Genomic DNA, 140181 nt, shown 5'->3' with positions numbered 1-140181 from the left:
AAGGTATTTTGGTTAAATAGGAATAATACCGTTATTCTTAAAAGATGTACATTGAAGTAGGTAAGACAAAGTGACATGATGTCTAAAACTTAATGTCAAATGACTCATCAAATACGTATTAAATAGATAAAAGAAAATGACTCAAATTATTAAAAACTATTGAATCTAATTAGTGAGTACACTGACATTTAGTTACAGTATTTTCAAGCTTTTGTACTTTTGAAAATTTTTAAAATAAAAATTTGGTTTAAAAAAATCACACAATTACCCTTTTTATTCCACATGGACGTTGTAGTCAGAAAAATATAGGTTAAAGAAATAAAATATGTATAACTCATAAAGCAATCAACAAAACTGTTACTTGTATCTAGATCTATCAATTTGCACGGGATACAGGGGTTGGAGGAAATTATTAAACATGATGGAGCCACAAACATCTAGACTACAAAACCTCCATAGGACCAATAACTGGCTTTCTTTTGTAAGTAAATTACAAGCAAAAAGAAAAGAGGTGGAGGGAAACCTATGAAAAAAAAACAAAAAACAAAAAACAAAAAAAACTTAAGAAACCTATCACTCATGTATGCATCTCCTTTAGATCCTGATTTGAGCAAACTTCAACAAAGGAAGGAAGAGCAAAAGGAGGAAGAATAGGAGGTTGAGAAGCAGGAGGTGAAGGAGGAGATAAAAGAGAGGAAGAAGAAGAACGGAGGAAGAGAAAGCTGAACAGCAGCAGAAAAATTAGGAGAACATATCTGAGAAATGACTATCTAGTGTTTACCTCAAAATGAATGATGAATTATTTTTAATGTTAGATATGATAATGGTATTATGGCCGTGACTTTGAGAGCACATATCTTTTAAATACACATCCTAAATATTTGCAGGTGAAATGACATGATGCCTGGGATTTCCTTCAAAATTATCCCGGATGGGGGTGGAGAGGTGAAATCAGAGGGGATAAATAAAACAAGATTACAAGCCGTTCATATTTGTTGAAGCTCAGTAAGGAGTGGCATATATATTTTAAATGCTATTCTTTCTACTTTTGTGTATGTTTGAATTTTTTTTTTACAATAAAGGGTTTTTAAAAAGAGCACAAAAACTGCATACATCTGACCAGCAATTTCATTCTAGAAATCTACATTACACAAATACTCAAATTTGTAAATTGTAGATATAAAGGTGTGGGTAGAAGGTTGATAGCGTAAGTATATTTTATTATTTGCAGCGTTGTTTGTAATAGGCAAACATAGGAAACAACCTAACAATAATTAGTTTTAAAAATAATATTATGGGATATAACACAATCCATTAATTAAAATTAACGTGAGTGTTCTATTATATTTGTCGAGTAAAAAACTAGTTACAAAGCTGTAGATATAGTGTAATCTCATTTGTGTGCAGTTGAGTTCCCAATTTAATTCACACTAGAAACTCACATAAGCAGCAAAAATGTTTTAATTCTTCTTATCTTGATTGCCACCTGCTGGTCAGCAGGGGGAAATACAATTTTAAAAGTTTATGAGGTTTCCGACTTGGTTGGATCCAAAGAAATGAATACTCCGTTTAGGTGGTTTTCAGAAATTCCTAGATGAAAGTGCTTAGTTTCTTGGAGATCCTGCATCTCCCTCATGCTTCTGTGGCAAATATGGTGTCCCAGTTTATTAATAGGAGGAAAATGGCATGGGAAAAGAAGGGCCTCTGGTTTATGAATATGGACTGTGTACAAGCTGCAGGTGCAGGCCACCGCTGTTATTTGGGTAAAATAGCCGTTGTTGGTTTGGTCACTGATAACCTTACCGGCATCCTATGGCAAATAAATCTGTAGTATATTCTTTTTACTTGGATAATACTTATTGTGAAAAGCAACTATATTCCTCTTGCCAAATCTACTCTTCTTAGGTTTTGCTGGCTAAAAGCTCCTGGGTTTATGTTATGTGCCTCATATATACCCTGGTCCAGTGTTCTGCTATAAACTTCTCTAGATAGCACCTTCATTCTTCCACAGTGCATTCAATGGCAGCTTCACAGGTTCTCAGCTTAGGGTCTACTGAACACAAAAAATTGAGAGGGGCTTGAGGAGGACAACTATATATATATTATACCCACCCACTCCTCCTTGCTGTTATGCTGAGCTGACCCACATTTATGTGGAGTCCTCTGTACAACTTCTGGTTTCCTACTGGATACCCCAACTGGAAAACTGTGCAACTACCTCCCTGCTTTCAGTGTTCCCTTGCTTGTTGCAGAAAGTGCAATAAGGATGTGGGTGAAGTGCTGTATGTAGGATAGGATTCCAGGGAGTGAGCAAGTGAGAAAAGGAATAAAGCAAGTATTTATCAGTGGGTTATCATTGTGGGAAACCAGTATGTCCTGCTGAGAAGCCCTCTGAAAGACTGTTTGAAATAAAGCTCAGAAGTATCACATAGAAGAGATGAGCAAGATGGGGATTTTATCCACCAATTCAATCCCTCATTGATTGAGGCTGATTCTAGGAATGGTAAGTCCTTAGCAGTCCAAGATGTCCCAACCAGCCAAGCACATTCCCATAGCTAGAAAAAAATCATTAAGGTAAAAAGGTGTAAGTACATACCCAGGGTAAAATGCCATCAGTCATTATGGAAATTGCCCTCTGAAGCTGCAGATAAACTTTAAGTAAGTTTGCAGCTTTGGGTGGGACACCAATGGCATCTGCTGTTATCCTCATACTTTATTAGGGCACATATTCCGCTCTGGACTGAAGCCAAGAAAGAGGAAAGGGGAAAAAAAATTCTCTTTCTCCTACTGCTCAATAATTAAAGCATTTTTATGACTTACTCTGAACTTCAAAACCTCAGAAAACAGGAAGTATTTTGATAACGTATTTAGCAGCAATATATGATCTAATTTAATTTATGATCTAATTTAATTTGTAATCTAATTTTAGAGATCTATATCTTATTAATATGTTATTCTGCTTCTGACTTCATCTTTATTATCACTATCCTCTACCAGTACAAGCAGTGATACTTCTTTCTACTGTGTTATACCTCGTTTCTTCCCAGTTCTACATCCAGTCTTGCTTAGGATTTAAATACTAAATCAAGATTGACTTCAACTATACACTGGAAGAACTCTATAGGTGATTTCTCTAGCCTTAGTTCTTGATTTGTTAAGTGGAAGCTGAATGAATTTATTTTTTAAAAGACAGTCTGTGGAGATGTAAATACATTCCATAGAATTTATCCATTTAAAGTCTTTTGGCTATGAAGAATAATACTGATTTAAACATTCATGAACAAGTTTTTTTGTGGACATAGTTTTCATTTCTCCTGGCTATATACTAAGGCATGGAATTTCTGGGTCAAATGGTAAATCTATGTTTAATCATGTAAGAAACCAAATAAATTTATTAGATACCTATCATTTTACTATATATAATGCCTTTATTTTATGATTATTAAAGTCCTATAAACTGCATCTTGTGTACTTGAAACTGAGTATTACTTTATACTTTGTCTTTAAATTCTTTTTTGAAAAAATTTGAATTACCCGGCTGAACAAACAGCTTATTTTGACTAAGCTGAATATTGTATACTTAGAAATATGGAAAAGTACACAAATAATTTTCAAAACATTATTCTCTATTGTATATAAATATATATATACATATATATATGTCAGTGACTGTATGAACTTAAAAGAAGTTTAGTAAGAATGCACAGTAACACATCAGCAGTGGCTTCTACAGGGTAGGATAGAGGTACCTCCATTATTCATTTTCTGAAATTAGTTGTTGTTTTAATTTTATTATGAGGAATATATAATAGATTCATTTTTAAAGGCTAGGTGATAGAAATATATATTGAAAGTTAGCCAAACTCTTATAAAATTTAAATATTACTCTAGAATGAACTCACATGTTTAGATCACAGTAGGTGAATGCTTTGAAGTGATACCTTAACTGAGTTACAATTTTAAATTTGAAAACTAGAAATATCCCAGTTAAATTTGCACTGCCTTGCTCTAAAACTATTGTTGAAATCATAGACTATTAAGCTATTAAGCTTCTTAATAATTTCTGTGTATGGTCCTCTCCGAAGTATTTTTTAAACTAAAAATTAACATCACAGCCTTTGTGGGGCTACTATGGAATCTCGGAAACATGATTTTCTCTTGACTGTGGAATCTAGAAAGCTAAGAACTGATTCAATGACATAACTTACCAACTCATTTCATCATCATCATTGCTGTCATCTTCATCGTCGTCATCATCATAGCAACCATTCCTTGAACGTTTATTGTGTTACATACACTGGTCTAGAACCTTAAGGCAGATGTTCTAATTCATCTTCTCAAGAAATCTATAAGATAGGTTTAATTATTATTATTTCATGCTCAAAATCACCAAGGCCCAAAGATGTTTAGTATTCTGCTCAAAGTTATGTAATTCATGTCAGAGTAAGAATTTAATCCAAGTTAGTCTTACTCCAACATTCATCTTATTCATTAAAGAGGACTTTTTAAGTTGCAAACAACAGAACACCTCAACCAAGTTGGCTTTTAAAAATGTACAGTAAATATACATTTTATTATATATAATCTAGAAAGATAATAGTATATCTTTTACCTCACCTTACAGCTCTATAAGTTCTTAATTCTCTGCCACAATCTAGTCTGAATATGTTGACCATTTTGTAAAACAGAGAATATCACATTGGTCCACTATATTGGTAACATCATGTTTATTAAATTATTAAAAAAAAAGAGCATATATTTCTTATGCAGACATAGATAAGTTTGTTTTAAATTTTATATGGAAATGCTAGGGAGCTAGAAGAGATAAAACCACTAAACTTTGCTTGAAGTTAAGGCTTAAAAGACATTTGCAGTAATCAAGAATATTGGCGGAAGAATAAAAACATATGTTAAAGAACTATAATCAGTAACCCAGAAACAGATCCACACAAATATGCCTAAACAATTTTTGAAAATGGTGCCAGGCAATTTGATAGAGGAAGGATAGTTTTTTCAATAAACGGTGCTGGAACATTTTGACAGCCATAGGCAAAATTAAAAAAAAAAAAAAACAGCCTTGCCTGAGTAAAAGCATAAAACTTTTAAATAAAAAATAGGAGAAAATTTTCAGGACCTAAGATTAGAAAAATTAGTGTTAAACCGTACAACAAAATCATGATCTGCAAAAGGAAAGGTTGAATAAATTAGGCTTCATCAAAATTAAAAGATTTTGTTTTATGAAAGACCTTGTAAAGAAGATGAAAAGCCAAGCTACATATTGGGAAAAAATATTTGTAAACCAGATATTCTACAAAGTACTTATATATAGAATATAAAAATCTCTCAAAGTTACAGTCAAAAAAGAAAAAAACAATCCCATTAGTGAATGGGCAAAAGACATTTTCCTTAAGTGAGTGTACAGATGGCAAATAAGCACATGAAAAGATGTTCAGCATCATTCATCATTAGACACATGTGCATTACAACCACAATGACACATCACAATACACCCATCAGAATAGCTAAAATAAAAAATAGTAATAACACCAAACACTGGTGAAGATGTAAAAAAACTGGATCATTCTGATTGTTACTGAGAATCTAAAGTGGTATATATATTCAGGAAAACAGTTTTTCAGTTTCTTATAAATCGTATATTTACCGTAAAACTCAGCAATTGAATACTTGAACATCTATGCAAGAAAAAAAAAGCACTTAAACTTTTGCATAAAACTGGTACATGAATGTTCATAGCAGCTTTATTCATATTAGCCCCATAGTGGAAACAACCCAAATATCATTCATGTGTGAATGAGTAGACAAATGTGGTACATCCATACAGTGGAATACAACTCAGCAGTAAAAAAGGAACTACTATTGATACACCAAAAACAGCTTGAATGGACCTCAAGTAAATTGTGTTGAGTAAAATAATCCAGTCTTCAAAAGTTGCATACTGCTTGATTCTATTTATATTATAGTATTGAAATTACAAAATTATAAGGATAGTGAAAAGATTGGGGACTGTCAAGGATTTGGAAATAAGTTGTACCTATAAAAGGAGAACATGAGGAATCCTTATTAGGCAACTGTTTTATATTTTAACTGTAGTGGTGTTCACATGAATATAGATCCCCAGTACATCAAGAATCCATAACTAGAAGTCATGATCAAGAAATCTTGAATGCATATGTGCCTAATAACAGAGTTTCAAAGTTTTTAAAGCAAAAATACGTAGAACTAAAACAAAAATTACAGAATTACAGTTGAAGTTGTTAACATGTGTATCTCAGTAATTTATAGAACAAGTATATAAAAAATTAGTTAAGACATAGAAAACTTGAAAAATACTATCAGCTGATTTGATTTAATTTATATTATTTATATCACTGTAACTAAAATGGGTAGAAACCTAATTTTTTTGAAGAATATGTGAATTGTTTACTAAGATAAACTGTATTCTGGGCCATTAAAAAGTCTTAATAATTTTAAAGTAATTAAATATACAAAATAGTCTGGCTATAATAGAATTGAATAATGTATATTACAAAAAATATCTAGAAAATTCCAGCAAATTTGAAAATTAAACAACACGCTTTTAAATAACCTATGACTCAAAACAAAATTTAAAACATTTTGAACTGAAAGCCAATGAAAGCACAACATATTCAAATTTGTGGGGTATGGTTAGAGAAATGGCTGAAGTAAAATTTATAGCTTTAATTACTTATATTGGAAAAGAAGATACAAATCATTGACTTAAGGTTTCTCCTTGAGGTGTAGAAGAAATTAAATTAATCCCAAGATAAGTGGAATTAAATAATAAAGAGGAGTCAATAAAATATACATGGGCAAACAATTGGGAAAATCATTCAGATTAAAAACTAGTTCTATGAAATGATCAATAAAATTGATACCTTTCCCACCAGAAAGATTAATGGAAAAAATGGAGAGAATGCATTAATTGCTTGTATCAGAAACAAAGAGGGGAATGTCATTAAGGTTTCCAAAAGATGTTGTACTGATTTTTACAAAAGTGTCAACAACATGTAAAAGATATTAAGAAATTATGAAAAATTTGTGATGATACATTTATGAATTTAGATGAAATTATTAAAGCACTTTAAAACACAAATTACAAAACTTGTACAAAGACAAATATAGAAAATTGTAATAGTTTGTAATCTATTAAAAACATTGACTTCGTAATTTAAATTCTCCTCACAAAGAAAATTGGAAGCCCAGATGGTTTCATTTGTGACGTCTATCAATCATAAAGGAAAATATAATAGTCTTATATATACTCACTCAGAAAATATAAGAGGTAATACTTTCCAACTTATTTTATAAGGCCGTACAATATGGTGTTACTCTCATACCAAAACCAAAAGAAAATATTACAAAAACATGAAAGTACAGGCTTATATCCTTCATTAACATAGAAACAAAAATTCTTATCAGCAACATACACATATTATAACACATCATCACTGAAAGAGGTTTATCCCAAAGTGTGAGGTTGATTTTTATATTCAATATTTAATCAATGTAATTGGCCATACTTAAAGAATAAGGGAGAAAATCTACGTGATTATATTAATTAAGATCCAGGAGAAAAAATATCTATGACAAAATTCAACACCCACTCCTGATAAAAATGCTCAGGAAACTAGAAATAAAAGAGAACTTCTACAATATAAAAATATCTAATGAATACTTTAAAAATAATCTTTTGTCAGCAGATCTGCACTATGAGAAAAGTTAAAGTACCACATACTGAAAAAAAATAGCTTATACCAGATGGAAGCTTAGATCTACTCGCAGGGTAAGAGACATCGGTATACAGAAATCAATTTCATTTAAAATAGCAGTAAAACATGAAATACTTAGAGATACACATAATAAAATATGGGCAAGACCTGTAAACTGAAAACTACCAAACATTGCTGGTAAAATTAAGAATAACATACATAAATGAGTAAGATATACTGTGTTTACATATTGGGAGAGTCAAAATTGGTAGAATGTTAATTCTTCCCAAATTGATCAATAGATTTATTATGTAACCAATGAAAAGCCTGTAAGGCTGTTTTAGTTTGTTTTTCTTTGCCTTTAGAAACTAACAAACTCACTCTCAAGTTTATATTTAAGGGCCTAGGAAATCTAAAATAATTACGATGAACTTTGCACTACCTGATTTCAGGACTTAAAATATAACTTCAGTAAGAAACACTGTGTGATGTTGGCATAAAGACAGACATATAAATAAATAGAACAGGATGGGGAGTCCAAAAATAGACCCATACTTAAATGGTGTATCTATTTCTATAAAAGTGTCAAAACAATTCAATAGGGAAATGATACATTATTAAACAAACTGCCACAATAATGGGATATTCACAAGGAAACAAATGAGTCTCAAGCCTTACCTCACACTTTATACAAAAAGTAAGTCGAAATATATGATGCCAAATTTAAGAGCTAAAGCTTAAACTTTCAGAAGTAAAAACACAGGAGAAAATCTTTGCATCTTTGGCTACATAAAAATTTCCTACAGCCATCACACACATAAAAAAACCCAAATCATTAAAGACAATTTTAAATTTAACTTTATCAAACTTAATAATGCTTGCTGTTTCAAAGACATTGTATCAATAAGGGTTTTCCACAGAGGTAGATCCAGTAGGAGAGAGAGACAGACAGAGAGAGAGAGAGAGAGAGAGAGAGAGAGAGAATATATGGGGAATTGGTTCACACAATTACAGAGGCTGAGAAGTCTCAAGATATGTTGGCTACATCATAAACATCGTATTTCATCCATACGTTATCCCTGTATTTCATGAATTATCCCTGTATTTCCCAATGATTGAAGAGGGAAATTTAGCCAGAGAGGTAAAATCGTCTATCCAGGTATTGTTGAAAATTCCAGAAACAGAATTTGGACTCAGGATGAAGTGAAACTTGTTCTTAACTACTATGCTACATTTTTCACCACTGTCCACCTACATGAATTTCTTTACTGGAGAAATTTCTAAAGAAAAATGTCATTGACAAAGTTCTAATATTATCTTCTGCTAGAGCAGGTTGTTTTAAGGTATGTCATATCCTATTCCAGAAAACTTTCTTCATCTCCAGACTCAGAATCTTTGAGTCTGTTATTGCCACTCTATTTGTTAGAAATGTTTCTAAGAATATTCCTTCTAGGCTTCTACTTGGGCAAAACATAAGCCTTTCTTAGAAACTCCCATCCTAAGTTAAGTGGGATCAGGAGGAGAAAATCTACATTATGATTATGTGCTGGCCACTATGTTAAGAACTTCACTGATAGGAATTGGCTGTGTCCCCACCCAAATCTCATTTTGAATTATAACTCCCACAATTCCCACCTGTCGTGGGAGGAATCCAGTGGGAGGTGATTGACTTATGGTGGCAGGTCTTTCCTGTGCTGTTCTCATGATAGTGAATGAGTCTCATGAGATCTGATAGTTTTAAAAACGGGAGTTTCCCTGTACAAGCTCTCTTTTTGTGTGCTGCCATCCATGTAAGACTTGACTTGCTCCTCCTTCACCTCCCACCATTATTATGAGGCTTCCTCAGCCACGTGGATCTGTGAGTTCTCCATTAAACTTCTTTCCTTTGTCAATTGTACAGTCTCAGGTATGTCTTTATCAGCAGTGTGAAAACAGACTAATACACTTTTTTATTTATCAATGCAACTTTATGAAGTAGAGATTGTTATGTTTCTATTATGCATAAAGAAACTGAGACTCAGAGGGAAGAAATAACTTCCCAAGTAGACAATGATGGACCAATGGTTTCTTTTTCAAATGCTGCTCAAAAATGAAATAAGGCCAGGCATGGTGGCTCACACCTGTAATCCCAACACTTTGGGAGGCTGAGGGGGGCAGATCACCTGAGGTCAGGAGATCAAGACCAGCCTGATCAACATGGTGAAACCCTGTCTCTACTAAAAATACAAAAATTAGCCAGGTGTGCTGGTAAGTGCTTGTAATCCCAGCTACTCAGGAGACTGAGGCAGGAGAATCGCTTGAACCAGGAGGTGGAGGTTGCAGTGAGCCGAGATTGTGCCATTGACCTCCAACTTGGGCAACAAGAGTGAAACTCTGTCTCAAGAAAATAAATAAATAAATATAAAATAAAAAATTAAAAAGAGATATACTGCCGGCTGAAAAGTAGCATACCTCGTTGGGGATTTCAGTTAGAAGGTAAATTATTTGTGTAGGCTACCCTGGAAGATTTGTGACAGACGCCTCCTGACAGACTCCGTCAGAAACGATACAGTTTTATTCTCACTAACTGCGCAGGTAAGAGCCAGGACTCTAGAGAAAGCAAGTTGAGTGGAGGCACAGACACCAACAAGGGGCTATCATAAGTGTGGCTTCAGATTCCTGATACCAAAAGAAAAAATCTCCCCCTTGTCAGCAACAAGTCCCTTTGATGAGTCTTTGGTAGATGTTGGATCCTGGTGGATCAGCACTTCATATGTAGAAACAAAAGGTCTGCATCAGGAAGATTGCCATTGTGGCAGGAAGATTGCCATTGTGGCAGGAAGATTCCAAGGTAGGGGAGACTTGGGCTGGAAGCACTGTGCCTTGCTGACAGTTTCTTGTCTTGGCAAAATGCTCTTTCTGGGAAAATAGAGGTGACCTTGCTTCTTATGTAGTCTCTAATACCCTGAAAGGAAAAACACTTATAGGATTATCTGAAAAAAAAATTAAATATGATGACAGGAAAGGGGACAGTTCTAAACAAGTCAGATGATGTCTATCTGTGATCATTTGTTTTTTGTACTGGAGCTCTCAAGTTGACTTACCCTTTCATCCTTCATTATGTGTGTTCCTTTATTCTTTCTCTCACTCTTTACTTCTTCCCTTCCTTCCTTCCTTCTCCCTGTTCTTTTTTTCTTTATCCTGTCTTTTAGTCATCTGATCAGAGCAACCCATTAAAACTTCTCACAGCTGAGAACCGTCTCATTTCTTGTTTAAAAGAGATAAAAGGTGCTTTAACTGTCTTTTCCAGGACCAATTTTGCAGTCAGAACATAAAGTCTGAAGGAATAAAAAAGACATAAAGTAACTCCTTCCTCCTGCAGAAATATGGGCTACAAAACAAATGAGCAGAAATTATCCATCAGCTTTTATATAAGTTTTTAACCAGTCCTTTAAACTATTTTATTTAATACATCTTGTGTTTATCAATACATTCAAATATCACTTAATATTTTCACCCACAAATTTTACTAATTTTTTCAGGTAACTAATACGAGACAAAAGCGTAAAAATACAAGAAAACAGTTTAAAACCGATGAACAAGACTTTGTGGGAAGTGAAGTTAGGCATCCAAAGAAGTTACAGGTTACGTAACAGCATGCTTAACATGAGCCCTTAACAGTTAAGAAATTTACTTAACTGAGGCACAATGGTTTAAAACCAGACATATATTATCTCAGATAGAAGAAGTCTTATAGATAGGCAGTTCCAAGACTTGTTTGTTGTTTCAGTCATACCAGCAAGAACACAAGCTCATTCTTCCTTTCCACTTCGCCTTCCTTAACTGTTTATTTTTATCCTCATTCTCATCATTTCATATTATAAGATGGCTACTCTAGCTCTCGATGCCATGGTGGTATTTAAGGCAAAAGTAAAGAGCATTAGTCAAGTACCTTAGTTGAAAACAAAAAATTCATCCCTGCTAGTTTAAGCTTAAAAATAGTTTACAATCTATTCAGCATCCCATTAAACTATTGGGAGGATGGTAGAAAATAGGGCCTAGTCTCAGCTTTCAGGAGAAAAAAATCCCCAAGTCCCATCACAAAACAGTATGGAAACTACAGCTACTGCCATTGTTTACCCCTAAATTTTAGGAACTTGTTTTAACTGAAACTTGAGCTTACTTTCAAGTTGGTGCACATGTTATTGTGGTTTTTGCCATTACTTGTAAAAGACAAAAACCACAATTAGTTTTGCACCAAACTAATACCACACCTGTTTCAGGAATGTTACCCTAGTCACAGGGTGACCAACTGTTCAGATTTACCTGTGACTAAGGGAGTTCCTAGGGACACAAGACTTCCAGTAGCAAAACTAAGGATTAAGATTAGTAGGTTATCCTATCTTACTACTAGTATTAGTAGGTTACCCTATCTTACTATCTCTAGGAAACTGCCATCATTGCCACAGATGATGCCTAAATCCAGATACCTCAGCCATCAACCACCTATAACAGGGTGGAAACTCCACACAGAGACTGTTTCCTAAACAGTGCTCGCTTCCAAATCATCCTCATGAGGGTGTCTGATGGGGCTTAGATTGTACACCTGATCAGTTACAAGATCCTAACTTCTATGCTAGGCAATCCAAAAGATGATTGATAGTAACAAATACAAATATCTACTTCAAAGGGTCAGGGGGCAGTGACAATCAATTTGCTCCTGTACCTTTTTGTTTTATCAGAAAGCAGATTAGATTTCCCAGAAGCTCTTGCTGGGCAAAACTGGGTTACATGGCCAACTGTAGCTGCAGAGGAGATTAGAAAAATTAATACTGGGATTCCCAACTCCTGGGGGAAATAAGTTGAAAATCACATTGGAGGAGTCAACCAATGATATCTACCACAAGAACATTTATGTGAATTTGTATACCTTTTCCTACAGTGGCACAGAATGTTGTCTGTGGCAGTAGTTTTGTTGTTGTTTTGTTTTTTCTTCAAAATATGGTATGCAGGTCATCACTATCAGAATTGCCTCAGATTTTTAAAAACTCTCTTGCTATTTTAAACTCAGAATACTGGACTCACCCTGAATGAACTAAGGCAAACCCCTAGGAGTGAAGTCCTGAGGGACTCTGCAGTGTTAAAAAGCTTCCTAGGTAATTCTGAAGCATATTAAAGTCTGGGAATTACCAATATGGAGAGAAAGTTTTCAAAATGTAAATGGGAGCCGTGTCTGGATAGCAGGCTTTTAGGTGAATTTAGAATTTTATTCTCCGGTTTGAATTTTTGGAACACACAAGAATAATTTATAAAGCAGTTTTTAAATTTGTAAAGGCAGAATCAGACAAAACACTCATACTTTGATCAAAGTAAAATAAAAGAAAGAATGGATAAATATATGGGTGACATGTATAAGGAACGAGAATAAAACTCTATAGGAGTAATGCCAAATTCCAGAAACTGATGGCATGCAGTGAAAAAGTGATGGCACAAGAGAAACAATTTTTACATAAATAACTGCACTCAGGCTGTGTGAAGACAGGCTATGGATTTTGAATGATATGGCCTAGAAAAGAGAAGATTAAAAAGTGAAAAAGTTATTTAATAATATTTATGAATATTAAACATGCTGCATATTCTTATGACACATTATCTTTTGCCAAATAACTGCTCACTTCTTATTCTACTATTACAGTATACAAATTATCCTGTATTTACAGCATACAACTCCATGTGGGGATAAGGCAGGTGCGTTTCATTTGATTGTGAATATGAAAAAAAAATACATGAAAAACAAACCCTCAGAATATTAGAGGTTTTAGCTGTTTCTCACATTGTCAGTTAGAAACAAAGTTTTATCTAGAAAACTGGTGACTTGTCTCCTTCCTTCCACTGTGATCGCATAACTGCTTTACTCTAAATTCAGTGGCACCCAGATGTAAAAGGGCATTCAACACAGTGATAGATGCAACTTGGAAACCCTGTCTTCTTGGCAATTTGTGTCACCTTCTTTCTCTCCTTTTTCTCCCACTGCCTCCTTTACAGCTCTCAGCCACAGTTCTCATAGCACATCATTACAATAATTTGTTTGTACAGTTGTCTCCTCTACCAGCTGGCTGTTTCTTGATAGTAAAGACCTTTCCTATTTGTCTTTATATTTCCACTATTATCATAGCACCCAACACATTGTGATTGCTTCCTAATAATGGTAAATGAAAAATATAAGTTCACTTATATGTAGTTTGATTCAGATGACTCTGAGTTTAGGTTCTAGTTCAGACACTGAAGAGCAGTGGAAACTTGGAAAATTTGCAGCTTTATCACCTGCGAAATATTGCATTATTATATTATGTAATATAGTAGTATAACATGTTATATCATGTTATACTTTATTATATACCTACTTAATAAGATTGCAATAAGGATGAAATGATATATCATTTAGAAATACTTCAAACAGTACCTAAATCTTGATGAATGATCACAGTTACACAATGCTTTTGGAAATTGGATGACATATTGATACGTTTGTTTGTTTTTGTCTCTCCAACTAAAATAAAAGCTCCATCAAGATGGAAAATTGTCTCTCTTGCTCACCTCTTTGTCTCCAGTACTTGGAATAGAGTGTGGCACACAAAAGATGCTTAATAAATATTTTTTTGTGTAAATGAATTAATTGAGTTTTGGTTGAAATATATTGAAGAACCTGAGAAACACCTAAATTTTGTCCTACTAATAACGATCCCCCTCCTCTGTAGGAATTTCATACATTAGTTTCCAAAAATAAACCAAACAACCCCTTTATTAAAAGTTTTATTATAGGTGTTAAATTTTAGGTGTTCCTATACAGACCTTTGAGGTGGGACATGCAGCTGGATGGAGCTTGTGGGTAAAACTTGATGCCTTCCTCTCAATCTAATTCTTAAAATTGTACCAAGCTTTGTACAATCATATGAAAGAAGAAATGCAAAACAAATGAAACAAGAAGGCCACATCTGCTTAACTTACTCCCTCAGTTGCATTAATGACGAAGGTATAAAAGGCAAAAGCAGTGCTTGATACTTTATCTCAGTAACGTGCTCAAGTGGTACATGTGGCCTAACTGATGTTCTAAATTTTATCTGAGTAATACATTCTCAATTGAGGGAGTAACAAGAAAAGAGGTGGAGCTAAGGAAGCCAGATGCCTCCTGCTAAATGTTATATATAGTGTTTCTATAAATAAAAATGCATTTGTATTTTATCCACATATCCTTTGCAGTTATTAAACACAGTTTGTTACTAAGAAAGAGAGCAACAGTCTATGATGTGTCCTGGGTCTCTATACAAATAAAATATAAAAATAGACTCTTGTGTATTAGAGATAAAAGGACCCTTGAAACTCAGCAATGAGATGAAATAAATCCTCAAAGCTCTTCTAGTCCAGCAGTTGCATGACATTGCATCTTAACTGTAAATGAAACAGCTTTCCTTAGTAAGCGAGCCCAGGGAAGGAGAGAATCTCTGCTAAGTGCACAATAGACCTGGTTTTCAACTCTGAATCGAAAATACCAGTGTGGTATTGTGATGTGGCCCTGGATGCATCAGGTAACCTCTCTGCTCCTCAGTTTTATCACTGGTGAACTGAGAACTTTGGGCTTAAGTTCTAAAATTATGTGGCTCAGCAAAAATCATCATTGTTTCAGCTCCTTCTGTTTAAAGAAATATAAGTGACTTCAACCATCAAACTGTCAGCCCCCAAAAAGTAGATTTAAAATCTGTGCAATTCATGACTCACTTTAAAAAGAAAATGACATTTCTACCAGAGTTTTAAACCAGGTCAGTCTGATGTCAAAGCTATGCCACTAAATTGTCTGTACTGCAAAGGCAATGCAGAAATAAATGCGTTCCTCAATGGGCATATTTATTCTAGAGCACCAATTTGTTCTTAGGAACCAATTTTCCTTTAAACTTCAAAGCTACTTTTAAATGTTTACTCAACAGTGTTGTTTTCCTAGACCATAGAGATGCACGTTAAAATCTGCAAAGTCCTGGTGTGTTTCCATCTCTCCTCACACCAAAGCATTATTCTCTCAAGGCATGCTTCACCTGCTAAGGAACAAGACTTGCCTTAGCCTGATATGTTTTACTACCTTCCCAGAAGCCTTTCTCCATTTCTGAAAGACCACCCTAGGGCTAGAAACAAACTGGATTTTCCAAACCTTCTTTTCTTTTTTCAATTCTGGTTCTAAATAGGATTGTAGGGGTTATAATACAGGAAATTATTTGGGGCAGTGGTGTTAGTCAGTTCCTCCCCCGGGGTTTCAAGTCCCTTTGGTTAGAGAAAACCTCTAATGAGGACAAGGTAACTAGAACCTATTGAATTTTCACACAATTCTGTGGCACAGATTGTATTTCTAGATTTGGCCAATAACCTGGTTCATTCATTCAGTATTATTTCAGTCGTTTAACTGACTAGTGCCATGAGTTGAAAAAATATTAATACTAATTAGCAAATTGTAGGCACTTAGGATGTGCCAGGTATGGTGAACTATGTGTTTTATAAACAGAATTTCATTTAATGCTCACAACAATTGACTGAAATAAGTAAGATTATTATCACCATTTGCATATGAAGAAACTGAGATTTAAGCAGATTTAGGAATTTATCCAAGTAGAAAAAGTGAAGAAGCCACAACTCAATGGCAGGCAATCTGAGTTTATATCAAACTAAACATAATTCTTGTCACCATGAGATGTATATCATCATCAAGGAACCAGATATTACATATTAACTCCCTTGTGTTTGGTTGGTTGTGATTTGATTGCAATAATCAATCGTTACATAATTGTGATAAGGGATGAAAAGAGGTATAACAGGTTATTAGATTTTATTGATGATGTCAGAAAATGCCTCCTTGAGGAAGTGAGACCTAAGCAGAGACACGGATGTTTATAAGGATTTAGTCAGCTAAAAGGTGGGAGTGGTGCTGAGTTTCCCAGGCAGAGGGACCCACCTTATAGAAGGTAAAGGAAAGAAGCAGCAAGCATTTGTTGATGGATTTATGACAACCGGGCCATACAAAACCCTTTACAAGGAATATATCTTTCGACCTTTACAGAAACCCTTCCAGGTAGATACCATTATCCTCATTTCGTTTACTCAGAAAGAGAAACTGGGCATAATTAAAGTAACATAGCCTAAGCCTTATATCCAGTAAGGATGGGCAGGTGCCTGGACCTGGACAGTCCAGCTCTAAAATTATATTCTTAAATATATAAATTCAATTTTTAAGTGGGGAGGAACCTTGTGTATAACTGTCATGGCTTGAATAGTATCCCCCAAAAATTCATGTTCACCCAAAACCTTAAAATGTGACCTTATTTGGAAATAGGACCTTTACAGATGTAATTAGAGCCTTGAGATGAAATCATTCTGGATTTACTGTATGCCCTAAAACTAATCACTCATTATGGCCTTATAAGAAGAGAGGGCACAAAAGCACAGAGAATAAAGCAATGTAAAGTTAGAGGCAAAGACTGGAATGACAAATCTCTAAGCTAAAGAACTGCAAGGACTGCCACCAACCACTGGAAGGTAGGAGAGACATGGAATGATTTTCCCTCACAGAAGGAATCAATCCTACTGATACCTTGAGTTTGGACTTTTATCCTTCTAAATTATGAGAGAATAAATTCATGTTATTTTAAGCCACTGAATTTGTGGTAATTTTTATGGCATCTCCAGGGAACTAATGCAACACCCTTTGCTACAGAACAGCCTTGTAACAAAGTTTAGGAGGTTTCATTTATTCAGTCATTTTTACTGTTTATACTATGTGTCAGATATTTTGGCAAGAGTTATGGACCATATAGATTATGCAAATATAGACCCCATCTTCAAAGATGGCAAGATAGAAAGTGATGGGTGATATTAAAAATTTAAATAAAGAATCATAATTGCCACTCCCATATGTTAAGTATACTTATGTTTCAGACACTGAGAGGTGGCTTACATGCATTATTTAATCTGAAAATGGTATACATAATTCTTTCCACTTAGATAAGTAAAATAAGTCTTAAATAATTTGAATTACCTTCTCCAAAGTTGTGTGTTTCTTCCAATGGCAGCATTAGATTCCAATTTCCAATGGAAGGATAGAGAAGGAAACTTCATTCAAGAAAATGTATCTGATACAGGTTTTGAATGATCAGTAATGATGGACACTGGTAAGTGGAGGCAAAGACAACGTCATTATGGGTGAGAATAATAGTGAGCTTAAAGACAGAGGATCGGCCGGGCGCGGTGGCTCAAGCCTGTAATCCCAGCACTTTGGGAGGCCGAGACGGGCGGATCACGAGGACAGGAGATCGAGACCATCCTGGCTAACACGGTGAAACCCCGTCTCTACTAAAAAACTAGCCGGGCGAGGTGGCTGGCGCCTGTAGTCCCAGCTACACAGGAGGCTGAGGCAGGAGAATGGCGTGAACCCGGGAGGCGGAGCTTGCAGTGAGCTGAGATCCGGCCACTGCACTCCAGCCCGGGCAACAGAGCGAGACTCCGTCTCAAAAAAAAAAAAAAAAAAAAAAAAAAAAAAAAAAAAAGACAGAGGATCAGGGAATGGGGTTTCTGTATATAATAGGGCTCCAGTTTGTTGGAGTGCATAGAACACTAACAGATGAAAGTGAGAAATCAATTTAGAATTGTAGATTCAGACCAGTTGCTGACTAATGAGCAAATGTCAGGAGCTGGGAAATTTTTCCTTACAGAGATTAAAGTCCTGTAAGATATTGCTAAAACAAGTGAACGATCAGGGTTTTCTTCAGGGAGATGAATTCCTCAAGAGTGTGATAATGGACTGGAGACTAGGAGAGATTTTTGATCAGGTATCTATTTAGGGAGACAAATGCCACAAGAGAGGGGGACAAAATCTACTCACTCCTTGGAAAACAACTCTACGATCAAACCTCAATTATTCTTTTATTCAAAAAATACCTGTTGAGCCTTCCCATGCTACCCAAAGAGGGGTCCCTCTGACATTGTCCTGCGTTCCCATAGTAACTTAAATGGACACTGGAGCCCTGTAGATGAAGGATGAGGATATTCTCAAATTCCTTCCAAGAGTTCACTTTGGTGGCACCAATATTGACTTTCAATGTAACTGTACATCTACAAAAGAAAAAGTAATGGTATCTATTATCTGTATATGTATAACTGTAGTGGCTTGAATAGTATCCCCCCCAAAATTCATGTTCATCCAAAACCTTAAAATGTACATCTACAAAAGAAAAAGTAATGGTGTTTATATCATAAATCTTAAAAGGATCTGGAGGAAGCTTCAGTTGGCAACTCATGCCATTGTTGCCATTGAACATCTAGCTGATGTCAGTGTTGTTTCCTCCAGCAATAACGCCCAGCAAGCTGTGCTGATGTCTTCTGCAACCACTGTGCTGCTAGTCACTCTTATTGCTGCTAGCCAGTCCTACTGCTGGGTGCTTCACTCTCAGAAACTTCACCAGCCAGATCCATGCAGCCTCTGGAAATCAAGCCTTCCGGTGGGCCGGGCGCGGTGATTCACGCCTGTAATCCCAACACTTTGGGAGGCCAAGGTGGGCGGATCACGAGGTCAGGAGATCGAGACCATCCTGACTAACACAGTGAAACCCCGTCTCTACTAAAAATACAAAAATTAGCCGGCGGCGGGCACCTGTAGTCCCAGCCACTTGGAAGGCTGAGGCAGGAGAATGGCGTGAACCCGGGAGGCGGAGCTTGCAGTGAGCCGAGATGGCGCCACCGCACTCCAGCCTGGGAGACAGAGCGAGACTCCGTCTCAAAAAAAAAAAAAAAAAAAAAAAAAAAAAAAGTCTTCTGGTGGTTACTGATGTAAGTGCTGACCACCAGACTCCACAGAGTCGCCTTATTTAAACCAGCTGATCATTTCTCTGTGTGACACAGATTGTTCTCTGTAGTAGGTGGATATTGCCATCTCATGCAACAACAAGAGAGTGCTCTTCTTGGGCTGATGTGATCGATTTTGACCCAGGAAGTTCTGTATATGTGCCGCTCCATGTAAGACCAACGTGAGGTCAGGCCTGATCTCTACTTCTACAGAGATCTTGAAAAGATTGAAAAGGGAGAGAGCAGGTTTCTACTGGAAAGACTGTTACCAAGGAAGGGTCATTGTACATTCAGTATGAATGTAGTGCTCTAACTGCTGAGTTTGCTGCTACTCAACTTGAGGTTGGAGACTGATCTAAAGTTGTTCAGTTGTTCCCTGTGCCTATCTAGCAGTCCTCATTTGAAGACTAGGGCACTGAGTCTGAGGCAGGAAAATAGGGTCTGGAGGCAGGGAACATAAGGACGATTCACACTTCAGCTATGACAGGAAATACCCTCTCCATAGGGTGGACACCAAGTAAATGACTTTGTAACTTTACTTCATTCTTTCCATTTACATAGGGCATACACCAAGTAACCATTAGAATCCTCTAGAGGGTGTTTAAACTCTCCCAAATTTTGTAATGGGGCCCTTGAGCTTGGGCCTGCTCCCACACTGTGGAGAGTGCTTTCATTTTCAATAAATACCTTCATTCCTTCCTTGCTTTGTTTGTGCATTTTGTTCAATTGTTTGTTCAAGATGCCAAGAACCTCTCACTGCTCTGGCCACTGAATGAGGAGGAATGACCATTGAGAGGTGTTAAGCTGTACTTCCATATGCTGTTAAGCAGAAAAACATGAATAAGTTCAACAAAAAATAGACATTCATTTCTTTTTTTCTTTTTCTTTTTTTTTTTTTTTTTGAGACGGAGTCTCACTCTGTCACCCAGGCTGGAGTGCAGTGGCCGGATCTCGGCTCACTGCAAGCTCCGCCTCCCGGGTTCACACCATTCTCCTGCCTCAGCCTCCGGAGTAGCTGGGACTACAGGCGCCCGCCACCTCGCCCAGCTAGCTTTTCGTATTTTTTTTTTTTAGTAGAGACGGGGTTTCACCGTGTTAGCCAGGATGGTCTCGATCTCCTGACCTCGTGATCCGCCCGTCTCGGCCTCCCAAAGTGCTGGGATTACAGGCTTGACCCACCGCGCCCGGCCAACATTCATTTAAAAAAAAAATTAAGCAATTTGCAGGGAGTCTTCTACATGCTGGAAATAGAATTCTGCATGAGGTAGGCACAGTTCCTGCCATTTAGAAGTTTTCTCTAGTTGACTTAGGAAGGCAGAACAGAAAACAAAGCAAAGAACCAATAGATATTGTGGTAACCACAATAATAGCCTCCCAAAGACGTTCTCTTCAAGATCCCCAGAACTTGTGAATAAGTTACCTGATGTGCCAAAGGGGACTTTGCAGGTGTGATTGTGTTAAGGATCCTGAAGTATGGCAATTATTCTAGATTATCTGGCTGAGCCCAGTGAAATTATAAGGGATCTTCTTGGTGAAAGAGAGAGGCAGTAGAGACAGAGGAGATGTGATAATGAAAGCAGAGGTCTTGCTTGTTAACTTGGGGGTTGGTTGTATCACCAGTCAAGAAATGCAGGCAGCCTCTAGAAGCTAAAAAGGCAAGGATGTATTCCCTCTAGAGTGTCCAGAGAATAAAGCCCTGCTGACAGCATGACATTAGCCCAGTAAGCCCTATGTCAGACTTTTAATCTACAGACTTGCAGCAAATTTGTGTTTTAGTAAGTTACTTAGTTTATGGCCCTTCCTCACAACAGCAATAGGAAAACAAAACAGATAGTAATTAGAAAAATAAGATACTTTAGATAGTGATAAGTTGTAGAATAAAGAAAAGTTAAAAAAGGATAATATGATAGCAAGCCAGTGAAAAGGCACTAACATAGGGACACACTTGGCCTGTGTTCATGATATATAAGAGCAAGAAAGAAAAGAGTTAAGATGATGAGGGAGAGGTAGCCTTACCTAGAAAGGAAATGCTTCAAAATTCTGCATGTGGTCTTAGTCAGAATAAGGAAATTTAACACTTGTATAAGCTCAAATATGAGAATTTTTTCTGTGTGTTATGTTTTCTTTGCCCCTGATAAAAAGATGTTTGCTTCTATGTTTACACATAGAAGTAAAATAACTATCAATCAAGCGTGAAAAGGAAAAAAAAATCAATTTTCAGATACACAAGTTTTCAGAGTTTACATCTCTTTTTTCAGGGGTAAATATAAACAGACACAGAGTTCCAATTAAATCTGGAAGATTGAGCATATGAGTTTGTGTCCACTTTCTCCTGGGACTCACTAAAATGATAGAAAAGCAGTTTTTGTAAAGCTATAAAAGAGAATGACAGATGAAGCCATAGCATTAAGAAGATGTTAACAGGATTTTAAAAGATGGAAAGCTGACGGATAAGGGGAAGTGACCTAGATAGTGAAGAATGATGAAACCTAAATGCCTTTTGGCAGAAAGCAATTCAAGTCATGCACAAACCATGGAAAAGCCTGGGAGTTGGAATTACCAGGATTGTGAGCCCAGGCTATAAACAGGATGGTTTGCTGCAAGTCTACATGAAGAGGACTTATACCTAGCTCAGCCTATGCAGCAAGACAAACGGACCTCGCCAATCATGGTAGAAATGGAAGCTTATCTCTTCAGAGTGAATCACATAGACCCAGGCCTCAAGAACAGCAGGCATTGCTGAGATGTGGGGTTAGATGCCTTACTGAAATCAGGAAGAAAAATCGAAGGTTGCATACTGACTGGTGAGACTCTATCCTCAACTTCCTTTCTACTCAGCTTCTAGAATGCTGTTTGCCAGATGCCTAATCATCGCTAGGAAAGAGACTGAAGGACTCCTATATAGAGAAGCTTATCAGCTTAAGAAAAAGGCTTGAATTTATTGCTATCTGGGGCCCACAAGTAAAGGACTGTCGAAATAATCCCAGTTAACAAGCCTTATATACCCACAGTGCCTTGCTCTTAAATACAAATGAACAGCTAAGGATCACTAGGTATTTAAGGAAAGACCCTAAAAGAAGCTAAAACAAGCTAATCAAAGATGAGAAAATTAACTGGAAGAAATCAGAAAAAAATTAAAATAGTAACAACTAAAATTAACATTTTCAGGGAGAAAATATAGTGCAGCCTTAAAACAAAAATAAGATGTTATTGAAAAAAGGAAAGATTCAAAACTAAACAGCCCTTGCAAATTAAAAATATAATAGCAGAAACTTTAACGTTAATATGTTGGTAGAAAAAGAAGAAAATGTATGAAAAAATTAAAAATCAAAAGAAATAAACAATTAGAAATAAGATTTTAAAAACTGAAGATCAATCCAGCATGGCTAATATCCAACTGATAAGGTTGTGAGAAAGAATAGAGAAATTAGAGGAAAGGGAATTATTAAGAAGATGATGTAAGAACAGTTTCCATTTTTTTTTCAAGGGATGAGGTCTTGCTCTGCGGCCCAGTCTGGAGTGCAGTGGTGCAATCATAGCTCACTGCAGCCTTGAACTCCTAGGCTCAAGTTAGCCTTCCATCTCAGCCTCCTGAGTAGCTGGAACTACAGGCACCCACCACTACAACCAGCTAATTTTTAAAAAATGTACACATAGGGTCTCACTATGTTGCCCAGGCTGGTCTTAAACTCCTGGCCTTGAGCAACCTGCAGTCCTCCTGCTTGGCTTCCCGAAGTGCTGGGATTACAGAAATGAGACACCATATCTAGTTCACTTCCAGATTTGAAGGATATGAGAGAGTCAGCCTCTGAGTGACAAGCACAAGACTATTAAAAAAGAACTTTTTCTTAAAATGCCATAAATTTTCGTAACACTAGAGATAGAGTATCATAAAGTCTCTAGAGAGACTTAGCATTAAAAGTATACATGAGGCTTCAGGAATCAGAATGGTACTAGTCTACCCATTAGCAATACTAGAAGATAACAGGTAATGGGACAAAACTGCCAAAATAGAAAAACATTATTGCCCTTAGATTCACAGAAGCAAAACAACTATCAATCAAGTGTGAAAAGGAAAAAAAAAATCAATTTTCACAAGTTTTCAGAGTTTACATCCCAGGCCCCTGTTTAAGGAAACTACAGGAGTATATAATCCAGAAAGATATGGGATCCAGAAAGCAAGGAGGTGACATAGAAGAGAGGTAGAGGGGATTTCCCAAGATGATGATGATGGAGGACCCCAAATCAGCAACTGTGTAGCAGGATAGAGGGCATTTAGTTCAAACTGAAGTAGAAGGGCAGAGCGCTCCAAGGAAAGCATCTAGTGAAAAAAAAGTAGAATTGATATATTATCTGACAAGTCTGATTATGTTAAGGGAATTTTATAGCTCTCCGGGATCATTTTGAGATGGATTAATGACAGGAACACAGAAACATAAGATAACATTAACAAATAGAAATGCAATTATAAACCCCTGGGTGGGGAAATGCTATATAAAAAAGGAAATGTACTAGGCGCAGTGGCTCATGCCTGTAATCCCAGCACTTTGGGATGCCAAGGCAGGCGGATCACCTGAGGTCGGGAGATCGAGACCAGTCGTACCAACATGAAGAAACCCCATTTCTACAAAAAAATAAAAAATAAAATAAATAAAAATAACTGGGCGTGGTGGTGTATGCCTATAATCCCAGCTACTCGGGAGGCTGAGGCAGGAGAATCACTTGAGTCTGGGAGGCGGAGGTTGCAATGAGCTGAGATCGGTTCCAGCCTGTTTAACAAGAGAGAAACCCCGTCTCAAAAAACAAACAAACAAACAAACAAACAAACGCCCTATAGTTTCATTGTGAGCAATAAGAAGTGGGCTACTTAAGTTAGAATTTTAACTCTGCTGCTGAGTTGTGTGACCTTGGGACAATTGCTTAACAATTCTAATTATATAAACAGAATTTTAATTTCAATAAAATGAGTTAAAAGATAGAGGGTAGGATGTGAATGTCGGGGGTGGAAAGAGAGATGAAGAGGGAGAGACAGTTGAAAGAGAGAGAATTAAATTTAGTTCCTCATCTTTCATAGGAAGATGTCAACAGACATGTAAAATATTGAAAATCAACAAACAGGCCCGGGCATGGTGGTTCACGCCTGTAATCCCAGCACTTTGGGAGGCGGAAGCGGGCGGATCACGAGGTCAGGAGATCGAGACCATCCTGGCTAACACGGTGAAACCCCGTCTCTTCCAATAATACAAAACAGAAATTGGCCGGGCGTGGTGGCGGGCGCCTGTAGTCCCAACTACTTGGGAGGCTGAGGCAGGAGAATGGCGTGAACCCAGGAGGCAGAGGTTGCAGTGAGCCAAGATCGCGCCACTGCACTCCAGCCTGGGAGACAGAGTGAGACTCCGTCTCAAAAAACAAATGAACAACAGTATAATGATCATAATAGCTAAAACATATAGTGTTAATTCTATGCCAAACACTCCTTTATTCTGTAAGACACACACACACACACACACACACACACACACACACACACACACTTAATTTTCTCCTCCAAAGTGATGTCTCCTAGTTACAAGAGTTGCCAGTAGATGGAATGAGTGAAATAATTGCTTCTTTTTTAAAAACAAAAAAGCAGTATTTCACCTTTACATCTTGGTATATGTATTATTTTGAGAAAATAAAAGCTAATTGAGACATAAAATATGTAATGGATTCAAGAAACTTTTGTGTTGTCTTACTTGCTATGTTAGAATAGTGCTTTAATTTCTGTGATTGCCAAAATTTCTCTTCACATAATGGATGTAATATGAAGTAATGAGCTATTGAAAATAATTCTCCCTTCTTTCTGTTCCCTCTTCTGATATTATAGCCTCTCAGAAAGCACTGTAAGAAACCTGAGCTCCACTCAAATGGCGGGGCTACTGTTTGACACGTTTTGGGCGTTCTGATTTTGTTTTAAGATCCATTTCAACCTTAGAGACTTTCTCTAAAAGAATAATACAAATGGTAAAAATATAAATGTCAATTTGCTTACAGATTTCAATTCAAGAGGAGTCCATCATATCAGATCCATGAGAGCACCATCTGCCCTGAGGAGGATATTTTTAGATGATGGGCATATTCTACCTTGGGCTAAAGTGTAGGATGAGTTAGGGTTGCTGATTGATACCATTCGTCATTGACATTTTTTTCTTTTCTACTCACTAAATAAGTGTGTTAATTTTTTTTTTTCCTAATGTTTGGTGTTATAACAGAGATGAAATAGGGGAATGTGCTAGGGATAAAGGAAATATGCTTATTATAAATTAAATTAACCCACAGAAGCAATTTCCCAATATTATTTGAGTTGTGATTCTCATATTGATTTAAGCAAAAGACCTGTGTTCTAATTCCAGGACTTGTGTACCATCTGTGTGTATATGGGTAATTTTCCCCACCCGTGAATGAGTTGAAAGTGTCATCATTACATGGGAAAGAAGAGTAATTTTAAAATATTTTATCAACTGACACACAGACTATTGCAATGGTCATCTTCTGAACTGGAGTTCCTACCTCCATCTCTCTACCCAATTTATCACATAGTTGCCTGATTAAATTTCTAAGAATGTTACTGTCCTTGAGCAAATTATTTATTTGCTTATACATTTTTAAAAAACTTTTCAATTGACCATAAGAAAAGTTTTACATTCTTAGTTAAAATCTAAAAGTTCTATGAGAGCAAGATCTGTGACTTACTTATCTCTGTTTCTCTGGTACTCAACAAAGACCAGGCACATAGTATTTAACTTAGAAATGTTAAATAAAACTTTAATTTAACTAACCCTAAAATTCAAGGCTTCCTTTGGTCTGGGCCTGTCTTTCTAATATTTTGGTCTAGAATTACATGATTCTTTCTTTTTTCCAGTGTTTTAACTTTGTATTTTAAACTTTGATTCTGTTTATCCATCCTTCTTCCATACGTTTATCCATCTATCAAATATCTATAGGATAACATATCAAGATGTTCGCAGTTGCGAGCAGTAGATACCTTAACTCAAACTGGCTAAAATATTAACTGAAGAATGTCATTGGCTCAAAAATTTGAAAAATCAGTCTAGTTAACAGGACTTAGTGTGGTTTTATCAGACCTCTGACTCTGTTTCTCCATAATGAACGAATGAAGGAATTAACACTCAATATCAAAAGATCTGCAATGAGTGAACAAAAACTCTTCATGCCACACAATAAGATCTTCCCACTATACTTCTCACAACAGTATAAAGGTGTATTTACCATTATTATAAGCCCACAAGTAGGTACAAAAGAGTAAGTGGTGGCACCTTTTTTTAGTATTGTATCAGCAACAATTTCTTCTTTGTACTAGGAAAAAAGGCCACAAATAATGTTAATATCATGGGAAGCATGTTTACCCACTAACTTTCAAATGATTTAAGTCAATGTTGTAGGTCTGCCTTTTAACTCAAATAAATATTTTTCATTTTCACCACTAGCGGGCAGCAGCTAGAAAATATGAATAGTGACTACTATTGTATATTTTTTTCACTTCTTCAAAATTATGATTAACTTATGCTTACAGCAGTGAAATATCCTGGATCGTGTATATTCTGTTCTATTACAAAACTATGTATTCAGATTTTTTGCTTTGGAAAATTTTAGTCTAAATATTATAGAAGTAGAAACCATCTCACCCTCTGCCTCTAGTAGCTTAAGTAACTTAGAAAATAGTGTGAAATTAAACAGAAACTTCCTAGATGCTAATAGCCACGTGGGAAATTTCAATAATATTAGAAGCCTTCCTTCAAAGAAGATGGTATTTCACAGTCTATGACAACAAAATGTATGGCAGCCAAAGGAAGAGAATCAGTAATCTAGGATGGTAAAAGTAACATAGGATCCCTATGGGACTTAGATGGAGAGACATTTCAATTAAGTATGTTTTGTCATGTCATTAAATTTATTTATTTATCTGTAAAACACCATAAGTCCTGGCGGTCTGCCTTGATCTCCTTCATACTAAAGTGTATATTTCTTTTACTGTCTTTACAGATTTGCATTTATTTTCTATTCTTAGATTTTTATCAAACTTTCCTTATACAATTCAGACTTTTACTTTAAGAATTTTAGAGTTGTTTTAGAGTTGAAGATGTCAATGTTTTCAAAGTCCTTCTGTAATTTATCATGTTACTCTATGTGTATAGTGTGGAATTCATAATTAGAAATACTTTTCTGGCATTAGAGGAGCAGCATTTGTTCTCCATTCACTTTAAAGTCTTAATTTTCCCAAAACACAATGGCCTCTAGTGAATTAAGGCTATTTTCTCCCATGAATGCAGAAAGAAAAGGGGTTGAATAAGATGTTTACATTTTTCTCATAGTAAATCATAAATACAGAGTAGATGCACACAAAAAAGGAAGCATTGCATTTATGACTACATACATTGTTTTTGGTAATTAAAACATATGTTTAAGGTAACAATATAGCCTTATTTAATATTTCCTGCTTCCATTTTTTTAATCAGACAGTTCACAGAGAAGTCAAAAGATATTTTATACCAGGCCACTAAATATAGCAGTGTAAAGTATTGGGCTATGTGCACAGGTGTGGTTTTTAAGACAAACTGAATTATTTCTTCTATTTCCAGTTCCAAGGAAATTATATAATGATAGTTTCTTAGAAATTGTCTCCGAGGCTAACACTGCAAAGTAAAATCAAATAAAGCTGAACTAAAAATTGTCTGCTTAAAAACCCTTGGTAAGAAAAAGTCACAGATGAATTCTAGAGCTTATTTGTATAGCTTTGACCTGAAAGAAGTGTGTAATTACTAGACTGAACATTTACTTAGGAATTCAAAGTCAAATAAAGCCATACTGTAAAAAAAGCTTTTCACAGCAGTTTTGTCTTTAGGAATGTCCACTCTGTACATATAATATAAAAAGCTATAAAAATGTATTGAGTCCATTTGTTTACTATATCCCAGAAAAGGGTCTAGCCTACAGTAGGTACAAATACCTGTTGAGTGAATATTTTTTGAAATAATAAACAGAAGTTGTTGCATTAAAAAATAGCCTCAGAATCAGTCACCTTAAGGTTTGTTTTTCTCTTTTTGAGGTGGGGTCTGGCTATATTTCCCCGACTGACCTCAAACTTCTGGGTTCCAGCAGTCCTCCCGCCTCTGCGTTCCCGGTGACTGGGACTACAGATGCATACCACCACCTTGAGGTATGTACTTGAGGTATGTTTTTTAAATCAATTTGCCTTAAAAATACCCCAGAAATAGTTTTTGGATGACCTTAAGTATAATGTCTTTAAGATATATTTGTATTTTTGGTAGTAGGGAGCAAAACATCAAATTTAGGTTACTATTTCAAAATATTTATAAAATTATCACAGTTTATTCTATTGTGTATCATTTTTACCTGTGTGATTGTCATAGCATTACTAAATCTTAATACAGTGAAGTTTCCTTTAGTACAAGCTTTTTGGTTAACTGGGGGATTCTCAGACAATCAACTTATTTCTAAATACATTTAGTACTAAGGCAATTGCAAATGTGTTGTCCACAAAGAAGACTTTATAGTTTCAGACAGATTTAATTTAACAAATATCAAAAGAAAGAAAGAAAGAAAGAAAGAAAGAAAGAAAGAAAGAAAGAAAGAAAGAAAGAAAGAGAAAACAGTAGGTGTAATTGCATAATTAAGGACCACAATTTTCTCTAAAATATTAACATATCCTTCCACCAGAGGGCAATATTTGCAAGACATTTAAATAATTACTCAAAAGTATGTCCTCACACAGGGATATAAACAAATAGAAACCTATTACATTGCTGTTGGTTAATACCTTGTGTACATCTTGAAAAATACTATGAATGCAATTATTTAAACAATTGCATATAATACTCAATGTATACATATAGTGAAACAACAAATAAGGTAACTCTTCTTTAAATATGTAAACAGAACTTTCAGAAAGAAGCACATTTCTACATATTAGTATTTTTTCCATTTATTATTAATCATTTAACTCAAATATAATAAAAAAAAACTTAGGGTGGGAGAAACAACAAAAGAAAAGAAGTTTTATATCAATGGGTAAAGTCATGAAAAGGCATAAAATTTTACAAGCAGAAAGGATAATAGAAACCACACAATACAAGCCTTCATTTGTGCCAGTAAGAAAACTGGCTCATTAATGTTCAACGATTGATACAAAATTGCAGAGATGATAATCAGTAGAACCAGGACCCAAACTCAGGTAAACTGATTTCACATTTCATACTCCGTGATGTTGATGTTCAAAATGTGATCCTTAGGCAAGCAGTTGTGGAAATTTGTTACAATTGCTGGATATTGGGCTCCACTCTAGACCTATTGAATCAGAATTTGTATTTTAACAAGACCTTAAACTATGAGAAACTACTCTAACCTGTGCTGTTTTCTCATCACCAGTTACGCGACTTCAGGTAATTACAAAATCTCACTTTCCTCCTTGATAACATGGGAATACAACTGTTTTAGTTTAAGGAATAATTATAAAGAATAAATAAGTGTATCATGTAAATAAAAGCTACTCATAAATTGTAATATGGTACGCACATTACATTAATTATATTCAGTGAAAACTTCTCCTTTTATTGTTCACAGTTCTTGACAAGAGGGACAATTCTTCCCCTAGAAGAAAAGTGGTCTAATAATGCAATTTAGGGCTTGTTAAAATTGGATGTAAAATATTGGGGATTTTAGTTAAAAAATCTTGACAGAGAGAGGAAGTCTTTTTCTGACATGCTTAAATTAATGTCCTACATATAACTACTAGTGTTTCTTTGCGTTAAGATAAATCTGATGAATTTAGGGCTGCAAAAGCACATGTTCAGCATTGCAATTTGTGTCCACCCATGAAGAAAATCTGTTGGGTTAGCAAATGGTGTCTGAATATATGTTTCTTACATTGGGTGCAGCTATGGGTTTAAAGCCAGCCTAAATGACATTCTTCAGTCTCAGGTGGTCTAGTAACATTTCTTGTAATTCTCCACACACAACATTTTTCATAGTTTATGGAAATACCATTAAATACATCCCCTCTGGCTGGGGTGTTATCCAAATATCACCACTCCAGCCTGCCAAACTCCACTGGACTGCCGTCATCTTTATAGAACTACATTTATTTTAACTATTAAGACAGACAAGAAAACATTGTCTCCTGAAATATATTCTGGACATTTTCACTCCCAGGCTGGGTTACTTAACTTGTGTAATTTCACTCATAATTATTTGAAATTGTATTTATGTGTCTATCTCCCATGTAGCTTGTGAGATATTTCAGGGAGAATTCCCAGATCTAATATTATTCTTGACACTCAATGAATATTTTTAGAATGAATAAATCAATATTACCAGTTATTCTGATTCAGTTGCTCATCCTATTACCAAGATAGTGGAAGAGAGAGGAGGATGACATTCATTTCAATCAAGGTGAATATAACTGTTTTACTCTAAAAACAATGCTTTGGTGTTAGATTTATATTGCTTAGTGTTCCTTCATATTTGTATATTGGAGATGTAGCTATCATGTTTACTGATGGTTTAGGTAGATCTCTAGTCATTTGTGGTGCAACTTAACCTGGAGTGCTTAGGAAAATCATTTATATATCATCACCCCAGCTTCACAAATATTTGTTGTAAATTCTAATTTTTTGTATAACTTCCCAGAATTCCAAAATCATTAATATCTCTAAATAAATATAATTTAATAAACTTAGTTACTAAAAATTTGAAAAATACAGATATTTTGAAAACACCTAGATAAGTCAAGTCCTGAGTAGCTTGAATCTTTTAATCTTTTTCCTTTTTTTTTTTTTTTTGTAAGGAAGTAGTAGTTTAGTGAGGGATTTTTTTTGTCCCTTTATACTTGATCTTGAGAAATGGATATTATTCTGAGGCATCACATGGTTTTAGAGAAAATTCAAATTCACAGTTTTATTGAAGATATGTATTTTAACACAAATTTATCAAAAAAGATAGAAATGTCTTCATTATCCTTTTCCTTATCATATTTCACAATGGAAAATAATTTGACACTATCAAACTTAATAATGGCAAATGGTTTTAGCTACTTTGACATTTTTTTCCAGCTATCCATTCGGTGAATACATAGCCATTGTATCACTTGAACTATTCAGGTAATATTATTATTTGAATCTGAATTTAGATCCATACTTTTGAGATTTTGTCTCAGGATCTTAAGTAAAATTGACTCCCTCTGTTGGCTTATATGACATCCAAGGTTTTGACCTTGAAAATGTGGTTCAAGGCCAATCTGTTTTGTAAGCATTGGCCTGAGTTGTACACAAGAAGTTTGTGATTCATGTGAAAGAGATTAATAATTTATATTAATCTAGCACAGTTTTCTTGCTTTGCTTAATGAGATAAATTCATTGATGCTGTACCTATATACATAAAACCAAAAGTCTTACATGAATGTCTTTCAAAACTTATGCTTTAGGGGAAGGAGATACAAAGAAAAATAAAATATGATTTGAATGTAATATATGTAAATTAGAATAAATCTTTTTGTTAATAAATATTTAAATTATCAATTACAATTTGTTGGCAAGCACAAGGTATAGCCACATATTTCATCAGTATATTGGTTTTCAGTAGTGCATTGTAAATTAGTTAAATAAAGATACTTAAAATTCCAAGGAATTTATATTAAATTAACTCTCTTTTATTTAATCAGCTTCACCGAGTTTATAGCTATTCTTTTTTTTCTCCTCCCACCTCTTTTTATTTATTTCTCCCTTGCTCTAGTCTTCCTTCTCTCCCTTTCTTTCTTTCATCTTTTTCCTGTCAGAGGTTAAAGCAAACACATGAACAATATAACTGTGTATTTTGTGTGCACATATTTTATATTCAAGGGACCCTAGGTGTCTTGGAACACCACAAGCATAAGTTAAATATATTGAAATCTTTCTTGCCTGCAATACTGGCATCAGCATGCTGGACAAAACGTAGCAAACTAGAAGTAACTTGTCAATTTTTAATAAAGTTGTCTTCCCTAGCAGAGCTAAATGCACAATTCTCCCTGCAAACTCTGGAGATGATGACATCTTCCCACATGGTTTCCATAGCATCCGTTCCTGAAGAGCCCCAGTATGGTCCTTGGTCAGGGCGATCCGCCCAGCTCCCCTAGAAAGTTGGCAACCTAGCTAGCCAAAAGAAGCATCCCCTTTTCCTGAAACTTACTCTGTCCGTGGTGCTGAACCATTGTACTGAGACCCGCCCAGACGGGCGCTGTCAGCCGCTGAAAAAAGATATTCCCTGACGCTGCCCAAATCAGAACGGTGTATCTTTTATTTACTCACGTCCTCAAAGAGCAGCAAGCCTTCTCCATCTTAATTTGACTCTACCGCAGAGCAGAGTTACGCTGGCGTGATGGGAGGAGATCATGGGCAGAGAGGAAAAACTAATAGCAGCATTGCTCACCTGAGACCTGAGATGCTCCCATGAGTTTTGAATATGCTCTGTTCCTTACGGCAAAGACACCATTTTAAAAAGTACTATTCTTTTGACTTTGTTGTTACCCAAGGGTTCTGTGACATTCCGGCCCCTCCGTTTAAAAACCAGCAGATTTGAGAGCAGTAAATCTTCAAAACGGGGAATTTACATTGTTTTTCAGCTGACCGACTTCCAGGACAAGGACTCAACCGCATCTACCCAAATACCATGGTACTGCTTGCGCCCTTTGCCACCGGATCCTCCCCTTCCAATGAGACTTTCTGATTGTGTCTACTAACTCTCCTATTAGGAAACCCGTGGGTTGCATGCAGCTATTCTGTTGTATTCTCATTCTCACTCTCCCTCCCTTCTCTCACTCTCACTCTTGCTGGAGGCAAGCCACTACCATTCTGCTGAGAAGGAAAAACCAACAACTACTTTAAGAGATTAAGACAATATGCGCAATCCTCGCCGTTTTTAGCAATCACTATTTAAATCTGGCAAGAACCGACAACAGTCTTTGCAAGGATGGAATCAGTAAAACAAAGGATTTTGGCCCCAGGAAAAGAGGGGCTAAAGAATTTTGCTGGAAAATCCCTCGGCCAGATCTACAGGTAAGACAAAGGAAACCGTTGCTTACCTGGGGCTCAGCATGAAAAAATCTGCAGGGCCGTTTCCGTAAACCCTGGTGGCTCAGAAAGATTGTAATATGATCGGAAAGTCTTTTTGTTGCCCATTGCTTGGAGCAGGGGTGCTCTGGAAACCTGCTTATTAATGCAGGAATGTTGCACTAAATGAACCTGTCTGGTGTGTGTGTGTGTGTGTGTGTGTGTGTGTGTGTGTGTGTGTGTTTGATTTTTGCTTTGGTGACTGCAGAGTTTTATCCTTTATTACACAGGATTTATCTCCTTTACAGTTAAGAAATAACCAGCACCTGCTCAAACAGCGTTTCTTTTGGTGCTCATAGAATGCCCCAAATTAAATTCCTTTCATGCAGACAAATGAATATAAAACACAACCCTCTAAAAAAATTAACCAAGAAATTCCAAAGAGTAATAGTTTATACATTATTAATATATATGTTATATATGTATATATTCTATATATATGTGTGTGTGTATATATATGTTGGGGAGAGAGAAAGAGAGAGGTCTCAGCTTCGAAAGCATAGTAGAGAATCCCCTAGTGGAATATGTCTTCTGCATTGAATGAAGAAGAATCAAAATATATCAATAATTGATAGTTGAAGCAATTCCTTTCTCTAAGACTGAAACAATGTATATGCATTTTTAATTGTTTTCATCTCCTAGAGTCTATTTCTTGCATAGGAAATGTCAATGCCTGGAAGAACAGCCATAAATATAACAAGCAACATTACTTTGAAAGTCCTAGAAATGATTTAATTATTGAATCCTCCGATAGTCACTACACTAATTATGCTGTAATTTGCAAAACTTTAAATCATTTCAAGTATGTGATATGGATACAGCTTTTCTTAATAATTAGAGCAAAATCAAGAAGACAGAGCAGACATAAAAGGAAAAAGAATTACAAAGGAGCGCTAATTTTAATATTTTGGAAATTGAAGTCTCTGTAAATGCATGAGAAATGTAAAGAAAATGATCAAACCACTCCCAAATTTTCCAAATCTCTTCAGGTTTGGCGGGCTTCATGTAGGCACGATTATGCACCTATGCGGCAGTAGATACCGCAAGGGCCCTGCAGTCCCACAGCTACCATGGAAAGGGATGTTCTTTCCCAGTACAACTGCCATCCGGCGCAGAGTTCAACTTTGTAGATTTGAGCACACGAAGCCAATACAGGAAAAGAAAACACACACACACACACACACACACACACACACACACACACACACACACACACTGGCTGAATTTTTTTCTCCCAGTAAAAATAAATTGCAATATTTTCTAACATTATGATCAGACTTTAAGAATAAACATTAACCTAGCCACAAATACCTTTATGACCTATTCTCCAGGTGCTTTTTATAGAATTTGGAAGCCTGACATTTTTTTCTGGTGGCCTCAAACTGCTTGACAGCAATATTCCAAGCTATGCATATTTGAAATTAATTGTAAAAATTTCGCTTGCTTCACCCGTGTGTGTGAAAACAACTGGGTGTGCACATAGCATTTAAAACGGCACAGGTGAAAAACAATTACATGGTAGACTGGAAAAAATTTCTGCAAATTGTAAACGGAGAGGCTCTTTGTTTAAATATCGAAAGTATAAATCGCAAGGGGCTACGTACGGAGATGTTATCTTATGCATTCCTTTCGTTTGTTTGTTGTTAATAGAAATTTCATAAATATGTTGTAGACTAGAACACTGCCACCTTTTAGTAAAACCATTCCTTTTCTCCGCGTTCCCCTTTTCATTTACCCCTTCTCCCAAGGACCAAAGCCAAAAATGAATTGATGGTTGAAATCTCATGAAACACTATGCAAAAACAAATATTGAAGTGAGATCTTCCCCTTTGATGTGGAATATCTTACAAAAGTTGATATGGGAGCACGTTTGTGTATCTGGGAGTCGCATTTTGCGTCTTGGGAAAGGGATCCTTGACATTTTTCGGTGTTTGTAAGAGAGAGAGTAATGACGCAAGATTGTGAATAATTAATTATTCATGTTCTGGCAGTAGGACGCTTAGGTGTCGGCCATATGCTGTAGAGTCCTTTGTCTCCAACTCCAGTAATAAGGAAAAAAAAATAGTAAGAAGTGTAACAGGGGCGTAAGCATTGAACTAGAACCCTGGAGCGGGATGAAGGGGAAGAAGAGTGCATGACACTCTCGGCGAGAGCTCTCAGGCCTTCTTCTCATGCACAAGCACTGGCCTAGAGAGGCCTTAGTCCCGGGGGTGCCCCAGGCTCAGCTCCAGGGGTGGGCTGGGGGACAGAATACCAGCATCGCCAAGCTGGAAAACCTCAGCTTGCTAGAAACGGAAAAGGCAGCGCGGGTGGAAAAGGCTCTCAAGTTGGGCCCGCCTGCAGCGGAGTAGCCCTCTGGTACTGGGTTGCAGGAGGACACCGCGGTTGTCAGGGTTAAGCTCTGCTGGGCGCGGGTAGGAGTGGGAGGTCCCTATTCAGGTGCAGAGGACGCTCTGGTAACCTCTGCCCTCACAAAATGCAGACCTTGCAGACTCTGCAAGAAAGTTAGGCCCAAGCGGCCTGTGTATCTGAATCAGAGCGCCCAGGGGTGGAGCCCGAGACAGGGACTCGCTACCTTAGGCCTAAAGGTGCTAAAGTTGAAGCGATGTCGCCGCCGTGGCCAAGGGCACCTGCAGAATGTGAGAGAGTGTGGGAGGTCTTGCAGCTTGGTGTCACCCCACCACCCTAATCCCCGAGGGTGGGGTGAGGTCGACGGCCCTCCTCCCAACCCCTACGGGTCCTGAAAAATGGGAATGGGTCAGCATCGGGGGTGCCTAAGCCGCCACGTCCTTGACTCGCCCCTGCTCTGCCGCGCAGGGTGCTGGAGAAGAAGCAAGACACCAGGGAGACGATCGAGCTGACGGAGGATGGGAAGCCCCTAGAGGTGCCCGAGAGGAAGGCGCCGCTGTGCGACTGCACATGCTTCGGCCTGCCGCGCCGCTACATTATCGCCATCATGAGCGGCCTGGGCTTCTGCATCTCCTTCGGCATCCGCTGCAACCTGGGCGTGGCCATTGTGGACATGGTCAACAACAGCACCATCCACCGCGGGGGCAAGGTCATCAAGGAGGTGGGCAACGTCTGGCCGCCCTGGCTCCCGCCCTTCGGCCATGCGGCCTCGCAAAACCGTATCTCCTGTGTGAGCTCCGTTTTTCCCCACTGAAAGGAAGGTTTGGGTGCTCCCTAAGCTCCTCGCTAACTCTGTCGTTCTAGAATGGACCCCAGTAGTGTTATCAGTTCCCTTTTCGCTCTGCTGTCTGGGCCTTCCCTTCCTCATCTGCAAAGTAGAAAAGAGCGTCTAGCTCACCAGGTTTTGTGAACTGTGACTTAATACAAGACGTTGGTGACTAGCAATGTCCACTAAGTCTAAATAGAAGTGTGTTTGTTTTACTTGGGTGAATAGTGCAGCATATTAATTATAGTTTTCCCAGGACTTCATTCAGTCCCCGCCAAAACATTCTTAATATTCAAAATGAAACAAACTGGAAAACAAAATCAGCTGTGTTCATATCAGCAGGTTCGGCTGAGGGGTCTTTGGGAAGGTTTACCTCTCCCAGGAGGAGCCACAACGTAAGAGGGTCCCAGGGTGGCAGGGAGTCTAGCCCAGAGGGGAGGGTCACGTCAAGGTCACAGAACCCCTGGGTCCGGACTTCCTTCTTAGAAACCCCAACTGCCGTAAACCAGACTAAGCAGGAGTTGAGAGCAGAAACTGGGGAAGGCTCTTGGAATCCGGGAGACCTTGCAAAATCCGCTGGGTGTCAAAATATCAAAGGAGAAAAAGGGTCCCCAGTTCTCAGGAGGGAAAAGCGCGCTCCCACCTTTCGGACGTAAATATTGAGACCCAGTTTACTTTGAGGTTCCCCTCGGGAAGTCACCCAGGCTGATTAGAACGGAATTAGACCTACACCTTCAGAAATACCCCTGCCCCGCATTTATTAAAACCCCTGAGCAATGACTCCCTCTCCCTTTACTCCTTCCAATTCACCGACTACTCCAAATTCTTCAGGCCCATATCCATCCCCATTTGTGGGGAACCCTTTCTCTTAGCCACCAGGAGCCCTGCATCTTTCATCCTTCGCTCCCCACCTTCCTTCCCTCCCCACTTTCCTTCCCCAGAATTTCCCTATTTAAGTCTCCAGGGTTAGAAGTCACTACACTACTGCCTCCGCATTGACAGGATTCGTTAAGTGGACCCCTGCCAGGCGTCTCCACATCTGGCTAACAAATCTCTTCATGGGGAGTCCGAGTTTCCAAGACGGGCCCTCTAGATTCCTCCATTCAGATGATTCGATCTGCCTGACAGCAATCGGGGAGCAAAGCCGGTGCGCGCGGCCTCACTATTAATCATAATACATTTTGTTAATGAGCAAGGTTTTTTCGTTGCAAGAGGCAATTTTGTTAGGAAACGAAAATGAAGCCACTCTTATCCCCGGAATGCATGAAGCGCCCAAGCGTTGGGGGCTTTTTGGCTTGTGAACCTCTGAAAGTGAGCCTTTGGCACTGACGCTATTCTTTCCCTTCACACTTATTTCTCCTACCCCTCCATAGAAAGCCAAATTCAACTGGGACCCGGAAACCGTGGGGATGATCCACGGTTCCTTCTTTTGGGGCTACATCATCACCCAGATTCCGGGAGGCTACATCGCGTCTCGACTGGCAGCCAACAGGTAACGCACCAGGCGGGGCTGGGGCTCAGGGCGTGGTGTTTGTTCCTTCCGAAGGGGCAGCAGAAGCTGGGAGCAGAGACAACAGCCCAGAGGGGTTTGAGGACCCCCAAGCGAAGTCTTCTAGTCCCTTGACAACACCCTGTCAGGGCTGGAGCTGCTGGTGACTCCTTCCAGAATTAGTCGTCTAAACGAATGCAGGCTCTCTGGGACCGGCGCACGCGGCCTCCTTCCCTCTGCTGTGGCTGAACTTGCTTTTGGCGAAATGATCGACGTGCTTTATAGCCTGACCCGAGCTCAGGGCAGACCGAGAGCAGGCAGAGCAGGGACCGTGTGCCTGAGTGCACAAAGGAGTGGGGAACGGCAGATGCTGCGCTGTCTCCTGCACTCCCCACAGTCGCCCAGGCTCCCCGAGGGTCTGACCTCCTGGCAAGGCGCCTCGAACGGCTGGCCCCGTACCCCGCCCAGTTCGTGCTCTGGGTTTGAAGGATTTGTTTCTAGGAGGGGCAGGAACCAGCGATGCGATTCCACCTGTTAATGAGCTGCTTAGGGGCGGGGGTTGGGGGAGCCCTCAGCTGCTTTCAGTGGCCTCCTGCCTTGCTGCGGTGTCCACAACCAAGGTCCTAGCGCCTGTTCCCAGAAGCGCCACCAGCGGCACCTGCAGAGACGCCCCTAAAGCATAAGTCCTAAGGACTGATGGAGTGGGGGTGTTGACGGGCATAGCCTGGCCACCAGAAGGTGAAGGGTAGGTTCCTTTGCTTCACTCTGTGTATATTGATAAACAAAACTAAATGTTCTTCACGTCTGAATTGAACCCACATAGAACATATGCACCAGCACTTTCTGTTCTTTCTGCTTAGATACCACAAAGAAAGACTTTCAGTCACATTTTAACAGCAGAGGACTAGAAGTTGGCACCTCCCTAATAGTGGTCATATGCAACCTGGCCCTTTGTAACCTGGGAACACCTCATCTCTCAGGCCCCATACTGCGGCTTTTATCAATTACAATCCCTTTCACTAGCGGTGTCTTTTCTTCCCAAGGCTTCTCAGAGTCCTCAGGGCCTGGAGAGGAATTCTTGGAAATTTATTTTAGTCTTAAGGATCCCTAGAGCGAGGATGTTGGGGCAGTGCTTTAAAATGTCAAGAGGAGAGTGCCATACATTAGGAATAATGCCTTTCGGGGGCTGTCTTTACTTGACACTCGGATGGCTGACACGAAGACCAAGTAGTAGACAAATAGTCCCTTCAAAAAAATCAATGTAGTGTATATATATACCACATTCTCTTTATCCATTCATCTGCTGATGGACACTTGATGAAACTCATTAACTACGTAGAGAACCCCTTTTTATGGATGTGATAAATCAAACAAAACATTGATATTAGGCAAAAAAATTAAAGAAATACTCTGTTAAATATTATTGATTATGAACATGTTACATTTTTGGATTTTAGATCCCCAATATATATAGTCTTCACTCCTTTTATTCCCTAGAAAGTATTTCCTAAAATAAAACAAAGTTTTCAGAAAGATACCCTAAACATACATGCATGGAATGTTTTCACTGCAGGAGAAAAAAAAAAGCAACAATTCACCAAAAAACAAAAATGATACAAGAACTCAATATGATGTCAAATGAAAGTATAATGGTGGTGACTTTAAGGGTTTTTTTCAGAGTCAGAACATTCACCTTGCCAAATATTAAAATGCTAACATTTTCCTGCCAGGAAAAAACACCAGGGATGCTCCAGCTTTTCCTCTTTGTAACACTAGGAGGTCAGTAAATGGGTTTTTCTGATTTTTTTTTTTTTTAAAGCAAACTCATTACTATCTGTGTCATGTTTATCAATGAAAACAGTGATGCTGACTCAGGTTCTAATTTATCTGGTAGAGTTTCCTCAAAGGAATTTTATTTTTTTTTTTTTTTTGAGACAGATTCTCACTCTGTAGCCAGACTGAAGTGCAGTGGTAGGATTTGGGCTCACTGCAAACTCCACCTCCTGGGTCCAAGAGATTCTCCCACCTCAGCCTCCCCAATAGCAGGACTACAGGCATGCACCACCACACTCAGCTAATTTTTGTATAGAAAAAAATTTTAATTTCTAGAATTCCTATTTGGACCCAAATTAATCTTACCTTTAAATGGGTATTCAATGGAGAGGCCTTAATATTTTCATATATGATATGTTATGTTCTACAATACTGAGAAAATTAAATTAAAAATGTATTGTAAAATATCATGAACCTATAGAAAATTACAGAGATCAACTATCTTATCTTGCCTGAAGATTCTGACATTTTGCTTCATTTTGAAAATATAATGAAACATTGCAAAATGCAGTTGAAGCCTTGTGTGATAATGATTTTTAAACATGTGTAACATTTTCTTTTCAGTTTAAAACAGTATTGCATATTAGTAAGAAAAAATCATAAAAATGATAAAAATTTAATCATCCTGATACCCCTATTATTAACATGGTGAATGTCCAACTAGTACTACAGATGCTACATAGAATTTTTCCTTGGAAGGCTTTTAATAAATACAAAATCAGAAATTTTTACAAGTTGTTTGAAAGATGTATGTTTCCTATTATGATCTCTTTTTCAAAAACAGTAAAGACAAAGCAGCAAAACCAATCTTCCACTTATAAGCATCATGTACCCGTTCAAATAAGCTTCTCCATATTGATCACTTAATAGTAGAATGAGATTTCCCTTGTGTGTGATATTGGGGACAGATTCCTTTCCCTTTAGGTGTAAAAAAGGCTCACTTTGGAAAGTGTTTGCCATCACTGTTGTGGGTGGAACCGAGAAAGATAAACTGAGGTGTGTGGAGACAGCCACTCAAGAGAGAAGGGCTCCTGGTTACACCTCTTGGCAAATGTCTCAATGAAAAACAAAGAGCAATTATTTGGCTTCTTCAATTTGTTGATTAAGCAAAGACAGCCCCACTCTTGGTCACAATGCAGACTCCTGGTTCTTATACTACTCAGATTCTAAGTACATTTACTTTCCTGATCATTGAGAGGAGGAGTTGGAAGAGTCAGGAGGGGAGTAAACCCAATTTACTCCCAAGAGGAGAGCAAGAGGAGGGACAGCTCTTGCATCACTTTTTCCTTTGTCTTCCCTTAAAAAGCTATTGCACATTATGGGCGGGAGAATTTAGTCACCCCAGGAAAGGCCTTAGGGTGGGAGGTCAAAGGAAGATTCCTTACAAAATCTTTGATGTTTTAAGATGGGAACATATTAATATAGTAATAAAAAGATGTGGGGGGCAAATTATTTTTGTCTTTAAATAATACAGGACATGGACTTATAGTAATCCAGATGTTTACAAGTATGAAATTCCTGAAGACTGGTTTTACCCTGCATTTAAATTGCTGTGAAGAACCTGGACAAGTGTTTAATGGCACAAATAGCATAGATATATAATATATGAAATACATAAAATATATATGAAATATATAAATATAATACATATATAAATATATATATGTATTTTTTTGCAAAAGGCATAACCACAGGTCAGATACAGCAAAGGGAGTTTGATGAACATTATATTTTTAATGTATAGCACTGTATTACAAAAAGTGTTTTTGCCTTTATTTAAGTGGTGATGTTATTCAAACTCTATTTGATATTTTTAATACCCTGCTCCTGTCCTCTTGATTTCTCAACCCTGCTTTAATTTTTTTCATAGCACTTATCACCACCTGTCATATCAATATTTTACTTATTTATCTATTTGTCTAATGGGAGTTTTGTCCATGTTTTCTTTTTCACTCTTGTATTGCTAGCATCTCAGAGAGTACCTGACTCATGATAAATATTCATTAAGTAAATAAAATATCACAACAAGGTGTTTGGGGCTTTAAAAAAAAAGCAGAAAGATTTACGCTTTAAGCCAAACTGTAGGTTCAGGCTCTTGAATGTGTTACTTAGTGACTGAATGATATAAAATGTTATTTAACCCCTTTGCACCTCAGTTTGTATTTCTGTAAAAGAGGGCTAATCAAAGTACCTACCACGTGTGGATCATAACAGCTAAATATATGTAGTTTTTTTTGAAGTGCCTGGAACTAGGTAATTGCTGGCTGTTATTATTTATTATTAATGAAATCTTAAATTTAGAAAAAATGGAAGGAAAATAAATTTCTGTGACTATTCAGCTTATTTTAGTATAAATTTACCTTAAGTGTTAGTAATGCAATTGGTTTATTTCCAATGTGATAAAAATGCCTTTTTTCATGAGTCATATTTCTACCTTTAAAATTATTTCCCCATGTACATTATTCAAATTGAAATTATTATTCACCAAAAATTCCATAAATTTTATTTGAAGGCCTTTAAAGAGCTATTTTTAAAAATATTTTTAGTCAAGTGTATAGAGTGCTAGTAATTCAGTGCATCCAATCTTTGAATTCTAGCCAAGCATAAATACACTTAGAGAAATCCATTTTAGCTTGAGGTTAGACTTCTCTATACAAAGTTAGAGTTTATTTTCCCCTACCGTAATCCTTTATTTTTGTCTTTTCAAGTATTTCTTGAATTTCTAACTTGACTTTTTCTAAAGAAAAAATACTTCTTTATTTGAATAAGACACTTAGGATCACACTTGGTTGTAGCATATAGTGAACCCCACAAAAGGAGGAACCCATATTATCGCTGGACAGAGCTCATCTAATCCAACCCTCTCATTTTACAGAGCAGGAAATGAAATAGAGAATGAGGGAGTAGTGATGTATCTGAGGTCACAAAGGGATTGTGACTAGAACTCACGTGCCTGATAATACTTGATGGCAAGGTACCTTTACAATGAAATTTAACATCTCTGTCTGATACACTTTCAGCAGTAGGCTGAGCCATCTGCTCTCTGAATGAGTGATTACAATCTATCATGCCCCAAATCCAGGGAAGAATTTCATGAATTAGAGAGAGAAGCCTTTAGCAGGCCCAAGGGATCCTTAGATTTTATTTTGGCAGGAGAATCATACTGTATTTTGTGTGTGTGTGTGTACTGGCTCCCAAGCTATTTGGCTACAACATAGCTGATTCTACCCTTTTCTCTGAAAAAGGCAAACTCCACACTTGATAATGACGAAGACAAATAATCTGATATTCTATAGCAGAAAACATGGTATTTATAACTTTTTCTGCCACTCAGACACATTGGCAGTTTGGGCTCTTACCACTAAAATTGCAGAGATTTGAACATGACTGGGTGTAGATTAGACTTTTGTCTGCAGAAATGAAGCGATTTATCTTTGGGATTTTGACTGATGCAACTCAATTTATATGCTGTATCAAATAGAAAGTAATTTATATGTAAAAGTGAGCAAACCCAAAAGCATGGTTTTAAAATTTACTGGTGTGTATTTGTATTTACAAAAATACATTTTAATATACTTTAGGTAAATATTCTGACTAATTATGAAAAATCTCTTGCTAGAATAATTTTCAAAAAGAGAAGAAGACAGACATTTTAAACATAATATCTTCACGTATTAAGCCCAGAAAGGAGCAATTTTACTGGTGATGTTCTGTCTTTTTTCTTCAGAGAGATGAAACAATAAAGATGTGCATTATTTATTGTTGAAATAAGCATTGGAAATGAATTCCTAAGCACCATCATCAAACACACACACACACACACACACACACACACACACACACACACACACACGCTGTTGGTCTATTTATATAACTTTTTCCCTCTCTCCATTGCAACCTTCATTGCAAGGAGGAGTTCCTCAATCCTTCCAGTGAGAAATATTTGTGAATTCCTTATGTGTGAGAAAATAATTCAGACTATGAACATAAATCCTGCTGAAAGGGACCACCATGCTGTTCCGATGGAAATGGTTTATAAACACCCAGTCTTTTAAGGCCAGAGGTGACTTTTTCTATCTCGTGCATCTAGCTGCCAATCAAACATCTAGCCGCCTTCCTATTGTGGGCCCCATAGGTTAGGTATCTGGGGTAAGGCAGGAGAAGCCTGCATTTTTCTGACAAAAGAAAATACCCTTTACCATAAGATGAATAGATGGATTGAGGAGGGAGGGGTCTCCAAGGGCTTGCATGTGCTTTGTCGATATGAGTTTCTCTCTCTCTCTTTTCATTCTCCAATCCCCTTACCCCTTACTAGCTCTGGGTTTTCCCGCTGCAGCAGAGTCTTCTGCTACTGCAGTGCAGAGGCAGCTTCTGGAGGGGAGGGACATGATTTGAGGAAGGAGAGAGTCATGTGGGCAGCTGGTAGAGTGATGCTCCCACTGCCATATGCTACCACTGGGGCTGTCTAATCTCTCTGTCGTGAGTGATGAAGTCATTTTTACAACTTAATGATGTATCAAGGGACTCAGAGGGTTGGCTCATGCCTGTGTATTCCCTTTTTAATATGGGAGTGGGGGCATCAGATGTGACAAAGGGAGGCATCCAAGCCCTGATTTGATTAGATTAAATAGATTAAACAGCCCGAGTCAGTCTACTGCAGACCCTCCAGGAAAGAATTAGTTCCACACCTGAGGTGAGGAACACTAGTTCCCTGTTAAGTGACAATCCACTGCCCAAATGGAAGTGGACTGATTGATTTAGGGAAAATGAACATCATCTGTAGAAGTGACAAGTCACCAGTGCTCCTTTCACCTCTTCTGGGAAAATCATTTTGAGGTGGGCTTGGTACTTGAGGGTGTTTGTGGCTGTGGCTTAGAGAAAATATGACTAGGAATTTCAAAGCTAACTCATTATGGGCCATATTGAATGCTAATCATCAGGCAGTCTGTGATACAGGTTTTCAGCAGCTGCGTTTGCCTTTCCAAACATTTCTATGTCGTGATTACTATTACACCTCTTGATTTTGGCAGTCTCTATAGTGGTATAGAGCTTCCTGCCATTTAAGAACACCAATGTGCATAAAATAATGATATGTGATTATTTCTTACTGTAAAAGAAGAGGAAAGTGTATGTGTGTGTGACAAGTAGAAGAAAAATAGAAATCAGGCTTTAACCTGACAATAATCAGCAAATTTATTTGAGAATGTTATTTGCTGCAGAGGAAATCACAAAAAAAAAACCCAACAAATTTAAGTGATTTTCAAATGGTTTATTATTTTGAAAACATCCTTAATAAGCAAATGGCCCTTATTTTATGTCACAGAGACTGTAATATTGTTCTTTGAAAAATTAAGAACACCCACCAATTTCTATGTATTTTCTTAAGAAATAATAACATTATTATTTTACACGTAGTTTGCACATTTCTTTCCTTTTTTTTCCCCAGCCCAATTACTGATGGCCTATCTCTGACTTATATTCACAGCAGGAGTGGGTTTTCAATCTAGCACCTTAGATGCCAATTATAAGGAGAAAGACCTTAAGTGAAATGAAATACCAGACTGCTTGAGATTCATCTTATTATTTGGAACTTCAATTTCAGCTATATATATGTGTGACTTCTTTATTTCTTCTGAGAAAGCTATGTTTTACTGTGTTTATTGTTTAAAAAAATGTGTAATTTGCCAGAGTGTTTCATTGATAGTTTGTTTTAATATATAATAATGATATAAATATACTGCCTGATATTATATGAAACTTACTTTTACAATTTAAAAAATCAAAATAAACAAGTATTTAATTTTACAAAATGTATTTATTTCCAGAAAATGCTTTTTTTAGAGTGGAAAGAGAGAAGACATAAATTATATTATAAAGTCATCTTCATAATTGCCTTTGTTTTACATTTTGGGAGGCAGGTGAAATTAGAATTGAATCAAATAATAAGTATATATATGTATATATCACATTTGTAATGTACATTATCTTTATCCCTCACATGACTCTATAAGGCAGGCATTCTTTCTTTTATTATTATTTTAGATTCAAGGGATACATGTATAGGCTTGTCATGTGGATAGATTGTGCAATGGTGAGGTTTAGGCTTCTAGGGTACCCATTACCTAAATAGATAACTATACCTGAGAGAGAATTTTTCAACCCTCACCAGCACCCCCAGTACTTTCACACTCTTCTCTTTTGGAGTCCCCAGTGCCTATTATTTCTATGTTTATGACCATGAAAGCAGGCATACTGAAACTTCTTTTACGCATGAGAAAACTGAATACAGAATCGTTTTCCCAAATACCACTATGAGGTATGAGGCAGAGCTGGGTTATAGACCCCAGGATGTCTGATTTCAAATTATATCATTCTTTACTAAACACATTTCTCCTATTAAGTATCTTTACTGTGTGTTTTCTTCAAAAAGTATTGTATTTTACAGTTTCTTTAAAAATCACTCTATTATTTATTGCTGGGCTAGGTCAATAGGAAAGAACTCGCCTGGGGAACAATTTTGAGAATTGATTTACTTGTGTGGTTTTCATTGCTAGACAAGTCTTTTGATCAGAGAATAACTTTAAAATCTTTTAATGATGAACATCATTTTCAGGGCAGTAGTGCTGTGAAACCCAATTTTAAGTGTTAAAGTTAAGAGTAATCCTAGGGATAACAAAACTCACATGAACATTAAATGTTTCTTGTTATATAATCTATTTCCTTCTGTCTGTTAATATACAGAAAATATATTTAATGCTTCTGACTTCTAGCATCAGACCAAACAAAAATGATGACTGTGAAACAAGCATAATATAATATATATAACTATATTAAATATTAATGAATGGTGAGGTTCTTTAAGAGGACAACATATCGCCTCTGAAGCATTACTTCTTAATTTAATTTTGAAAGCAGAGCTTCAGAGGCAGTGGTTTCAGAGGCTGATGACGATCTAGTGATGAACAGGCAGTAAAAGGCAATGTGATGGCTGCTAGTTTCAGGGGATTCCAGTGTTCTTTGCAAGATGTAAGAATGAGGCCAGACTGGGCCATGTACTTGAACTCAGCAACTATCTCAAGTGAGGATTTATCTACAGGAGTACTCTAAATTATAGCCCATAGCTGTCAATCTAGAGTTATTCTATGAAAATAACTCAGCTTCCTAGAATTGATAGTATACCCAGAACAGCAGTCTGTCCCCATTAAAAGCTAGAGAACAAATAAATAGTCAATTGCTTGAAATAAATATTCATAGAAGAAAGTTCTGTTATCACCTACATATACCTCAGGAGAGGAAGTTATAATTACCCTCAGTTGAGAGTCTTTGCACAAAAAGAAATGGATGCTCATTCCTAAGAATGTGCCATATGAAAAGCATTGTGCTAGCACCAAGGGGTTTAAAGGAGTGGAGAACTGGACCCAATTCTCCAAGAGAAAAAATAATGGGAGGGCTTGGGGAACGTATAACCTCACGAGTTAAGTCTTACAAAAGTGATCTACAGTAGTTCAGCAATATCGGAGAGAGGAGACTAGTTGAAAAAGAGGTGTGTTTTTGAGGGTCGGGGCATGGGTAAGTATTGAAGGATAAAGTTGGAAGGATTCTAAGACGGTTATTGATTTAAAGAGGACTGTGAATTTTCTTTTCTGGTCATTTCCCATCAGATACTTTAGATGGACTATTGAGGCACAGACTAAGAGGCTGATGCATTTCAATCAATTCTGTATGAATTCAAAATGGAAGATAAAATTCCCATTACATGTCTTCTGCACTTCATGAAAGCTGCTAGAATTTCAGCCTGATATGGAACACCCATGTGTTCATGGGTACAGAATTAACACTATTTAATCAGTGCAAAATCATTCTGGAGAAAAAGATATGGAATAATCATTCTCTGAAAAGTCTATTAAACATTAGGAAATTTCTGTATAATAATGGTTAACCTTGACAAGCCATTTATTATGGACCAGACAGTGTCCCCTTCCATAACTGATTTATTTAATCTTCATGATACTTTATTTGAAGTATGGAAACATCTCCATTATACAGATCAAGAAATGAGGCTAAGATAATTTAAGTGATGACAACTTGCCCAAAGTTATACTTAGCAAGAAGTTGGAATTCGAATTTTCACAGTGTAACAAACAAACAAAAAAACCCCTCTCATTTTTAACTAATACTATATCATGCTATTTAAATGTCGACAAGAAACAGACTGAGAAATGAGGCTGAAGAATTTAAGTAATGACAACTTGCTCAAAGTCATACTTAGCAAGAAATTGGAGTTCTAATTTGGATTTTCACAGGGTAATAAAAAAAGAAACTCGTCTTCTTAACAAATACTATATCATGCTATTTAAATGTCCCCAAGAAAAATATGGCAGCTGCTCAATTTGGTCAATAAGAATGGTCAAAAGCAGAACAGAGAACTTCATTTTCATTTTTGATCTAACAATCTAATATCAATTTGTGTTTTTTAAAGGACATCTTCCATTTTAGCAGTGTTTCTATTCTACCCTTGCCTCTCCCTTCTATAATAAAGTGTAAGCCCTCTATTTCCACTATGTCTAACTTTGACCAGCTTTGTTTATTCTAGGTCTGGTCTTTACCCCATATTTGCCCCTTTTGTGATGTCCTGGGGGAATACCTGGCATGGTACTGCTAAGCCAGTGATTCCCAAAGCAGGACAAGCAATACTAGAATCACCTGGGATCTGGTTAGAAATGCAAATTCTCAGGCCCCAAACACATCTACTGAGTCAGAAACTCTGACATCTAGCAAACGGCATTTTAACAGGCCCCAGGTTTTTATCATGCATGTGAAAGTCTAGAAACTAATATGCTAAACAACTCTATCTCTATATAATTTTTTTTTGAGACAGAGTTTTGCTCTTGTTGCCTAGGCTGGAGTGCAGTGGCACGATCTCGGCTCACTACAACCTCCGCCTCCTGGGTTCAAGTGATTCTCCTGCCTCAGCCTCCCGAGTAGCTGAGATTACAGGTGCCCACTGCCACGCCCAGCTAATTTTTGTGTTTTTAGTGCAGACAGGGTTTCACCATGTTGGTCACGCTGATCTTGAACTCCTGACCTCAGGCAATTCACCCACCTCGGCCCCCAAAAATGCTGTGATTATAGGCGTTAGCCACCACGCCAAGCAATTTTATATTCTTAAAATTCTTTTACATATTCAGTTCCACTACTTCTTTCATTTCTTTATTGAAACCTACACTTTGTTTAAGAAAGTACAGGCCGGGCGCGGTGGCTCAAGCCTGTAATCCCAGCACTTTGGGAGGCCGAGGCGGGCGGATCACAAGGTCAGGAGATCGAGACCACAGTGAAACCCCATCTCTACTAAAAATACAAAAAATTAGCCGGGCGCGATGGCGGGCGCCTGTAGTCCCAGCTACTCAGGAGGCTGAGGCAGGAGAATGGCGGGAACCCGGGAGGCGGAGCTTGCAGTGAGCCGAGATCGCGCCACTGCACTCCAGCCTGGGCAACAGCATGAGACTCCGTCTCAAAAAAAAAAAAAAAAAAAAAAAAAGTACAAAACTTTCATAAATGAGCCTCTTCATTTTACTACTTACTTCAAAACATAGGAGAGATGGGGTAGAATTCTGCTTTCACTTCCCACTGCTACTACCATCCATCTTTCAATAACATTTTCATCTTTCAAAGTTTATGACAGTACTCATTCTGCTGCTATTATAGTAAGTAGATCTTAGTGATTAGATATCCCAGATCTACAACAGATAAGTAAGGTCAACCACAGTTCTCTACTTACTATCTATATGACCTTGGCAAGTTATTTTAACTCACTCAGACATGATCACACTGTCTGTGAAGTAAGGATAGCAGTAAGAGCTTTCTAATATTGTTGTTCAGTAAAAATAAGAATCTAGAAGTGATATCCACACTAGCAATTCAATAACCATTGACAATTACTGTCTCTACCTGACTGGCTCATAGTTATGAATTTATTTTCATGTGTCAAGCATCAGACTAAGTCCTTTAGGTACATAATTCTATTTAGCCTTATAGCAATCTTAAGAGATACAATACATTAGTATTATTATAGTGCAAGTTCTAACATTCTTTAAATGCTTAGAGTGCGCCAGCCAGTCTTCTGATTGTTTTACTTCTAATAACTCAGAGGTTCTGTTAATATTCCCATTGTTTAGATGAGAAATGAGGCACAGAAAGTTACATGAAGTGCTCAAGGTCACTCAAGTAATAAGTGTCAGATGAACTGTGAACCCAGGCAGTCTGACTCAAGAATCAATGCTCTGAACCATTACCTAGTGATGTCCTTTTTAAAGACAAGGAAGCAGAAATTTAGGGAAGTTAAACAACTTACCAGTTACATAATTTTTAAGCGACAAAGCTGGGGTCCTAAAAAAATTACTGTAGCGTTCTGTCAGCTTTGTCCGCCCTCTCCTACCATCAGTGACTTTGACCCCTTCCTCCTCGGCATGCCCTCATCTTGCCTGAACTTACATGGATTTTAACCACCGCTTGCTTCCTAGCTTTTGCATCCCTCTCCCTTCAATCCCAGTAAGCTTCACATTTACCTCACTTTAGTGACATAATTGTCACCCTCTGTGGTCACCCCAAACTCAGTCATCTCCAAGATGTCACAGACTGATGGATTTCACCCTTCACCTTCTTGGACTACCTAAACTTCCTCAAAGTCTCCTCATCCAGCATCCCACTCTAGATGTTCTTCCTTCTCCTAAGCACCTGAGCCACTATGTTCACCCATTTTCAATACTTCCTTAGTTTCTGGTACATAAGCTAACCTCTTCCATTTGTGAAGCTTTGCTGAGCCATTCCTTGTTTCTGGAAAGTCTTTCTTCTTTTTTATATTAATCTTTCAAAGTTTCCCTACCAAAAGTTTGTGACTTGGTCAACTCAGCTGAGATTAATGTTTGTCTCTGTTGTTTTCTATCTGTACTTATGTTGTGGCCCTTGGCATACATTGTCCCTGGACTACTTGTCTCTCTTTCCCTCTCCTACTACACTGAGGTCCACTATCTTCTTTTTCTAAGTGCCTGCTGACATCATGTGAATGAAAGAGCACAGATTTTCATGTCAGAGAGCCGTGGATTTAAATCTGAGCTCTACTACTTGCTTTTTTACTTGGCCACACTTTGTTTCAATTTCCTTATTCATAAAATGAGAGGAAAGTCTAACAACTCAGAGAGTTGTTGTGAGGATTAAATGAGTCAATATAAATGGAGAAATTACAGTAAGTGACCTGTAAATCTTACCTTCTCCTCCACACAATACTCTCCTCTGAATACAGTCTCACAGAAGTTTGAAGTGTGAGCGCATGAACGAATATTGAATGGGGAGACTGCTTTAATTTTGGCTGTATGGCAAGACAAAGTGTAAAGGCTTTCCATTTAGGGGAAGAATTTTGACAATCAGAATTTTAATTACTTAGATATTAATTAGGATAATCATTATATAAAATTAATAAAAAGATGAGGTTTGTAAAGTTTGATGGATTCAAAACTAGTTACAAGAAAATCAATGGATTTTGAGGTGCAGTAGCCACTGATAATGAAAAAAGGATAGACAAAGAAATTAAGAGGCTGGGCACGGTGGCTCACACCTCTAATCTCAGCACTTTTGGAGGCTGAAGTGGGTGGATTACTTGAGGTCAGGACTTCAAGACCAGCCTTGTCAACATGGCAAAACGCAGTCTCTACTAAAAATACAAAAAATTAGCCAGGTGTTGTGGCATGGGCCTGTAGTCCCAGCTACTTAGGAGGCTGAGGCATAAGAATTCCCTAAACTCAGGAGACAGAAGTTACAGTGAGCAAAGTTAATGCCATTGCACTCCAGCCTGGGTGACAGAGTGAGACTATGTAGAAATTAAGGAACTTAAAATTAAAACCATTTCAATTATGATATGATATTGTGTAATTAGAAATATTATTCAGTGCAAGAATGGAAAGTAAACATTGAAAGTAATCTCTCAGCGTTTTATTTCAGAAATAATAGTGTGATATCAAGTGGCTTTGTGAAGATTATTATTTAAATTTACAGTTAGAATGCTGAAGTATATTACTAACTACCTAATATATGCATAATCAGGTATAAATCCTAGTGGCAAAACTCACTGGGTTTTAAATAAAACAGAACTGTATCTGAAACAGGTTTTCTCTATTTAAAACCAGCTAATAATCTGAACTAGTGATTTAACTTATCTTATGTTTAGTTTTTCCATCTATAACATTGGTATATGAATAATATCCATGTTGCTGGGTCGTTAGGTGCTTGTGGAGTTTATGGCATGTGAAGTGTTAATATGGTATCTAGCAAGTCGAATAAGCACTCATTAAATTTAGCTCTGACTATAGTGTACATTCAATGAATAGTTAATACTTGATTCAGCTTTACTAAGGGGGTGATTTTTCTCACAGGGAACATTTGACAATTACTGGAGACATTTTTGGTTGCCATAACTTAGAGGAAGGGTGTGTGCTACTGGCACCTACTGAATAAATGCCAGAGATGGTGCTAATCATCATGCAGTACACAGGACAGCACTCCACAACAAAGGGTTATCTAGGCCCAAATTTCAATCATAAAGAGGTTAAGAAACTAAGCTAAAAAATGGGTAATATTCATCTCTCACCAGCTTATCACAAGACAATCGTATTTACAAACCCTTCAAAAAGGGAGAGAAAGTGAGGATAGAACGTTACATTCATTGAAAATAAAATTTATGCATCATACCTCTAAAACAATGATAATAACATAACAATAAAATAACACACACATACTAGATAAACCTGGATAAAAGATTTCCCTCAAATCTTAGCATGCAAAATTATCTTTGGCTTAAAACAAAAGGACATCTATTTTGGGCAAACAGCACAGTGGAAGAATGGAGCAGAATATTCACTTCATGAGTGACCATTTATCTCAGAGGAGAGAAGCCACTAAGGGAAGGCGGATACAGGTTACACATATTTTTACACAAAATTATTTGACTAGTATATGATCAGTAGAAAAGAAGTTGTTTTAATTCATTGCCGTTTGTGATGTCATTTCTCACCTTTCTGTAGCAGATTAATAATAATCATAGACGGTCCTTTTCAGAAATCCAGGTCTTTAACAGTAACTCTTAAAAGTGCCCAGAAGAAAGATTAGCGCTTCTATGAGGCAACCAACATTGACTGAATTTAAGGCTCATGTTTGACTTGATAAAATTTGCCTAAAATACATAGATTAGCTCATTGGAGTTAGCATGTCCCAAAACATCTTTACATCTTTGCAAGAAAATAGTTATAAAGTAACCCAGCTAAAGGAATACTTTTCTTACTTGGTATAAACATTATAGAAGTGTTTGTTGTTGTTGTTGTTGTTTTTGTTGTTGTTTTTGAGACAGAGTCTCACACTGTGGCCCTGGATGGAGTGCAATGGTGTGATCTTGGCTCATTGCAACCTCTGATTTCTCTGAGGCGATTCTCCTGCCTCAGCCTCCAGAGTAGCTGAGATTACAGGCGCACACCACCACACCCAGCTAATTATTTGTATTTTGTGTAGTAGAGATGGGATTTCACTATGTTGGCCAGATTGGTCTCGAGATCCTGACCTGGTGATCCGCTTGCCTCGACCTCCCAAAGTGCTGGGTTTAAAAGCATGAGCCACTGCACCTGACCAGAAGTTGTTTTTTTTTTTTTGTTTTTTTTTTTTTTTGTTTTTTTTTTTAATGAAGGAATGGAATTTTTACTTATAGATGGATACAAGCTTTGGCATGATGTTTCTAGCATTTTTTTCTTGAATGATTGTATGTATGCTGCTCTAGATGTGTCTCAAATAGAAGAAAAAAATGAGAAACCTGAGAAAGGTATACTAAGTGTAATTATTTGCATTATTTCGAGAACATGTGCTAAGGGCAATCAAGAGACTTCTTGGGACATTTAAAATATGAGTTCATTTATAAAATTTCTATGTATGTACAGCTTCTAGGAAAGCTACAAATAGTTGCATAATGTGAGGAATAACTTTGTTTATGCATTCATTATTTCCAGTAACTCTTGAATTATTACCAGCTGTGTGTCAGGCACTGTGCTGAGTGTCAAGGACACAATGGATGCGAAAAACAAGCTCTTACCCTTAAGCAGTTTACCTTGTAGACTGAAATAGAGTCCAAAACATATACTGATTTATTAAATATTTACAATTTAAATTAAGTCTATAAAGAAAATAATAGTATATTTCTTGGCTCCTTACGAATAGTAAACGTATTGACTCCTTCTTTTATATTTTGGTGCATCAAATGTAGAATTCCTAGATGGCCCATGTGTGTATTTACAATGGCTAGCCAGTCAAATCCAGAACACATATTAGAGAAAACAATCCACCTTAAAATTATTGACACTTTTTTATTACTTTAAATGTTTAATTTCACTTGAGAAATTTATATATGTGTATGTAAGATGCTGAATCATTTAAACAGTGTTCCCATCTTTTCTATTTCAGGGTTTTTGGAGCTGCCATACTTCTTACCTCTACCCTGAATATGCTAATTCCATCAGCAGCCAGAGTGCATTATGGATGTGTCATCTTTGTTAGAATACTGCAGGGACTTGTTGAGGTATGTAACTTCAGGGTGAAGTCGTTTTAAGATTGGCATGTAGTTGAGAACCACCAGTTTATGTTTGTCTTTATCTGTAAATAAATATATTGTATTAGGTTGTATCTAAATAGAGTTAAAATAAAAAATGAAACGCTGAAAATGTTAGGCAATCAGATATTTTGTCCATAAATGATATGAAGCTATGAATGTCACTACTTACCTCCTTCTCTCTAGAATTGAGTGGGATTAAAGAAATATTTTAATGCCTATTTGACTTAAAAAACAGGGACTTTTGTTAATGTGTCATGATAAGAATTTTAGAGTTTGTCCTTTGCTGGTGATAACCACGAATTAATATCTTGGGAGTTTTATGCTAAGTAAGTTCCTGATGACCTTGAATCATGATATGAGTTTTCACTTAAATATTTCATTGGATACATTTTTGGGTCAGCTAATTCTAATGATCAAAACTTGCTCCATCAGTCTGCAGACTTTGAAAGAATTCTACTTAAAAACTCAAGTTTGGCTTACCAATTTCCCTTTCTTTTTCCATGGAGTATAATGGAAATAGATAAATAATGTAAACTATTAAGGCACATAAAAGCAAAACAAAATAAAACAAAACAAACAAACAAAAAAAAAAACAAACCCTTTCTCATACTATACAGCCCTAAAAGGAAATGAGATCATGTCCTTTGCAGAGACACAGGTGGAGGTGGAAGCCATTAGCGTCAGCAAACTAATGTAGGAACAGAAAACCAAACACTGCATGTTCTCACTTGTAAGTGGGAGCTGAACAATGAGAACACATGGACGCAGGGAAGGGAACGACACAAACTGCAGCCTATCGGGGAAGGGCAGGGTAGGGAGAGCATTAGGGAAAAGAGCTAATGAATGCTGGGCTTAATACCTAGATGATGGGTTGCTAGGTCCAGTAAACCACCATGACACACATTTACCTATGTAACAAACCTGCACATCCTGCACATGTACCCCCGAACTTAAAAAAAATAATAATAAAACCCAAAAACCCCTCTCTCCCTCCAAAAGTATATATATAAAAAAAGGATAGATTCAAAACAATAGGAAAAAACTAACTATTTTAAGGTCTTAAAGGTTAGACACTGCTTTCAGGAAGTGTGAGCTCCAAGGATTTAAACTTCACCTTTCTCTGTATAGATATTTATATTTGGGAGTTACTGAATTTAATGGCCTACAAAATGATCTCCTGAATTTTTTCAAACTGTTCAGAATTGCAGATAAATTGATTAATATACAGTCTTTTCTTTTACCTTAATCAGAAAAAAAAAATTGAGGTGGAAAGAAGTCTGAAGGCCAGGGAGGATTTGAACAAAATACTAAAAAGACTCTTGTTCCTAAATGGTGATGGTAATGTGTATCTTCCTCCATCACAGGGTGTTACCTACCCAGCATGTCATGGGATATGGAGCAAATGGGCCCCACCTCTAGAGAGGAGTAGACTGGCAACCACTTCTTTCTGTGGTGAGTACTGTGTGCAGATGCAGCTGTGGTGGGTAAAAGTTTAGGAACAACTTGAATAAGAATTGACAATTTGGTAAACTCACCTGTAAAACCATCTGGGTTTTGTGTGCACATCTGTGAGTGGTAAGGTTTTTAACCACCATTTCCATTTCTTTAGTTTTATTGTTTTGCTTAAATCTTCTATTTATTCTTGTGTTTGTATTTTTCTAGGAATTGATCCATTTCATCTAGGATTTCAAATATATTCATGAGTGGTTTTTATAATACTCTTATACTGCAGTACATTTTTCTGAGAACCTCAGAGTTTTCTTTTTATTCTACCTAGACACAAAAATGTAAAAATACAAATTTTAAACACGTTTACGGAGATAAAAACATAATTAGACTACGTATTTATTTTTATGAATAAATATTAAATTTACTTTGAATTCTGCTTGGGGTTAAAATCTAACAGTTTCTCAGAATTTTTATTTGATACAGCTATATGTTTGAATTACAGTGAATAAAATGCCTATAGAAAATAACTATTATAATTTAAATTAATTAAATTAATATGATTTTTAAGTGTTCTCCTAAGCACTGCTGCTATAATTTCCCATTCATTAGAACTTTTATTTTTGGGATCATAACTGACCTTACTACTATTTTGGGAAGTAGAATTAATGAACATGTATTAAAGCTTCAATCCCAGCTTTTAAAGTGTAGCGCTCTTTCTGGTAATCTGAAGCTACTTTTTGTTCATTGTTAACTTTTAAAACATTTTAAGACAATCAGTATAATTTAAGGTCTTTTATGCCCGCAGAATGCATGTTTTACTCTTTCTACCAGAGCAGTAAGGCAAGAAAGCAATTCCATTTCCAAATCAGATATAAGAACTACTGTAAATAATCCTAATAATAGGAAATTAAGGCTGCTGTGATTTTACTGTATTTTTAAGCCATAAGATTAGCAGTATTATTGCCTATAGAGGTTGAATTTGCCTGTATTTGGGTCTAAATCCCAGGGCACAAATATTGCCATTTCTACCTATATGTCTAAGACCTTTTTTTTTTTTTAATAACCCACTATGTAAAATTCAAAGGGATGTAAATCAGGTGGTATTCACTAGAAAAGCTAATGAATGCTACCTATTATTGTGAGAATTGTCAGCATGTTTTAAACTGTTTTATGGGATAGCAAAGAAAACAAATTTGTCATGGTGGAAAAACATGATAACTTACCTTGATGATATCTTCTGGCCATGCATTGAGAACTGAAGCAATATGCCCTCAATCATGGATTCTAATAAAGAGACCTCTGGCAGAAAAAAAAATTAAAATGAAGTCAGAAAAAACTACACAAACCTGAAACTGCATGAATTTGCTACAAGAAGATACATGCTTGAGGTGGCAAGAATAGATTTCAGGTGTCTGGTTAGTATTGGCACACTCTGTCCCAAGTTCAGCACACAGACATGCAGGACACATACCAGTCAGCATGGCTCCATTATTATTTTTAAATATCTGTCGTGTCTTGGGTAGGAGGTAGGTGGTATCCACTTGTGTAATCCCGTGTTTCTGTGTACGTATGTATACATTTATATGTTTGTTGGTGGTGGGAATTTGTCTGGGTGTGAGTCCCATATACCTGAGTGTGCAAGTGTCTTTGTGAATAAACCAAGGGATGTGAGATTTCACTCACTTTTCTCCCATTCTTCCTTACACTTTAGGTTCCTATGCCGGCGCTGTGATTGCAATGCCTTTAGCTGGCATTCTTGTGCAGTACACTGGCTGGTCTTCAGTGTTTTATGTCTATGGTATGTTATATTTCTATGCAATAGCGTTAAATGAAATGTGCATAGGCTAAAAGAAAAGTGGTTGCAGACAATGAGATCAATCACTAAATTCATTTCTATGTTTACTTACTTATTTTCTTCTCTTAAGAATCCTTTCCTTGTATTCTGAGAGGATTAGAAAACACTTCATCTCTGTTATTTTTCTTAGATTGCTATTTCTTGTTTTAAAAAGCAACCACATTGCTGACAGGAACTTTGTCATTTAGTAAATCTATGTCCTTTATTATGAAAAAATATTAAATTATCTCTTGATTAAAAGCTGATGAAGAGGAAAGAGTTAGGCAGCACCCACCTCTCTTTGCTATTGCCTTCTTGGTCATTTTCCTGATTCTGCCTCTTCAAGATTGAATGGGGGAAGATAGCTGAAAGGGGATGGTGGTGCTGATGCGACTATTCAATTCCTTGATGAAATATCAGCAGTTAGCTGCTGTAGCAGCATATCTCAGTCCTCATTTCCCCAGAATTAAAGGGAATTAAGCCTCCATGTTGAAATAAAATATGTAATCCTAAATCTAAAACACTCTTGATATTCACCTTGTAACTATTTCAAAATATCCCTACAGTCTTTCTTTTTAAGAGGCATTTTTTAATAATGGTAAAGGAAAAATAAAGGAAAGCTGGATCTCAACTGATATTGTCAGTGATTAATATCATCTTTGGACATTGCCAAGAGAATCTGAAATATTAATGAAGTCATGTGGTAGAACAGTATCTGGCTGATTCTAAATTTGCCCTGATTCATTCCCATTTTGAAATGTTCTCATCAGAACAAATTATTAGGCTTGTAGAATGTTATTAAATGTCACTTATCATAGGGACACTTTTTGTGGTTCAAAAGCCATGGATGGGTTTTGGATCCATGAATGCCCTAAATTGCAAGCCATATATGTACTTGTGAACTTTTTTTTTCCTTAGGGAGATTTTTTTAAATCAGATTTTAATTTATACCATTCATTAGATTTTCAAAGGAGTGCATAATTCAACAAAGTTTAAAAGCACTTGTTTCATAGGATGTATTGCACAAGTTGATATGGCTATCCATTAAATACTTTGTTTTGTGCCTTAATCTATTACTTAATTGAAGATATGTGACCTTAAAGTAAGAATACAAATTTAAACAAGGCACTCATAGACAACCAATATCATTATTTCAAGTTATATCTCATTTGATATTTATCATTGAATGATACAAAATGTAAACAGATAATCTGAAAATGTCATATCATAGTGCTTGCTTATGCTTACTTGCTGTGTGTAACAATAACTTGGTCTGGAGTCACACATTCAGTTGTCATATTTTAAAGATTAAAGAGGTAAGATCAGTATAGTGATGTTAAGTTAAAAAGGATAATACATATAAAGTAATTAGCAGCATATCTGGCACTTTAGGTGAATTCCATTAGTGGTAATGATAATTCTTATAAAATTACAGTATCTCTCATTTTTTGAGTGCTCATTTTGTGCCATCCACTGTGCTTGTTGATTTATACATTACCTCCTTTGACTTTTCTACAATTCCATAAAAATGAATTATTATCTCATTTTGTAGTGGAAGTTTAGAGAGATTCAGTTACTGATTGGATCATATAGCGAATGAGTGACACAGTCAGGATTTGAATCTGGGAGTTATATTCTGTAAACACTATATTATACTGAATTTTTAAGCACTATCTGAACCTAAATCATGTTTACTTCAATGTTGAGTAATTAGAAGGGACACAGCTCATCAGAAGTTATGTATGGTGTTAAGGAACACTTCTTAGAGATCGGATAGGCCAAAGAAAAAGTGTTGTAGGGATCAGGAGCATTTAGATTGTTACCCAAGGGACAAAGAGAACAGTGTGAGGGAAAAAAATGAAATGGTCAACTGCTGAGAAACTAGAATAAATCACTTGAAATTCTTGCTACTATTAATGCTTACAGATTTATATTGCACAAAAAGGACATGTTTTAATGGTAAGAAGAGGATGAAAAAGGATTTACAGTTTAGGGCCTTGGAATTTATAACTTTCACCTGCCCAAAGAAGGATCAATAGGCAATACTATGTGGTGAAAATAATATGGCATACAGTCACAAAAAGTGTTGTTACCACATTAAGTACAGAGGTCCACTTTTTATGTAATGTAGGCACTCATGCTAAAATAATCTAGGTTTTATTTAATAGTCTGTTTGCCAGATCTGGAAGTGCTAACAGGAGAGGGAAATGAGCAATTCTTTTCTCTGAAAATGAAACCACTTTTGTATATTCTAGGCAGGCAATAAAGAAAAGGATTCACCCGCAGAATAATTCTTTGAGGACAGGAATTTTGTTTTGTTCATTATATTTCTCGCACTTAACCAGAGTGCCTAGAATGCTAACTGCTAAGTACTGTCGGATGAATGAATACCTTCCAAACTACACCGTTATAATAATTATTTATGGCTTACTGTATATCAGTGCTATTTCATAGAGACAAGGAGATAAAACCACAGGCCTGACCTTTAAGAAGTTTGAAGCATAATGGCAAAAGAGAAGAAAAGATGGCTAACGTCAGTTGGAGAAACATAAGCTTGAATTCTTCTTTCTAATAGAATGTGTTTGTCATGAGATGATTGCAGTTTTATTCCAGCACATCACTGTTAAATGGAAGTATTTGTGATAGATTTGACTTTCTCCTTCTGAACTGTTGCTTGCAGGAAGCTTTGGAATGGTCTGGTACATGTTTTGGCTTTTGGTGTCTTATGAAAGTCCTGCAAAGCATCCTACTATTACAGATGAAGAACGTAGGTACATAGAAGAAAGCATTGGAGAGAGTGCAAATCTTTTAGGTGCAATGGAAGTAAGAACTTTATTATGGTGTATATTCCTATCTTATCCCCATCTCGCCCCCATTGACCAACCAAACTATCTCACAAGTTCTTCTTCAGCAAAACTAATTTGGTATCAGTCATAACTTATTTTTTTTTGGTCCATCCATATTCTCTGACTTAGGAATAATAGCTGTTTCCTCCATCTGTCATTTTTTTTTTCCTTTATCCTTTCTTAAGCATTTAAAAATGTACACTGGGTTATAACTGTAACGGCAAACCTAAACAATATTTTTAAACAGTTCAATATGGTCTATAATTTAAACAAATACAATAAATAGTTGTCCATTTTAAATTTTAAAAATCCAAATCAGTCATGAAAAGGCAATTTTTGGTTTATTGAATACAGTAGTGCCCCTGGATCCTCAACAGATCTATTCCAAGACCCCCTGGGTTGCTTAAAACTGTGACTAGTACCGAACCCTACATAAAACGTTTTTCCTATACATACATATCTACGATAAAATTTAATGTGTAAATTGGGTAAGTGATTAACCACAGTGACTAATATTAAAATAGAAGAATTATAACAATGTACTGTAAGGAAACTTAAGTTAACTGTGCCCCCCGCTTCCCATAAAATCTTATTGTACTGTGCAAGTAGTAACTGAAACTTCAAAAAGTGAAACCACAGTTAAGGGAGGACTGCTATGTTCTAAATGTAGGTTTAATACATGCGTATTTATGTCATCTGTGGTTTAGGAGATACTGAAGCATTAGAACACCAATAATAGACAGCTGATATAAAATAATTATAACAATTCAATTATTTTTTTGATAAAATATCATTATCTTTCAGGATTATTATTATGAATATCAAGCATGATAAAGGCAATGTTGTGAAGCCCTTTTTTCCTGATGATTTGATTCCTTCTGATTTACTTAAAAAGAGAAAACATAGTTCTATTTCAATAATGCAAATGTTGTATTCTATGTAACATTGATATATTGTACATAGTAATTAATACAAAAGCCCCCCGATATTATATTTTAAAAAGAAGGCTGGGCATGGTGGCTCACACCTGCAATCCCAGCACTTTGGGAGGCCGAGGTGGGTGGATTGCCTGAGGTCAGGAGTTCGAGACCAGTCTGGCCCACATGATGAAACCCCGTCTCTACTAAAACTACAAAAATATTACCCAGGCCTGGTGGCGTGAGCCTGTAATCCCAGCCACTCGGAAGGCTAAGGCAGGGGAATTGCTTGAACCAGGGAGGTGGAGGTTGCAGTGAGCTGAAATCACACCACTGCACTCCAGCCTGGGGGACAGAGCGAGACTCAGTCTAAAAAAAAAAAAAAAAAAAAAAAACCAAAAAAAACCCCACAAAAATACACTGTTGAGTAAAAGTAGTGTATTTAGACATGTTGAAGCATTTGGTGATCTGATCAATGATAGTTTCCTTATGCTAAGAGCTGGAAGATGTCATACACTAATTGAAGAGTCAATGCCCTTTACATATTATGCATTTGTTCTTTTAAAACTAACACCTCTCCCTCCCTATTCTAGGTGTGGTTGATTCTAGCACAGATTCTCTACTTCATTTGTTAGAGAATGCCTGTCTTTGATGTCTCATCTTAGGTTAAAAAAAAAAAAAAGTCTATCACCCATTATTGCTGAGCCAAATTGGCCTTTAATGAATAAGAAAAATCCCATATCATATATAATTCAGAAGTTGAACTTCAATGGTTTAAACAAATCTTTACTGTGTAGTTGTTCCATGAGTTAGCCTGGCATTAGAACTTTCCCCTTTGTGTTTCCTTCTGTAAATAGACTAATAATTTCTTATGGTGGCTACTCAGAAACAAGAGGTGATATGGGAGTGGGTGGAAGATTGGTAGTATGCACTGGTGCCCACTAGTTGCAGTTATTTTGAGCAGAAGGTAATGGAGATTGGTTTCTGGCAAGTTTTGAGTTTAGCCTCGATTTCTAGCCCCAAAATAATGTGATCAGCCTATATCTATATCCTATTAATTCATTATGTTCTTTTATTTACCAGTTCTTGAGAGGTCATATGTCTAGATTAGAAATAAATTTAAAAAATAATCAGAAATTCTGTCTAGGTAAAAACTAATTCCTACAAATGACCCCAGAAAGAACAGCAGGAGAATGAAAAAACAGCACAGATAATCTTCAGCTCCCCGCTTCCTATACCTCACTGCTTTTCTAAACACAATATTTTACTTCTTACTGATGTTTCATATGTTCCTGTAGCTTGAAAGTAAATTTTAAAATGAGATTTTGTGGGAATATAACTTGTATTCTAGTTTGAACTTTTATCTTGTGAACAAATTTAATATACAGCAAAGGAGAAAGAATACTGACAGGAATATCATATACTCACCACATAGGTGCAACAATTACCATCTTGCTTATTTATTTCACTTTTGTTTTGATGAACCATTTCAAAGTAAATAAAACGTCAAACTACTTTATCCATAAAAACTTCATGTGTATCTCTAGAAAAATAATATTCTCCTTCACAATGTCAGTACTACTATCACACCTAACATAATTAAAAACAATTCTGTATCATCATTTAACACCTACATCATATTCAAATTTCTAATGCTGTCTACATTCTAATATCTAACCTGTATTCAAATTTATTTTTAGCTATTTGTTTTGAATCTGAATCTGATTAAGAATCACACATTGCAACTGATGGCAATGTCTTTTAAATCTATTTTTCTCTAAAAATAGATTTAAATATAGCATATGTACAGAAAAAAATCGCAAATAGTAAACAATCAGCTTGCTTAATTTGTATAAACCAAACATAAACAGCCAGTTCAATAAATAGAACATCATCAGAATACCATAATCTTCCCTTTAATCCCCCAACAATTTTTTAAGGTATAAGATGAGATATTTTTCTCTTGCTTTTGATGAAGTGCTTTATGATGTAAAGAATAAAGTTCTTAGGAAAGATGATCCTGGTATGAATGAAAGGATCTTTGCCCAGCAGGGAAAAGTTCTTTTACTTCTAATAATATTCTGGAGTCATTTCTTATGCTAACATAATACCATAATGCAGACATTTCTGTCTTCTGACATTTTTATTATCTGTGAAATGAATGTACTCATCTGGAATTATTTTCTTAGAACATATTGATTTCTTTTTAAAAACTGTACTTTTTGAACCTATTTATGATGCTGCCACTAAAATTTTTTATCCAAAGCCACAGTATTCATTACATATTATTAGGACAGATTTTTGTTTTTGTTTGTTTTTTTTGTTTTGTCTTTCATATATCTATGATCACCACATCATAACTTCCTACTGTGTTGCATTTAAAGTGATCTTTAAATGGCTTAATTACAGCCACAACCAATACTAGCAATTATGATGTTTTACATTCAGGAATAATTGTTAAATCCATGTGAAAGATATTTGCCTCCTCTTTCAGTCATTTAGTTAGGTCAAGGATCCCAAGTTAGCTTTTAACAAAGTTATTTTAGGCCACTGTTTCCACACCAAACAGTATTTTGGTGTTCAAAATAAAGTACTTGAGAAATAATCGGGAAATATGAGAGATATTTTAATGTCTAAAAATATTACTCTTGGGGGAGAATACGTACTTGCTTACATTTTGGCATACACAGAAACTTTAAGTATAATTAGGTTTAATTTTTTAAAGGGGTCATATGCAAAGCTGATCATATTTAGGTTGTTAATTTTGAATGCTTTGAATATTTTAAGTAACTAGTTAAGTGCCAAAGGTACGCTGGGGATAGACAAATGCTTTCACCCAGCTGTTCTGAGTTTTATAGAACCTTGAACTCTAGTGTCACAGAATTTATAGTTAAAGCTACTAGCTATCAAGAGAATTTATGGATTGATTGATAGTAGAATAATTGACTTAGATTGTTTGGTAGTAGAATAATTGACCTCAGGTAGGGTCTAGTCTAGAATACTGTACTCTTAAGTTTTTGTATCTTTCTCTTCATGAATACATTGGATTTTCAATGTTTTAAATGAAATGTTTTGGCTATCACAAGCTCACTGATGTGGCAATAAGTTTTTGCTGAGATACGATCTATCACCATTAAAAAAAAATTTAAAAAGGAAAAAAAAAAACTTTAGAAACTAGGACCTATGCTTTTGGAATCAATTTTCTATAATTATGTAATCCTGTGTATTCCTAAAGCTGGAATAATCTAATAAGTTGCAGTGATTGAGATCATATTTTTTTTCTTCCAATGATTACTTATGTAGCTAAGATTAACTGGGTGGTTATAATTAATGCTTCACTACATCTTTCTACCTCTTACTTATGACCTGTCATATTCATCCTGAAAATGCAAAGCACCTATTATTCCCATTTAAGTTTGAAAATATTTAAAATGGTCATAATGTCTCTCTTTTTGGAATTTCAGAAATTCAAGACTCCATGGAGGAAGTTTTTTACATCCATGCCAGTCTATGCAATAATTGTTGCAAACTTCTGCAGAAGCTGGACTTTTTATTTATTGCTTATTAGTCAGCCAGCATATTTTGAGGAAGTCTTTGGATTTGAAATTAGCAAGGTATGTAAAATGTATTCTTATATAAATTGTGGATTACCTATGTATTTAAGTGAATTTTAAATTCATTTACAAAAATTTTTGTCTTCTAATTTTCAGAGATTATTCATTTATTCATTAAACAACTGCTAGGAAATAGAAGCAAAGTAAAATGTTTCAGTGTCTACTGTATTCTATTGTCTGCTAGAATTGCTCTCTGGTACTGAGAATACAGGCAAAACAAACCTAGTTTTTGCCTTCATGGAACTTACAGGCCAGTTGGGGCGAGCAGCAGTGTAATCTTTTCCCTGTAAATAAGCATAACTCCCTTTAAGTCTCAGGTCACAGACAATGTAACAAACAAAAAAAGTTTTCCATTCAAATATAATTGTACTTACTAATTTCCAATCTAATTATTCTTCAATGCTCTAGAACTCTCATCCAGCGAAAAGATAGGATTGTAAAAGAAAATCTGAAAACATTTTTATACTTTGTCCATCCAATTTATTAATTTAACAAGTATTTGTTGAACACAATGTGCAGAACTTTATGTGAGATGCAGAAATAAAAACATGGTTTCTGTCCTCAAAATGCTCACAGCTTGGTGGTATAAACATGAAAATAAGTTACCAATTAGAATACAGCATGCAAACTTCCACAGACATTTGTTCATAGCTATGGGAATATAATCATCTTGAGATTTTCTATAAGGGTAAAATGAATATAAAAATACTACTCTATATTTATATAGGAACTCGAAATTTAGAAACTACTCTCATATTCATGAACAACTTTTGCTGTTTGATCTGTTGAACAACAGTTATCATTTCTATTGAAATGATGGGGAAACAGAAACTAGGGAAAGTAATTAAATTGCTTAAAGCCACGCTAGTAATGCATGACAAAATCAAATTTAGACAAAGATTCTTTGATTTTTGTTTAATTATCTTCACTATGCCATTCAAATTCAGGTAAATCATATATCCATTCAAGTATTTAGTGAGTATCTGCTCAATGCCATCTCTGTGTCAAGCCCTTTGCTGAGTCCTGAATACATTGTCTGTGCTGGCAATGGTCTTGCTATCTCTCTTCATGTCATTACATAAGTCCAGCTGGGCTCGCTATTCATATTCTGTCTCTACTTGAAAGACTGAGACCTGGGACTGAAGAAAACCTCAGTTTAGGAGTAGCTATTCTAAGAGCTCTTTTGTAATTCCTGTTTCTAAGGAAACTGTTTCCTCCATCCCGGAGAAGAATGGCTGCTTTAGACAGAGCTCTTCTCTCTAGAGCTGATCAAACATTCCAGGGTAGCCTTTGGGAGCTCTGAGAGGTGTTAAACTTCTCAACAAAGGCTGCTGGAGGTGTGAGTCCATTTTCATAATCTAGGACAAATATGACACTGAGAGGCTATGAATAAAGTCAGGTCTTGGGGGGAAGAGTGACGAAGCCAACTGATGTTAATGAAACTATGTGGTCATTTTGGCCCTCTAGCTCCAATTAATTGAGGATGCTTGAGTAAAAGCAATGGTATTTTGTAAAAACTAATTATAAATCAACCAGCAGATGGGTTGGTTTATTTCATTCATTAGTTATATTTTTAACGAAAATTGTGGATAAATTCACACAGACACATTGGTCTTCATATACTAATTAGATTGGTTTAAAAAATTCTGACTTAGCTGAAAAAAATTGTATAGGACATGCTGGAGAACACAGAGAATTAGATTCGGGTCTAAGCTGACATGGCTTCAAATTCAAGATCTACAACAAAGTATTGGTATATAATCTTGGGCATAGTTTTGAGTAATTATCGGCTTCAATTTTCTTATCTCTAAATAATGGTATTAACTTAATACCATTAAATAATAAGGATATTATTTAAAAGCTGCATCCAAATTTAGGTAAAGTAAGTAAAATATTTACATGGAAGATCATTCTCTTCAACTTTAGTTAAATTGGGTATCCTACAGAAAGAAACATGAGTGCAATGGCTTAATCTTCATTCTAATTATACTGACTTAGTTAAGACAGCACCATATATATAAATAAAATTATAACATAGATTTTATATCAGTTAACTATATAAGTTAATTATATTATTTAACTGATATATATATATAATTATATACTGGCATAAGCTAATACAATATATATCAGGTATATATATTTTTATTTTTATTTTCTAAAACACACACACATATATATATATAATTTAATATATTATATCAGCCTATGCTTATATGTAACATTTTCAGGCCCTTGAAAATGGCGTATCAGCAGGTCAGTGATAGGATTAACCAGCACTTTGAAAGGTCAGATTATAAGGGGCAAGCCAAATGAGAACAGACGTCCACTCCTTTTGAGCTTCCTATTTAAGGAGGAGAAGAATAGTGGTGGCTGGCTGTGCTTTGCTGCTATTTCTGAACAGAATATGGATCAGATAGGAAGACATACGATCTAGACTATGACCCAGAAAAGCTAAAAGAAGGCTGGGACAAAAATCTAATTACTGGAGTTTCTATGAAGAATAAATCAGTTATAAGCTCAAAAACATTTATCCTATCCTTTCAAAACCTTAAAATAATAAGCAAACTTTTATGTGATTGACATAAATGATATTTAGGAAGGTTTTGATCATTTTGATCATGTGACAAGTGATTCCTCATAAGTCACCAAAAGCCAAAAGACCACTGAATAACTCACAAACTTTTGAAATCTCTTTGGCCCTTTTGAGGTGAAATACAGAGTATATCCACATATTGTTTAAGAAATTAGGAGAGTCAATACCCTTAAATGTTAAATCAATACGCTAAAATAGTCTAAAACTTGTCTGATTAACCCTGTAGATTGTTAGCACCTTGCATTTTCCATAGTGCTTTGCATACCCTTTGCTGAAAGTGTGAAAAAATAACCATAACTTTGTTCCTTTCTTATCCAAAGTAGTCAAAATGATTGTTCGAATATATAGTAAATAACAGAGGATTTTCAATTGAAAAACTTTTCAGACTTATTAAACACTGGGTAAAAATGCGAGTCATTTACGTGGACTTAGGCAATGTGGTTACTTCCAAACTTTTAGCCTGCCTTTATAAATGCCAAAAACATACCATGTAATTCTACACAAATCCTAACATAGTGTCTTTCAGAATGTTTTTGTTGTTGTTCAAAGGTTTCTTTCTACACATTGACTGCTTGAAATATATTTACTCCATATTAAGAGTAAAAAGCCCTGTAGTTTTCTCAAGATGCTAGTCTCAAAAGCAATAATGTTTTTTTTTTTTTTTTTTCTAATGTCAGTTTACCTGACGTCTTTATTTAGGTACCTGTTGAGTCCCTGCTACATACCAAGTTTCGTACTAGACTAAGCACATTAATATATATCGTCTGATTTCATTTGATTTTTCCTTCTCATGGCATTGGTGCCAAGTATAAAGGCTAAGAGCCCAGTCTTTGGCCTCAGGTAGAACTGATTCGAAACTTGACTCTCAAAATCACTTAAGTCTTCTGACTCTCAATTTTTTTTTACTTAGTAAGAAGACTATTAATATCATCCATCTGGGATGGAAGAGATCATTATGTAGCCTGAACAGTTAACCTATTGTGGAATCATTTACTATCTCAATTAATCATTACAACTCAAATCCATGATTGTGATATCATACTATATACCAGTGTAAAATAAAATAGAATCTTTGTGTCAAACCTTCGATAATCGAATTGGAAAGACATACTTAAACACACATTATGAATGCCATCTGCCAAAAATTGTTTTTCAAAGTTTACCTAGTAAAAAAACTTCCTTATATGTTCATATTCAAAGTTTATTAAGTCCACATATGTGGTAATACATAATTTAAATGCATTTTATTTATACTTACTGTCCCCATAATGCTTAGAACACAGTGCTTTGTGTGTAAGTAATGGTTAAAAATATGTGTTTAACTGATCCTGGTGGGTAAAGTTTGAAATTAGGCTATTTAGCATGAAATTAATTGAGAAACTACATGCCACAATACTTGTGATCAAGTATTGATATTTGATGCAGAAAATACTTAAAATTGAAGAAATTATCTGCATTATCTGGGATCTTACTCTACAGAAATTATGTCTGTGCTTTTTACTCATAAGATATCTATAAAGTACAAATATGCATTTTTCCCCATATGAATTAAACATAAATTTAAAATACAGCCTCTTCAAGATGTGACAAATGTATTTTTCCTCTCTGTCTCTCTCTCGCCACTTTTGCTCTCTTTCACTAAGGATGTATTTGTGCAAACACATTTAACAATATCAGAAGAGTTGAATCATACTCAAAATTTACTGATGCATTACATAGCAAAAAATATATATATATTACTTCTCACAGAAGGTCGAAAGGGATCCAAGTAAATTTGCTTAGCTTTTCTCATGTATTCTGTGGAAAGCATTACTTATTCTAGGAATGAGCAAGTGATCATTTGGAAAGAGTATTTTTCCTTCCTTTTTCCATAAAAATGTAATGACAGATTCAGAAACTAAGGCCATTAAATTACCCATATTATTTACGGTTATGTCTATTTCTCCCCCTTCTTGTTTTTCATCAGGTTGGCATGCTATCTGCTGTGCCACACTTAGTAATGACAATTATTGTGCCTATTGGGGGGCAAATTGCAGATTTTCTAAGAAGCAAGCAGATTCTTTCAACTACGACAGTGAGAAAGATCATGAATTGTGGTGGTAAGTACATAAGTGGCACTAAGGACATGTTTTTAGTTCAATCAGTTTAACCTACATGAGAAAATAACTTTTTCTACACAGATCAAATTACTTAGATGCAGTTGCATTTGTGCCTTCATTGTTCACTTAAAATAACTTCCTCATACTACGTCAAACTTTTCATAACTCCTAGTTTTAAGTAACTGCTTTATAATGCCATTTGTGGCCGGGCATGGTGGCTCATGCCTATAATCCCAGCACTTTGGGAGGCCGAGGTGGGTGGATAATGAGGTCAGGGTTTGAGACCAACCTGGCCAACATAGTGAAACTCCATCTCGACTAAAGACACAAAAAATCAGCTTGACGTGGGGGTGGGTGCCTGTAATCCAGCTACTTGGGAGGCTGAGGCAGGAGAATTGCTTGAACCTTGGAGGCAGAGGTTGCAGTGAGCCGAGATCGCACCATTGCACTCCAGCCTGGGCAACAAGAGTGAAACTCCGTCTCAAAATAAATAAATAAATAGATAAATAAATAAATAAATAAATAAAGCCATTTGTATTTATTGTAACTAACTTACCTCTTCCCATCATTGAAACTTTAGGTTGTTTTGGATGTTTTTCTTTGTTTGTTTCTGTGTTTTTGAGATGGAGTTTCACTCTTATTGCCCAGGCTGGAGTGTGATGGCATGATCTCAGCTCACCACAATCCCCGCCTCCCGGGTTCAAGAGATTCTCCTGCCTCAGTCTCCAGAGTAGCTGGGATTACAGGCACGGGTGACCATGCTCGGCTAATTTTGTACTTTTAGTAGAGACTGGGTTTCTCCATGTTGGTCAGCTGGCCTCGAACTCCTGACCTAAGGTGATCCTCCCGCCTTGGCCTCTCAAAGTTCTGGGATTACAGGCATGAGCCACCACATCTGGCCTGGATGTTTTTATTAAAACACAAGGAAAGCTTCATGAATCTCTAGGATAATAATTATAAATAAAATAAATATAAATAAAATTATAAAATAAAATTATTATTATTATTGTTATTAGTTTGGAAGATAGACTCTCTGAAGTGGAATTTCTAGGTTAATAAATTGGAACATTTTTAGCAGTTTTGGCTCACTGGTAAAATTTCAAAAATTTCTGAAGAATTTCTATGTGTTTGCTTCTGAAGGTTTTGGCATGGAAGCCACACTACTCCTGGTTGTTGGCTATTCTCATACTAGAGGGGTAGCAATCTCATTCTTGGTACTTGCAGTGGGATTCAGTGGATTTGCTATATCTGGTAAGATATATATTTTTTCTTTGTACTTGGGACATTCTGATTTTGACTGCTGATAAAAAGGCACATACATATATCTTTTTATAGATATCTTCATATATATCTTTTATAGGTTGAAAAATAGTCAAATATTTCCACTAGAAAATGAAAAAAATAAAATATTTAGAAAACATTTAGATTTGTTAATACTCGATGTCCTCCTGGACTGCCTTTTTTGTTTTTGTTAAGAAAACATTACCTCCTCTCTGGAGTGAACATCACATATTAAGTGTTGGATAAGAATTCATACCTCATTCTATTCTCATTATATCCCCGAGAGAAATTATCACAACGTAATTAAGCACGTGCTCTGAACCCAGTATATTTTAAGGAGTTGTGATGTGTGGTTTTACAGGTACTTACTTTTAAGAAGTTTAGGATCCCCTGAGTCAAAACTTATGTGTGTATTTCAGGTTTCAATGTTAACCACTTGGATATTGCTCCAAGATATGCCAGTATCTTAATGGGCATTTCGAATGGTGTTGGCACATTGTCAGGAATGGTTTGTCCTATCATTGTTGGTGCAATGACAAAGAATAAGGTAAGGTGGCCAAAACAGATGTTTATTCATAGAAGACAGTTTCTCAAAATGATAATCTTTTTGGAAAAGAGTTAAAATATTATCCTTAGTATTCTCTTTCTTGTCCAGTCACCACATCTCTGAGTGGGAAAGATAAATGAGACTCAGAATAAAAAATCTTTTTAAGAATTCCAAGAAAGTCAATTTCCCTAACCAATAAGCAATATGTTTCTCAACCCTTTTTAATAATTCTGATACCCCTGATGTGATAAAAACTCCCTTTTTCTCTGGCTTATTAAAATACTCAAGCAGATGTCTTCTGAGCTTTATTTGTAAACCTCAATTCAGATTCCTCCGCAGTTGTCCAAGGGAGAATATTATCATCAGCTATTTGTACTTGTATGTGTAGGCAGAGCTTCAAAATTCTGGTTTACTAGAAGTAAAGAAACAAAAGAAATGGAATAAAAAGATAAGTAAATCAACGGAAATGAAAAGAGATTATGAATATTTTAAAAATCAGCAGGCCATAGATATATTTGGAATTTTTTTTCTAAACTTCTAGATTTAAAACATCAAATAATAAAAGTAATAGCATTACAGAAGTGTTATATAGAGTGTTTGCTTCACATAATCAGTACATGGATTTCCCCAAATATAGTGTTTCATGAAAATTCAGTGGTGGTGTATTCAGAGAAGACGTTAGGCATTTAAATCATGGGGAGTCTGTTCTCACAGTGCTGCTTTTTGTCACTGCAGTCACGTGAAGAGTGGCAGTATGTCTTCCTGATCGCTGCCCTAGTCCACTATGGTGGAGTTATATTTTATGCAATATTTGCCTCAGGAGAGAAACAACCCTGGGCAGACCCTGAGGAAACAAGTGAAGAAAAATGTGGATTTATTCATGAAGATGAACTTGATGAAGAAACAGGGGACATTACTCAAAATTATATAAATTATGGTACCACCAAGTCTTATGGTGCCACAACACAGGCCAATGGAGGTTGGCCCAGTGGTTGGGAAAAGAAAGAGGAATTTGTACAAGGAGAAGTACAAGACTCATATAGCTATAAGGACCGAGTTGATTATTCATAACAAAACTAATTACTGGATTTATTTTTAGTGTTTGTGATTAAATTCATGTGATTACACAAAAAATTTAAAAACACGTGACATAAACATGTAAACATATCAACCAGGCAAGTCTTGCTGTTAAAATGAAAACAAAACAAACCCATGAGGTTACCATCAAGTGCAATCTGTAAAATTGTGAAGTTCCATCATTTCCATTCAAGTCATCCATTCTTGCATTTGTGACTTAAAAGTTTGACTGGTCAAAATTGTAGAAACAAGTAGTTACCCTTTGGATTCATATGAGCTAAAACTCATCACTATTTAATAAAGCACAACATCTCATCCTACAAAAGTTAGGAAGCCAAAGCTACTTGATCATGCAAAACGCACTTATATATTTGTTACACTGTATTGCAGGATAGCATACAGAAGTTGGCTGCATCAGGTAGAGGCGACATTTATTAAGTGAAAATCAGGGAGTTGGGATATGTCTCAAAGAAGTACATTGTGAACTATCAGCTACAAAGTTGTACTGAATAACTATTTGAATTGCATAATGTAAGATATTTTGTTAGTCCTCAAAAGGAGTATCTTGCAGTCTTTTCTATGAAATGCTTGGCCACAAACACTTATTTCTGTGAAAGAGAATATGTAAATTGAGGGGTGTGCTTCATGTTCTTCCATCCATTTACCTAACAGTATGAAACACTTCACATTTCAATAAAATCAAACTTTTCATGTAGCATATCACATAAGTTTTTTGCAAAAAATATAAAAAGAAATAAACTTCAATGTATTTTTATTACAACTTTGTACTGGTTGTAACTTGCATTAGAAAAAAAAGAGATATATACACCACAAAGAATCTAATAAGAAATTTACTATGGAAATATAGCCCTTAAAATGCAATATTAAGAACAAAGAAATAGAAAATGGTTTAGATATCCTTCTTCCTTCATGATTAAATACTATATGAAACTTGTGCCACAGAGCTATATATAATATGAAAAGATTAACTTCATAGAGATATTGTAAGTAGGCAATTTTATTATTTAAGGTCCTACTAAGAAATATTTGTCTTAAATATATAGGACAATAAATTATATTAAAATGGTCTCTCTCTATATATATCTGTATATCTTATACATGTCCATACACAGAAACATAATAAACAATGTTCACACAAAACCAAAAATAGCATACACCTAATGTTGGGTTAGGGAATTGCAATTTCTACTTTCATAGAGTCATAGAATTTTAGGTGGGGAAGAGGCATTTTGCTTGTCATTTCTTAATATAACTCAACAAGAATTGCAACATTTGTGTACCAAGCAATAAGTGCAATGCATACAATTTCCTGTCTGTATATTACCTTCATTTTGCTTGTAGTAGCCGTTTGGGTGGTTGGAATGATTTTTTTTAAAGCTAACATCAGACCTCTTTATAATGTTCTAAAATTATGATAATGCATTTCCCAATTCAACTCAAAATATTATTGGTGTATTTTGTCTATTCTGGATATCTGATCTGTTCATTGTATTGTGCTAGTGACTGGAGGCCCTGCTACTGCAAATATAAAACATGAAGTTTGTTTAAAAAATGCAAATCATTCTTTACCTTAAGAAAAAAAATACTCTTTGCTTTGTGCCTCAAAGTGATGTAATGTGATCACAGCTTTTGTTGTGTTGAATGAAAATATGTGGACTGTCATTTTGTTGCAGCAAAAAAGTGTTAATAAAATGCTCTATTTATCCTTTCTTAAAAAGCCGTGCATTAATCATACATTAATTTGGATTTATTTTGTTTAGTTTTTAGCTTTAATATGAATTTAGCTGGTGGAGGCTCCAATGAAGCCAAATATAGGCTTCAAGAACAACAACAACCTTTTGAACCATTGGGCGTTTAATGAAAGAACATGGCACTCTTTAGATTGTGTGAGATGTGACTCCATAGAGTTTTAAATCAAGAAATAGGTCTCTGAGTCAAACTCCAGATTTCAATGAGTTTTCTCACAACTGCTGCTAAGTTCAAAGAAAAATTTAGGAAAAAACTAAAAACAAATCACATCAGTATTACCACCTAATTTTAATTGCACACATACCCTGTGCTAGGTAACTGTCCTAGTCATTTTCTGGTATAGGATCTCATGTAACTACACAGTGATCATCCAAAGTAGGTACTCTTTTTATTCCCAGCTTGTAAATGAAGAAACAGAAATTTAGAAGCTAAAATGTTATAATGGCATTATATTATAATATTTCAGCCAAACTAATTAGCAGTAAGCAAGCTTTATCAAGGCAGCCAAAAGAATGTCTTTGTGAGTGGAATGGAAATAATTTAGCTCAGATTCCCTAACTCATAGGAATATAGAAGATGATAGGGGTAAATATGTGTAGAATCTATATATAGAATCTATAAAATCTAAGACTCATAGAACTTTACTGCTCAGAGGACTTAGGAGATGATTTAGTTGATACCTGTTGTTGAATGAAGGAGAACACTGAAGGCCAATAAAAGGAACAGACTTGATCAAGGGGACTCAGAGATTGTTAATGGAATTGGAAAGAAATTTTGATGACTAGCTGTGCATTTATTTTTATTTTCTCTGTAAATAAGATTTCTATTTGAGTTAATTAAATGACCATTTATTGCTTCTACCACTACTCCCATGTCCACCACTCATATCTTCCAATCTTCTGCATAAAGAAACAATGGCCAGAGACCCAGCCTAATTCTTAAGCAGGTTCACAGGCCAGGCCATTCTCTGTAGAACTTGATAGCAGGAATAAAAATGACTTGAATTTAACACTATATAATTTCCCCAGTTCTAAAACAAAAAGTTTACATTTCTCATAAGAAAATTGTTCTTACCTGGGAGAAATGGAACATGCCTGTAGTCCCAGTGACTCCTGAGGCTGAGCTAGAAGGATCACTGTAGCCCAGGAATTGGAGGCTGTGGCACACTATGATTGTGTCTATGAATGGTCACTGCACCCCAGCCTGAGCAACAGAGTGACACCCATCTCTAAAAAAATTGTTCTGATGATGTCTCCAAATATTACCACTAGCCACATTCATTTTCTCATCTCTCAACCCCAAAAATTCATTGTCCCCTTCTCCTCTTCCTCTCTGCCTTTTTTTTTTCATTTTCCTCCTCATTATCATATGTATCTTTTTTTGCAGTTTGCAAAATGTTTTCCTATGAATTGCCACATTTTGTCTTCACATCTGCCTTTTAAAATTAAAAGACCAAGTATCATTATTGGTATTTCTATTTTCCAGGTAAGGTGGACAGGTCTAAGAGAGTGTAGTAAACTTCCTAAAGATTCCCCAGGCAAAGATAGAACTAGAATACAGACTATCTGGCCACAGCAAGAGAGCATTTTCTTTTTACTTTTAAGTCATTTTATTACCTTTCTGATTATAAATGTAGTGTTTGGAGAATAGGGGAGTTTCATTAGGTGTAGGACAGCATTAAAAACAATGAAAATAAAGTAATCAATAATTATTCTACCCAGGGATAAGCACTGTTAACATTTCGAAAGTCTTTTCTGTGAAAAACACACATAAAACTTACATTCTATTAATTAAATAATATTGCATATTATTTAGTTTCCAAGTTCAAAATTATGCTTGATTTACTACTGCTACCTAATGTTCATTTAACAGTAGAACATGTGTATTTTCCTATTTGAATAATAAAGTTCTATAATCTAATATTCAATTATTTAATAAGAACTATATTTCATCTATCTATCCCATACCTTATTTATGAAACATTTTAGTTATTTCCAATATTTGGCTGCTATAATGATTGGTGTTATGAACATCTTTGTGTTACCATCTTCGCATGCTTTTCCCTTTATAATGTGTGGACCCTTTTGGGAAATGCAAAGCGACATATACACATCTTCAACTTCTATAACCATGATAGATAATCAAGTTACCATTTGTGGGTTATTATTCCTGTATTTTTCTAGAGGAAATACTACTGGCAAATTGTCTTTTCTGGGGTTCACTTACTAATTAATTTGTTCAACTCAATAAATGTATATTAATCACTCATACTATGGGAGATACTGAGGATTCACTGGTGAGAAGATGACCCAGTCCCTCAGGCATTTATTTACATGGTCCCCAGTTGCCCAGCAAGATGTGACACAAATGTGACTGAGAGAAGCTTCTGGACACAGGACCCTAAGTAACAACCCTGAAAAAGGAATTTTCTTAATCTTCCAAACTCCTGAAGATGAAATGTCTTCAAGTTGCTCCCCATGTCAAATTGATTGATTGATTGATCGTAGTTTCAGGTGAGGAATCTTCTCTCAACCTCAGAAAGCCTCATGCTGCAGGGAGTCTAGGTCATGGAAGATACCAGCATCTAGTGTCTCCAGTACCTGAATCTCTGTAAAGAGATGGTTTAATCTTTTAAGTGTGGTTTCCAGTTCTTCAACTTTCTTTTTGTTGTGTTCCTTTTCTGGGCTTCTCATGAGCTGTAAATTTTCTCTTTCCATTTCTTCCTTCATCTACTCTTAGTTTTAACCACAAATAGAGACTACTAAGATTTAATTCTTTTGGTAGTGACATAATTAGCAGGAATTTTAATTTTTTTCTTTCTGTCTTCATTCAAGAACTCAGACCTGAATTTTCATTCAGCTATGTCAAAAACACCTTATTTGTAAAGGTTTGTCTAACACTGTTTAGTCACTTAAAGTGTTCAAGCTTCGCCAAGGTTTTCCCTAAATGCAGCTAGGCATCTAAAAATTGCATTAGCTGGATATATCATCCTGACCACTGCCCATATTCCACATCATTTATTGAATGAAACCCTTAGCTTTCAACGAGAGCAAGCAAAATGAAGAAATCTCTCCAGTCTTGTTAAACCACATTTGAGGACGTGTTTTATTACTTTGCCCAATGTGCATTAGATAAAGATCCTTGCCTTTCTAATAGTTTGAGGAATGCTTTTTGTGATGCATTCATGTGCTGTCAACAATTACACATGAAAGACATTAAGCCTGTCATGCTTCCTTCTTTGTTTCCTCTAGGGAGCTCCAAGATACAGTTTTTGACTCAGTTGTTATTTGTTATATTGTATATATACACATATGTATGTGTGTGTGTATATATATATGTATGTGTGTGTGTGTGTATATATATATACTCTCTTAATCTTTACAAAAACCTTTTGTGATAGGTACTATTGTAAACTTCATTTTATAAATAAAGGAACTTAGGCACAGAGAAGGTAAGGTACTTATCGAAGGTCACAGAGTTAAAATGTAAAATTTGAATGTGAACCCAAGCCATTTGGCTTCATATCCTAAACTCTATCACTACAGTCCATGCCTCTGAATAGTTGTGTGACTTTTAGAAGTTCCTTAATTTATCTGAGCCTTGCTTTTTCTTCCATAATATGGTACTTTAATACCAAATTAGTAGTTAGTTTGTGACTAAATCAAATAGTATGAAATGCTTAACACAGCACCCTGTATATCAATACAGTGTAATAAATGCTTAATGTATGTAAACACGTAAGTGTTTAACAAACGTCATTTCTCTGCACCCTTTCCTTATGATGCTAAGTAAATATAAGGTATTAACTCTTCAAGTGTGATGGTAATGTCAGATCCATCACAATGGACCATTTTGGAAACTATCTTGAGGTATTTTTATTTTTAACACTACTAAGTTACTCAGATTGGTTACCTAAATTACTTTTCTATTTATATTTTATAAATTTTATATGACATAAAACAAGTACAGAACAACAGGCACTATGAAACACTACACTGATTTTTTTTTCTTTTCCTGAAGCCAGAAAGCATGAAAGAAAGTTCAAATTTGGCCTTTTTCCAATTTGAAAGAATATCTGAAGCAAAGAATAAAATATCAATATTTCTTTATTCTGAGAATCCACATGTCTATTTTTATTATATTTTATGCTACTTTTCTGTGTTTCAAAATACAAAACCCAGCAAACCAGATATAGTCTTATTGCTCTCCAGTCTTTTTTTTAATCTCTGTGCTGCCAATTAAGATGTTGCCATAATCTTCAAGAACACTTGACAGTTTTCTGAAGCCATAAATTTTACAGCATTGGCAGAATGTTTTCATTTTATTAAAAAAAAAAGGTAAAAAAGGAATTATACACATTTATGAACAGGTTTATGAATCCAAATGAAGTTCTTTTGCACAAAGCCAACAAAAGTGTGCATAAGAATAAATGTCACAGATAAAAGCCATCTTTCCCACAGATCTCATCAGAGTCTATTGGACTGCTTCTTGAGGATTTTAAAAAAAGGGGGGCAATGTGGTGGGGGCACGTGTCTACCTCCACAAATGGAAGGTAGAAATTAGTATGTCACCGTTAGGCTAAAGGCACATTAATGGTCTCAATTCCAGTTGCAATGGGGATAGCAGAAGAAACAGAACTCTTTAGTTTTGAGCCCTGAACCTGCCACTTCCCTTAGGTAAATACAAGGCATGTCATGCCAGATCTCTGAGCCTCAGCTTCCCCATCTGGAAAATAAGGAATTGGTCTGCTTCAATGGTTCATGAAATCTCAGCTCCAAAATTTTCTGGCTTTAATCTCTCTGACAAATTACTAAATTCCTCAGGTCAACTTGAAGAAATATAATAAATTGTTCTCAGAATTCAATCAAATATGAGACAGAATGTTTACTTTCTGCCTATATTTCTACTGACTTTATTAGCCACTCATTTTGATAACTAATAAGATAGAAGTTATGGGAGAGAGAGACTTCTTTCAACCTGATGGGCTTCTTTGTGTGATACTCCCTACTCCCTGACTTATCTAGGGATATCTTGTATATTTTTACAGAATTTTGAATTTTAGAATTTCAGTAAACTCTTTACAACCTAAATCCTTTCCAGTGAGTTGGAATACATGTATTAAAAATCATGAGTCTAAGTTCTAATGACTGGTTGCACTCAACTTTTACTAGTTTAATGGAATATATTATAGCCCACTAGCATGCTGGAAAGAATGAAAATAATATGAAAATCCTTGACTTTTAGACAGGAGTGCAATGGCATGGTCTTGGCTGACTGCAACCTCTACCTCCCTGATTCAAATGATTCTCTCGCCTCAGCCTACTGAGCAGTTGGGACTACTGGCGCATGCCACCACGCAAGGCTAATTTTTGTATTTTTAGTAGAGACTGGGGTTTCACCATGTTGACCAGGCTGGACTCGAACTCCTGACCTTGTGATCCACCCACCTCGGCCTCCCAAAGTGCTGGGATTACAGGCGTGAGATACTGTGCCTGGCCTACTTTATAAATGGAAAGGCTGAAGTCAGAAAGGTGAAGTGACTGTTCAAATCACCCAGCTAGTTAGTGACAGAAGGGTAACTCAAACCTACATTGTGGGATTCACAACAGTGCTTCTGATATAACTGAAAATCACGTTTTTATTCTGTAAGTCCATCGATTTGCCAAACAACAAATATTCATTGAGAATGTATTATGTGACAGGTACCAGGAATATAGTGGAGGGAAAAGACTAAGTGGACCCTGCCCCTATAGAACTCTTAATGCAGTGTGAATTATAGCTAATAAAGAGATAACCAGAAAAATCTATTATGATTCTGGTAGATGCTATAAAAGAAAATTTAGGTGTTTTAAGAAGGTTAAACACATGACCCAGTCTATAAGTTGAGAAAAATTTGCTCAGGGATGTGACATATACCATGAGACCTCAGAGATAAATATGAGTTAGCCTGGCATAGCATGACAGGAAGAGAGTTTCAGAAACAAGAAATGGCATGTGGAAAACACCGTAAGGTGAAAAGAGTTTAGTATGTATTTGGTATTTTAGCATTAGCACTATTCAAATGTTAGTGAGTATGCATATAGAGCAAGTGATGTTTATTTAATAGATAGAAATGCTAAACAACTGAACGTAAATGTACAATACTAAAACATTATTTCAAGAGCTACACTCTGCCTATTCGTTACTTCATTCAACATCTATTGAGCTATGTGCTGGCTTGTTACTGCACTGTGGGGATACAAAAATGAATGAAACATTTATATAACATCTCTTAATTGGGCAGCAAATTCTGCATATCAACAGATAAATCATTTCTTACATGACTATACCACTTAACACAGTGTTTATCATAATTTGCAACTAGGTTTTTTGTTTCTTTTTGGAATTTAACGTATTTCTTCTACTAACCCATAAAACTCATACGGCAGATCTTTTGTTCTAAATGCTGCATACAGGGCCTAACATAGATTAGGAGCTCAACAAAAGCTTTATGGATGAAAGAAAACATTGTTATATTTGATTTGGCCAGAAAATTATAGCGGTAGGAAGAATGATATGATCCTCCTCATTAAATTAATTTTTCTGAAAGAAGAAAAGTCTGAAAAGGGGAAAAGAGAAGACATTGAACTGGAATTTGAAAGTGAAATAGGTGTTTGTCTATCTTATAGGTGGAGGAAAAGCATAGAGGTAGAGACCACATCACTAACAAATTGTGGAGGCTTGTCAACCATACTGTTTGGAGATAAGTGAGAAGATAGTGTGATTGGAAGATCAGGTATGCTTAGGAGCAGAAATGAGGCTGGATAGGACTATTGAGATGGTTGTGCAATGCTTTAGATACCAGACTAACTTGTTCAAATTTTATCTTATAATTGAAGGGATGTTAGGCAGGGACTAAGATGATCAGATCTGTCTAGAACGTCACATGGAAATGGAGAGAGACTGGAGGTGGCTTCTGTATTACAGTGCCAAGGAAGACATGGAGGGGGAAGATGGTGTAGCCCGGGAATTGTGGCATGTTTCCAGATGTCAAGACAAAACTTGACATATTTTTCCTTCCTTATGCACCCACTTACAACTCAAACCCCAGAGCAGAATGTAGATAATCAAAATAGACGGACAAGACATAATTCATGCTTTCTGCATCTTGCATAATGATTCAAAGGCACAGTGATCCTCTTGTCCCTGACTTCTATAACTCTGGACAAAAAGAACTACACACAACATTTACTATGAGAACACTTATCTCTTTCTCTTTCTACTTTTCTGAAGTCCAGTCTCAAACATTAAGGTTATACACAAGGAGAAGAGAAAGTGTATCAATATTATTTTTGTTTTCTGTCTCATACTTGGAGACATATTTATGCTAGCAGTATCTCCAGTTTAGTCTCTTTCCAAAAACAAAAAACAAAACAGAACAAATAAACAAACAAACAAATCAATGCTCTCAATCCTGGGAACAAAAGACTCATCTTAACAGTAGATTTTACTTAAGCTTCTGACCATATCCCCATCAGTTTTTGTGCTTTTTTTTTTTTTTTTTTTTGAGACGGAGTCTGGCTCTGTCGCCCAGGCCGGAGTGCAGTGGCCGGATCTCAGCTCACTGCAAGCTCCGCCTCCCGGGTTTACGCCATTCGCCTGCCTCAGCCTCCCGAGTAGCTGGGACTACAGGCGCCCGCCATCTCGCCCGGCTAGATTTTTGTATTTTTTGAGTAGAGACGGGGTTTCACCGTGTTAGCCAGGATTGTCTCGATCTCCTGACCTTGTGATCCGCCCGTTTCGGCCTCCCAAAGTGCTGGGATTACAGGCAGTTTTTGTGCTTTTAAAAAGATTTTCTTTCTTTCTTTTCTCCTGACAGCATAGTTCTTTATAATGTGCCTAAAAACACATATAAAAACCTGATGTGTCATTGGAAGGCTTTCCAAGTCAAAATCTCATTCTTCATCTGTAATAATGAACATTACTGTTGCCTTTCTTAAGGATTTATTATAAAAACCATAGAAAGGATGGGGTAATACAAACTACCCTCTCACTAGGGGTTCCAAATGCAATATGAGAAGCATTGGACTTGACTTCACATCACAACCTCAGACACTTATGAATAAACTACCTAATATTGCCAAGATCCAGTACACTTATCTGCAAAACAGGCATAACAATGCATAACTCACTGAATTGTGGTAAAAATTCAACAAGATTATTTGATTTTCAAGCTTTGTAAATCTTTTTAAGGTACCAAACAAATGCAGAATTTTCAAATTTTTCCATCTGGTTGAAGGTGGTAGGTCTCCCAGACGCTTCTAGTAAGAGAGAAATATTTAATTGTATGTAAACATATTAAGCTAACTGCAACTATGAATATTTTATCATATATGGCAGATTTTTAGAATACTTTCAAACATTTTTCTTTATTTGATCCTTGTTCCAATGATTTGACATATAATGGAGAAGAGTCATTATTCCCCCTTTTCCAGATGAAAAATAAAGATTCAGGGATTTTCTATGATTTGTCCAATTTGGGACAGGAACACAAGACTAGTGCTAATTCAGATACAACACAGTACTCACTCTTGGGATAGATCCAAGTGAAATGAATCCGAGGAGCAGTGGTAATCAGAAAGAGCTGCTTTCCGGAAAAAGTAGGTGTCTTAGGAACACCCTTTGTGGAGGGCAGGAACAGTCACATGACTGTATGGAAACCCTGTGTAGGGTGGTGAGAAAGGTAGCACTAAGAAGGAAGGGAATGGGTCTAGAGGGTTTGTCTATCATGCTTGTTTCTCTTCACTGACAGCAAGTTATTATTATTTATTATTATTTTATTATTAATATTTTATGTATTATATATTATTTATTATTACTATTTATTATTGCCTTATTATTTTGCTCCCCAGCAAACTTACTGAAGGTAAGAACCACCTCTTAAGTCTCTCATATCTTCCCATGGTTCCCAAAATTGTAACTCCTATCTAATTAATACACAATTGTGCAAAAGAGAATAGTGTCTAATCCAAAATCTGCAAGCTCACAACACCTCTATGTTAGTTCCCTAGGGATGTTTTAACAAAATAGCACAGACTAAATGTCCTAGAACAACAGAAATTTACTGTCTTAAAGCTCTGGAGGCCAGAAGTCTGGATTCAAGATGCCAACAGGGTTGTGCTCCTGCTGAAGGCGCTACGGAAGGATCTGCTCCAGGCCTTTCTCCTAGCTTCTGTTAGTCCCTTGGCTTATGGCAGCATGACTCTAATCTTGACATGGTGTTCTGCGTGTGTGTATGTCTGTCTCTTCACATGAACTTCTTTTTATAAAGATACCAATCATATTGAATTAGTTACTACTCTACTTCATTATGACCACATCTTAACTAATTAAGTCAGCAATGACCCTATTACCAGATAAGGTAACATTCTGAGGCAGTAGGAGTAAGGACTTCAATATATGAGGTTTTAGGGACATAATTCAATGCATAGCAACCTCCTCCTGTCCTTAGGAGAATCTATCATGGTCTTAGTTTTTAAGATCTTGTTCAATTAGTGACCACAAACAGTTACTCTTTATAATCTCTCCATTTCTCTCTCCTCTACTTTGGGTAATACGATTCTTGACCAATACTGTTATGCTTGCCTTAGTATGGGCATTGGTTTTCTAGCATTGTCTCCAAGATGTGCAGGAATGTGAACATCTGATTTTACCATTAATACCATCTGAAATGCAGAATGTGAAATGTTAGTCAGCAATGGAAAAGCGAACATGAATTTTTGATGGTGAGGAAGATATCATATTGACGCTACACTGCCACTCTTCTGACAAGAAGTCTGTCTGACAAGACACGTTGTCGGTTCCCTAAGGATCAGATGGCAGAGGTCCTATGTCAAAGGGCAATAAATAAAATGAGCACTGGAGACAAGGGCATAAAACAAGTGTACTTGGCTGTGTGACTGGCATCTCAAATGACTCAAGAGTCTGATTTCTTCCACTTGGCAGTTTGTATCATAGTCTACACTTAACATCACTCAGAAAATTCAGGGGAACTATTCAGTGCAATAGCAACGTCAGTCACGCAGAAGGCAGAGCTATTACTTGGGGTAATGTATTTATTTGAGAACCAACAGCTGTATATACCTCAATGTGAGATCTGCAGAGCATATGAAACTGAAAAGTTGCCTGAAAAGCAAAACCAGAATCCCTGTGAGTCATTCTGCTTCTAGGTTCTAATGTGGTTACTTAACAGTCAAACCTGAAGTCTACTCCTGTCTCAATGTCCAGTTTTCCTTGTGGGGAGCTTCCCGTGTGCTCTCATGTCTGTCTGAGTCACTGCCTGGGCCTTTGCTGCTTTAGGTGCTTGAGAACTGATCCCCAGCCACAGACCACTTTTTGTACAACAACTAAGAGTTTCAACAAGGACTCTTTTTGCTACTCTCATGCTGTGCTAAGGGATCATTGGCCCTTACCTGCTACATAGGACCCACAATTGGCCAATGAATTACAAAGAGGCAGATGATCTTTGAAAAGGACACCCCTTCTTCTGGTTGAGGCTGTCTCATTGCTTGGCATGTGGAATTCTGGCTGAGTTTACACTCTCAACAGATCTCTTCTCCTAGTCCCTTTGTGCAGGGTACACCTTACACCAAGATATGGGTGCTTCTATAATCTCCTATTTATCAGTCAAATTTTCCCTTTAGTTACTCACTGTACAGTTTAAGCTTTAAACATAGGTTATTCCCCAAAAGAATATGGGATTGTAGAAAAAGATCTAAATACAGTGATTTTTAACAGTCATTATGAGGGTTACAAACTCAAAGGCATACAGAGACCAAATATATTATGCGATAAAAGAAGAATGGCTAGTGGGGATATGGTAGCATTGAAAACACACATCCGGCAGAACAGGGGTATTAGCACCTCAGTCCAAGCAGATTACGGCCATGTGGGAATGATACCACTTATTTTCAGGAGGGGCTAAAAATCTAGATGTTTGTATGACATTTCACATTTATTTAAATGCCTCCAGGCCAATTTGGCCCTCAGATTTGGACTCAGAAATCTCGGGCTGGTGCATGATTTGGGCCTTCCTCAGGCGTCTCTTATAGCATACTCCAGGCTGATTTCCTGGCAAGGCTCAGCTAATGTCATGCCTTCTTCTTGGTCTATGTCCCTGAGGTAGAGATCACCTTTTTCTTCTTTACCTGCAGCTATATTAAAAACATCTACCTACCTCAGAGACCAGGATCAAGGGATTGAAGTCCAGGGAGAGACGGCCTTTCCCTCTTCATCCATATTAAAGCCTGCATTCCTTCCATTCAATAGACATTGACTGTGTGACCACACATAAATAGGCACTGTTCCAAACATACATACGTATGTCATGACATACGTATGTATGTCACATGTATGTACGTCAAGACATGCAAAGTTTATTACATGTCTTGGAGGCAGATTTTTAAAAGTAAATAAATAAGAAAAAGTCCCAAAATTGTGTATATTTGAGCAAAAGTAAGAGAAGATAATGGGATAGAGAAGATAGTGGTGGGTTGAGGTTAGATTGGGTTGTCAAGAAAGCCTCTCTAAGGAGGTGGCTAGTTAATATATATAAAATTTTATTTTATTTTGAGATGGAGTTTTGCTCTTGTTGCCCAGGCTGGAGTGCAATGGCGTGATCTGGGCTCACCCTAACCTCCGCCTCCCAGGTTCAAGCAATTCTCCTGACTCAGCTTCCCGAGTAGCTGGGATTACAGGCATGCGCCACCACGCCCGACTCATTTTGTATGTTTAGTAGAGACAGGATTTATCCATGTTGCTCAGGCTGGTCTTGAACTCCCAACCTCAGGTGATCTGCCCTCCTTGGTCTCCCAAAGTGCTGGGATTACAGGCGTGAGCCACCATGCCCGGCTGGAAGGGTAATATTGAATGTCAACTTGACTGGATTGACGGATATTGTTCCTGGGTGTGTCTCTGAGGGTGTTGCCAAAGGAGATTAACATTTGAGTCAGTGGGCTGGGAGAGGTATACCCACCCTTAACCTGGGTAGGCACCATCCCCTCAGCTGCCAGCATGGCTAGAAAAAGCAGGCAGAAGAACCTGGAAGGAGCAGACTTGCTGAGTTTTACAGTCTTCATCTTCCTCCTGTGCTGGATGCTTCCTACCCTTGAATGTTGGACTCCAAGTTCTTCAGCTTTTGGATTCCTGGACTTACACCAGTGATGTGCCAGAGGCTCTGAGGCCTTCAGCCACAGACTGAAGGCTGCACTGTTGGCTTTCTTACTTTTGAGGTTTTGGAATTCAGACTGGCTTCCTTGCTTCTCAGCTTGCAAATGGCCTGTGGTGGGACTTCAGTTTGTGACTGTGTGAGTCAATACTTCTAATGAACTCCCCTTCATATATACATATATCCTATTACTTCTATCCCTCTAGAGAACCCTGACTAACACAGGAGTAGTCTTGGGTAGAGTTTCTGAGAAGCGGAGCCCAAGATGGGGATTCCTGTAAGTGATTGTTGAAGGTATGTTATCAGGAGAAGGGAAACCAGGAAGAAAAGAAAACACGGGAAGAAAGAAAAGCAGGGATGTGGTCCCAGCTGTGGCTCCCTTCAGGCTGGTCCCACCAAGAGCTCTAGAACATGAATTGCACCACATATTGGTCACCTGTGGCAAGAGGACTGGCTTTTGTATGTCCACATCAGTCATTGGCTGCATTCCATCCTTGGTGGGGGGATTACTACTTCTTAAATAAGGGGGGTGAGGGCAACTCTTTGGAAAATGTGGCAGCTGTGAGTTGTTAATAATATACCCACAGCAGGAGATGACAGCACCACAGAGCAAAGGGGTATGGATGGGAACCATATCCACTATAGGGGGTGATCTTTGATCTGAGACATGAAAGTGAGAAAGGGTCAGCCATGCAAATATCTGAAGGAAAAGTGCTTCAAAAAGAAGGAAAAGCAAGTGTTCCTATCCATTGGGAATGATCTTGGCTAATGCTCATGGGGCTTAATGGGAATGTGGAACATGAGATAAAATTTAGCTGGAGGAGCAGATAACGAAAAAAGACTTGTATGGATTTTCTTGTAAGTGTTATGGAAAAGCAGTATAAGCAGCCTGTGATAATACATGAAATTTTAGACACAATTTTGAAGTTCCCTTGTGGAGGATATATTATAGGGGAAGTAAGAATAGAGGCAGGAGACCAGTTGGGTTACTGCAACATTCAGTTGACAGACAATAGAGACTGGACTAGGGAAGTAACCATAGAAAAGATGAGAAGCTATCAGAGTTGCAAAATGTTTTGAACAAAAAGCAGACAGGAATTCCTGATGAATTTAATTATGAGGTAAGGGGAAAAATAAATCAGGGATAATCTTCAGAATTTTTGGCATTTGTTAGCTGCCAGTGTTATTAGCTAACTTGGGTTAATAAACAAAGGAAAAAGAAAACTTAATGTGGGGAAATGAATACCTTTTGGACATGCTACATATTAGATGCTTATTAGAATTCTAGTGTAGATGTTATGTGAAAAGTTGGACAAATAAGTTTAATGCTCAAGAGGGAGATCAGGGCTCTACAGTCATAAATTTGAGAGTCATTTACCAATTGATAGTATTTAAAGTCATCAAAAAGGTGATATCAACCAAGTGATATCATACCAAGATGATATCATACCAAGAAAAAATATAGAGAAGAGAAGAAGACCTAGGTTCAAGCTCTGAAACATCCGGTATGTACAGCTTCAACGGATGAGAGCCAGTCATGAGCACTAAGAGAGAGAGATGTGTGATTTCACCAAAGATGAAATAGACCTTCTATTTCACTAAGTGTCTTCTAATTCATTCCTTCTTCCTGGTGTGGTAGCTGTGGAATTTGGATGGGATCGATCCTATCTTATCTCCAAAAAAGGTCCTGATTAGTGTGAATCTGTCAGGATAATATTATCCCCTTTGACTCAGGAGTTGGTTTTGATAGACTTGGCTTAATTCAAATAATGCATATCATTATCTTGACTATACAAATCTATTCTAGGCTGTTTTAATAAATATAAAACTCAGGGTTTTATTTTTCCACAATTAAAGCAAAGCTATCTTTTCTCCAGTTGTAGGTGAGAAAGCAGTTTGCCTTAGATTTGGCTGTATTCTATCTTGAAATTATAAAGAACACACTCATGGGTGAAACTGACTCTTGGAAGAAGGGCAGTACTCAAAGGACTGTATATAAATGGAACTAGAGGCCAGACCAAACTCTTTCTGAAGGCATTCAGTTTTACTCCTGATCTTTTCATACTTGTATTGTGTCAATGACCTTTTAAGCCAGATTTTCTAGAGTTCAGTAACTTGCAATCCAGGGCCCTCCCATGGATGCAAAATTTAGAAGAAAAGAGTATCTCAGGAAGAAAAGGGTGACCATAGTGTCAAATGCTGCTGAGATTTCTTTAAAGGAGGAAATAAATTAATGCTTGAATTTTATAAGATGGATATTATCGATGACGTTGATAAATGGCATTTCTCCTGTGAAAAAGTAGTTCAAAGGAAGCATATATAATTTTACAAGATACTTGGTATTTTGAAGGCACATCACTCTAAATCCATACTTGGAAATTAGACCTTCTCTGAAGGAAACACAGTATGCAGATATGCAGCTCTGCCCAACATCAATAAACACTCAGACTAGTACATCAAGCAGTTTAGCACCTGAATTCTGCAACTTCTGACACACTTACATTTCTGAGAGTCATCTCCATGAAACACTTGTACAAGTAAATGCCTGATTTGTGTGATTTTCCAAGGAATAAGAACAATCTACCACAAAGGTATATTTAATTTTCATAATAATTTGTCAATATTTTAACAATGCCATTAAGATTTAAGTGCTCTAAGAGGTAGTACCGGTAAGATTTTAGGTGTAAGCTACCATGTATTCATCCAGAAATCTGTGTAAAAAGAAAATTTTTCTCAAGCCCATGATACAGAAATGCATCTAAGCTCTGAGATTATAGCAGGGAGAATCTCTGCTATATTTGGCTATATTTGGAAAAGCAAATCAAAAAAGATTTGCTTTTCCAAATCTTTCTCTGGGGAATCACTGCCTTTTCCCTGGGTATTTGTTCTGCCTTTTTGCCAAGTCTATACCCAATCTCTACTCAGGTTGAGCTAAAACACCCTGTTAAACTTTTTTTTTTTTTTTTTTGGTATCTTGAGATATGGAATTTAATGCTAACAAAAATGGGCTATGTTAACTTGAAACTTTAGGATAAGCTCCTGTTTTCATTGATGAAGCTTTCCTAGTAATGTGAAAAAGGATACCATTACACCATGACAAACACTCAATATTCTTGGAATTAATTATTGAACCAGCTTTCAAACTTTATCTTTTCTACAATGGACTTATTTTCATACTCTGATCGTTATTTTATTCCTCTTCTGCTGTACTTTTCTACTTTACTGATTTATTCATTAAGAATATTTTTCTTATTTTAAACACTTTCTGTTGCTTCCTGGATATCACTTTTTTTTTTTCCTCCTGGACTGACATTTCAATGAACTGAAAAACCTGAATCACTCCCCATGTTTTCAGGCTTATTATTAGTTAGAATTATTTGGTGAAAGAGAAAGAAGTCTAACCCAAATTAGAATGCAATAGTTTATATAAAACTGAAAAAAAAAAGAATCAATTGGTGTACAGATTTCAGGAAAATATTTATCTAATCTCTCAAATGTTGAAATTAGGTATGCATTGACTTTGCTTTCTTCTAAGTTTTAGCCACTCTCAAGGAGACTCTACTTCCCTTGAAAAAACAACTTTGGAAAGGAAATTTGATATTGTAACCAACTGGACATGGGTTTGATTCCTATCCCTGGAATTAAGCAGGGAGTCAGTTCCAACTGAAGTTCATAACCTGAGAGCAGTGGAGGAGATGAATTCCCCTCCCTCTCCAAAATTGGAAGCTATTAACAGACAAGTAATAGTGAATGATTGGCAGCTTCCAAATGCCCGTTTTGCCTCCTACTATTCCACATACATTTAAACTTTTGGGAAATAATTAGGTTTATTAAGACTCAGGTTTAGAGTGGAAAACTCCTCACTAAGGTCATGGTGAGATGCTGAAGCAATACGAGAGAACAGAAACAAGAAATGGGTAGAAAAAAAAATGGAAATTTAATAAGATCCTTCTAAAAACAGAAATGGATGCTGGGGTATACAGTCAGGAATCAGAGCCAGGGATGTGAATATTACAGTAGGCAAAAATCATCTATATAATCACATTTTCAAAGATATGTATTGACATGAGAACATGTAGAGATAAACTAGATGCTCACCAGAACTGTCACATTTCAACTTCCTGAGCACACAGCTAAATTGCATTTCCCAGCCTCTTGCATTTAGGTTTTCTCATATGACTGAATGTTGGTCAATAGTGTGAAAGCAGAGGTCATAGGTATCATTTTCAAGCATGACTTCTGAAATCTCCTATGAGATCCTTCATGCCTCCATACTAAACCTTGTCTTACCTGTTAGCCAGATCCAGAGAATTCAGTATATGACTTTGTAGCACCAGAAGATGGCGTAGCCACTAGGTGGAAGGTTCCAGGGTCTCCGAATGACTGAGTGCAAAAAATATCCCTATTAAACTATTCTCAACTATGGTTTCAGTGAGAAATACATATTAGTTATGTTAAGCATTGCAGTTGGAGTTGTTTGTTATAGCAGTTGGGATTCCTTTATTATACATAATATAGAGTTGTGTTATTTTTCAAATGTGAAAAGTATGTATTGTAACATTTATTTTAAAAAATAAAAGAAGAAAACACAAATCAAAACAGTAGGAATGGTTAACTCCAGGTGCTGGGCTTACTAGCAATTTAAAATGATTTTGTCTGGGATTTAAAGCAATTTTTAAAGTAAAATAAACTGATATTATATGCTGCAAACAAAATTTTAAGAAAAGTTCAATGGGAATGGTGTTGAGAGCTTGTTTAAATTTTATATTCTGTGTTGGTTTGATTTTTGGAGTGTGATCTGGAGCACAGAGCATAAGCTGAGTGATTAAGTTTTAAAGAGATTGAACAGAAAAATACTTCCCAAAGAATCTCCATTTGAACATTCAGGGAACTTTTATATCTGCAAGCTGAGCTCCCAGTAGATCTAGAACAACAAAGAAATATTATTCCCAAGATATAAAAGAGATTTCAGTAGGTGCATTGGAATGAAGAAAATCTTGTTTAAATATGGTTAATGGCAACTCTAAAACCCAAACTTTGGGCACTTTCAAATCAAGAGCCTGATTCGTAGTAAAGAACCCTGGCACATGGAGTGACTAGTCCAGTGAAAAAATGGTGTGGACAAGAATACAATACAGTACTTAGGATGCAGGCTTGCTTGTAAGAATAAGGCTTCCAAACATATTGGCTTGCTTGACTTAAACAGGATCAAAGTTTGCCTTATTCATCTCCCAGAAGGGAGTCCAAGGCTGGTAGAATTATTTAACAGTACTGAAGACAGAAGCTTGCTCATTTGGTTGCTCTCCCATCTTGAGCATGTTGCCCTCATCTGCATATTTGCAGGTGACTCTCCTCCACTTCCATATTCCAGTCTATGAGAAGAGGCATAATCTAGAAATTTAACACATTGCTCTGCTGAGATTGCATTGGCCCAAACCTAAACAAACTGTACATATCTTCAAGGGAGGCTGAATAATCTTTACCTGGTGACCATAAATACTATGAAAAGTTCTCTCATTTAAAAAAGGGAAGAAAGAGTGAGTATTGGGTGTTATCGAGCATTGCGCAACACACAGAGAAGAATCCTGGGCAATTAGAACAGAGGAAAAATTAGAAAGAATTAGATGGGCTCAGAATTAACAGTAGTGGTGAAGAAAAAAAAATGAAATTCAATCTCCACTGTTTATTACTAGTAGTTTATTGTATATAATTGTGTTAAAATTGCCCTCTTTGTTAAAAGGAAAAGGTTCACAGGGTGCATTAATAACTTTTAAACTCCTGAGTGAGTGAAAGAAATCTTCAGGTTATTTCTGTACTTTGATAAAGAGGATCAACTGAACTACGTTGACTCTCATCATGAGTTCTAGGCCTGCTACTTAATTAAGCAAACAGAGTTTTTGGCAGGTGCAGGAGCTGACATGGTTGTGGTCAAAATCTCTGAGCTAGAAGATTCTGAGAAACAAATAAATAAAAGAAAAGGTAGCTAGGAAAGGTAAAATAAGGAAAAGAATCTGACGCCAAGACTGCAGCTTCCCAGCCTCAGTGGTCTTTATTTAAACCCTTCTCACCCTGAAAAGATACAACTCCCTCCATATAAGACCTTATCAGCTGTATGGGAGATAGGACTTGTGAGGAGGATCCAGACTGTTCTTAGGCTCTTTTCCCCCACTCTAAGAATGGCTTCTTTGGTAGGACTAAGCTTTGGATCTGCTTTTCTCACTCCTACAAATATGGGTATTTATAGGAATTAGATGACTTTCTTGTTCACATTCATCAACCTTGACAGTCCCCCACTGATCCAAGTATCTTCCTGCTGGGCCTGCTATTTCCCTCTGCTACAAATCTTCACTCCACTCCCATGCCATTTCTCCCCTTTTCCACTTATAATTTATCTTAGTGTGACTTTTGGATAAGCTTAAGAACCACAGTAATATGTGCTCTTTAAATACAAAAGAAGAGAGTATACTTAAAAGAAAGGTTTGATTACGACAGACATTTTAAAATTCAGCCATTTCCATTTTTCAAACCTACTTGATGTGAATTGTACTGCCAGTAAAATTGTGAACAAGAAAACTTTCACAATTTGTTCTTTGGCTTACAAGGTGTTTTGGCTTTTCTTTACAAAGACAACTGGAATGAAAAAGAGACACCCAGGCCCGTTGGAACATAGAATATTCTTTAGCTAAACAGGTCCACTGAATTCTCATTAGGATGAACTAGTAATTGATATTCCAATTTATGTATTAAACAAACATGCATTGTACACCTTCTAATGACCACAAGACAACCGAGAACTTAAGTGTACAATCTTTCATGTTAAATAAGAGTACCCACATCATAGAGATTGTGAGGATTAAATGTGACAGTATGCTTAAAGAATTTAGGGCAGGGCCTGTTGTTTAGTAGGTACTCAATAAATAAAGGTTATTCATGTAAAACAGTGCTATGTTTTGGAGATTCACTGATAATTGACAAGATTCTAGGCTTTGAAAGTCTTTGATGGACCAGCAAAAAAGGGATTCAAAGATATTAGAGGAGAGTATTGAAATAAATTAAGTTGGAATTTCTAACTTTATCAATTAATAAAATCTGAATGAAAATGAAATGTCTGAAGACAGGTTTTGATAAAAAATAGAGAAAAACTGTTAGGTACGTGATGGGGAGTTGTTAAGTCTGAGCTGAGAAGACCTTGTCAAAATAACAACGTTGCTGAGGGCCAAACCTGAACCTGGATATGACAACTATTTACTTCACTTTCTTGTCATTTCCTTCCTGTTATTTGTTAGGTTTTGGATCTGCAGACATTCTCAGCAATAATACAATTCAGCAATACATCTATTCTTTGAATTTATGGAAAAAGTAATTAATAAAAAATAGAAATTCTATAAATCAGAATTATATTCTGCACATGGTGATAGAGTAAGATAAAATAAATATTTAAGCACTTGAGCATTTTTAATGTTCAGAAGAATGTTTCTAATTGACACAATGATGTCCACTTCGTATTCTAGGGTTTAATATCTTAAGATGTGAGGGCTAATCACAGAGTAGTTTACTATTTGACTTTGGTATAAACAAAAGCTATTTATAGACAGTTGAATAACCAATTTAGAAATTTAAGCTTATCTCACAAAATGTGGAAAGTCAGAGTGCTTATATAAGAAAATATATGTGTATATATTTGAAATGCACATTTATATGTGTGTGTAGAGAGCCAGATTCTCATCAGGAAACCTCACAATCAAACAGAGTAAAGGAAAACATTTTGATACTGGGTCTGTTTACCAGGTGTGGGCTTGGTTAAAGGAAACCACCAAGAGATAGTGAAGCACTTTGTAGTTGGTAACTGCAGAAATCCAGGGAGTTATTGCCACCCTTAGACACAAAGAAGCAAGGTAAAGGAGCACTTCAGCTAACTGGAGATGATAGCTGTAACTATAGCTGTAGCTAAAGGAGAAGACTCAGCAAAAAGGGCTTGACTGTAGCTATGGCTTTGGTAGAGGGAACAGTTAATCCATTACGACCCTGTAGAGAGAAATTGAGGAGTATAATACCTTGCTTCTTCCCCAGCTATTCTCTATCCACGGTTCTATCTTCCTTTGGCCAAACCCAACTGGACGACAAAGGGCAGAAGACAACAATGATGCAATTCAAGGAAGTAATATCTTCTTGTTCACTCGTACCTTTAGAAAATAATCAGTTTATTCAATCTATTTTTCCCTGTTGGATTATATTTTTGAGACATTAATATTGCCAGTTCCCTTTTCTCTTTGTTAGCATTTACTTATGTCATTGTTCCATTCTTTGTTTCCAAACTTTGTCTTTTTGTTTTATTGCCTTTCTTAGATATATTCCTGATATTTTTAAGGACAAGATTTGAGATTTTGAGTTTAATTGGGAGATTATAACTCATTCAAATTTACTGTCATTCCTGGTATTTTTGATACACTATTACTGCATTTTTGTTTTCTACTCATTATGTTTTCATATTATTTATTTTTACATTGTATCTTTTATTCCTCACCTTTGTTAAAATTATTTTTTGAGCAATGTTTCTTCATATGTTTTATCTCTATTTTTAGCAGATATTGTAAAAGTTTAACAATATTTAAATTTTATTGCTCTATCAATATTTGGCCTTAAGTCAAAAAGAAGCATAGCATATTTGGAGGGCTTTGGGCTAAATAGAACTTTGCAAATTTTATGAACCAAAGGAAGGCCATAGATCCAAGGAAAGATTGGTCTGAAATGAGAATAGCTAGGTAAGCAAGGGCAATCACAATAAAAGTAGTCTGGGTGAAGTTCAGTTCTTATGTCAATGAGACAATAATTCTTCTTGACAATCAACTGCAAAATCTTGGTGGCATACAACAATAAGCACTTATTTCTGGCTCACAATCTATTAGTGAACTGAGGCAGCTCTGCTTTATGCTAACGATCTGCTCCAGATAACTCTCATCTTTCTTCTGGGACTAACAAGCTGACAGTGATGGCAGAAGTGCAAGAGGGGAAGCCCCACTGATCATACATATTCTGAACCCCATCATATCTGCTAATATCTCATCAGATAAAGTGATTCACATACCTGAAGCCAAAGATAGGGAGGGGACATTAATACCTTTGTGGAAAGAATTCTAAAATCTCATGACAAAGGGCATGAATACAGGGAAGGGTAAAGAATCACAATTTATAATTCACTCTACCACAACTTATACTTTTCATGAGTTTTATACAAGCAAATCAAAACAGATCAGGAATCGTACATCAAAGGCCTTCCTATAAGGAATTTTTACAGCTACCATGGGCCAGGTGGCAAAGTAGGTGAAACTTTGTAGGTCAAGTTAAAATGTTGGATTTTATTTTAACTTCAATGGGAATGAATGAGGGATTTTAAGCAAAGAATAAAGTAACCAATTTATACTTTAAAATGATTACTTTGGCTACTGGAATGGGGTAGGGAAGAAATGGACTATTATGGCACAGTTTCCATATTAAAGTGGCATTATGGATGGTAAAGAGTGGATACTGTGTGTATATACATACACACACATATATAATATGTTATATATGTTATTTTATGAAATGTAATGAGCATTTTGAAAAGAGAACAAAACAAGTATACAGCACAATAATTTTCTAAATGTGAAGTACAGTTAAGCAATGTTTCTTCAAGCCAAATAGAGACATGGAACATTTTCTGCACTACAGGACACATCTTCATGCTCCCTACCATTCAGTAATCTCACAAAGTTAATGACTGTTTGATAGCTATTGCCATATGTTAGTCTTTTGCCTTTGAGCTTCATGTAAATGAATTCATACAGCATATTTTCTCTTGCATATAGCTTAATTCTCACTGCTATGTATGTGAGAGTCATCCACATTTTTTTCATGCACCAGTAGTTAATCCTTTTGCAGTGCTGCATAATGTATCATTGTATCAATATACCAGATTTATTCATTCTATTAGCTTTGAATCTTTTTGGCCACTTTAATTGATTTTATTGATTGGAGGAGTTATCTACATATTATGGATACAATCCTTTGTCAAGTATATGTATTAAAAATCTTTACCCCATTATGGCTTGAATTTAAATCCTTCAATTTGTCTTTGTATAAAATAAACTAAGAAAGACCTGAAGAAATGGAAGTCTATACTCTGCTGATGTATTGGAAGACTTGATATTCTTTAATTGTCAATTCTCCTCAAACATATGCATAGATTTTGTATAATCTAAGTTACAATTTCATATTTTCATGGAAATTGACAAGCTGTTCTATTTAGAAATGCAAAAGATTTAGAGTAGCTAAGACATGCTGAGAACAAAGCTGAGAACTTATACAAACAGATACCAAAATTTCATTATAAAGCTACAGCAATTAAGACAGTGTGGTATGACACAAAAATAGAAACACTGGTCAATCCAGAGCAGATTGCCTGGTCACATACATGCACATTTACAGTGATCTGGTTTAATGCAAATTTTCCACTTTCAATTAAGTATAGAAAAACTTGTCATTTCAATAAGCGAAACACAGCAAGTTGCTATCCTAATAGAAAATGTCAACGTTTAAACAATAAAGTTTCCAGAGAAAAAAAGAAGAATGAAGCAAATATACCTTAAACAGGTAAAGAAACACTCATCATAAAAATATTTATAAGTAAACTTTATTAACATTGGATATATTTTTATTGAAGGATTGACACGAATTTGTGATGTTAGAGTTGAGTGTTAGAAGTTTTAATCATGCAAAATGAACATGTTTTAGAGATATAATGTACAGCACGGGGAAGATAGTTAAAAATACTGTATGTTATGCTTGAAATATGCTAAGAGAATGATCTTAAATTTCACCACACACACACACACACACACACACACAGTAATTATGTAGAAGTGATACATAAGTTCACTAGCTGGAATATAGTTTTACAATATATATGGTACATCAAAGTATCAAGTTGTACACCTGAAACATATATGATTTTTATATGTCAATGATGTGTCAGTAAAACTGCTAAATTTTATTTGAAGATTATTCCCAAGATTCTGGCATAAGAAACTATATCGTTGAATAAAGGGCTCACTAACTGAGGTGGGAACACTGGAGAAAAGCACATTTGATGGGAAGAATAGTGTTGCCTTCTGATATCTTGTGTTCCTTGTTTTGGTCTTTGTTCCAATTAGATTATCATCAAATATATAGCATAGGGATTTAAAAAAATCTTCTATTCTGTTTCCTCTTTGAAATTTTAGGCATTTAAGGTAGACTCTGTAGAGTACACCTGTAACTCTGAGCAGTATCCCTGGGGCCAAAACATCACAGTGGCCCTAGTCCAAATGAAAGACTCCAAGTGATTGCCTGAGCCTGAGTATCATGGCATATACAGAGATCAGGCAAAGAAATCAAAGTTACCAGATAAAATCCCTAAAGACAAACATTAACACCCATTTGTCTTTTATCTTGATAATAGTCCCTCTTTCACAATGTGAGCTATAGGCCTAACTTTAAAAAGGACTATGAATCATATTTTACCTGAAAAAAATAATATTGGACTCACCTCAATGAACTTCACATCTAAGGGTTTAGCACCTCAATTTCTGGCTGCCTCAGCAGCTCACTGTTGCCTTCAAACAAATATGTCTTTGTCTTTTATGTAGTTCTTCCTAGGACAAAAACAGAAATGGAAGAAATCTTTGGCCTCATCTCTTAAAATGCTGTCAGCTCACAAAGTAAGGAGTTAGTCTGAATAAAATCAATTATGGGAGAAGAAGATTTCCATGGGGCAGGCAAGGAAGTCCTGAATGTTAGTGGAGTGTCTACGTGATGGCCAACTCCACAATTTTGTTCTATATAAGAAGCCAAATGGTAACGGATCAGTTCCATTCAAAATCCCAAGATGTGGCAGGTTTAATGAGGGTTCATATCCTTCAAATCTACTTATAAGGTTTTCATTTAGGTACAATGAATTTATGGGTCTTCCTCCAAAGTGAGTGCAAAAAAAGTGGTTCTGGGTGACACAGAGTTTGATTCACAAATGGGATTAAATCATCTGGCTTTGAAGGCTACTGACTTGAAGAAATATGTTAGCTTGCATAGAATTCTGTTGTCTGTGTTGTATAAGCATATTCTTATCACTACGAAACATCATGTTATAAATGTATTATTTCTTTGTTTATTACATGTCTCTCTTTCCTAACTACAGCTCTACGGACAGGATATTTCTGTTTAGTTTGCTGATATATCAATACCACTCAGAACAATAACTAAAATGTAGTTGATGTTCAGTAAGCATGTATTGAGTAATGGATCAATTTATCTCTCTTTACTAGTAAGTCTAACCTTTTGCTTTTTTCTGACCTCATTCAATCAATAATCAGTTACATATGTGCCCAATTTATACAGCACATTGTGCTGTCTATGAATTACCATGTCCTTGGCTGACCACATCTCTTTCTGTCCTCTCACCGTCTCTGATCAATGTTTATAGTGATCCTCCTTTGATCTGGCATTGCAGTTCTCAGCACTGACTTGGTGTCTTACTGTATTAATATTAGCATTAAAACTCATTTTTGCATTAGTGGTACACTATAATAGCCTCCCTGTTGGCATTTCCTTTATTGAAATTTACCCCCACCACAGGACCTTTAGGGAGAGGATACCGGAGTATCCACATTTTGACCACATGACCTTATCTCCTTAGAATTGAATGGGCCAGAGTGTAGATGTTGCCCAGGAGTATCTACGCATAGGATTCATTTTTTCTCCTTTGTCTCTCTGCCTCTCTATTTCTCTGTCTCCCCTTCTTTATCTCACTCTTGCATTTAAACAAAGAGGTTTAGTTATTTATATAAGGCCACTGAGAGTTGTCACTACAGTTTTTGCCATCATTAACAGAGCTCCAAAATGATACTTAGAGAAGAAGCCGGTGCTCCAAAAAGTTAACAGGAAAGATGTGCAGACATCTACAACCATCTGATATTCAACAAACCTGATGAAGACAAGTAATGGGTAAAGAATTCCCTACTTAATAAATGGTGCTGGAAAAACTAGCTAGCCATATGCAGAAAATGGAAACTGGCCTCCTTCCTTACATCTTACACAAAAATAAACTTAAAATGGAGTAAATACTTAAATGTAAAACCCCAACCTATAAAAACTCTAGAAGAAAATCTAGTCAATACCATTCAAGATATAGGCACAGGCAAAGACTTCATGACAAAATCTCCGAAAGCAATTGCAACAAAGACAAAAATTGACAAATGGGATTTAATTAAACTAAAGAACTTCTGCAAAGCAGAAGAAACAATAGTCAGAGTGAAAAGGAAACCTACAGAGTGGGAGAAAATTTTTGAAATCCACCCATCTGACAAAGGTCTAATATCCAGAATCTACAGGGAACTTAAACAAATTTATAAGAAAAAAACAAATGACCATATTAAAAAGTGAGCAAAGGATATTAACAGACGCTTCTCAAAAGAAGACATTCATTTGGCCAACAAACATGAAAAAACCCTCAACCTCATTGATCATTAGAGAAATGTGAATTAAAACCACAATGAGGTACTATCTCATGCCAGTCAGAATGGCGATTATTAAAAAGTCAAGAAACAACAGATGCTGAGGAGGCTGTGGAGAGATAAAAACACTTCTATACTGTTGGAGGGAATGCAAATTAGTTCAACCACTGTGGGAGACGGAGTGGAGATTCCTCAAATATCTAGAACCAGAAATACCATTTGACCCAGCAATCCCATTACTGGGTATATACCCAAAGAAATATAAATCATTCTATTACAAAGATACATGCACTTGTATGTTCACTACAGCACTATTCACAGTAGCAAAGACATGGAATCAACCCAAATGCCCATTAATGATAGACTGGATAAATAAAACATGGTACATATATACCATAGAATACAATGAAGCCATAAAAAGGAAGAAGATAATGTCCTTTGCAGGGACATGGATGGAGCTGGAAGCCATTATCCTCAGCAAACTAATGCAGGAACAGAAAATCAAACACTGCATGTTCTCACTTATAAATGGGAGCTGAGCAATGAGAACACATGAGCATAGGGGAGGGAATAACACACACTGGGGCCTGTCTGCAGGTGGGGTGGTGGGAGGGAAAATCATTGGGAAAAATAGCTAATACCTAGGTGATGGGTGAATACCTAGGTGATGGTATTTTAATTATTATTTTCATATAACCAAAAATAATAAGTAGTTTCTGTCTGCAATGAATGCAAACAGTAGTTCTGTTTGCATATATCAGAAATTCAATAAAATCAAATCAGTAAAGACCACTTTTGAGCTGTGGGAGAGGCTTTAATATTTTACGAGGTCAATACCTACGTGATGGGTTGATAGGTGCAGCAAACCATCATGGTGCATGTTTACTTATGTAACAAACCTGGACATCCTGCACATGTACCCCAGAATTTAAAATTAAAATTTAAATTTAAAAAAAGAAAGAAAAGACATGTAGAGAGAACCTCAAATCTCAAAGTATTTGTACTCAATGGAAGAAAGAGGGTACAATGATGAGTCTGGCCACATTTTTGATGATTGATTGTTTACAGTTTTCAAGTCTCACCCTGCACCCTCTTTCTCTTCTATGTCACACCTTGGTAAACTGATAAAGCCCTAGTGCTCCCTCCCTTCACACTGGTGGAAAGTTCAGTCATGAAACTCCCTGCCTGAGAACCCATACCCCAGCCCCACACAAACCACAATAAACTTTAAAGCCGATTGCTCCTACTTCCTCAAGTCATTTTTGGAATGGCTTGAGAGCCTGCCCTGCTCTCCCCAGAAAGCCTTATTATGTGAATGATGAATCTTTGCATAGCCTCTGCTATGTGTGTGTGGCATTATTAGTCTCAACATCTGAACTAAATTTTTGATAGAGGGTCCATTCTTCAGTGAGGTAACCACAACAGAAAGAGGGAAAGAGAGAGATAGACAGAGAGAGAGACAGAGACAGAAATTTTCACATAACATTTTAGTTACTCTAGGGCATAAATCTGCTTCATTTCATGAACTTAGATGCATGTGGGGTTGCTTATTATTCCTTATCATAAATGCTATTTTATCTAGGTTAGTTTTAAAGGGTTTCTGTGTTTCTGTTCTTGGCAATCAAATGATCCCTGATTATGACACATGATGGCTCCTCTTTTATAATAGCCTGCAGACTTTGTAAAATATTAATGATGCCTCTCCCAAAGCTCATAAGTGGCCTTTACTGATTTGATTTTATTGAATTTCTGATATACTCAAAGAATAACAGCTCATTGTAAACAGAATCTACTTATTATTTTTGGTAATATAAAAATAATAACTAAAAGATAGAAGAAAAGAAAAATATTTGCTCAAGCTGTAGATAAAGCAAAGTCAGAGAATATCTAACTCATATGTTTCCAGAGCAAAGAGTATGAAAAATGTAGAGACTATGTCATTGGAACTGAAATGGTTCTATCCTCCTGGGGAAACACACTAGAGTCATTCCTTTTGGCTGTCAGAGTTGCCGTTAATTTTGTCTGCAATTGCCAACAAAGTGTAAGAAGATGTATGAGGATGAATTATTGATTTCCACTTGGATTCTGATTGAAGTGGTTTTGCAGCTTATTTCCAAGTAACTCGTTTCATCTTCATGGCAATAAATACAAACATCAGTTTAATTTATCTCTTTGAGGTAGCACCTTTTATGACAAATTGTATTTATAAAACTAATCATTCTCTCATTATAATCATCAAATGAAGAACTAGAGTTGAGCAGAGTCTTCTAATACATCAAAATTTAGAAATAGCAACTTTCAGAAAAAATAAAAGATTTAAAGAAAGTGTACATAGAGTATAGAAGGTTTTCAATACAATTAATCTTGCAGGTTAAAGAAAAAAGAAGTTTCCTGTGGAAAATATTGTTGATAGTGATTGAGGAATATGTTCCTTCACTCAAACTAAATTTTCTGGATTGTGAGAGATTTGGCTTAATTACATTAACCCTCTGTACTTTTGTGACTTCCCCCACTCCCCTAGCCCCCACCCCCACAAGAAGAAAAGCGACATCTCAGTGCTGCAGAGCTAAGCTGCAGTACTCTGAAAGCACTCAAGCTACATAGCTTTTTTGTTTGCTATGTCTGCTGAAGAGCTCTTGCACCTTCCTTCCATTTGCTTAGGAGACAATGGTTTCAAAGAAATATCTAGGATAGCTATTGGGCACAAAGTAGGCCCCTCACTGCTCAGTCGCTGTTTGAAACCTTCTGACTCCAACTTGCATGAGGATTTGAAATTTCAGGATTTGATTTAATAAGGATGGTGACAGACTCACAGCTTCAGAACAGTTCACCTATCTAAAACAGCACATTTTTACCAGAAGTCCTAATAATTGAAAACCATTTCATATGTTCTTCCTACAAAAAGACATGCTTTCTTCTCTATCAAGCTGAGAAATGAGGCTCACCAACTTAAACACATACACATAACAAAAACTCTTATGTCTGATAGCTCATTTTAGCATCCATTCAAATGGCTTTTCTTTTAATTGAGAAGTTTTCTGGGAGAAAAATTTAATTAGGTGAGGACAGTAATCATTAAAATTTTATCTTCTAAAAGTATAAAACTCACTGATAAAAATAAGGGTGCTGCCAAATTTAGAATACTTTAATACTATAATGATGGTGTGTAAATCACTCATATCTTTAGCACAAAGGTTAAAAAATAAAACTATTAAAAATAATAGCTGCTATAATTTGTTAGGTGATATACAATATACTAATATAAATTTGGTAAATATAAATATAATTGCACTATATAATGTTCACACAACAGTGAAATTACCTAACACTAATTTCTTAGAACATATTCCCATCTTTAAACAATGTATATGAACCTAATATCTGAGCACCTAAATATATAAAGAAAATATTAACAGATTGAAAGGGGAGATGAACTGTAATGCAATAATAGTAGGGGACTTCAGTACCCCACTTTGAGCAATGGAGAGATCATCTAAAAAGAAAATCAATCAGGAAACACTGGGCTTAAACAATACTTTAGACCAATGGATCTCACAGACAGATATAGAACATTTCATTCAACAACAGCAGAAGATGCATTCTTCTCATGCACACATAGAACATTCTTCAGGAACAAGTGCTAAGAAATTTAAGAAGATTAAGATCATATCAAGTATCTTTTCTGACCACAATGGTATAAAACTAGAAGTCAATAACAAAGAATTTGGTAAAAATTTACAAATACACAGAAATTAAACAACATGCTTCTGAGTAACCAGTGGGTCAAAGAAGAAATTAAAAGCCAATTTTTAAAATATCTTGAGAGAAACAAAAACAGAGACACAGCATACTAAAACTTATGGGATGCAGCAGAAGCAATTCTATGAGGGAAGTGTACTAGCAATAAATGCCTATATCAAAAAAGAAGAAAGATTTCAAACAATTAACCTTGTATTACACCTAAAAAACTAGAAAAACAAGAACAAACTAAGCCCAAAAGTAGTAGAAGGAAGGAGATCATAAGAATCAGAACAGAAATAAATGAAATAGACACCAGAAAAACAATAGAAAAGGTCAAAGAAACTAAGTGTTAATTTTTTAAAAAGGATAAACACAATTTTTTTTTTTTTTTTTTTTTTTTTTTGAGACGGAGTCTCGCTCTGTCGCCAGGGCTGGAGCGCAGTGGCCGGATCTCAGCTCACTGCAAGCTCCGCCTCCCGGGTTCCCGCCATTCTCCTGCCTCAGCCTCCTGTGTAGCTGGGACTATAGGCGCCCGCCACCTCGCCCGGCTAGTTTTTTTTTGTATTTTTTTTTTTTTTAGTAGAGACGGGGTTTCACCGTGTTCGCCAGGATGGTCTCGATCTCCTGACCTCGTGATCCGCCCGTCTCGGCCTCCCAAAGTGCTGGGATTACAGGCTTGAGCCACCGCGCCCGGCCAGGATAAACACAATTTTAAAAGTTTACATAGTCTTACTGAGATAAAATGAGGGAAGTCAGAAATAAAATCAGAAATGAGAGAGGAGACAATATAATAAATACAACAGAAACACAAAGGATCTTGAGAGATAATTACGAGTAATTATACACCAAAAATTTGGATAACTTAGTAGAAATGAATAAATTCCTGGATGTATACAATGCACAAAGACTGAATAACGATGAAACAGAAAAATCTGAACACACCAATAAGGAGTCAGGCGATCAAATCCATAACAAATACTCTCCTGCCAAAGAATAGCCCAGGTCCTGATGGCATCTTGCTGAATTCAACCAAACTTTTAAGGAAGAACTAGTACCAATCTTTCTTAAACTCTTCCAAAAAATTAAAGGAGAGGTAGTACTTTGAGAATTATCTTACAAGACCAGGATTACTCTGATATCAAAGCCAGACAAGGACACTACAAAAAAAGAAAATTACAGGCCAATATTCCCGATGAACATAGATGCAAAACTCCTCAAAAAAATGCTAGCAAAACAAATTCAACAGCACATCAAAAGGATCTTTCACCAAGGTCAAGTGACACCTCACAGAGGTTAGTTTTGTGCAACATATGCAAATTTATAAATGCAACACACAACATAAACAGAATGAAGGACGAAAACCGTATGATCTCAATAAATGTAGAAAAAGCTTTAGATGAAATTCAACATTTTCATCATAAACTCAACTAATTAAGTATACAAAGAATGCACCTCAATATAATACAGGACATATAACAAAAGCCCATAGCTAACATCATATTCAATGGTAAAACCTTGAAAGCTTTTCCTCTAAGATTAGGAACAAGGCAAGGATGCCCACTTGTGACACTTCTATTTGACATAGTACTGGAAGTTGTAGCCAGACTGATTAGGCAAGATAAACGAACAAAAGTCATCCAAAGCAGAAAGGAAGAAATTAAATGCTGTTTGTTTGCAGAAAAGATAATCTTATATATGGAAAACTGTTAAAACTAATAAATGAATTCAGTAAAGTTGCAGGATACTGAATCAGCATACACAAATCAGCAGCATCTCTATATACCAACAACAAGCTATCTGGTTTTTTGTTTGTTTGTTTGTTTTGGAATCAGGATCTGCTCATTCAGTTGCCCAGGCTGGAGTGTGGTGGTGCAATAACAGTTCACTGCAGTCCCAAACTCCTGAACTCAAGCAGTCCTCTTCCTCAGCCACCTGGGTAGCTGGGATTACAGGCATACACCACTATGCCTGGATATTTTCTTTATTTTTCTTTTGTAGAGATGGGGTCTCACCATGCTGACCAGGCTGGTTTCAAACTCCTGGCCTCAAGCAATCTTCCTACTTCGACCTCCCAAAGTGCTGGGACTACAGGTGTGAGCTACAGTGCCTGGCACAACAAGCTGTCTGAAAAACAAAGAAAACAATCCTATTTACAATAGATACATAAAAATACTTAAGAATAAATTGAACCACAGAGAAGAATGATCTATACACTGAAAACTATAAAGCATTGATAAAAGAAATCAAAGAAGAGAGAAATAAATGGAAATATCACTCACATTCATGAATTGGAAGAATTAATATTGTCAAAATATCCATACTACACTAAGTGATCTACAGATTCAATACAATCCCTATGAAAACTTCAATAATTTTTTAGAGGAATAGAAGAGACAATTTTCAAATTTATGTGAAACCACAAAAGATTTCAAATAGCCAAAGCAATCTTGAGCAAAAAGAACAAGCTGGAAGTATACAATACTTCAAAATATATTACAAAACTATGGTAATCAAAAAACATAGTGCTGGCAAAAAACAGATACATAGATCAATGAAACAGAATAGAAAGCCTAGAAATAAATCCACATATTTATAGTCAGTTGATTTTTTTATAAGGGTGCCAAGAACACAAAATGGGGAAAGGACAGTCTCTTCAATAAACGGTGCTGGGAAAACTGTATATCAACAGACAGAAGAATAAAATTAGACCTTTATCTCACACTATATACAAAAATAAATCAAGACAAAATGGATTAAAGACATAAACATACCATCTGAAACTGTAAAACAATGGGAAGAAAACAAAGAGAAAAAGTTCACTGCCATTAACCCGGGCATTAATTTTTTGGATATAGCCCCAAAAGTACATGCAACAAAAGCAAAAATAGACAAATGAGATTACATCATACTGAAAAGCTTCTGCACAGCAAAGGGTACAATCAACAGAGTGAAGAGACAACTTACAGAATGAGAAAAATAATCAGCAAATCATTAGTCTTATAAGGAGTTACTATGCAAAATTTATAAGGAATTTATAAGGTCTAAAACAACAGAATAGCAAGAAAAAAATTTAAAATGCCTAAAGAACCTGAATACATGTGTCAAAATAAGGCATACAAATGGGCAACAGTTATATGAAAAAATGTTCAATATCCCTAATTATCGAGAATATGCAAATTAAAACCACAATGATTTATCACCTCACACTTTTTAGGATGACTATTTAAAAAGATAATAAATATCTGGTGTTGGAGAAAAGGGAACCCTTGCACATGGTTGGTGGGAATGTAAACTAGTATGGCCATTATGGAAAAGAGTATGGATATTCCTAAAAAAAAAAATTAAAAATAGAACTACCAGATGATTCAGTAAGCCCACTACTAGGTATATATATCAAATGGAACTGAAATCAGTATTTCAAGGAGATATTTGCATTCCTATGTTCATTGTAGTATTATTCACAACATCCAAGACGTAATCAATCTAAGTGTCCATCAATAGAAGAGGAGTAAAGAAAATGTGGTATATACACACAACGGAATACTGTTCAGTCTTCAAAAAGAAGGCAGTCTTGTCATTTGCAACAACATCGATGAATTTGGAAGACATTATCTTTTTTTTTTAATTTATTTATTATTATTATACTTTAAGTTGTAGGGTACATGTGCATAACGTGCAGGTTTGTTACATATGTATACTTGTGCCATGTTGCTGTGCTGCACCCATCAACTCGTCATTTACATCAGGTATAACTCCCAATGCAATCCCTCCCCCCTCCCCCCTCCCTATGATAGGCCCCGGTGTGTGATGTTCCCCTTCCTGAGTCCGAGTGATCTCATTGTTCAGTTCCCACCTATGAGTGAGAACATGCGGTGTTTGGTTTTCTGTTCTTCTGATAGTTTGCTAAGAATGATGGATTCCAGCTGCATCCAAGTCCCTACAAAGGACTCAAACTCATCCTTTTTTATGGCTGCATAGTATTCCATGGTGTATATGTGCCACATTTTCTTAATCCAATCTGTCACTGATGGACATTTGGGTTGATTCCAAGTCTTTGCTATTGTGAATAGTGCTGCAATAAACATACGTGTGCATGTGTCTTTATAGCAGCATAATTTATAATCCTTTGGGTATATACCCAGTAATGGGATGGCTGGGTCATATGGTACATCTAGTTCTAGATCCTTGAGGAATCGCCATACTGTTTTCCATAATGGTTGAACTAGTTTACAATCCCACCAACAGTGTAAAAGTGTTCCTATTTCTCCACATCCTCTCCAGCACCTGTTGTTTCCTGACTTTTTAATGATTGCCATTCTAACTGGTGTAAGATGGTATCTCATTGTGGTTTTGATTTGCATTTCTCTGATGGCCAGTGATGATGAGCATTTTTTCATGTGTCTGTTGGCTGTATGAATGTGGAAGACATTATCTTAAGTGAAATAACCCAGACACAGAAAGACAAACACCTCATGATTTCACTTGTCTGTGGAATCTAAACAGCTGAACTCATAGAAGCAGAGAGTAGAATGATGTAGTTACCAGAAACTAAAGGGTGGTGAGGGCTGGGGCGAAAAGATACAAAATTTCAGTTAAACAGGGGGAATAAGTTGAAGAGATCTACTGCACAATATAATTATTATGGCTAATCACAAGCTGTTATTTTGAAAATCACTAGGAGAGTAGATTTTAAGTGTTCTCACCACAAAAAATAAGTATGTGAAGCAATGAATATATCAGCTCAACAGAGCCATTCCAAAATGTGTGCATATTTCAAAACATCATGTTGTACCTGATAAATATATACACTTTTAATTTATCAATTTAAAAATTTAATTAGTTAAAAAACTGTCTTCTTAAATATTATCCTTTAAATTTTCTATCTTATGATTCATTTAATTTTGAGGAATTTTTAATGATATTTTTATTATTTTATATCTTGATTATTTTGTTGAAAATATTTATTCTCTTTTGTATACTGTGTTTTTGCATGTATTACCCTAGGTATCAAGAAAAAAATATAAAAACCAGACAATTTGCTATGTTCTGAGGTAATACTGAAAAATACAATGGCTTCTATTCCTGGAGGGTACAAGAACAGAATGACCAAATTGAAAGAAAAACACTTTATGAATATATTATTAGCCCAAGACGCATTTTTCCATGCTGTTGAGCTGCCATGAGACGGCTCAGAGGGTTTAAATTGTCTTTGGTTTATGTGTTATTTTCACTCTCACCTCCCAATTAGAGCAGAACTGCCAAGCTGCAGGGAATTGAGAGGGAAAGTGGAGGTTGCTAAGAAAAGGGATGACTTGAATTATGTTATTTTATGGGACAGGAGCATCAAGCCCAGAAAAAGAAGGCTCTATGTGCTGGACTAATCTGTTGCATGAGAATGTGTGTGGCTCCCACAGTTGTGTGACTTTGGAGACATGGCGAACGCTCCGCTCTGACAAAGGGCCTGCATTTGTCAGGGGCTGTACAAGGTATGAGATACAAGGAGAAAAGAGATGCCTCTTACCTATAGATGGTTTACAATATAGCGGAGCCTATGGAAAAGAGACATTTAGGATACAAAGTGATAAATGTTATAATAAGGAGAAACGTAAAAACTGTGGAGCATAGAACAGAAACATTTACCTGGTCCTTGGAGTCAAGAAAAGCTTCTGAAAGGAGCGATGATAGGCTCACACCTGAAGGGCTTATAGAAGTTTGTTAGTTGAAGGGAGAAAGGAGAAAAGAAAGAAAAGGCAAGAATGTGACAGGCAGAAGGGAGAGCTTGGAGTCAGAGGAGTGGCATTCCATAGTGGCTCTACCATATTGGTGGTTTGACCTTTGGCAAGCACTTATCTTCTTTAAAACTCAGTTTACTTATCTGGAAAATATGGATAATAATACTTATCTTTCAGCATTACTGAAAAGTAAATGAGATAATATATATAAAGAGCTTGATTGTTACCGAGTGATAGAAATCCAGCATCAGCCAGTTTACGTGTAAAAGGCAATGATTTACAAGGTTATTGGGATATGCCACAGAACATGAAAACTTTATGGAAGGGAGGGATATGACCGTGTCTGAAGACCAACTGCAATCAGAGATTCAAATGCCACTGGGACACTACTGCTTCTCATATCTAGTTCCATTTGCATGTAGATGGAAATAGATATGGAAACATATCTATTTATCATTTCCATATTTACTGTTTCCTCCCACTAGACACCAACTTTCTACTCATAATAGATGAACATGGCCTCCCAAGAAGTTGGCTTCTGAGGTTTACATCTTTGGCCAAACCTTACTCAAAGAAAGTTTGCTTTTCTCAATTACAGTTCCAAAAGTCTCAGGAAAGAACTGGTCAGATTCCTACTCCATGGCCTCAATTGTGGCCAGAGAGTGAGGTCATAATGTACTCTCATGGTGGTTCCTGGAATGACTTTGATGCGGGAGGTAGTTTGCAGAAGGGGAAAAGAGCTGGAGAGGCAGTCCAGTTCTTGGTTCTTAGTAATATTAATTAAAATTTCTTATCTTTGGTACATATCTACTATATATCATGCACCGTGTAAAAGTTTTAGATTCATTATCTAATAAATGTTAACCTAGGGAGGGCATTACTCTTATTATCTCTTTGTCACAGATGACGAAACTAAACTCCGGAGAAAGGGTCACTTGCTCAAGTTTCATGCAGTTAGGTGAGAAGCCGTAATACCAAACCAGGATTGCCTGGCTCAGAGTTTGAGCTATTGGTTATTATGTACATTTAGTTTAATTAATGTCCCCTTCAGCCACAGACCAGAATTCTACTTCCCCTCACTTAGAGGAAGAAGTGTGTACCTTGTATAGATGGGGGAATAGCTTATTCTTCTCTCCTTCCAGTGTTTAGGCCAGCCAGAGATTGCAAGCAGTTCTATCTTGAACAAAAAAGCCAAAGCTGAACACAAAGACAGGAATTCTTTAGATGTTATAGGTCATAGAACTTTGATGTAATTCTGTTTCCTATGTCTATATTATACTCCTCTTTCTAACACAGTACAAAATATCACAGCTTTGAATGCTAAAAAGTGACTTTCATATATAGATGCTGATTTTTAATAATCTTTGGTGGTGCTAGTCCTCACCTAACCCTATGTATCTTACTAGAAATGAAAGAGAAGTGATTTTATGATTCTAAAAATGAATGTGGGTAAACTGGTAGCAATCTTTTAAAAGATGCATACAGTGCCTGTAAATTGATCATAGATTAAGGAATGGGCAAAGCCTGAGTTGAGTCAAGATTTTCCAATTAGGGTTTCACAATAACTGATGATATTGCCAAATGATGTTTTTTGACATTTTGAATGAATCAGAATACCCACGTCACGTTTCAGCATCAAATCTACAGGATGTTTTTGTTTGTTAGTGTTTCAGTAGAGTGGAGGATGGAAGCACTTATAGCTTTGCTGAGAAGGAAAGGGGGAGACATATGACTGTGTATTACTGCAAGTATATTTATTAATGCATTAGTTCACTCATTTATTCAGAAAATAATGAAGTGGAAAGAAATGTGATTGAGAAGGAGATAAAATGGTGGCTTAATTTTTATGTTTCACATTTTATTTTAAAATTCTGAAACAAGTATGGCAAAATATCAAGATTTGTTTAGGGCTTATTGTAGGGCTGGACACAGTGGCTCACATCTGTAATCCCAACATTTTGGAAGGCAGAGGCGGGAGCACCACTTGAGCGCAGGAGTTGGAGATCAGCCCGGACAACATAGTGAGACCTTGCCTCTACTAAAAATTCAAAAACAAAACAAAACAAAAAAATAGCCAAAATTGGTGGTGCACACCTGTAGTCCTAGCTACTTGGGGTCACTGAAGTGGATGAATTGCTTGAGCCTGGGATGTTGAGGCTGTAGTATCATGCCACTGTAGTCCAGCCTGGGTGGCAAAGTGAGACTCTCTCTCTCTCTCTCTCTCTCTCTCTCTCTCTCTCTATATATACATACACACACACACACACACACACACACACACATATATATATATATATATATGGCTTGTTGTAGGTACAAAGGTTTTTTGTTTGTTTTTTCTTTTTTGAGACAGAGTCTCACTCTGTCACTCAGGATGGAGTGTAGTGGTGCGATCTCAGCTCACTGCAAGTTTCGCCTCCCGGGTTCACGTCATTCTCCTGCCTCAGCCTCCTGAGTAGCTGGGACTACAGGCATCCGCCACCACACCCAGCTAATTTTTGTATTTTTAGTAGGACGGGGTTTCACTGTGTTAGCCAAGACGATCTCGAGCTCCTGATCTTGTGAGCCGCCCGCCTCGGCCTCCCAAAGTGCTGGGATTACAGGCGTGAGCCACCGTGCCCAGCCAAGGGTGTTTGTTTTAAAGCCAAGTCTCTTGTATTTAATATCTAGCATTTGCTTGGGAATAAAGAAGGGAAAAGAAATTCTGCTTCCATACTTAAAAGTACTAAAACCACTTCATTTTGGTTTCATTTTTTAAAATGCATCATAACTGTTTTGTGCCCATAAATCTTAATGTATCAGCACCATGAAGGTTTCAAACCTTTAGTTATATGAAACGTTGTTTTATTATGTTCTCTGCTTGGTCAGGGGTGGAGGTGGTACGCTCTAGAACTGGAAATTTAAAAGCCATATCAAATTGGAAGGCACAGATCTCCCAGAATTGCCTCTTTTTAAATAAATATAAAAACTTATTGCTTGAAATGTTACCTAGCATACTTACCACAAAGAGCTGCAAGCCTCAAGCATGGCATGTAATTTATCTTAGGATTTTACATTGACTCATGATGAATTCAAAAATATGAAACAGGCAAGTCAATCTTCTAAATCTCATCACACTTATATGTAAGTTGGGAAAAACAAAAATAATAGTACTTAATCTCAAAGGTTGTTATAAAAAGAGGTACTTACCATGACACCAATAAGGGTTAAGGTTTGATGTTTCATTTGTGCAGATTTTCTCCAAAGTCATTACCTAATTTTGTATTTGTAATATTGTGTTTCTTTTTCTTCAAAAGGGCCTTCCTAATTAACTAGCTTGAAGCCTCATTTATCTGGATCTTCTACTTACAGAAAGATAGTAAGTAGAAATTTGGAACACACACACACACACACACACACAGAGAGAGACAGAGAGAGAGAGAGAGAATTTAGAGAATTGGCTTAGATGATTATGCAGGCTGGAAAATTTTTATTTTGTAGGGTAAGCCAGCCTGCAGGAAACTCAGGCAAGAGTTGATGCTGCAGTCTTTATTTTTATTATATACATTTAAGGCATAAAACATGATGTTTTTATAAACACATACATAAAAAATTGTTCAGTCAAGTAAATTAACATATCCACTTTCTTACATTTCATGTGTGTAGAGCTGCATTTCATGTGTGTAGAGGGGTGTATTTGTGTAGTAAGAGCACCTGAAATCTAATCTCTTGGCAAATTTCCAATACACAGTACAACAATAACTACATCATGCTGTACATTAGGCCTCTAGATTCGTTTATCCTACATAACTGCAACTCTATGCCTTTTGACCTACATTGTCCCATTTCCTCTCTCCAACCCTTGGTTAACAGAGTTCTACTCTCTGTTTCTAGATATTCAGCACTTTTAAAGATTGCACACATATGTGAACTCATACAATATTTTTCTTTGCCTGGCTTATTTCACTTAGCATAATGTCTTCCTCCAGGATCACTAGCATTTTTGCAAATGGCAGAATCTCCCTTTTTAAGACTGAATAATATTTGTTATCTATCCATCTATCTATCAATCATTTATCTATCTCATAATTTCTTTATCCAGTCACCCATCAATAGATACATATTTCCTTGTCTTGACTATTGTGAATAATGCTGCAATGAACATGGAAATGCAGATATATATAAGAAGTGTTTATTTCATTTTCTTATGGTATATACCCAGAAGAAGCACTGCTGGGTCATATGGTTGCTCTATTTTTAATGTTTTGAGGAACCTCAATTGTGTTTTTCATAATGGATATATCAACTTAGAGTTCCACCAACAGTGAACAAGAGTTCCATTTCTTCCATTCCCTTGCCAACACTTGTTATCTCTCTCTCTCCTTTTTGATAAGGGCCATCGTAAAAAATGTAAGGTGATATCTTACTACAGTTTTGATTTTCATTTCTCTGATTAGTGATACTGAGTACCTTTTCATCTCATGGAATCAAAAAAGACTCTGAAAGCCAAAGCAATTCTTTTTTTTTTTTTTTTTTTTTTTTTGAGACGGAGTCTCGCTCTGTCGCCCAGGCTAGAGTGCAGTGGCGCTATCTCGGCTCACTGCAAGCTCCGCCTCCCGGGTTTACGCCATTCTCCTGCCTCAGCCTCCCGAGTAGCTGGGACTACAGGCGCCCGCCACCTCGCCCGGCTAATTTTTTTTTTTTGTATTTTTAGTAGAGACGGGGTTTCATTGTGTTAGCCAGGATGGTCTCGATCTCCTGACCTTGTGATCTGCCCGTCTCGGCCTCCCAAAGTGCTGGGATTACAGGCTTGAGCCACCGCGCCCGGCCGCCAAAGCAATTCTTGAGAAAAAAGAACAAAGGTGGAGGCATCACACTTCCTAATTTAAAATTTTGTTATAAAGCTATAGTAATCAAAACAATATAGTACTGGTATAAAAACAGACATGTAGACCATTGTGACAGAATAGAGAGCCCAGAAATAAACCCAAGTAGGTACAATTAACTAATCTTAGGCCAAAACACCAAGAATATACAATGAGGATACGATTCTTCAATAAATGGTGTTGGGAGAACTGGGTATCTGCAGGCAAAAGAGCAAAATTGGATCTTTTTCTTACACCATACACAAAATTGACTTAAAATGAATTGAAGACATAAATGTTAAGACCTTCAACTATAAAACTCTTATAAGAAAACATAGGGGAAAAATTCCTTCACATTGACCTCAGCAATGATATTTTTGATATCACACCAACAAAAGCAAAAATAAAGTAGAACTTCATCAAACTAAAAAGATTCTGTACAGCAAATGGAATAACCAGATGAAAATATAGCCTATAGATGTGAGGAAAATACTTACAAATCATATACCTAAGTAAGTGGTTAATATCCAAAATATATAAGGAACTCACACAAACACAATAGCAAAAAATAGATAAATAAATAACCCATTCTTTTTTCAAAGCAGACTTAAAGATGACCAACAGGTATATGAGATGTTGCAGTCTTGAGTGTCAAATCTGTAGATTGGTTGGCAGGCCAGAAACTCAGGTAGGACCTCCATATTACAATCTTGGGGCAGAATTTCTTTTTTCCCAGTAAGCCTCAGTTTTTGCTCTTAAGGCATTCAACTGAGTAGATAAGACCTATTCACATAATTGAAATTTTCATTTATTTAAAGTCAACTGATTGTATATATTTAATTACATCTACAAAATACCTTCACAACAACATCCAGACTAATTTTTAACTAAACAGCTGGGAACCAGAGCTTTGATCCGTTGACATGAAACTAGACACCACACTAAGTACTCAACAAAGCAAAGCTGAGTACTATGCAAAGTCCTAACTAATTGTTCTACTTTTCTTTGCCTTGTTGTGGCCCCAGTTTCCAGAAACTTCACCTGTAATTGAAAGGTTCTTGAAAATAAGCTTTTAAGAAAATAAGCTTTTAAGAAAAATGAGTGTGTCAAGATATGCCAGAGTTAATTATTTAGTAAATAAAATGTAATTATATAATCACAGTAAACAACTGATACACAGATCTCACACAATGGCTAGCATAGTTAAGTCTAAAGAGATGGGTCTGATGGCACATCAGCCAAGGACAAGTGGAGTCTGGTGTGTTTCTTGTATTTTTGTCCTGGTCCACAAGCTGTGGTCTTAACATAGGGTTATGAAGTAAAGTCTGATGTCTGAAGAATGAGAGATTAATACTATAATTGCTGTATAACTATTTTTCTTAGGGCAGAAATAAGATATTCAACATTATACCTTGTTAATATTCCTTGATTACTAAAATGAAGGATGGATTTATCTTAAAGATCGTAACAAATATATTGATTCTAATCTAGACTGTCTATAACATAAAGCCAACATTTAGTCACATATCCTTATTTATTATTATTATTTTTTTTTTGCTGTTTTCCATATTCGAAGAAGTCAGTGCCATTTCTACCTTCTCTCACTCTTGCCTATCTCTTAATTCAAAAGGTGTTCATCCTTCATCAGAAATTTACAGTGTGGGAGGTGGCAGGAAGAACTATGTTCTAATATTCAATAAACATTTCTTTGTTATGCATGGGCAACCTACAGGCTTGCCTGCAGAGGGATAGAGCAAAATGTATTAAAACAAACCCACTTTCTTATCCTTCCATGATCCTACTGCAATGTCTATGCTAACACCAGGAGTCACATCATTCTGTTTTCCTGCGATCTTAATAAATCAGGCTTCTCCAGAGGTCAAAGATGAAAGTGGTGTTTATTTGCATCTCACTTCAATCTCTATTCAGTAGCTTGCTTCAAAATGGTTCTTCCTGGGAACACATGTATTCCTATCAAAATGTCAATTACATTTGTTCCTTCAACACTATCAGACAAGACTTCTTGCACCCCTCTTTGAGTGCTTTGTATATCTGACTTGTAATTTACACAGAAAAGACACTGGCTTAACCTAAGGTCTCTGGAGTGTGAAGTCTCACTAGTGACTGAGACTAAGACAAACTCTCCACACATATTTGGGCTAAGTCTTCCCTTCCAATGTACATTCCACTATTTGAATGGGACTTGATTAAATCATGCAAATAGAAAATGGAGAAACTATGATAGCAACAAAATGTCTCTTCTGACATTTGTGGCATGGTGCAAAGAACATCAGATTCACCAAACATTTATACATTCCTTTTGAGATGGAATATTCTTTAAAGATAATCTAGTCTAACTGCTCATTTAATAAATGAAATAATATGTGTTTGTGTCATTGCATGTTGCTCAAACATTAAATGTTTATTGGTTACCCTCTATGTGTCTGAATGTGCTAGGCAGTGAGAACCCAGCTTATGGAGCTAATGGAGCATTTATTTGTGGCAACAGATGCTAAGCCAAAAATCATGACTTTCGCTTGCATAATCAGAAGCTACATTAAGTACTATGAAGTAAAAATGTGGAGGAATTTGTGAGTATATGTTAGGGGAGACTCATTTTTTGGTGGTGACAGGAAGCAGAAAAGACCTCCCCATGGAGTGACTCAGGATAAGATTGGAAGGATTATTATGGGTTATTAAAAAGGAATTTCCCTGTGCCTCAATTTCCTCATCTATAATATGAGGGAATTGGACTAAATTCCCCTCCAGCTCTAAAATTGAATCATTCACCAAATTTAGAGATAGGGGATCTAAGTTTGACTTGAAAACAGATGTGGCCATTATTCAGGAAGTGGCTGGTTTTTACATTCATGTGGATTGTTTAATATACAGTTCAGTAAGAAAAGATACTTAAAATTGGTATTTGGGCACCCAATCTTTTTCCAATATGTTCAGTTCAAATCGTCTACCTTGGACTGAGCTCTCATGGGATTTTCATGGAATCTTTTAATCAAAATCTTAAGCATAAACTATGTAATGGCTCCAGATTTCTCTTTTGATATACACAGTGGGACTAAGGGAGTTATTTCCTTTTCCATATACAATCATCGCTGTAACAGAAAATATGTTTCAAATTAGGCATCGATTCCATGAATGAGTATAGTGTGAATGCTCTATGTCAACATTTAAAAGAATATTAAGAATGAGAAATGTATACATTATGTATTGTGCTGAAGTCTATGTTCATTGTCTTTGGAAATATTAGCATCTCAATTCCTACCTGAGTAAAACCATCTAATTTTAACTTGCAGCTCATGTTAAGGAAAAAATGATAGTATTTGTTTTAGAGGTTCAACGTGGGATGTGAGCACCATGATTCTGAAACTATGCTTGTGTGGATATTGTGATCTTTTTAAACCATGCTGCAGCATTCTGCTTCCAAAAGTGAGAATGATTTTTGAGGGTAGTAATGGCTCACTCTTAAAATTTATTTCATATATATTTCTTGATATTTGATACTTTCTATGGCCTCTCTTAAAAAACAAAAAGGAAAGAAATGATTGAAGAACAAGCATGTGGGAAAACTGAGAAATGGAAATTCATGCTTGCTTTGACTGCTTGACTCCCCAAACCCTCAACACCCTGGCACCCATGATTGTGATTTTATGGCAGACATATAACAGTCATAATTTCTGCTAGAATGTGTCTAGTTCATATGACATAATTCAATATATAAATATTTTATGGCATTACACGCACACAAAAGCACTAAAAATTCCATCAAGGCTTTCTGGTATTCCCCCAAATAAAACAGAAAAAAAAAATCAGCCTATAGCAACCTTTTAAATGTAATTATAATTATTCACAAATGAAAATCTAGATAATTATTTATTCAAGAAATCTCTTTACTCGCACAATAAATTTTACAGAGGATCTTAAGACACTAAAGGTAACCGTCATGCTTGTGCACAAACACAAATATTCAAAGTCAGGGTTAGAATTCTGTAAATGCTGAGAGCACAGCTTTTCCCCATGTGAAGTTCATTGTTAATTGCTCGTTATTCAAAATTGGTTAAGAGTCACTGGATTTCTATTGCATATTTGTGATGGCGAAGAGGAATAACACTTATCAAAGCTTTGCCTGTCTAATTCCTCTATCCTCTCACTCTCCCTGCAGCAAGTTAAACAATGATCCAGGAAAAGGGAAAGTCCAGTGGAATCTGGAATAGAATTCCCAGTAAAGGCAATATGGAAAGCCAAAAGTCAAGGAGGAACTAGAATCAAAACCTTTCCTGATTACTGAAGTATTAAGTGCCAGGGACAGAATGAAAGGTGTTAAATATGAGTGGGGGAAATGTGGTTTTAAGTTAGGATTTCAAACCCCAAGTTGGAGCTTGGAAAATAAAGACAGGGCAAGAAAATTGGAAATACATAGACAGGAGATCCTTGGCGTAGTCTCCAAGCATGAACTTTTGCCTTGAACAACCTTAATATTGGTGACATACTTAAGTTCAGTTTAACAGGATGACAGTATCAGAAGATAAAGATACTCAGAAAATTACTGAAACTCTACAGGCTCTCCCAAAATAAACTTTTTTTTCTAGGTTTAGGAATATTTTTTGATCAACTTTTAGAATAATTGACATGATGCCACTATGTAAGTTTCCTGGAATTTGACACCCTGCTAAGACCTTTTTATTAAATGATGCTGAAACATCCTTACTGATGACAACCAATGAGGGCCTATGATGTTTTCAACTATCATAGCATCCAAAATTATTTTATTAAGGAGGAATGAAGTTATGTTTTGTAAGATTTTTATTTTTTATGATATTGTAACATTTATGTTATAGATAATATTTTAGATGGATTATTTGTTTAACCAAAACACCTTATCATAAACCAAACTGAGTTTATTAGACTTTGGGGAAAAAAGTTTTCATTTTCCAAATCACTGAATGATTAATTATTCAATTTATTAACAGACATTTATTAGGTGCTTAATATGTCCCAGGCACCAACCAGATAGAAGCTGAAGTTTAAAGACAAATACATGCAGCTTGTAGGCTTAAGTAATTTGCCTTTTAGTGGCAGACAAAGGCAAGCCACCAATACAATACAGACTAAAATGTTCCATGTTGGAGGTGGGCACAGAATATGTTAAAAGTCTGTAAAAGAGTAGACAGTGTTAGGGTCACCCACTGTGAGAGTCTAGTTAAAATAAGGTTAAACTGAACACATTTTTCTTGAAATGATTAAACACAACTGGGGGCATCTGATGGGTATTTTGAGCAGAGACAAAAATATATGCAAACTCAATGTAAATAACTCATGGTGTAAGGAATATATAGGGTGCAGGTAAGAAGAGATGAAGCTGAGGTAAGCTAGGGAGAAACTAAATTATTCTCATATTCCCAGAAAAAGTGTATTTTTTGGTATGTATGTGTCAAAAAGTAAAAAACATTTATCATCCTATTGGTTTAATTGAAAAATTGATATTTCATTAGTAGGGATTTATATATGTCATTATCTAGTTCTTCTTGCCCTCAGTTATGAATGAAAATTTTATTTTAGAACCTTGAAAGAGCAAGCATAATGGGAGGCATTAAGAGAAAAAATGACCTTGGGAATCAGATGGATACAAGTTTAAATATCATCTCCTTTACCTTGGCTCTGTAAACTTGAGAAAACCACTAAATATTCTAAGTTGAAGTACATAGGTTTTGTGAGTTGTAAATAAAATAAAACATAGAAAGCTTTTACCTCGGGATTTGCAATGTGTTTTAATTATTAGTTACGCATTTTCAATCTGTATCCTTTATCTTCAAATCCTACACTTTTTATAGAAATAATAGAGTAGATACTAAATGATTTGCAGTCGGAGCATAATACAGTTGGCACTAGATTTATGACTTAAGATTAATTTGGATTTGGGACTAGTGACCAAAAAATGTACCTTTCGTTTTGGACTACCACAACATATTTCCACACCACTCTCTCCAACATCCCCACCATTCAATGTCCTCATGCTAGTCTAAATGTCTAAAATCACCTCCCATGAGGTGCCTCCTTGTTGCCTGATCTCTTGGAATGACACTGTATTTGCTAAATTTGTTCAACACACATCAAAACTAGTGCCTTGATACTTTTTCCTGGTAAACCCACTGTTAAAAAGACATGAGATATGAAATCCTTTACAGTTAGATATTTGTATTTTGACAGGAGTCAAATGTCAGTTAGATCTTATTATGTTTTAAACAATGGAATCCAACTCTCTCTGATTTTGTGTGTGTGTGAAGGAGAATTTTATTGAGATATAACTCCTGTACCAAATAATTCATCTGTTTAAAGTGTGCAATTCTGTGGTTTTTTAGTACCTTCACAGAGCTGTGCAAACATAACCATGATCAATTTTAGAATGTGGTTACCTTTTTCAAAAGGGGGAATATTTTAGAAGGATTCAGGAATGTCAAGAAAGGATGGAAAGCCCAAAGGACCAGTCTTGAAACCAGGCAAGATCCAAGGTGCCTCTGTAAAGTGAAGAGATGGCCTCAAAGCTGGAAGAGTCTGATTGGGCAACACTGGCACAATGACAGTTTTAAATGGCTTCTTATGGTTTTTATTTCTTGCCTAAGATTCAGTGACTTGGGAGAAGCTGTCTCATTGGCTTTGATAACCACCTGACTATACTGAAGCTTCAGGTGTGTAAAGTTGGGCAATCAGTTTTACTATGCCATGTAGACTACACACAACATGGCAGAAAGTTGTTCCACAAAAGGTGATTAGGGTACTATCAGGGTAAGAGATTAGGTACTGAGAGACCCAAATGACAGATATCTATTACCAAGATTATTGGATATTAATGAAAGGCAAAACAAAAATATAAGGTAATGGTGAAATTTCAGAGTAAAAGGGATATTGTTTCTTGAGGGTTCAGGGGGCTAGACACACCTCTTTGTACTTGGAATGTGAATTTCTTGGATTCTAAGTGAAATCAACTCTTCCATGAGAGTCTAATTCTCCATAGAATCACAATGGGAGTCATAGATTTGGGCCAATGTGAAATTTTCTTCCTTTTTACTTTCATTCTAAGCCTTGTTGAAATGATTATCTCTGAGGCAAAATCCCAGGAAAACTGCAAAATGATTTGTAACTCTTTGTCACCATTAGAAGAGCAGAAAATAGGCAGCAATCCAAAAGACTCCTTCTTGTCATCAGATATTTTCGATCATCTTTCATGGCTATTGCAAAATAGACACCCAACTGGGTGGAAGTTTGTATCAAGTACTTCCAAGGTCCCTTCAACTCTGAGATTCTGTGATTTCTTAACCTTTGTAGTGAATTATTATGTGTGCAGGGAAACTCCACAAGGAGTCACTAGACATCTATGAGAACTTTGCAAAACTTCAGAAAAGAACTTTTTAAATGTGCAAATAGCACTACAACACAAAATAAAATTTTCAACAATGGTCAAATGAACCTTTAAATCCCATATTTCAATTTCTATAATTAAAGTGCAGAAAATATGTTTGGATGAAAATAATTTTGTTTTCTTCCAAATCAGTGGACATGAGGCTCCTGGGATTTTGACACTTTCTTTCAAAGCATTTGTTTTGACATCTGTGAAGCACATACTCGATTCCATTATAAACGTCATCACAAATAAACCTAAATGCTCAAAGGAAAGTTTAAACCAGTTCCTCAAAGTGAAACAACAGGATGTTTATTTTCATTTTATACAATTATTTATTCCCTGTTTTATTCCAAAAGATATTTGAGATAATGTCTTTACTTTAATAAAAATACAGGCACTACTGGTTCTAAATCCTTGAGGAATTGCCACACTGTCTTCCACAATGGTTGAAGTAATTTACACTCCCACCAGCAGTGTAAAAGCATTCCTATTTCTCCACATCCTCTCCAGCATCTGTTGTTTTCTGACTTTTTAATGCTCGCCATTCTAACTGGCATGAGATAATATTTCACTGTGGCTTTGTTTTGCATTTCTCTAATGACTAGTGATGATGAGCTCTTTTTCATACATTTGTTGGCCACATAAATGTCTTCTTTTGAGAAGTGTCTGTTCATATCCTTCGCCCACCTTTTGATGGGGTTGTTTTTCTCTTGTAAATTTGTTCAAATTCCTTGTAGATTCTGGATATTAGCCCTTTGTCAGATGGATAGATTGCAAAAATTTTCTCCCATTCTGTAGGTTTCCTGGTCACTCTGATGATAGTTTATTTGCTGCGCAGAAGTTCTTTAGTTTAATTAGATCCCATTTGTCAATTTTGGCTTTTGTTGCAATTGTTTTTGATGTTTTAGTCATGAAGTCTTTGCCCATGCCTACATCCTGAATGGTATTGCCTAGGTTTTCTTCTAGGGTTTTTATAGTTTTAGGTCTTACATTTAAGTCTTTAATCCATCTTGAGTTAATTTTTGTATAAGGCGTAAGGAAGGGGTCCAGTTTCAGTTTTCTGCATATGGCTAGTCAATTTTCCCAACATCATTTATTAAATAGGGGAAATTGACCCAGCAATGCCATTACTGGGAATATACCCAAAGGATTATAAATCATTCTACTGTAAAGACACACGCACACATATGTTTCTTGTAGCACTATTCACAATGGCAAAGACTTGGAACCAACCCAAAAGGCCATCAATGATAAACTGGATAAAGAAAATGTGGCACATCTACATCATGAAATAATATGCAGTCATAAAAAAGAATGAGTTCATGTCCTTTGCAGGAACATGGATGAAGCTGGAAACTATCATTCTCAGCAAACTAACAAAGAAACAGAAAACCAAATACTGCATGTTCTTGCTCATAACTGGGAGTTGAACAATAAGAACATATGGGCACAGGGAGGGAAACATCACACACCGGGTCCTCTCAAGGGGTGGGCTAGGGAAGGGATAGAATTAGGAGAAATATCTAATGTAGATGACAGTTTGATGGGTGCAGCAAACCACCGTGGCACATGTATACCTATGTAACAAACCTGCACGTTCTGCACATGTGTCCCAGAACTAAATAATAATTATGATGATAATAATAATAATAAACTATTTGGCAAAAAAAAGATACAGACATTAACAGGAAAATGATGCAAATAGTAAATAAGAATGATGCAAGCAGAAACATGCTTTTATGTTGAATATTCATTAAGTATTGATTTTAGTGCATAAATATCAGTTGTCTTCCACTGCTTCAGTCTGTCCTACTAGTGCCCTGGCTAAAATGAGCAAAAATAATCATTAACTATTTAAGAACATTGACATGAATATGCCGTGAATTTCAAGACTGTCTTCATGAAACTTGTGAGACAGGGGAAGTGTCAACTGTCCTAGGTAGACATCTCTGGTTCTTTGTGTTAGTTGCAAAGTACAGTGCCCTATTAACAGGTGTGTTTTCTTGGCCAAGCCCTAAGCCTGATACCAGATTTACTCATCTTCTGTCCCACCATTCTGGGGACCTGACAAATTGTCAAAAATAATGCCTGATAATATCTTAATAGTTCTTCTTAACACTCTCTCTCCCCTTCCAAAGAATATGTCCACATTTAACTAGAGCCCAGCAAGAAAAAGGCTGTTCTTTAGGAGCTGGCACTGCACTGTTCTTGTGGGTACCTATCCAGTGTTTGTTTGCATAACACCAACTCCAATGGTGTTACACTGGCTGTTATGGTGTGACGTTGAAGATGATAGTTTTGGGCAAGCAGAACTCTATGGTGCTGTTCATAATCATTCATACATGCATCAGTGATTAAGTAGCACCTATGTGTCAGAGACACTGTGCTGGGCACTGGAGTTATAAAAACTAATAGAAATTTGAAACTTGTCTTTGAAGACACATGGCGGAGGCAGGAGGTAAATCATGCTTTACAGCAAGGTGATAAGAACCATAATGGAGGCACATATGGGAGCACTGAGGAAGACTTTCCAGAGGAGATATATGACATCTGTGTTTTGAAAGAAGAATCAGAGTTTGGCTAAATGGAAAGAACTTCTACATAGAAGGAGCCTATACAGAAAGGTTGAAGCAGAAAGTCATTGAAGCTAATAATTCATTTGGGAATCTACATATTACCTGGGTGGAGATATAACACTTATGAACAAGAGCCAGGCTTCCTGGGTTTACATCTTAATCCTTATTAACTGTAAATGATAGGAACTGTGAATGATGAGATTGATGTGTCCATGCCTCAGCATCTCCATATGTAAAATGGGAGGAATAATATTAGAGTAATACCTATCCCATAAAAAATGTCCAGCACATAGGAAGATTCCATTTATGTTCACTGTGATAGTCTCACTGCGACTGAGCACAGGAGGTGGGAAAGGCAGGGTTGAGACATGAAGAGGTTAGCAGGAACCAGGAAATAAAGGGCCCACCGGGCTGGGCTGCAAAGCTTGGCCATCCACCCTGAGGGGACAGCCTTTGTGGATTTTCCATTAGAGAGTCATGTGGGCAACTGCTTCTCCAATTATAAATGAGGGGTTATGGAAAATCAGACCTGAATCCAGAGCACACGTGCACTCTGAGTATAGAATGTGCTTACTAGGTGCCTGGACAATCCTTAGCTTGATTTAATCTTTTCAATGCTGTAAACAGATGTCTTCAGGAAAATTGTGTTACATTTGCTCTAAAACTTAGGTTGGAAAGAAACACAAGGTGTAAACGCTTTAGTCCAGATGAATGGATATGTGAAGTGGGTAATGTGACTCAGGCAATCAATCATCCTCTAATTACTAAGCTTATAAAATGTATGCTTTGGAAATGTTCTGAAGTGTCTGCAAAACGCATTCCTGAAAAGTCATCAGAGTGTGTAGTACCATTTCCTGGGTACTAATAAAATACACCCTCTCTCATTAATGCCCTATTAACAATCACTTAGCCATTAATACCTTATTATTAATGGACTTATTAGAGAAGGAAAAATAAAAAGAAAAAATACAACTGGCAATCCACAATTTTGGAGCTTAAATTTTGAGTGATGTATGTAACACATTAAATCTTGCATGCATTACAAAATATTTTATAAAAATTGGGTCATGATGAACATTCTATTTTTAACATGCCTTTCTTTTCACTTAACATGGCACAATGAACACTTTCCCACACGACTGCATATTCTCCTATATGTTCAATTTTAATGGCTGCATATAGTTTTATCATCCAGCTGTAACACAGATTTATTTTTAGTTCTTTGACATTTATGTGGATTCTAAAATTTTACTATTATAAAATAGTATAAAAACTAAATTCGCATCGCTAAATTTTTGCCCAGGTCTATGATTTTTTTTTTCTTTCAGAATAATTCACAGTGAGCATTTTCCAAGCCTTAAAAGGTCCTGATTTAATTGCAACTGTTGGTCAGGCCTGGGCTCTCCCTGAGCCCTCTTCAGAGATGAGGTGTCTTTAGTGTGATACTGCAGGGCTTCTTACAGGCTACTTGACAACAGCCAGGTTCACTCTTACAGTGGGAAGAAAGTGGTTACCCTGAAGGATCACGCAGTTCTGTGTAAATGAGATGACAAGCTACTCCCTGCTGTTTCAGGGCCGGGGTGCAGGGACCTCAGATAAGGCGGTTTTGAAAGATTCCACTTTGAGCACAATCTGGCTCTGCAGCCAGGCTTCTCAGCACTCATGAATTTCCATTTTAAAACAACAACTGCTCTTTGAACTGAAATTCTATAGCCAGAGAACAAGAACAAAATGAAAGCCTTTATCCTTAATGGTTTATGACAATAAGATGATTTTGAGTATTACTTAATATTATCATGTGTTCAATGGAAAATCATTTTGTTTTCTTTGGTAGAACATAAATAATTAAAAATAATTTTTCCCAAACCAAATGCAAAATACTTTGCTATCTGAGGGGGGAAAAAAAAAAAAAACAATAACAAATGATCTAAGTGATCCAGAGCTCTTCCATTTTAATCTTCACACTTTCCTTTGATGAAAACATTTTTATGTATAATCTATAAGTAATGATCCGTTTATATGTTTATAAACCACATCAGACCTGTTGAAACAATAAAACAAAACATGTTTTTGTTCTTATATAATTCTTACCACTGTCAAACAAAGAATAAGAAAAAGTCACCTGTAATCGCGTCACCCAGTGGTTATCTCATTGTATTCATTACTTTAACCAACTGTTTTCTTACATTTAGCTTGATTTAGAAACAATTATAAACATTTGCTGCTATGAGTATCTTTGTAGCTATATTTTGTTCAAGCCTCTTTATTTCTTGAAAAATTTGCCTACAGGAAGATTGCATCAATTTACTCACTCACCAACCATATATGAGAGAGGTAGTCATATAACTATTAATGGTTTATATCTAGTGAAACTGAAGGCTGCAAACGTCAAAATGGTGACAACATTAGTGTCAGTAAATCACGGTTGGACTTGAATCCTTGCTTCCTTCCAGCTTATTCTGTTGGGCTTCCTAGGAGGAGAATGACCGGATTCGCTCACATTTGTGGCCAGGAGTGGTGGGGAGAACGTCTGAGACACACTTGTAGGGTTTTGTTTTGTTTTTTTTGTTTCAGGAAGCAGTCAGTTGCCCAAAGAACAATAGTTAGGAAACCAAGCCCTCAGAGGACCGCATTAACTTGTGCAGTAACAAGTTCAGGGACGCTGGGTGTCTCAGCTGTTCAATAACAAGAGAGGGGCGGAAAGCAAGGTTGCCATGGCGATGCCTTGCCGCACGTGCCGCATGGGGGTGGGGACGGAGGTGACCTTCTGCAGAGCTAAATGAAGCTGTGAAAGTCGCCTCGCCTTGGCCTTGGGATGCGCCCCAAATGTGAGGCGTCTCGGCCGCTGCCAGGAGGCTGGCTGGGAGCACACTGGATCCCTTGGGGAGGGCATGCTGTCCTTAGCACAGAGCAACCCCCTCCTGGCAGCCATTTTATCGCATCTCTTACTCCTCGGCTTCTTCCCAGCACAGGCCTCCGTGGAGCGCAGTTCACTCCGGGGTCTGCGGCGGGAGGCGGGCGCGCCCCACAGTGCGCGCTCGCCGCGCAGTCTCTTTGCCTTCCCCACCTTACGTGCAGCTTCGCGCCCGGAAGGGTTGGTTTTCGTGGTGGTTTGATGTTGGGAGGGGAAGTGGAAATCAAATTCCCGGCAGACTGGGGTGCGATTTCACATGTTGATCCTATTGCGGGTGCGTAAAGGGAAAGGAGACGCAGATGTGATTCGTAAGTGAAGGCTGTAGTCTTGGCGCACTTGGCAAAGGCTTTTTATTTTATACATTGTTTGTATTCTGCCGCAGTCATTTCGGAGGCAAACCAGACGCGCACTAACCTGGAATTAAGACACATATTCACACATTCGTTAAGGACGCCAAGCAGATACCAATCCGTGGTGTTTTCACAGAAAAGAGAAACTGCATAGGCAGCACATGTCTTTCTATTTCACTCCGCTTCAGTGAGGAGATGCAAGGCAGGGCCTGAGTAATAGTATGCTTTATTAAATTCGGTCGCAGTGCCTGCTTTAGGCATTTCATTTTTCCACCTGATGGATGGGGTGACACTAAACTGGCATTTTCTTGGTCTGCACTGTGTTTTGTATGTGCTGCATGCATGCAGTTTAGTGCAGAACGGTTTTTGTTTTGTTTTGTTTTGTTTTGTTTGACAGCTGGAAATAGTAACTTCTGTAATTACTGCACAATGATGTAATGCAATGAAAAATCTTTGGTGGGGGGAGGAGTTTAGGCAGAACAGATTGTTAAAGACAGTGATGATGGGATTTGGAGGTACAAAAAGGATGACAAAGCAGAAATAATTGTACTGCCCTCAAGCTAGGAGCAAAGCTCGTTTATAATTCTCGTAGTTACAGAAGCTAAAAGCAAAAAAAAAATGATTCATTGAGACAAAATCTTTTCCAACATTGCCTTTTCACAGTTGGAGAAATGAAGATTTGAAGAGGTAAAGAATTAACTTACCAAGGTCACAAAGCCGTAAGAATACAGACCTGCTTTTCTGGTTTAACTACGCCAAGTCAAAAAAAGCGAGGTGTGGAATTAACTGCGTTGAAAAATGAAAACTTTTGATCTCAGTCTCCTTCACACTGTAAATTATTGAGGACCCCAAGGACTTTCATTTTTGTGAGTTGTATCTATCACTATTTATCATACTAAAATGCAAAATTAGAAATAAAAATACTAATTCATTTTAAAATAGTAAAACATTATATGATAACCCAAATAACTCTTTTTTATGAGGAAAATTAATGAGAAGAGATATATAGATTTCCATTTTTTGAAAACTAATGGGGAACTTATAGTCGGAGTCTCATCTCTGCTTCTGCATTCAATCTGTTTTAGAGTGTTACTTTGATTAACATACATGAAGAAATCTAGCCACTCATACAAAAAGAGAGGACCTAGTACCGGAAAGGTTCTTGAGAACTCTCAGTAAGTGGTGTGCTGCTCCACTTGTGGACAGTGTTTTAAAAACCAGTTCATTATTGAAGGAGAGAAAGGCCACTTTGTAGCACTGCCAGTTTCTCTGGTGTAAATACTCCCAACATGGCTGATAATGCAAAGTTGGGAAAAGACAGGCAGTAGCACATTATTATATAGTGTTTCTACCATACAAATACAATAGCTAGAAATAACTGCAAGAGCCTAACAAGATTGTAGTAAAATGATTAGGAAATGATGGGTTGTGAATATTTATTATCTTTATGTTAATATAATTTAATTGAATGTTTTTATAATATACTTTTTAATAATGATTATGTTTAAGGACTGACTCACAAAATTCTTTAAAATTTGACAGTGGGGACTGCTGAGTCAAATGATATTTCTGGTTCTAGATCCTTCAGGAATTTCCACACTGTCTTCCACGATGGTTGAACTAATTTGCATTCCCACCAATAGTGTAAAAGTGTTCCTCTTTCTTCACAGCCTCGTCAGCATCTGTTGTTTCTTGATTGTTAAATAATCGCCTTTTTGACTTATGTGAGATGGTATCTCATTGTGGTTTTGATTTGCATTTCCTTATTAATCAGTGAGGTTGAGTATTTTTTCATGTTTGTTGGCCATATAAATGTCTTCTTTTGAGAAGTGTCTGTTCATGTCCTTTGCCCACTTTTTGATAGGGTATTTTTTTTTCTTGTAAATTTGTTAAAGTTCCTTGTAGATTCAGGATATTAGAATATAAATTATTCTATTATAAAAATACATGCATGTATATGTTCATTGTAGCACTATTCACAATAGCAAAGACATGGAATCAACCTAAATGTCCATCAGTGATAGGCTGGATAAAGAAGATGTGGTACATGTGTATGATGGAACACTATGCAGCCATAAGTAGCAACAGGATCATGTCCTTTGCTGGGACATGGATTGAGCTGGAAGCCATTATCCTCAGCAAACTAACACAGGAACAGAAAACCAAACACCACATGTTCTCATTCGTAAGTGGGAGCTGAACAATGAGAACACATGGACACAGGAAGGGGAACAACACACATTGGTGTCTATTGGGGTTTGGGGGAGGGAGAGCATCATGATAAATAGCTAATGCATGTGGGGCTTAATCTCAAGGTGATGGGTTGATAGGTGCAGCAAACCAGCATGGCACATGTTTACCTATGTAACAGACATGCACATCCTGCACATATATCTTGGAACTTAAAATAAAATAAAATATACACTTTGGGAGGTCGAGGCGGTCAGATCATGAGGTCAGGAGATCAAGACCTACCTCGCTAACATGGTGAAACCCTGTCTCTACTAAAACTACAAAAAAAAAAAAAAAATTAGCGAGGCGTGGTGGAGGGCATCTGTAGTCCTAGCTACTTGGGAGGCTGAGGCAGGAGAATGGTGTGAACCAGGGAGGTGGAACTTGCAGTGAGCCTAGATTGCACCACTGCACTCCAGCTTGGGTGACAGAGCAAGACTCCGTCTCAAAAAACTAAACTAAATAATAATAAAAAATAAAATTTGACAGTGGGTCCTTAAGAGATGATAGAAGCTGCTCCAGCACACCATTGCCTCCAGGGATCCTCAAACCGTAATGGGAGAACCAGTGTATTAAGTTAATTCAACAAAAATTATTAAGCACTTAGTTTGTGCTAATGTCTGGATAATACATATGTTGAAATACAGAAATAAAAGAGTAATACCAAGGGTGGGGAAAAATAACTACAAAATGCAATAACTTGTGCTTAGTCCATTCAGGCTATTATAAGAAAATACCATAAATGGGATGGCTTATAAACAAACATCCATTTCTCACGATTTTGGAGGCTGGCAAGTCCAGGATCAAAGCACCAGCAGATGCAGTGTCTGGTGAGGGCCCCTTTTCTGGCTCATAGATGGCAACTGTTTGCTGTGTCCTTCACATGGTGGAAGGTGCAAGACAGCTTTCAGAGGCCTCTTTTTTTTGAGACAGTCTTGCTCTGGAGTGCAGTGGTACGATCTTGTAGCATCTGCTATATGCTGCGATTTCACCCCAACTTTCATCTGAGGCTTCTTTTATAAGGGCATTAATCCCATCATGAGGGTTTTTCCCCTCATGACCTAATCACCTCCCAAGGTCCTACCTCCTAATACTATCACATTGGTGATTAGGTTTGAACACATGAATTTCGGGGAAACACATTCAGACAGTAGCAATTAAGATACTTTAAACCTTCTATTAAGTCAATTTGAGTTAATTATCTGGCTTATTTGTTGCTTTCCTAACCACACCCCTCCCTCCAAATGACAATGTGTTTGTTTTCTCTAGATGTTACGATTTTATATTTTGTAGTAGGGCTGTAGGCTAAGTCGATATTTTCATCTGACGGCAGTGATCTGGATGTAACATCTCTCTAAAGGTAAAATATTATCATCTTTACAAACAGAAGTACATAAACCTCCAGGATTTATGAATTTAACCTTCTGTGCTACAGACTGCAGGATTTGTTGGATCTTCAGCATAAGCATATTGTTTCCAGATTAGAGGGGCCGTACTCATGGTGAATGCTTGAAATATGTACTGGCATTGTGGAAAATTAGTCATTCAATGATTATTTATTGATCATCTGCTCTATGCTAGAAGCTGGGGAGCTTACCACCCTAAGTAGCCACTCAGTGCTTAAAGCCAGCACTGATCACGGATGTTTCCCTGGGCATTGGAATTGGTGTGAAATAGGTATTGCCCTGAGCACAGTGACAGCAAAGTATAGGAGGCACAGTGCCCCTTTTTATTATATTCTACAACTACTCAGCTATGTTTCATGTACACATTCCCATGAACATATTCTTTAGTGATGATTTGAGTCACATTTGCTCTGGTTGCTGCCTTGCAACATTTGAACTGATTTGGAAATAAAACATTTTTATTTGTTGGTTTAAGTATCAAATGTAAAGGAAAAGCAATTCAATTACAAAAGAGACTTGGCAAGGGCCTTACCAAAGAACCTTGGTCTCTAAAGACCTATACACTGCACCTTGGCCTAGTACAGGAAAAGCTAGAATTTGCATCCATTTTAGATGAAGTGGTCACTCAGAGGGCAGGGCCTGCTTTGTGTAGCTGGGTGTCATTGATCAAGGCACACCTCTAAAGGATGTGTGGCCTAATCGTCAGTGATGGAAAAATAGATTTGCTGGGGTCAGAAAGTCAGAGCTCTCAATTTACCATGCCAGGCTCCATTTCTTCCATGCCTTTACTTATCATCTGGGATTTTAGAAAAGAAATCTGGGATGAGGCAGAAGAAATGAAAGTAACTTCATGTGATTTTCATGACTTTGTTTCCACAACATATTGCCCTAATGGGTATGGATGGAAGCTCTGGGGCTCAGTCCCTTAGTTGTATAAATAAGTAACTGTATGACCCAACTCTGTGAGAAGTTGAAATACCCTCTAAAGTTCTTTGTAGTTTTATAATAATTTCATGTCTAAGACAAAATACTATAGAAGTTTGTAAAGACTACAAGTCTTTTGACATTAAGGCTAAATATCGCTGTGATAAGACCACCTCCAAATCCTCACTGCAGAGGCAATTTCACTGAATAATTTAATTAAGTGCATGAGCTTTGAAATTAGACAAAGCTGTATTTGAATGCTTCCTCAGTCACTTACTAGTGATGTGACCTTAGGTACATAACTGAAAACCTCTTTCAGATGCCATTTCTTAATCCTTAAAATTAAGATTCATTCATGTCAACAAATATTTTTATGAAGCACCTAGTATATGCCAGTCATTCTTTTAGGCACAGAAGATATTAACAAACAAGACAGATATAGCTGTCTTCTCATGGCTAATAATCTGATAGATGGAGACAGACAATAAACAATAACTAAAAATATAGAATAGAATGTAAGCTGGTGATATCTGCTATAAATGACTGATCCTTAATTTTTTTTGTCTTGGAACTTTGAAAAATCTTAAATTACAAAATACTAAAAGGAAATTTTGTTTGTATAGGTTATATCTATTGATATTTATCATATTAGAAACTAAAACAAAATTCTTAAATTATTAATTTATCTAAAAATAACAAGAATTATCCCATTACATGTTAACATAAAGACATTTTTCATTGAAAATGACTATGGTTTACAAATTAAAAACAAATTAGTGGGAAGAGTGTCATTTTCCACATTTTTGCAAGTGTCTTTAATATGTGCATAACAGAATATAGCATGGTGGCTCATGCCTGTAATTCTAGCACTTTGGGAGGCCAACCTGAATCTAGGAGTTCGAGATCAGCCTGATCAACATAGTGAAACTCTGTCGATGTAAAAATTAAAAAACAAAACAAAAGAAAGAAAAACAAAAACAGCATCGTGGCACGTGCCTGTAGTCCAGTTACTCGGGAGGTTGAGATGGGAGGATGGCTTGAGCCCAGGAGCTTGAATCTCCACTGAGCCATAATTGCACCACTGCACTCCAGCTTGGGCAACAGAGCAAGACCCTGGGTCTAAAAAATAAATATTAAAAAAAGAATATCCAGCCTCACACAGATAAGTAGTTGGAAAAGGGAAGACTACTATAATAGCATTTTCAGGTAATTGTGGCTGTTCCCCAATACTACATCACAACTTGACAAGTGGTTGTTTCCTTAATGTTAATTACAATGTAAAGTCTAAAATCATATCAATGAACTTTTCATACTTTGTTACATTAAAAGCCATCAGTTGGCCTCGCACTCTGAGTAAATCTTTTATGCATTTATGATTTTGTACTATCAAGTATTGGCCATGTGGAAAGTATTAGTTTACTGAATTATGCATATCTTCCAAATTTTGACATATTTCATTTTTAAATATCAGAAAACATTTGTTAATATGACCAGTGTTATCATCAGATAAGTCTTAAGCATTGGGAAGCTTTCAAGCTCATGATGGCATATACAGATTTTCCAAAATTCTAATTTTTGTTGGAAAACTCAAATTTTATCGCTGGCAACAAATACTGTCACTTGTTTTTCTTGAAACGACAGACTCACTTTGTTTATTTTTTAGAAAATGTCTGCCAAATACTCAAGTGTTTCAGTTGTTCTTTTGAATAAAATGCTGCTCCATGAAAAATGGTTGAGTTTTCAGTTCTCAACTCAATCACATAAGTGCTTTACTTTGAGATAATCATTGTCTTTGTTGTGCAGCAAAATCGCTTTATGTGTACTTCCCATTTCATCACATAGAGTATTGAAAAGATGTGTATTTAAGGGTGGAGGTTCAATAAAAGTAACAGATTTTACTATTATGTCAAGGAAATTCTTAAGTGACGCTTTTTGTTTTTCGTTCTTTTTTATTATTATTTACTTTAAGTTCTGGGAGACACATGCAGAATGTGCAGGTTTGTTACATAGGTATACATGTGTCATGGTGGTTTGCTGCACCCATCAACCCATCATCTACATTAGGTATTTCTCCTAATGCTATCCCTCCTCTAGCCCCCCACTCCCCAACAGGCCATGATGTGTAATGTTCCCCTCCCTGTGTCCATGTGTTCTCATTGTTCAACTCCCACTTACGAGCGAGAACATGTGGTGTTTGGTTTTCTGTTTCTGTGTTAGTTTGCTGAGAATGATGGTTTCCAGCCTCATCCATGTCCCTGCAAAGGACAGGAACTCAACCTTTTTTATGGCTGCATAGTATTCTATGGTGTATATGTGTCACATTTTCTTTATCCAGTCTATCATTGATGGGCATTCGGGTTGGTTTCAAGTCTTCGCTATTGTGAATAGTGCCACAATAAACACGTGTGTGCATGTGTCTTTATAGTAGAATGATTTATAATCCTTTGTGTATATACCCAGTAATGGGATTGCTTGTCTTGTATCTAGAATTGCATGGTGGTGAAACACACAATTACCACTAGCACAGCTTGGGGCCAATGCCTTGATTCGTGCCAAGGCACCAAGGGTCTTATTTACTTGTTTTCTTATTGCTTTTACACCATTAGTACAAATGTAGATACAGCAAAAAAGGCAGATAAGATGTCAGTATTATTATGTGAATACGGTTGTCCTCACATATGCCCTAAAAGAGCCTGAGATTCTCACAGGGCTGTAGAGCACACTTTGAGAACCACTGATATAATAAAGATAATTCAAGGGGAAGGCCTATCAATTGACTTGGGGAGAGTAGGCAGCGACTCTAGCTTGGGTGGTCAGGAAAAGCCTCTGTAAGAAGATGAGATTTAAGCTGAGACATGAAGGATGAGAGGGAACCAGCCAAAGGAAGACTTGCAGGAAAAAATAGAGTTCTGATGGAGAAAACAGCTAATACAAAAGCTCAGAGGTGGGAAATTCAAGAATAGAAAGAAGATCACATGGATAGGACAAAGTGAGCAAAGGAAGATTTCAAGATGAGCTTGGTCAGTAAAAATAATATCTGAATCACAGAATTGGTGTTTAAATAAAATAATGCTTATAAAGTGCTTACCTCAATACTTTCCTACTACCTAGCACCCAATAAATGCAGCATGTGTTACTTGTGTATGTGGTGAAACTATGTGTTCTATCAGCTTTGAAATCTGTCTTTTCCTGGTATGCACAAACTTTGAGGCATAAAAGACAGGTTATTGTATTCTTTTTTGGAAAAACACTGTCGAGGCAAACATGTAACTCACAACGCTCTAACATTCAGTTTAGCACACTTATAGCTTAAGCAATTGAGCTAAGATGTAATGTTATTCCTTATCTAAAAGAAAATAAAAATGCTTTAACACATATATGTATAAGTTTGTTAAACCAAAAGTATAGCTTAGTGGTAGGGAGATGTTTAAAATCCAAAAATGCGAGAAACTAGTAGACAGCATAAAATGAGATGCATTCCAAGAGAAGGATGGGTATTCTTTTCCCACTTGCTCAGTACAGATTGTTTGTTTTACATTTATCAGATAATGTGTTCTTCGTGATTGCCTCAGATCCATCAGACATTAAATAAGCAGTTGCTAGCCTTCTGGTCATCCTTTGCTCAGCGTCGTGTTATGGCAAGAACTGGACCTGATATCTTTGTTCATTTGATTATTTATTCATTCAGCCACCATTAATTGATGTTTATTATGGAATAATGGTGGTTCTGGAAGCTGAGATACAGAGATGCAAGAAGCACTTGCATATCAAGGAATTCCCAGTGTGGGAGATGAAGCAGATAAACAAAAACAAATATATCTTATTTGAAGCAAGTACCAAGTATTGTGAGAGTGAAGAAGGCAATCAAATCTTTGTGAGGAAGGTAATGTGGAGGATGCTAAAGCTTCCTTAAAATGGTGACATATAAGCTGACCCTTAAAAGGATAAGTAACAATTACCCTATGTCAAAGAAAAAATTGCATGGGGCAAAGTTAAACAGGCAAAGATGACTTGATTCAGGCTATTTAAATAGGCAAAAGAGGAAAGAACTCAGTCTGAACTCAACTCCACTGAAACAAAAGGAGGGAGGGATTTTAAGTGCTGGGATGAGCTAGTGGAAAAGTACTGTGGGACATTAGAGATAAGTCATAGGCCACCGATATTTGCCAATTGGCTTTGTCCAAAAGAGAAAACAAACTTCTCATATCAATGTGATAGGACATTGTTGCACTGCATGGAACAAACTGCCCACCAAAGTTAGGCTCCTGCTCTCCCAAGAGAGACTATGAGATAGGGGAGATAGGGGCGCTATTTTCCTTGATGATTGTGTTTCAAATACATGGCTCTCAGATCCTAAAGAAAGACATTCCTGGGTCATAAAACTGGCAAGAGACTGGGAGAAGATTTACATTTCTAAAAGGCAGAGGAAGGATTTACAGTTACAAGCTTTCTAAAGCAAACCCTCTAATAAAATAGAAGTCAGGGACCTAAAGTCAGGAATGAACCTGTCTAAAGGTTAGTCAAGCAGAAGAGACCAGTCGGCCATTTTGGTCACTGGAAAAGTGTGGAGAAAAGTCATTTCAGGCAATATAATGATAACCGTGCCACAAAGCACATTGATCACCTAATATATACCACACTAAATACTTTGGTCACACACGTGCACCCAGATGCGCAAATCCCATTTGCTATTCTCATTTTACGAATGATTAAACTAGGTCTTAGAGATATTAAATAGCATAGTAGAGGCTGTATAACCAGCACAATTGCAGAGCTGGGATTTGAAACCTGGTCACTTAACCTCAAATTAGATGGTTTTCACCACTGATAAAATGCTGCTTTCCAGTTGGTTGAAGAAAATATATGTATAACTTATTTTGAGAGATTGGTTTGTTTTCCCAACATTTTGTTGTGATAATTTTAGACATACAGCAAAACCAAAAGCATTTTACAGTGAACCTCTATGAACTCCTGACCTATACTCTTGCCATAAACATTCTACTATACTCACCTTATTACTTATCTATGTCTTCAATGCTACATCCATCCATCAGTCTCATTTTATATCAGTACTTTTCTCCCTAAATACATCATCACATATATTATTAAATAGATTTGAATGTTGTTTACAGATTTTTTATTTTGTTATAAAATTTATAAAATAAAATGAACAAACCTCAAGTGTACATTCACTGACGTTTCATACATGCACGTACTTGTGTAACTCAAACTCCTCTCAATACATAGAAACTTACCATCACCATAGAAAGTTTTCTCATGCTCTTTTCTCATCACTCCTCACTCAACCCCAAGAGGCAAACTTTCTTCTAATTTGATGCTTCTCTAGGTTAGTTTTCCTTTCCTAGAATTTTAAATAAATAAAATCAGACAGTATAGTATCTCATGCAAGACCTCTGTATAGTTAGTTGTATGTGTCAACTTGGCTAGGCCATAGTACCCAGTTATTTTCTCAAACACCAATATGCATGTTGCCGTGAAGGTATTTTGTGTATATATTTATCATCTACAATCAATTGACTCTAAGTAAAACATATTATTCTGACTGATGTCTTTGGGCCTCATCCAATCAGTTGAAGTCCTGAGGAGTAAAAACTGAGCTTTGCTGAAGAAGAAATGTAGCATTGTGACTGCAGCATCAACTTGTGCCTGGGTTTCCAGCCTGCTGGCCTGCCCTACAGACTTTGGCCTTGCTAGCCCCACGATCACGTGAACCAGTTTACTAAAACACTCTATTGCTTCTGATTCTGTCCAGGTTTTGGCTAATTATAAATGAAGCTGCTATAAGCAATTTTTATTAAGGCATTTTGTAAACATACATTTTTATTTATCTTGGGTAATTATCTTGGTGTGAAGAATCATAAAATGTATATTCAGTTTTATAAGAAACTCTCAGAACTTTTGTTCAAAGTATACAATTTAATATTCTCACCACCATATACGAGAGTACTAATTGCTCCATATTCTCACCAACACTTGTTATGGTCAGTCCTTTAAAATTTTGCTATTCTTGTGAGTGCGTAGTGGCATGGCATTGTTTATTAAGTTGCATGTCCCTGATGAACAGCTTCTTCATGTGCCAAGTGGCCACTTGTATATCCTTTTCTGTCGCATATCTGTTCAGTACCCTTGTCTATTCCTCCACTGTCCTTTCTATCATCTGTGATATCATCCTCTTGCCGAATAAATATCTTGATAATGTCCTCTCCAGGCAAGACTGGCTTTCATTAATATATCATTTGAGATCTAATAAAGTCAGTATCTTCTACAGGGAGATCATTTAACAAGGATATATCACAGATTTGAAGATAAGAGTGCAAAGCATTTTTTGAAAAGCATTAACTCCTTTCCCTCTATATTTTAGAGTGATTTTATGGTACAGAGTGAGTTGAATTACACTGTGTAGCTCTGTATATACTTTATTGGACACATTTCTTAGTTTTTAACTTAAATTGAAATATTGTTTCTTAGTCTGATCAACACTTTAGTTTGCTATTTGCCATCACTTTTTATGAGTTGTATTTTCTTACATAAAACATTCCAATCACTTGTTTATTGCTTCTATTTTCCATTTGTGCGGTAGCATAGAAACTTCAAGCAAACATCTGTGGGAAAATTATTTGTGTCAAAGGAAATGCCAGAGATCTCACTATGTATATACTGCAAAAAAATGCAAATACTGTCTGTCACTCTTACCCTGATCTACTTACTCTAGTAATGAAAATACATTCTTAAAAATTGATTCAATTTCTCTGCATTACAAATTTAGGGAGAGCTTTTCTTTATTTTTTAAGTCAGTTTTATAGGTATGTTTTCCCTTCATTTCTCTATCCTAGTTATAGAACATAGGCTCTGTTTGAAAAAAAAAAATTTGCTCATCTCACATAGATAGAACCTTTATGAAATGAGGGAATTCAGTGGGAGATCTTATTAGTAACACTGACACTGCTCATTTTTTGGTGAGACCTCGACAGTTTTTCCCATTTCTGTCAGCAGTACATGTCATTTCTCATCAGTTATTTTCCTTTTTCAGGATATATAAAAAGATCAAGTGGTATTGGGAGAGAAAAAAGCATAACTTCCTCATTGTTATAGGTTCTTAAGAACGAGGGACTTAGCAGTTCCTTGATTAAATCTAAAAAGACAAGAAACTCTTTGGTCTCTTTACTTATTTTTCTTGGTACTTTTGAAGTGATTTAGACCTTGACCCTCCCCACATTTGGAAATCAATACACTGCCTGGCTAATGGAGTACCAATACAAGGCCACCTGCCTACTTAGAGAGTTGTTGAAAGATGAGATACAAAACCTACCACATTGGAGTTTTTGGTCTGAGGCTTTTGTTTGAAGTACTCAAACACTTTCA

At 36.4% G+C, this 140181-nt stretch overlaps 1 protein-coding gene across 1 annotated transcript; it reads left to right on the top strand.

Moving 5' to 3' along the window:
* Positions 1-33629: 33629 nt before the first annotated feature.
* On the top strand, positions 33630-74905 carry SLC17A6 (solute carrier family 17 member 6). Its single transcript, XM_002799603.4, has 12 exons — positions 33630-33715; positions 36587-36839; positions 38318-38436; positions 54760-54874; positions 56272-56359; positions 58068-58154; positions 60871-61013; positions 65418-65567; positions 70130-70262; positions 71403-71513; positions 71963-72090; positions 72826-74905. The coding sequence occupies exons 1-12, from the start codon at positions 33630-33632 to the stop codon at positions 73159-73161; spliced, it is 1749 nt and encodes a 582-aa protein (XP_002799649.1). The 3' UTR covers positions 73162-74905.
* Positions 74906-140181: the final 65276 nt, after the last annotated feature.

The sequence above is a fragment of the Macaca mulatta genome, chromosome 14 (genome assembly GCF_049350105.2).
Source record: "Macaca mulatta isolate MMU2019108-1 chromosome 14, T2T-MMU8v2.0, whole genome shotgun sequence".
In the NCBI taxonomy this organism is placed as follows: domain Eukaryota; kingdom Metazoa; phylum Chordata; class Mammalia; order Primates; family Cercopithecidae; genus Macaca; species Macaca mulatta.
Note: the sequence above shows the minus strand (reverse complement) of the source record. Positions and strands in the feature narration are given on the sequence as shown.

Bases quoted from the DNA above. Each gene is read 5' to 3' on its own strand.
- SLC17A6 (XM_002799603.4), top strand. From the start codon at position 33,630: ATGGAATCAGTAAAACAAAGGATTTTGGCCCCAGGAAAAGAGGGGCTA. The intron at 65,568-70,129 runs GTATGTAAAATG...GTTTTTCATCAG, and splicing joins TTGGATTTGAAATTAGCAAG to GTTGGCATGCTATCTGCTGT. The intron at 72,091-72,825 runs GTAAGGTGGCCA...TTGTCACTGCAG, and splicing joins GTGCAATGACAAAGAATAAG to TCACGTGAAGAGTGGCAGTA.